This window comes from Phodopus roborovskii, unplaced genomic scaffold (assembly GCF_943737965.1).
Source record: "Phodopus roborovskii unplaced genomic scaffold, PHOROB, whole genome shotgun sequence".
NCBI classification, from domain to species: domain Eukaryota; kingdom Metazoa; phylum Chordata; class Mammalia; order Rodentia; family Cricetidae; genus Phodopus; species Phodopus roborovskii.
Window position 1 is genome coordinate 2,095,026 of NW_026125278.1, and position 144,179 is coordinate 2,239,204.

At 40.5% G+C, this 144,179-nt stretch overlaps 2 protein-coding genes and 1 pseudogene across 5 annotated transcripts; 1 reads left to right on the forward strand and 2 right to left on the reverse strand.

The window, feature by feature from the left end:
• Positions 1-10,255: 10,255 nt before the first annotated feature.
• LOC127229429 (guanylate-binding protein 1-like) lies at positions 10,256-119,567 on the forward strand. Of its 4 annotated transcripts, XM_051194556.1 has the most exons (16): positions 77,280-77,329; positions 88,075-88,130; positions 89,455-89,654; positions 91,851-91,978; positions 106,118-106,227; positions 106,453-106,652; positions 107,003-107,245; positions 108,082-108,362; positions 108,959-109,171; positions 109,763-109,865; positions 111,181-111,374; positions 114,169-114,262; positions 115,825-116,018; positions 116,997-117,099; positions 118,044-118,228; positions 119,330-119,567. In XM_051194556.1, exons 3-16 carry the CDS (start codon positions 89,468-89,470, stop codon positions 119,438-119,440), a joined length of 2,346 nt encoding a protein of 781 aa, XP_051050513.1. In that variant the 5' UTR covers positions 77,280-77,329; positions 88,075-88,130; positions 89,455-89,467; the 3' UTR covers positions 119,441-119,567. The 4 variants fall into 4 exon arrangements, with proteins under 4 accessions (XP_051050523.1, XP_051050511.1, XP_051050513.1 ...); XM_051194554.1 differs by lacking the exons at positions 77,280-77,329; positions 88,075-88,130; positions 89,455-89,654; positions 91,851-91,978; positions 106,118-106,227 and adding exons at positions 10,660-10,743; positions 14,456-14,652; positions 15,288-15,415; positions 16,563-16,672; XM_051194558.1 differs by lacking the exon at positions 77,280-77,329 and having other exon boundaries at positions 88,056-88,130.
• LOC127229600 (C-terminal-binding protein 2-like) lies at positions 23,636-24,914 on the reverse strand (annotated as a pseudogene).
• Positions 34,504-70,076, reverse strand: LOC127229633 (uncharacterized). Its single transcript, XM_051194700.1, has 22 exons — positions 70,013-70,076; positions 68,003-68,208; positions 62,668-62,795; positions 62,212-62,321; positions 61,588-61,784; positions 61,043-61,285; positions 60,234-60,514; positions 59,400-59,612; positions 58,563-58,665; positions 58,084-58,277; positions 54,868-54,961; positions 53,766-53,905; positions 51,662-51,854; positions 50,671-50,798; positions 47,371-47,480; positions 46,975-47,177; positions 45,248-45,493; positions 43,670-43,950; positions 39,834-40,046; positions 36,763-36,865; positions 36,271-36,464; positions 34,504-35,477 (listed from the first exon to the last, which is right to left on the reverse strand). Exons 2-22 carry the CDS (start codon positions 68,190-68,192, stop codon positions 35,271-35,273), a joined length of 3,771 nt encoding a protein of 1,256 aa, XP_051050657.1. The 5' UTR covers positions 68,193-68,208; positions 70,013-70,076; the 3' UTR covers positions 34,504-35,270.
• Positions 119,568-144,179: the final 24,612 nt, after the last annotated feature.

Sequence of the window (144,179 nt, forward strand, 5' to 3'; positions counted from 1 at the left end):
GTGTCCAGACATGATTTGTTAACTCAACAGAACATTTAATTTTCTGACAGTGCCTCAATTTCCATGAGGAAATGATTGTTATGCATATGCTATGCAATCCACATGAGGCAGCCAGCATCAAGCTTTAACACCTGTCTTCTACTAGAAGCTTTTCCTAAGAAAGTAGTAAGCACTTAAGAGCCAGGTGATGAGTTAGATGCTGTGTGTGTGTGTGTGTGTGTGTGTGTGTGTGTGTGTGTGTGTGTGTGTGATATGCCCTTTTGACATGTTTGCTGCATGTCTAACAGAACCTCCCAGACAACTTAAGTGTGTCTACTTTGGCAATTCATTAAAATGATGGATTGTGTCCTCTTTCTAGCCTTCTCCGAATGTCGCAAGTCTTCACTTTCTGGGGTCTCTCCCCAGATGGAAACTCTGTGACACTCTGAACACTCAGTCTTCTGGCAATATCTCCTGCAATCTTTTTATAGCTATTAGATCATATGTGGCTCTAGGTACTTTTGGTTTCACAGACAGAAACCACGTGTTTTCTTCTGTGATTCAGGTCCATGAAGGACATCAGTTAAAGAAAGAGCAGGAAAGGGCAGCGTTTTGGAAATCCTCCCTCTCAGTGGAAGAGAAAAGCAGGTAAGAACATCTCTCCTTTTTGCTAATACTGGGTACTGAAGTCAGAAAAGAAGCCCATGGACCTACAGGTAAGAACTACAACATCACGCAAACTGCACTCCTAAAACAATGGGTAAAAAATTACATCCGGTTTTGACTTCTGATTCTTTACTTGTGAGGACTGTAGTTAGCTGTTGTTCCCACCGTGTGATGGCTGGGCATGTGTGTTTCCAGATGTGAGAGTTTGTATGGTTGTGAGTCTCACGTTTTACTATAAGTAAACAAATCAACCTTTTCCAGTGTGATTTTTTTCCCTAGGAAACAGTCTGGAAACTGAATATATAAATATTCATTAATTTAATAAAATTAAGATATAAATAATAAGTAAATATACTTTCTCACCAAAGCAACTCTCTCTCTTCCACTCCAAAGAGACCTGTGTTTTGAGAGGGAGTGAGGATGATGAGATCCATGCAGGGAGTTACAGGCTTTGCTTATTGCTTTAGAGAGTGACAGAAACCAGTAGAGTGTATGCTAAAGCTAGATTTCAGAGAATCAGCAGCATTACCAGGCAGCAGTGTGTCCCCAGAGGCTGAGTCTGCATGCTGATAGATGTTTGGGTAAGCTAAAGGTCCGAAATGTCTCTACGCTGTCTTTTCTTAGAGCTTGTAATGGTTTTTTGTTTGTTTGTTTTGTTTTGTTTTAGTTTTTTACTTTTCTTATTTTACATATTGATCCCAGTTCCCTCTCCCTCCCTCCCTTCTTTCCTCCCTCTCTCCCATCCTCCCATGCCTCGGACTACCCTCTCTTCCAATCCCCCACCCTCCACAGGGAGGATGAAGCCTTCCAGGAGGGGTCATCTAAATCTGTCAAGCCATTTAGAGTAGGGACTAGGCCCTCCCTCCTGCCTCTAGGCTAAGGGAGCATCCCTCCATGGGAAACATGCTCCCAAAGTCCTATTGTGTACCAGGGATACATCCTGGTTCCTCTGTCAGAGGTCCCTTAGAGCTTGCAGTGTTTTAAGGGGCATGGATTTCATTGTCCTTGTCATTGAAGGAATTTGCTGAGTTCAGTCCAACTGCAGATAAGAAACTGAAAGGAAAATGGACATGTTTTTAAAGGAGAAGGTAAAAATAGTAAGTCAGATGCAGGGTAAACAGGCCCTTGAGTGAGAAAAAGAAAGTGAAACCCAGAGATAAGGAGGGAGGTATCAGGTTCAAAAGAATCTGGGACAAATGCCTAACTGTGTCTGCTGGCCTCCACCTCACTCAGTACCTTGGGCTCCGCTCAGCTCTCTCAAGCTAATCTCCTATTCTAAACTTCTCCAGCTCATGGGCTGGCCCTTCCCCAGCTTCTCATTCCTATGTAATTTTGTCACTTCAGCCATGCATCCCTCTTGGCTCCTTCTCTCTTTTCCCTGTCGTTCTTGGTCCTCTTTGTTCTCTCTCTTGATCCTCTCTAGTGCTTTGCTTGGCTCCCTCTCTCTTGGCCCACTCTCTGTTTGCACACACTCTCTCTCTTCTCTTCCTCTCCCTACCCACAAACTCCTAGCATGACCTGGCTTAGTCCAGGAGACATGTTCAGTCTCCTACTCCCCCTCCCTGCTCTGGACTCTTCCATGAGTATCTACAGTAAAAACCTTCCCCTCAATCATACCTTGTGGTCATGTCCACACTTTATTACCCTGATGTCAAAACCCTCCAGGTGGGGCATAAATGGACCCCTTTCAGTGGGCCCAACCTCCTAAGCAACCCAAGCTGCTAATTTGACTCTCCTAAGGTATCAGTTGGTCATTTGTTTCTCCTGGTTTCTGCAACTCACCATATTCTACTCTGGATTCCACAGTCTAGTCACTCTATCGTCTGTTTCTTCATTGTGATTCAGGGCATCTGTTTGGCTCCTAGAATCTTTCATTCCCACTTGAGGACTCAGCATATGAGCATCTTTCTGATACCCGCCCCCCTCCGGTGGCTGTAAGTGCCCCTTTCTCCTTTCCTCCTCAGTCTCAAAGGTTTTATTAAACACCTGCCTGTCTTATTGCAATCGACTTGGCCTCCATACAGCTCAGTGAATGGCCAAAAATTGCTATACTTGGTTTTTAAATTCTCTCATATGGTAACAAGTTTTGCCACTACAGAAACAATTGATTCCTAAATCTTTTATGTCTAAAACTTTCTCTGCTCTATACTTCTAAAAGTCTATAATCTCTAAGCTCCTTCTACTTTTCACTCCAAAACTCATTTATATCTCAATTTATTTATTTATTTATTTTTTGCTCTCCACTCTAAAGAGAACTTTTTTGTTTTCTTTTTATTTATTTATTTTATTTTATATAAACAAGTCCATTTAAATGAAAACAAACATTTATAGACAATATTTGGGAATTTGTGTGTCATTCTTTCCAAACTACTTCCTGCTGGTAAGGGGCGCTGTCATGGGGGATTCGAAGAGGATGCAGAAATCCTGGCTGTAGTCTGTAAGGCTGCTTTGTCCAGCTGTTTTGAATGTAGGATCACCTGGTACTCTGTTTCAGGTGGTCTGCTTGATCAAACCACATTAGTCTGGAAGGAATCCACATCTTTTCATTTTCTGTGGAAACAAAAATAGAAATCCTTTTCCCCAGTAAGTTGTCCTTGAACTTAAATTTTGGAGTCAAAGCATTTTTTTATTTAATTTATTATTTTACATGTCGATCCCAGTTCCTTTTCCCTCCCTCCCAACCTCCCTTACTCCCTCCCTTCCTCCCTCCCTCCTTCCCTCTCTTTTAACCTCTCTGCCCTCTCACATGCACTCTAACCACCCTCCCATGCCCCCACCCCAATTCCAAATGTAGGGGAATGTCATCCAGTAGGGGTCATGTAGGTCTGACAGGTCATGTGAAGTAGGGACTAGGGCTTCTCTCCTGGAAAACAGGTGTTTTAAAAATAACAACTGTGTGACTATCCTTGGTCTTAGGTGATGACCTCCTCAGAATGGAAGCAACCATATGGCTGGTTAATAATAATTCAGATGCAGGGTAAACAGGCCTTTCTGTGAGAAAAGGAAAGTGAAATCCAGAGAGAAGAGAGAGGTTTCAGGTGTCAGGTCCAAAAGAAACTGGGCAAAAGGCTAACTGTGGTATCAATTAGCATACCAAAATCCCTGCTGGCCTCCACCTCACTCTTACCTCTGGAGCCAACCATACTCCAGAGAAGTATGGTTGAGAGAAAGGTTTTATTGTAGATTTTACAGAGAGAACAGCCAGAGGCATCAGGGAGAGTCCAGAGCAGGGAGGAAGTAGCATATATTCAGTCTAGGAGACTGAACCATAGCATGCCAGGAGTTTGGGGGTAGGGAGAGTGAGAGAGGAAGAGAAGAGAAAGACCAAAGTAAGTCACATGGGTGGATAAACAATTTACTAGTAAAGCAACTATCTTTACTAAGGTTAGAAAAGAGTACTGGCCATGTAGCTCTACCATCAACTTGATTAAGATAACCACATGCTATAAACCAACTAAGGAATCAACATGAAACTTCTCAGTCCTACTGAGCCCTCAGCTTATTGTTGTATCTTCCATTTAAACTAAGGAGGCAACAGCAAGTCTCCAAAATATTTTGGATTAGGATGGTGTCTTGGGGTTAGCATTATGGTGATAAAACACCATCACCAAAGCCAATCGGGGAGGAAAGGGTTTCTTCAGCCTACACTTCCACACCACAGTCCATCATTGAAGGAAGTCAGGAAGGACAGGAACTTGAAGGCAGGAGCTGATGCAGAGGCAATGGAAAGTGCTTCTTACTGTTTACCTCAATGTGGCTGGTTTCTTATAGAACCTACGGCTACCAGCCCAAGGATGGTACCACCCATAATAGCTGGGCCCTCCCTCATCAATCACTAATTTAAAAACTGCTGTACCTACAATCCAACATTAGGGTAACATATTCTCTCTCCTCTCTCTCTCCCCCCCCTCTCTCTCCCTCTCTTCCCTTCCTTCTTTCCTATTTAATTTGTCTTCTTCCATATATTATGTCCCAATCACAGCTTCCTTTCCCATCTTTCCCCATAGTTATTCCCCCATCAACCCTCTCCCTCAGACTCACTCCCTTCAGAAAAGAATATGCCTCCTAGGGTTATCAACCAAACATGCCATAACAAGTTACAATAATGCTAGGCACACCCCCTCATATCAATTCTGGGCAAGGAAACCCAGTAGGACAAAAGGGTCCCGAGAGCAGGCAAAATAGTCAGAGACACCACACCCCACTCCTGGAAGGAGTATGGTTTTTCTGCCCGCCGCCTAGTCTTGTCCCACCGCCGCGCCAGGCCCAAATAACACACTAAGACTCTGGATTTGATATAATTCTGTTGGCCAGGTACTTGTTTCTTATCGGCTAGCTCTGTCTTAATTATTAACCCATTTCTATGTATTTCCCTGTGGTTTCACCTACCAGGGAGTGGGGCAGGCATCTGGTCTCCCCCGTCTCTCCATGCTGACTCCTCCTATCTACTTCCTCTTTCCTCCTTGTCTCCTAGTCCCTCCTATCTTCCTTTCCTATTGGCCAACAGTGCTTTATTTATTAACCAGTATGAGAACATATATAGAATGACATCTCCCATCACACTCCCATTGTTAAGAGTCCCACAAGAATAGCAGACTACACAACCATAACGTAAGTAGATCAGAGCTGTAGAAGCTCCCTGATTGTTGCTTCAGTTTCTGTGAGTCCCTGTAAGATCTGCTTACTTGCTTCTTTGGGCCATGTTCTTATAGTGTCCTTGACCCCTCTGGCTCCTACAACCCTTCTCTCCAAGCTCTGGCTAATGTCTGCAGCTGTTTCCATCAGTTGCTGGATGAAGCCTGTCTAATGATGATTGGGCTAGGCTCTGATCTATAAGTATAGCAGAATATCATTAGAAATCCTTTCATTGACTGTTTTTTGTTTTTTTTTTTTTTTTTTTTTTTTTGCCAGTCATGTTTGGTTCTATCCTAGATTTCAGGGCTATCCATCTTCTTGTTCCTAGCCCTCCAAGCAGGGTCAGGTGTCAGGTGTGGGGCTCCTTTCATGGTGTGAATCTCGAGTTGTATCAGTCATTGGTTGGTCACTCCCTCATGTTCTGCACCAACATTACCCCCAGCACATCTTGCAGGAAGGACAAACTACAAGCTGAAGGTTTTGTGGCTAATCCCTCCAATGGAAGCCTTGCCTGATTACAGAAGATGGCCAGGTCAGTCTCCATATCTGGGGTGCATTTTCTTTATAGAGGTTCCTTCCTCTCAGATGACTTGAGCTTTATGTCAAATTGACATAAAACTCTCCAGCACAGAGGATTGTTGTGCCACAGACCCATTGCCCACTGAGAGGTCTGCCTCATTGTTGTATGATGATAAATTCCTAAGGTGAGAAAGGATAACAAAAGCTGACTTAGAGATACACATCTAACCACTATGTCTTCGCTAACAGTGCTCAACAACAGGCTTCTAGAATTTTTTAAGTGAGGAGAAACATAATGTTTTATGAATAAAGTATATTTGATGAATGGGATTTGTAAATTTCTAATTTCTACTCGGGTTAACAGTAACCGACCTGAAGATATAGGTGTAGCCTATCTGTCTTTGCTAACTTTGTTAAGCTTTAGCTATTTGGATAAACTGAGTTGAACAAGAAACTGTGATTTTTCTATGATGGCTCACTATAAAAGGATCAGAAAAATAAAGTTTTCAGTCTCCCTATGGACTGTCTTTATGGTTTAAAGTTTACTGTATTTATTCTTTAGAGTTTTATTTTGGTGCTAATAAATGTTGAAATAATTTGTTGTTTTATTTTGGCAGGGTTTCCCTGTGTAGTCCTGGCTGTCCTGGAACTCTCTCTCTCCTCTGTAGACAAGGCTGGCCTCAAACTCAGAGATCTCTGTCTGGCTCTGCATCCTGAGTTCTAGAATTAAAAGCATGCACTGCTACCATCTGGCAATTCAATTCAAAATTTTAAGGCTTAAATTTAACAGGGTTCAAAGTGTAAAATCCTAATCGTATAAAAGCATTTGTTGTAAACTGTTAAAGATAATTAAGGACAAGTTAAGGACAGGTCACCTTATAAACGACCGAATCCTTTAATGTACTCAGAACTATGCTTGTAATCATCCTAAGTACAAATGTAATTCTTTCATGGGGACAAACTTTATTTAGCCTTCTGTATATGTTTACAAGGTTAAGTCTGAAGCAAGCAACTAAGTAAGGTTTATTTAAATCAGGTATACTCAATTGATAATGTCCCTCCAACTCCTTAGAGATTTGCTGATAAGGCATTTAAAGTGTTTAATAAATATGCTCCCTGTGGTAGACAGAAACACCACTTCCTAGCAGTGACTGGAGTACTTGAGTTGCTCTCCCTAGGGTCAGAGAGGAGGTGTGTGGAGGTTGTGGCCACATAAACACAGGAAACTCACCTGGCAGCCCAAACTTGATTATTCTTCTCCTTATTTTTCTTTGCACCCTTTTGAACCACCTAAGACAAAAGCCTCTATGCTGAAAGGAAACCACCTCACAATCACAACTTACATACTTGCCCCAAACAAATTAAACTTGCATGTTTTTCTCAGGGGCCCACAAGTAGTTAAACCTTTTCCTTTGCATCCCTTTCCCCACCATAACATCTTCTTCCAAAAGCAATAATTTTATTATTGTTGTTGATTAACAAAGTTTTAAGCAAGCCAAGTGTATTTCAACCAGTTCCGTTGTACCAGCAGGCAGCTGTTTATAGTGTCAGTGTGGCAGATTCCTATCTATTTCTACTCTACAAAACCTTAAATCACTGTTCTATTTAGCCACCAAGTTTTCTTCTTTCTTTACACACAATAGGATCATTTAATTTCCTTTCACAACTTTGTTTTATCAACATCCATAACCAAAACCTGTGATTAATTCTACATGCTACATGACCAAGGAACTCAGACCTAACCTTGGGTGTAGGTCTACAGTTGCTTTATTTGATCATCAGCTTGTTTTTCAACAGGCAAAATTCATGGGTCTGTAATGCATGAAACTTTCTTGTTCTTATTTTCTGTCCTCAGCAAGTCTCATATCTAGGAAAAATCAAAGGTGACTGCTAGCCTATTTTTTTTCTTTTTTCTTTTGTATCTCTTATTGAAATTGGCAGAACAACCTAAACCATTTTCTGAATCATCTTTACTGTTTAACCACTTGTATCCTTAAATCATTGACCCAGCTAAGTATCATTGCTCTATAAAAGTCATCTTCATTATTATCTGCAAATAAATTGTCCAACGAGGTGTGGGATTTTCCCATGAAACAATCACACTCTCCTAGACACAGTGGGATTCTTTTACATAGTAATGGCACCATGCCAAATACAGCCAGAACATGGCAGGAGCAAGCTGGAGAGGCTAGCAGAAGCAAGGGGCATTTTGAAGACAACCCCCATGGGATTTTGCTGTCTGGGGACACCATCGTAGCTGTGCCATCTGTGGAGCTGTGCTCCATAAGCCCCTCTTCTGCTGCAGATATGGCCTTGCCACCTAAAGTCTCCAAAGAAGACCACTGGGCACAGACAGCCCCACCTGGACTGTGGTAATGCTAACTACTGGGTAAAGAACTGCCCAATGCCTTTCCCAACCCCAGGGTCCTATCCAAACTCTGAACACTGTTCTGTTGACTTCCCTGCTCTGCCTTGCCAAGGTTTTCTCAGGTTGTTCCTCCACAGGAAAAAAAAAAAAAAAAAAAAAAAAGATCTCTCCGACCTTCTGGGTCTGGCAGCTGAAGATCAGTGCTATCTTGTGTGACAGCTAAAGACCAACAAACTGCCCCCTCAAAAAGATTACCATGTGTAAGCCTAGGGTAACCAACCAGGTAAGTCTGTCATTTTAATTGACACAGAGGACATTTGGATTATAGTGTTGTATACAATTTGGATTACAACTTCTTGTAATTTATCCCTCTCAGATCTCAGAGATGTTGATGGCTAACTGTAGCTTTACCATTAAACAGCAGCAAGCACGCAGCTCCTTTCCCCAGGCTTCAGCTTCCTGGTCAGTCCATTTCACATGGAAAAAAATTAGACTGACAGTTTATCATGTAGGCAGACTTCACACTAAAAGAGACTAACTCACATAATAGGTTTCAGTGTAACTCCACTATTCCTTTATTTGAAGAAATTTGCTTTGCAATGACTGCTGTCATAATAAACCATTTATGTCTCATGGCAAATGATTGGATGAATGAAAAGGGTTAAAATTTATGTACATTGTAAGGGTTGAAGAAAGTAACATAAGGTATATAACTACAAGTTATAAAGGTTTGAGAAAGTGATTTAAAGTAAGTAAAACAGGAAATGTTTCATATTTCTTTCTGCTCACTACATTATCATTGTATTAATTCTTCAAAAGTTTAATATTATCAATTCTGATAATCTATTAATCTAGGCTAGAGGACTGATTACTATTATCATAGCCACAAGCTCAAAAATTTAAATTTCCTCTGAATGTCTTCTAAGTATAGATGTAAAAGTGCTTCTCGAAATAAGTATACCTGTCAGTAATAGGCTAAGTTTCCCCACCTACTGTCCTACTCTCTAGCCCTCTCTCTCTCTCTCTCTCGTTCTTTCTCTCTCTCCCTCTATTTCCCTCCTCCTCTCTCTGTTTCTCTCTGTCTCTGTCTCTGTCCCCCCCTCTTTCTCTCTCTCTCTCTCTCTCTCACACACACACACACACATACACACACACACACACACACACAACCCTAGTCTTGGAACTACTTCCATACCTGCAGCAACCAGGACCACAGGCCTGGAAGTTTCAATTATACACTCAAGATAAAAGTTTTTTTTTTTTTCTCCTGATCTTCCTTAACTTTACATTCTGTCCCTAGTCTCTATCTGTCCTGGCAGATTTCAAATCAACTGAAGACTGCAAGCTTCTCTAAATCAGAATCAGTGAGCTTTGGACTTACTGAAAGCCAATGTACACTAGATGCTTCTGAGGGGATTTCCAACCACCCTGAGCCTTTGCATCTTATATTGGCCTTTACTAGCCTCAGGTTGTACTGCTGAACCTGGGCAGTGAGCTAGCAAAACAGCAAACCAGATGTTTCCAGCCATTGCCTGAGTCCCTATTGCCTGGCCTTTGACTGGTATTCTAGACTTCTTGGGCAGTGACAATGGCATCCTAATTTGAGTTAAGAAGCAGTTATAGACATGATACATTGACCCTTTTGTTATTGTGTACTTACTTTATGTTTGAAAGTGGACTGCTTAGAAATAAGCCTTGGTTCACAGAAGCAGACTCCTAGGACTCCTTACCTTGAAAGTCCAAGTGCAGGCTGCACAGAACACTGTCTCATCTCTAGATGACATTATTGCACCATTCATAGTATCCTAGACAGGCAGATTTGATTCTCTGGCCTGATAATTTCTGTTCTGCATTCCCTGACACGTGCTTCACTTCACACACATGCATGCATGCTCTCTCTCTCTCTCTCTCTCTCTCTCTCTCTCTCTCTCTCTCTCTCTCTCTCTGTCTCTCCCTCTCCCTCTCCCTCTCCCCCTTCCTCTCCCTTTCCTTTTGCTCTGCTTTTGTCCTATGTTTTCCTGCAACTCTTTCTTTTCCTCATTCTCTTTGTGCTCCAAATTTAAAAGTAGTAAGAAAGAGAAAACTGAAAATAAATGATGTATACCAGGAAACACAAATTTTTGCTTGTTTTCTTTCTGGTAAGGGGATCACTTACTCCTTAGGCTTCTTGATATCTTCTTTCTAGTTTTAATACTTGTTTTTTTCTTCACAACATGTTTTTCTCTACTCCTGTTATTTTTCCTCACAGACAACAAAGACAATGTCCTTTTACTTTTGGGATTATAATATAATCACGTCATTTCTCCCTTCCCGTTCCTCCCTCCAATCTTTCCCATATACTCTTCCTTCCTCTCTTTAAAATCATGTTCTCTTTTTTCCACTGGTTGTTGTTGCACGTGCATATACATATGTATTTATATATCTATTCCTATACCCAATCCTATATCTATTCCTAAATATTACCTTTTCAGTCAGTAAGTATTGCTTTATATATATTGTTTTCAGGACTGACCATTTGATATTGGATAATCAATATAAAAACAACACTAACCTGTAGAAATGCTGTCTTACTCAGTGTGAGTAGTCACCTTTCTGATTCATTTCTGGGGGCTGGAGATTAAACCCTGACCTTCTGAGTAGGAGGCAATCACTCTGCTATCATTGCCCTTTTCCTGCTTCTCTGTAAGCCATATTTTCTAAAATTCCAAACTCATAGAATTTAGTTTATTTTGATTTGGATACAGTTGTTAATAAGGAATTGTTATGCAGGACATAAGTGGGAATCTTATGTTCCATAAAGCAATCTTTGAAGTACTTTTCATGATTATTTAAGAATTATCAAGTTCCTTGTCTGGCCAATTGGGACAAACACCATTGCTAACTGCCTCCTCCTCCCCTTCTTCCCCTTCTCTCCTCTTCCCTGGTGTGTGTGTAAGTGTGGATGTGTGTGGGCCATGGAGTATCTGTGAAGGTCAGAGGACAACTTTGTGAAGTAAGTTCTCCTCTCCCTCTTTTATGTGGGTTCCAGGGCTTGGATGCTGTCAGACTTGTAAGGTCAGAGCCTTTACCCATGAGTTGTTTTGCTGGTCTCCCCAGCTCTAACCTTAGAAATCCCAATACTGTTGCCTCTGAACATTTTGATATCATTTTTTCAGCCACAACTAGTTTCTTTAGACACCTGCATTCAATTCTCAGCAGGTTCTAGCTGAGTCCTGCCATTCTCTGTGTGTTCACAGCTGTATTCTCCCTGGCACACCACAGACCATTCTAGTCTCTTCTGTTTCAGTAGATTTTCAAATTCTTCTAAAATCAGAGTTCGTAGCACCAAGAGTCTCCCCCCCACCCAGTGTCAGTGTTTGGGATCTCTAAGTCAGCAGGGCAGAGCAATCACAGGCTTTCTCCCTGCATCCAGACTTTCACAGACATTGATTTTGTGGTTTGTGGTTTACATCTGATGTTTTACATTTTTTGTCCCCTTTTCTATGGTTTGAGAATGAGTGGGAACCTACACATAATGTCATTTTGCACAAAACAAACTTTTCAACATATTAGATTTTTATTGTTGAGTAAGAGAAGAAAGAGGAACGTCTAAGTAAAAACCGAATCACCCAGAGAGCAAATGTGTTGGTTACACGAGGTTATCTGGATGAAGGAATTGTGAAATGTGTGAAGAAAAGCAAACAGGGATGTGTTAGAGCTTTACTCATTCCTCATGCTTCCGCAATTCCAGAAGTATTTAGAGCTTCATTAATGTAACAGTAACATATGCATAAACATTTTTAACAGAATGATGTCTTTGTGTAAATACACCACATTTTCTTTATCCATTCTTCAGTTGAGGGGCATCTAGATTGTTTCCAAGATATGCCTATTATGAATAATTTTGCTATGAACATAGTTGAACAAATATCCTTGTAGTGTGAATGGGCCTCCTTTGGGTATATGCCCAAAGATGGTATTGCAGTGTCTTGAGGTAGGTTGATCCCAAATTTCTGATTTCTGATAAATTGCCTTACTGATTTTCACAGAAGCTGAACAAGTTTATACCCCCACCAGCAATGGGGGAGTGATCCTCTTTCTCCACATCCTCTCCGTCATAAGCTGTCATTGGTATTTTGATCTTAGCCATTCTGGTTAATATAAGATGAGATCTCAGAGTTGTTTTGATTTGCATTTTCCTGATGACTAAAGATGTTGATCATTTCCTTACGTGTCTTTGCACCATTTGAGACTGTTGTGTTGAGAATTTTCTGTTTAGATCTGTACCCCCTTTTTAAATTGGATTATTTGGTAGTTTGCAGTCTAGTTTCTTGAGTTCTTTGTACATTTTGGAGATCTGCCTTCTGTCAGATGTGGGTTTGGTGAAGATCTTTTCCCATTCTGTAGGGAACCATTTTGTCTTGTTGACCATGTTCTTTGCTTCTCAGTTTCAGGAGGTCCCAATTACTAATTGTTGCTCTCAGTGTCTGTGCTACTGGTGTTTTGTATAGGAAGTAATCTCCTGTACCTATACAACCCCTGATCTTGAGGCTTTTACCTCTCAACAGTTTGGATCACTGGTGTGTGCCAGTATACTATCAATAAAGAAGAATTAATCTAGACAAACAGAAATGTGGATGAAATGATAAGCTTAACACAAAAAGAAGAACAGTTCAGTATAAAAAGTATGTATGGGAGAGAACATTAGCAATGAGAATTCTGTTGCAGGGCAAAGATGTACATTGTGTTAATGTGCAGGGTAGAGCAAAGGGCCAGCATCTTAACTAAAATAGAATTCAAGGATAGAAAATACAGGGTTGGGGAGTGGCTCAGTTGTAAAGTGCTTACTGCGTTAGCATGAGGGCCCAAGTTCAAATCCCAAATATTCAGGTAAATTTTATAAAGTCAGCTGACATAGCATGTGTCTATAACCCAGATATAGCTGAAGCCGGACAACTCATCTACCAAATAGGTGATTTTCAGGTTCAGTGGAAGACTTACTCAAAAATAAATGAATGAATAAATAAATAAATAGGGTTAAGAGCAATTGAGACACCTGGAACTGCACATGTTTTTGGTAGAGTGTATCTCTCGGAGGGGAATCAAAACAAGGTAATACTATATAGCATGAATATGTCTCCACACAGTTGCAAGAACTAGTCTTAGAAACATTTTGAAAAATCAAGAGAAAACTGAATGGAAACACACAAACATAAACTTAGAATATGAAATCTTAACTTGTAGCATTTTCCCTCTGTTCTCCAACGATGAGTCTCTGTGCCTTGACTGAGATTCAGCTGCAGCTTATCTTCCACTGCGAGCTTTTGTCTTTCGGCTTCTACCCTGGGGCCACATCCCTCAAAGTCCACACCAAGTCAAGGAAGAAGTTAGTTCACTCACTCACACACCCGAATGTCTCTGCCCACACATATACTCATGCCCAATGGATTGAATAAAAGTTAAAGAGTTGTCGGTCAAGTGATATAAAAGTGTGTATTAAATAATTAGTAACGGGACGTACAATGACTATGAACAGAATACTCTTCATGAGTTAATTTTCTCATAATGAAGCTAAATAGTGCATTGAAGTCAGTAATCATGTGTCCAGCCTGAGCCCATAAAATGACAAACAAAAATAAACTGTAAGGGTTTGAGATAGCCTCAGTGGTTTAGGGGATTTGTTGACCTTCTAGAGGACACTCGGATTTGATTCCCTGCACCTACATGGCAATTTAAAAGCATCTGAAACTCCAGTTCCAGAGGATCTGATGCCCTCTACTGTTGTCAGCTGTCATTAGGCACCCAAGTGGTATATGCAGAGGCATGCTGACAAAACCGCCATATGCACAGAATTAAAAATAAATAATTTCAGTCCAATGAGTACATATAGACATATCTTACATATACATATATTAGATGATAGATAGATAATGGATTGATAGATGGCAGATAAGAATTTCACTAAAAGATATTCTACTTTTTTGCTTAGTGATTGTAGTAAACTGTTCAATGAGAAAGCTCAAAGGAAAAATAAATTATTTTTATACTGTAAGTTACCTGAATATTTTTCGTCATCAGAATTTTTTACTATAGACAAAACATTTTAATAAAATTATTTTGCTCTTGGCTATTTTTGAAGTCTCGTGTGACATTATGAAATGATGTAACTATTGCTTACATTTCTCTCGCTGGTGCACAGATTGTGGCTTGGCAAATCTCATAGTACTCTGAAGGCAGCCCCTGACTGGTAGAAGCACTCTTTCAGCTGAAAGCCTGGAATTATCATTAACCCCATCTTTCCCTCTGCAGTCGAGGAACCCCAGTGGACATGGCATCAGAAGTCCCTGTGTGTCTCATTGAGAATGTGAAAGGACAACTGAAGCCTAACCAGGAGGCCCTGGAGATCCTGTCGGCCATCACACAGCCGGTGGTGGTGGTGGCCATCGTGGGGCTCTACCGCACTGGCAAATCCTACCTGATGAACAAGCTGGCAGGGAAGAAAACGGGTGAGTGTCAACAATACAGCTGTGCTGGGTCCCCTGAGTCCACCTCATTCTCATATCGCAGCAGAATAGAACATTCAAAACAAGGATGAATACCGAAAGGTAATTGTTAATCCATAGTGAAAAAGAGAGAGGGATTATATTTAAGATTAATTTACCTTACAGAGTTTTATGTGCTGGCTAGATCTAAAAATCCAAATCAGACTTATGTACTTCTCTTAACTGCAATCAGGAAAAGAAGAGCAAGACACTGTTTATTCAATTTATCTTAATTTCCTATTTTAAAAGTTTAACTTTTTGCTTTGTAGAGCAAACCAGTACAGAATAGAAACTATTGCTATAGATAGATTTCAAAGTCACAAAGTATTTAGTAAGATATTCATGTGTTAACAGTAAGCAACCACTGACAGAAAAAAACTCCCAAAGCAAATGGAATACTCCTTTTCTCTTTCTTTGCTTTTCTTTCTTTTCATTAATTATTATTTTTGTTTTTATGTTTTTAAAACTTCATCTGTGTACACCAATTCTGTCCATGATGACACAATGTTATTATTACCTTGATTTATATTAACTTCTGTTTTTACTTCTAGAAGTACCTGCTAGGATTTCTACCCTTGTCCTCTCTCTGCCCTTTCCAGGATTCTCTCTGGGTTCCACAATACAGTCTCACACCAAGGGCATCTGGATGTGGTGTGTCCCTCATCCTCAGAAGCCAGACCACACCCTAGTTCTGCTTGACACAGAGGGCCTGGGAGATGTAGAGAAAGTAAGGAAGGAGGAGGGCGTTTTGGATTAAGCTTCTTATTTCTTAATGGTTCTAGAGTACTGAGAACTCCCTTTAATCACAGTGTGTCTTTTGTCTCTGTCTACTGATGAGAAGTTTGATAACTAGTGTGGAAGATAGTCAGAAGCCAGCATTCTAGGAGACCATGAGCATCATGTGACAGGGCTCTCATCATTAACGGAGTCAATCCAGTTCATACATTACATATACATATACATATACATATACATATACATATACATATACATATACATATACATATACATATACAGTACAATTGCTTCCATGAGTGTTTCCCTACAGAGAATGCAGGTTAACAATTGAGCTAATAAAGTATCTAGACTTTATGTGTAACAAAAAGTTCTGCCCCTTACAAGTTCTGTGGTTTCAGCAAGGGATAGGAGTTACATGTACCCTAGCTGTTGAGTAAAGTGAATGAAATAGGCCTTTATCTGATTTTCAGCACTGTGCATTTATTAACACTAGCAATATAGTATATCCAGTAGTAAGGTTGCCAAGCACTCCCACATTAAAGGACCTCAAGTGAGCCTAATTAAGCAGAGGGAAACAGAACTCATGTACCCCTTCAATAGAAAGAGGGGCCAGATAGAAGAAGAAGGTTGGTAGGATAAGGACAAGAGAGGATAAGGAGATGAATTCGCCTGGAACAGATTCTAGTAGTGTGTGAAAATGACTTAAATTTAAAGCCCTAAATACATAATAATTTCTCAAAAATTAAGTATTGTTACTCTCATAAGACACAATTTAATTTACATGAAGAGAAACTTTTAAGAGTCTCTAAGACTTTGGAATCTCCACCAATCTAGACTGTTTGTCGAAATTATTTACTAACAGGCATTAAAAAACTTACTAAACTGTCAGTTCTAGCCAGTGACCCCCTAATTAGAAACAATACATTATTTGAGTTCAACTAACAAGAATATAGCTCTGTTTTTTTCTTCTTTTTTTTGTTTTTGTTTTTTGTTTTTTGTTTTTGTTTTTGTTTTTTTTTGTTTTTTTTGTTTTTTTTGTTTTTTTGCTTTTTCTAACAGTCTAATACACTAGTTCACTCTAAAAATGAGGCACATTTTGTAGCACTTCATCTAGAAAGGGCTATTCTGACTTCCAGGGTGACGACCAGAATGACTGCTGGATCTTTGCCCTGGCTGTACTTCTAAGCAGCACCTTTGTGTACAACAGCATGGGAGCCATCAACCAGCAGGCCATGGACCAGCTGCAGTATCCTTTCTGTGATGGAGAAAACATCCCAGCCTGGGAATGCAGAGTCAGTGCAGACAGATAGGAGATAGAGTAATTCCAACACAAAGAGAGATCTCATAAACAGCTACTGAGCTCATGCTGAGTCAGCACAGGCAAAGTCATGTGTGGGGATGGATGAGACCAATGTGAGGTGAAATGACTGGGGTCGCTGGTCATCACGGCTTCTCCTTAGCTGCCCAGCTATGTGACAGAGCTGACAGACTGGATAAGAGCAAGGGCCTCAACTGACCAGGAAGATGACGTGGAAGACTCATCTGAGTTTGTGAGCTTCTTCCCTGACTTCGTGTGGGTTCTGAGGGATATGACCTTAAGACTTGAAGCTGATGAACAAAGTCTCACAGCAGATGAGTACCTGGAGAATTCCCTCAAGCTCAAGCGAGGTAATGGGATTGGTGATTGGAGAACAGAGGGGAAATTCCATGAATTGATGCAGGTGTTTAGATTTGCCTTTGTTTTTTGGATTTTTCAGGCTGTTTCTAAGAAACAATTCCTGCTTAGTATTTGTCTTCACATGTCAACTTCAATGGAAATGTTCCCTGGTAATGAAGACATGTTCACTCTATTCTGTGATTGGACTGTTTCACTCTCCCTCTTAGGTTGTGTAGAGATGCACAGCACCAGAAACATGGATCAAAGGGATCATTTATTAGAAGAAATCCTTAAGCGACACATTAACACCAGGCTAACTATGTGCTTATGTTTTCTTGACTTTCTCCAGGCACCAGCGAAGTAGATAAAAATTACAACCTGCCCCGACTCTGCATCCGAAAGTTCTTCCCCAAGAAGAAATGCTTTGTCTTCTACCCACCCACTGAGTGGAAGAAGCTTTCGGAGCTTGAGAGCCTGCATGATGATGAGTTGGATTCTGACTTTGTGCAACAGGCAGCAGAATTCTCTTCCTTCATCTTCAGCTCTTCCAAGGCTAAAGCTCTCCCAGGAGGCATCCAAGTTAATGGAGCTCGTGAGTCTCCTTCCCTGTCCTTCTTGACAGCTTTAGAGAGTACACCTTTTGTGTATACATAGTATCTGTTGTTCTTTTGTTTCAGTGACAGGGTAAAGCTGGAGGGGGGGTCCCACATGGGGAACCATGGCGGAGTCCATGTCAGGCAAGGGTGACAGAGGTGGAGCGACAAGCAGGCCAGGCAGACAGTGCTTGAGTGGGAAGTTTTATTAGAAAGGGGAGGGAGGAGGAAGAGAAGAGAAAAGAGGTAAAGAGACACAGAGATAGAGGAAAGAAGAGGTAGACAGGAGCAGAAAGAGAGGAGAGTGAAGGGAGCAAAGACAGCAGAGAGAAACGAACCAGAAGGAAGGCAGAGCCAGAAAGAGAGCAAAAGGAGCACAAGTGGGTGAGGTCTGCCTTTTAAAGGGTCCTTTACACCTGCATGTAGACTAGTACTCATGGAACTCTGGGCTGACCAGAGCACTGCCTGAGTGCGTTCTGCCAGGTGACAGGGAAAGGACAGCATAATGACTGAATCCTTACAATATCCACTTAATTCAAGTTTTAACAACTTTTCAAAATCTCAAATGGTCTTAGATAATACTTAAGGTCTTTGTAAGTAAGAGCTTTGGCTGGAAAAAAAAGTTTATAATCATCAGGGAAGAGAGTCTTTATCCTTCATATTCCTTTATTAGAATATTTATTGGATATTTATACTATCCAATTTAACATCAAAAGACACATGCATGTCTACTTAGCTTCAATGTAATGTAATTAAAATAAATTTAAATTTAAAGTCATGTACCTGCTTTGATCACTCAGTAGCTAGGTAACACTTGTGCCAATAATAATGGGAATCATACACATGAAGTATATTCTTTAGTAGAAGGCCCTAGGGCAACACTGAACATCATCAAACTAAGTAATACACTTCATTTGACTTGAATTGTATCATGTGTTGCTCATATAAAGACTGAATCCTACCAGAATAAACGTTCAAAGATAGGATGATGAACACATTAATGAAGAGGAAAACAGTTTTGTTTTTAAGGATCCTAAGACTAACTGGATACATATTCAATAAACCCAACCTTATTTTACATAAAAGGAGAATTTGGGCCATTGATAAGGACAAATCATCTGGGTATCTTGCTAAAGGGAAGGTTCTGAGGTAGAGTAACTGTTTACAAGAGTCAAGGACTTGGTTCAACACCAAGAACCACAAATACCAGTTAAAGTAATAAGAATTAATTGGATTAACAAATAAATACAGACCAGAACTAGGGTACACTTCCATTGGCAATCACTTGCCTTGCATGTATGTAAGAACCTGGCTTTGTTCACTAATAACACAATCAACACAAACAGATATTTTGTTATTTTTGTATCAGCCAAAAATTAACCAGCATGCCATGAGTACTCTGCAGTGATTTTGGTAATCAAATGCAGAGTCTGCCCAGAGCCTGACTTGAGACATTGGGCCATTGTGGCTTCACAGTGACCATAGTGAAATGGTCTTGAGAGAATGCTTCAGTGGCAAAACAGGATTTCTATGAAATTACCAGTGGCTTTGGTCACTCTTATTGGTCAGCACAGAAAGGAGTGTTGGTAAATACAATCTGTCATCCATGGCAGTCTGCCTCACTATGGGCAAACCATTTTAGGAAGGAGTGACTGCTGGAGAGAAATTTAAGTTACGGATGCAACAATTTCCTCACCCCAAGCCCCCCACAACACCTCATAAAGGGTCACAGGTAGCTTCTTCCTATGGAAGACTCCTCAATTTCCATCTAGAGAGAGGCTGCACCTCACCGTGTATTCTACTTAAAGTAATCCTATTTGTTGAAGGTCAGACTCTGGTCTCTTTCTGTCCTCTGGCACTTTATGCTGGATCATGAATCTAACAAGCTCATTTTGCATTAACCTTTGTCTTATTGCCTTGAAATTCTAGACTTTTTTTTTTTTTTTTTGAAATGGGCTTCACTTGGAAAGGGGATTTACAAACTTAGTGTACATGAGAGGTCACTTTATTTAGTTTCAGTGGCAAAATGTTCTTCCAAAGAACATTTGAAGATGCTAACATCTGAATTGTTAATTCAATTTTATAGTGTAACGAATTAAGAAAAATAAAAAGCTAGATGAATAAGAAAAATGTTATAAGATTACATGAAAGAGGATTCATAGAAACAAGATGTACATGAGCACAAAGAGGAAGAAAAGAGAAGTTGTCATCAATATAATGTGTCTCTTGAGAAGGCAGACCATGAAGCCTTATAAAATAGGAATGTGAATTCTAACTATTCTATCTGTCATTTCTCACCAGAACTGGGGATTCTAGCATACACCTATGTGGATACCATCAAGAGTGGATCAGTGCCTTGCTTGGAGAATGCAGTAAAAACACTGGCTGAGCGTGAGAACTCCATAGCTGTGCAGAAAGCAACTGACCACTACAGTGAACAAATGTCCCAGCAAGTGAGGCTCCCGACAGACACACTCCAGGAGCTGCTGGACATACATGCAGATTGTGAGAAGAAAGCCATTGCTATCTTCATGGATCACTCCTTCAAGGATGACCAGCACAAGTTCCAGGAGAAGCTTGTGGTAATATGCCTTAGCATTTATCATTACTGATGTCTGCCTTTCTTTCATGTGGCTTTGGACCTGTATTTTGATCTCATGCTGAGTCCTTCTCATCATTGCAGAAAGCAGGGTTTTTATAGGTAACAGGGGTCTTCAGAGACCTTAGGGAAAGTGAAGTAGTTGAGGAGTTAAAATATGGCACTTGATTTTCAACAGTAACTTGAAACAACGTGCATCTATAGGGTTATGCTGTTGAGATGAAGCACAAGGTATGTGAGTCTCTCGTGGTGTACACCAAGCTAAAGTGAGGAGTCAAATGGGCTTTCACCCAGAGACTCTGAGAATTCATTTAATATTTAAAATAGAAAGAATTTATTCTCTTTTTGTTGAAAGTTTTCTGTCCTGCTAGGGTGCCACCATAGCCCTTCAGCCCCAAATAAACACATGGACACAATATTAATTATGAAATTGTTGGCCAATGGCTTTGTCTGCTTTTTAGCTAACTCTCTCTAAATTAACAACACACACACACACAGACACACACACACACACACACACACACACACACACACATATATATTATATATATCCTATAGTCTGGCATCTTACTCCTTCAGCATCATGGTGACTCTGTGGTGGGCCCCCTCTGCCTACCTTGCCCAGAATTCTCCTTGTCTCCTAGTCACACCTATCTTCCTGCCTCATTGGCTTAACAGAGGGTTATTCATTAACCAATAAAAGAAACATATAAACAGAAGGACAACCCCCATCATACCTTTCACTGGTTCTCATCCCCCTGGTTTTCCTTGAAGGCAATCAATTATAGACAACTGATTTTCAAACACCAGTGTAATTAAATGAGGTGCATGTCTTAAGGTTAGCTAGAGTTTATAAGAAAATGACTATCATTTCATTGGAATGATTCTCAAGTAATGGTCATAAGCCCTTTGGGAGAGGTCTAAACAGCTCTTTCGTGGGTGTCACATATCAGATATCCTGAATATTAAATATTTACATTACGATTCATAACAGTAGAAAATTATATGTAAGAAGTAGCAATGAAAATAATCTAATGCTTGGGGTTGTCACACCATGAGAAAATATATTAAAGAGTGCCAGCACTAGGAAGGTTGATAACCACTTTTCTATGGGATGTTAAGGAATAAAGAAATCAAGGAAAAGAAATAAAGTGGCTTCCTCTTAGTTCTAGTGACCAGAGATACTGTCAATGAACATTTGTCTTTTAATCTTTCTCTGACCATCTTACAAGTGACAAAAAAAAAATGTATTAAGTCATCTTGAAGAAGACAGTTCAATTGTAGTTTACAAGTATCCACTTTAAAATCTTTGTCCTTTAAGTTCACACCCCTCACTCTCCTTGAAGGAATCCATGAAGCATTCACTACTCTGTTCATAATGACTACTCAGAACTGACAGGTGCACTCGCTGTGCTATTTTCACCCTCACTGAAGCACATTCTCCAAGGATGCTGTGTTCCCTCCCAGTTGAACTTTGTTTGCATTCATTGTTGATGCATGGACACTCTACAGTGCATCTGACAAAGAAGAACACAGATTCCTTGCCCATTCACCTCACTTTCAGAGTTTGTGAGCTTCAGGCCAAGGAAATCAAGGTTTCCAGCAGTCACTCAGAGTTGACCAGACCAGGGTTAAAGCAAGTCCCCAACCCATCCTCCTGTCCCAGTCCACTCTGGGACTGTCACATTGCTTCAACCAGGAATACCACAGTAGTACCTTTCTTTTACAGCTTCTTTGTTTTGTCTTCTCCTACTCTCATGACAGGCCACCATAGAGGAAATGAAGGATGATTTCCTACGAGAGAATGAAGCAGCATCTCTCAATTACTGCCAGGCTGAGCTGGAGTATCTTTCAGAGCCCCTGAAGGAGAGGATCTCATATGGAGATTTCTCTGTTCCTAGTGGGTACAGCCTCTACCTAGAGGCCAGAAAGAAGGTTGAGCAGGACTATGAGCAAGTACCCAGGAAGGGTGTGAAGGTGAGGAATGAGGTGGGTGTGGTCATACATCTAGAGTGGTAACTATTGATCCTGGAAGACTACAGGATCTTCTCTGGAAAGAACTCAGTGTATCTGGTATTGCAGCTGTTCTAGTCCTTACAATCACAAAGTACTGTACTAAATAACTAAAAATTATTAATTTCCTCAGAAATCATTTAGAATATAAATTTAGATAAAAGAGAACATTGATTTATTTTATAATGTGGTATTTGTTTCAGGGTTTTGAAATTTTAATTCCTTTCTTATTAAAAAACTGTATTGATTGGTAAATGTCTAGTTTTATGATAAACAAATTCAGAAATGGTGACTTACTCTAAAACAAACATAAGTCTGATATTATTTTTCTGTTTGGGACAGCTTATTGTTTTTCTTTTGTCACAACAATGGAAATGTACCAATAGAAAGGCCCAATATAAGCCATCTCAAAAAAAGAGCAATGATTCACAAAAGACTATGAATAGAATATGTAACTAGCTCATAAAATTCTAATAGAATTTGTTAAAAATCATTCTCATCTAAATAGCACATCCAAAGTGTTCTTGTATAAAATATCACATGAAGAAAAGAATTTGTCAATTTTCAAAAAGAGTGGATTTGTTCATAGTCTGACAAGTTACAAGGAACTACATAAGGAACTGCAACTTATTCTTCTAGAACCCTTGTAGGTCAAATCTTTCTACTCAATAACATAGATGAGGATCTGAAACAACCCACTCATGAAACTGAATCCTTTTTTTCTCTTCCCACTCCCTGTTTTGTCTGTATTTCTTTTTGTCATTGGAGGATCTTACTGAAGCTACAACTGAATTGCCTGCTCAGAGGTGACTAGGAGCTTCTGAGGACAGGAGCTTTTACTTCTCTAGTCCTATACATGTAGATGTCCACATGAACAAACAATGTCCCCCTATCTTGGCAAAATTTAATCTTTCTTGTGGCAAAAAGAGGTACCCACTCCTGTAGACCAAAGGGACTACTCTTGGTGGGGATTTCCTTTCAATTGTTAAAAACTTTGGTATTTGGAACTCTTGATACAACATTCCAGAGTATCCCACACAGAACTTGCTGTAGCCAACGGAGTAATAAATGGTATGCTCTATTCATTCTTTGTGACTTGATACATAGAAGAAAAACTTAACACAAAATGACAGAAGCTGACCATTAATAAAATACCACCTAGTCTTTCCACACTTCTGGAAGCAGACACCATCTTTAGTTTTCTAGCTCTTTCAGCTTTAACTCTGCAATATCAGTGATGTCCAGGATCATTTTAAACGACCATCAAATTCCTTTTGTTACTTCACCATTTTTCTACTGTCTCCTGGTCCCAAGTTTATCTAAATAATTACTTTCTAGCATTCTTGGCTATTGCTCTTTGGGGTGTTCTCAATCATCCCTGAGTTGTGTGGACTGGTTGGGAACTTGGGGAGGGCGTGACACTGTGGGGAGGTTTTAAGTCACTGGGGATGATCCCTTCCATAGCAGCAGGAAGCTCTCCCAGAGCCACACCTGGTATGCCTAAGGATATCTGTATGTGGCACTATTGAGTTTGGGATGAGTTGCTTACTGGTTAATGACTAACCAAGGAGCTAAAGTAATGAAGAATTATTCACTGACACTTTCATAAGATTTATGCGATCAAACCCGTACTTGCTCAATGGATCTCAGTGGCAGATGCCTCCCTCATCTCTAGCAATACTTATTCACTAAATCAGGATGCATTAGGCAAGTATATGAGACTTGGTGGATCATTCAACAGACCAGGAGTGAAGCTAAAGGAACAGACTCATGCAAATCAAGTGTTGCTTCTCATATCCTTCCCTCTCTGAGGGCCCGAGCTAAGCTTTCTCAGCCACCAAGCCTGTTTGGGCAGCGTTCATCAGGAGTGCTCCTTGCCTCATCTGCTGATAGTGAAGTCACCAATGAGGTGTTGGTTATGCTACTTCAGTTGAAGTGTACGGAGATGCAGTGGCTCTTATAGAATAAATCCTGCAGGGTGTAGATGCTTTGCACTCCCAGAGATTGCTCTATACCCTCTTATAAATAAGATCCGGAAAATCTGATGCTGAATCTAAAGCCTTGGTTCTAACACCAACTACCTGCCCTCTGCAATCAAAGCCAAGAGGCCCAGTGTCTCCCTTTGGATCCTAGCCACTCCCGAGGCAACCAAAGAAACATGTTTCATGCCCTGTATCCATGTGTCTTTTCCTAGGGTATGCTACAGCCATGTGTTGCGCCAATAGAGATAGAGGATGTGGCAGACAGCAGTGTCTCCTCCACTTTGGCAGATAGAATTTCATCAGCAGCAGCCTTGGCATCCATATTGTCATAGCCAATGCCAATTTGCACGATCACTCTGAGCCTTGAACTTCTCCAGGTTTTCTCTTGTGAGATTGATAGTGTGATTCATCACAGCACCCATGGCCTCATTCATCATTTTCTCATGGATTTCCTGAATAGACTACGAATTCTAGTGACTACAATGGCTAGATCCTTTAGAATGAACATTTTCACAGTTCAGTCATGCAGTATTAGCAGGCAGATGGAGTTTAGGGGACCATTTAAGATCTGGGGGGGGGCAGATACCTTAACAAATTCTGTCCAATCTCTGTTGCTTGCATTTATGCTCCTCTACAAGGGCCATTCTTTATCCAACTTTGCAACTCTATGATTCAAAAGGCAAAGCAGTCCACTAAGAACTTAGAAGAATCCTCAAAAGTATGTGCATTGCACCACTATGAACCAACATAGATGTGGACACCCGCAAACTCTAACATTCATGCAAAGGGTAAACTGTCTTTTTAAGGGGATGTACCTTCATCAATTAACACTATAGCCTCATCCTTATAGCCTCATCCTTAATAGCCAGTGTCCTGGAAGAAGGAAGCCTGCCCAACAGGAAGCAGCAGCTGCAGGTCCTACTGATCCCACCATTCCCTGCAGCAGCTACATTGTTGACAATGGTGTGCTTCAGGTCAGAGCAACATGGCTCCCAGCTTGGTCTCTCAATACTATGATCTTTTTTTTTTTTCAGAGAACAGATGTTGTTACAGAAAGAAATTTTATGTCGGGAAGCTTATATTTTAGCTGACATGTACAAATGGAATGTATAAGCTAAGTCAGGACTAGTTGTCATATCTAAATGACCTCAATGGGCCTAGAGGAATCAGTGGAGAGGATGATGATGATATTACCATATTGAGTACTCATTTTCTAAATTGAGTTGATGTTATTTTTCTCATTGGAATATCAATTTAATACTCAGGGCAGTTTTAACAGTATCTCTGTACAATTGAGAGGTGTGATGAACAGAGAAACTCATCAGATTTGCAAAAGAAGCTGGACAACTTCATTCAGGGTGGGGCAATTATACAGATAAGAGAGGAGTGCATTGTTCAAATTGTCAGAGGCCGTAGATGTGAGGATATTCAAATAATCAACCATGGGTAACTTCTAAAGAAGGCAATGGCAGTTATTGCAATCATAGTGTGAGTTATTCTCTACTTTGAAGGATAGATTCAGTCATACATTCAGTTTCCCTAATACATATGCCCTTGCTTATACTTTGTGCATTTGATTTTAATAATATGAATTCTCAATTGTAAATAGGCATGAGATAACAAGAATGGCTATTGTTATAAATTTCCACTTGAAGGACAAAGTTTTCCTGATATCACTGAGCATACACTTAAAGAAACTTGAGGTCAGATCTACTTTTTGATGCATTAGAAATATACTAGAATAGAACCTGTCATGGCTTCATTGCTTTGGGGGGTTGAGATATTTATACTATTGTTCATAGAGGAGTGTATGTATGGCCAGTACAGGGAGGCAACAGGAGTGTATGAGGTATTAAGTATGTTGTTTGGTGAGGGACATGTGTGCATAGTACACACAAGAAAAGGAATTAGGCTGGCAAGTGCATCATTAAAAGATGAGGAAGGACATATACCAGAAACCAAATTAGGTCTCAGACTACTGATTTATTCTTTAAGCCTGTCTGCCTCATATGTACCTTTGGAACTGCACACATATCTGGTTGAAGCTGACATCTGGAAAGGCTAGTGGGAGACATTCCTGGCAAATGTGGATGAGGAGCTAACAGGAGGCTGTTACAGAGGGTTCTTTAATCTCAAAAGAGCACAGACTTTGTTATAGCCACAGAATTCAAGGATTCACACGTGAACTTAAGCAGGGCACACACACTTCAGTCAGGTTGGTAATTTCACTGAATGATAACTCTTTCATTAAAAGAACACATCTTGTCACTTACGGTTTTCTCTGTTCTGGTACCCAGGCAAGTGAGGTGCTACACAACTTCCTGAAGTCACTGATCACTACGGAGGACTCCATCTTGCAGTCAGATAAAGCCCTCACTGATGGACAGAAAGCCATGGCAGGTATGCAGGAGGGCTCAGCTCTCAAAGAGTTCATGTAAAGCCCTCTGACATATGGGCAGGAAGACCCCTCTCAAAACAAATGATCTTGCCTGCATCCTCTCTAGATCTCAAACCCATAATTCGGGCTAGTGCAGTATGACTAGATGGTCAGTACATTTCCATCACATACGGAATCATGACCACTGATAGGAAGAAGCAGAGAGTTTCTATAGGGAAACAAGGTTGGTCTCTGTGCCCATGAGGGCAACTCTCAGTTCTGAATGTCCTTTCTTCTCTCTCTAAAACCCCTGTGGGACAGACGAGCAGGCCAAGAAGGAGGCAGCTGAAAGGGAACTGGAGTTACTGAGGCAGCAACAGAAGGAGCAAGAGGAAGCAAGGGAGGCTCAGATGAGAACTATTACAGAAAACATGGCCCAGCTGCAGAGGAAGATGGAGATGGAAAAGGAAAACCTTCTGAAGCAGCAGCAGGAGGTGCTGGATCACAAGCTGAAGGTGAGCACAGATGCGGATGGGAGTCATGGTAGACCATAGAAGGAAAAGTGTGACATTGTCAAGGAAATTATGATCCCAGGGAGAGCCCCCAAAGACATGTGATCACGAAAAGCTCAGATCCTCCTAGATCCTGGTGAAGCCCTTAATTCTAAAGTTGCACCATCTTCTGTGGTGTTAGTAATCTAAAGAGAGTTGGAATGAAGAAAAAACAATCATCCACAGGGCTAGTCTTGTGTATTTTGGAGTTATTTCATTGTACTCCAAATGAAAATACCTCAGCCCATCACCCCTAAGAATCTTAGCACAACTGTCCAGGATATCAGTTTGAAATGATCAGATTAGTCCTCTTAAGAACCAGAAGTCTGATCCCCACAATGTCTGTTTCCAAATCTGGGTGGTGCATTCTACAGAACTAGGGTACAGTGCAGCCTTTCTCCCAACCCAGAGATTGACAGCTCTGCTCTCTAGGCAGCGGTCAGTACCATCATTACTTACAGAGACAGGGTTGGCTCAGCTCAGTGAACCTGAAACTAAATGGCATTGTACTTTACCCCTAATTTTCAGGGCTGTCCTTGCCCTAAGTCCCCTCCATTCCAGGGAGGGAATTGTAACCAAATATCAGCCATAGCTACTCTCACTCTTCAGGTCCAAAAGTGTGATATTTAGGACAGATTTGTCAAATGCCATTTTTTATTAATGTAGGAAATATGTACACATATGAACAGTTGCCTATATTGTTAATTTTGAAATATTGGTAGTATATATTTTCAAAATGGCATCTGTCTTTTTGTAGGCAAAAGAGAAAATGTGTCATGAAGGATCTGGGAAGGAATTGGATAACTTAAAAATGGAAATAAATCGAGTAGCAGAAAAATTTAACACCATTAAACAGAACCCCTCTGACGAAGTTCTATCTGTGCTGCGTGAAATACTGGTGAATGTATTCAGCTCAGAAATCAAAAGGTTACTGAAGCATTGGTGACAAGTTGGCACATTTTTGTAGTGTGCCTGTCGATAAATTCATTTAAGGGCAGTTTTAAATTAAGGGTTATCAAACAATGTCAGAGACCAACAGCTTAGGAAGTCTATCAAAATAGACTCTTAATGGAAAAGGTTACTATACAGTGACAGCCATTCATAAGCCTCATTATAATGATTATCTTACAATGTATATGTACATCATTTATTGACTTGTAAACTATATATGTACACAATAAAAACAACTGCCAAGTACATTATGTGGTCATCTCATACAAACTGGAGTGCACGCTTGTGTGTGTGTGTGTGTGTGAGAGAGAGAGAGAGAGAGAGAGAGAGAGAGAGAGAGAGAGAGAGAGAGAGAGAGAGAGAATTTACTTGTCCGTTGGGACTTTTACAAAGTTGCAGACATATTTTGGAAAACACAGCCTTCATTGAGGTAATGACTCACTAAGTTTGCCCTGTGAGCTAGTCTGTGGGGTGTTGTATTGTCTGACTGTCAAATGATGTGGATGGCTTAGCCCAGTGTGAGTGATGCATCCCCTGGGCAGATGGTCCTAGATGGCATGAGAAAGCAAACTGAGCAAGCCAGGATGAAGTCAGACTGTAAGCATCACTCCTTCATGGCCTCTGTATCAGCCCCTTCCTTGAGTTCCCTCATTAATGGAGTGTGGCCTAAGAGTTATGACCCTTTTCTCCCCACTTACTTTCAGTGCTGGTGTTTATATCAGCAATAGAAGCCCTAACTCTGACACCTATTTTCTCTGCCTTGGGGCTCCCATGCTGTCTCATAGATCCTTGAGGCGGGGAGTTTGGACCCTAGAATTTACAATCTCTGTTCCTCACACATGCTTGAATCATTCCGTTGGATTTCTTGCTTTCCTTCATATACAAAGGCATATCTTCTCCACCACTTCCGTGGTTCATCGTGAGGCTTTTGCGGTTGGTTAGATGTGAGCATCACTGTGCTCTCTCTCCCCTTTTGATATTCTATACTACATTTTCCTTGTCTCACTCAGGGTTTACATTTCCCTTAGTAGTAAATAAACTTCCCTCATAATTGCAGTATTAGCTGTCCTAGGAATCAGCATCTAGCCCACAGGTATTGTTACATCAAAGATCAATGTCATCTTATTTAGTCTCTGGCTTAGTATTTGTCTGGTTTAGTATTTAGTACAGTGTTAGTGTAGTGAATTGTGGAATATTCTTCTCAACATGGAGTAAGTGTATTGTATGTTAGTTTTCCTTGGATGTTTCTTATGAAATAAGTAATGGAATTTCTTTTTAAAAGCAAATTCCTGCTTTTTTCCAACAAGAAAGGAGCAGATTTTCCAGAAATGAGCTCACTGTTTGACTAATTCTTCTTTACTTCAGTATATGGACACACATGAACAACAAATGAAGGACAGTCCATTTCTAGCAACCTTTAATTGACCTGCAGGGATTTCCAGTCCTTATTATTCTATAGTGGCAGTTATAAAAACTATACACAAACCCCTTTCTCTCACCAGCCAGCATTAGTATTTCTACACTTAAGATGATGGCCTGAGACAATTTTACTTAATCCACTTGGTCTAGCAAAACCAAAAAGGTGAAAACCAAAACCGAGCTTTTCTTTTTCTCTTGGCTGGAAAACCTTTGTACATGTACATTTTAAAACCATGCTTGAAAGTAGTGGGAATCATCCTCCTTGAGACCTGTAACACCCTCATTTTCTGTTATTTCCTCAAGCTGTGTGTAAGGCAGCCAGCTCACATAGGTCTTTATAGACACAGGGTGGTTATTTTGGAGGGATAGGCATGGATCTGTCACTAATGCAATGTGTCTTAGTAAGAAACTAGTGTCTGACCTTCTAAAGCCATGGATCACCACCTATACCCTTCCTTCCTCCAGCTACAGCAGTACTTACCTGTTTCCTGACTTGACACACTGCATACTTCTTACCTATGAAATTACAAAATGCACAAACCCCTCCATTAAGATATTTCTTCAGGACCCTACATCCTAACCCTATTGCTCTGAATACCCTATCTCCTTAAAACATACAAGGCTGAAAACATACAATGCCTTCTTACAAAGGTAATCTCAAGCCAACTTACCAACCATATAACACTCCAGTCTTGCCCATCCTAATGTGTGATAGTTCTTACCACCTGGTCAAACTCCTCTGGATTATTATCACGACATTCCTCCCTACCCATGTGTTGGTACCCAACCTGCACACTCTTTCTCAGATTCTCTCCTCTACTTCTCACTTGGCTGTCACCGACCTTAAGGATGATTTCTTTACCATTCTTTTACATCCAGATTCACATATCTTTGCTTTCACTTGGAAAGAACCTGAAACTAGAACAGAATTTCAGCTTGCTTGGATCTTTTCTTTGGATCCTGTCCCTAGGCTTTCTGTTATCCATTAACCGCCAAAAACTCGCTCTCAATCACAGATGTTACCTGCAGTCGAGCATACCACCCCTACCATCAAGGAAGACATTCTTCCCTTCCTGGAACTGAGTTATCAGAGCCTGTATTCTCAACTTTGATCTTCTTGCTTGGTCCCTCTTTTAAGCAGATAAGGGACTGCCAACTGAGCTCCTCGACCCAGCTAAGCCATCACACCTGCCTTCATTTGTCTCTGAGATCAACCCCCATTGGCTCTTCATCTGGCTCTCGTAGATGATGGCCAACGCTTTATTTATTTATTTATTGTTTATTTATTTATTATTACAGAAAAACCATGACTGGACCTGTGCTTTGGGAATAAATGAAAGGTCCTGTTGCTTTTCTTTCTAAGCAGCTTCATGCAACAGTTAGGTGATGGCAACTTTGAATACATGGGACAACAACAGCTTCTTCCTAGGCCCAGGATGCCTTTATACACACCTTTGATCGATCTGTGTCTGTCCTTTCAACACACCAGCTCATGGAGCTCTTTTCACACAAAAGCCTCTTTATTTATTTCCTTCTTTTAAGCTTCATTTTTTTTCACATCACCTTCCTAGGAAATCCTGATATCTCACTTGACTATTGGCCTCCTCTCAACCTTGTTGCTTTATTCCTTCCCAAGGCCACTAACCTCACTCATTTCTGCCTGAGTTGAGGAAATGCTTCTGTGAGATACAGCTCAAAGACATTTTCTCAATTAGTGACCAATGCGGGAGGATCCAGTCCATTGGAGGTGATGCCATCCTGTGACTGGTGGTCCTGGGTTCTATAAGAAAGCAAGCTATGCCAGTAAGCAGCCCTCCTTCATGACTGACTTCTGCATCAACTCCTGCCTCCAGGTTACTGCCCGGTTTGAATTTGTGTCCTGGCTTCCTTTAATGAACAGCAATATAGAAGTGTAAGCCAGTTAACCCATTTTTTTAAAATTTTTTTACATATCGATCTCAGTTCCCTCTTCCTTCCTTTCTCCTTCCCTCTCTCACTCCCTCTCTCCCTTCCTCTTTCCCTCTCTCGCCGCCACAAATGTACCCTGACCGCCCTCCCCTCACTCCCCCCCCCACTCCACATGTAGGGTGATGCCATCCAGGAGGGGTCATCTAAATCTGTCAAGTCATTTGAGTAGGGACTAGGACTTCTCTCTTGTCCCTAGGTTAAGGCAGAATCCCTCCATGGGGGATGTGCCTGCAAGGTCCTTTTGTGCACCAGGAATACATCCTAGTTCCACTGTCTGAGGTCCGCTTTAGCTGAGACCCATGTTCAGGGAGTCTGGGTCAGCTCATTGCTGGCTTCCCAGCTATCAGTCTGGGGGCCCTTTAGCTCCTCCTTGTTCAGGTCAGCTGTCTTTATGTGTTTCTGCAGCATGGTCTTGTCCTCCCTCTTTGCATTTGGATTCTAGTTCGGCTCAGTGTTTAGTTGTGGTGTTTGCTTCTGTTTCCAACAGCTACTAGATGAGGGCTCCATTATGGTGGATAAGTTAGTTGTTGATCTCATTATCAGGGAAGGGCATTTATGGTAGTCATTCCACTTTTGCTCAAATTGTTAGTTGGAGTCAGTCTTGTAGGTGTCTGGACATTTCTTTAGGTTCTTAAGGTTAGTTTTCTCTTCAATCCTATAATGACTCCCTCTTTTATGCTGTCTCCTATACCTCCCTTGACTCAATCTTCTTAGTCCCACGTGCTTTCCTCTCTTCCCATTCTCCTTCTAGTAGTTCCCTCTCCACGCACTGTCCCCTCATCCCCATGTGCTCTGGAGAACTTGTACCTTCCCCCTTCTATGAGGGACCTTACATGAATCTCTTAGAATCCACCTTGTATCCTATTTCCTCTGGCAGAGTGAATTATAGGTTGATGATCCTTTGCTCTAGGTCTAAAATCTATATATGAGTGAGTACATATCATGTTTCTCTGCTTCTGACTGGGTTACCTCATTCAGGATGGTTTCTTCAAGTTTCATCCACTTGCCTGCAAATTTCAAGACTCCATTGTTTTTTCCACAGAGTAGTACTCCATTGTGTAGATGTGTCACATCTTCTTTATCCATTCTTCAGTTGAGGGGTATCTAGGTTGATTCCAGTTTCTTGCTATTACAAATAATGCTGCTATGAACATAGTTGAACACACGCAGTTGTTGCATGGATGTGGATCATTTGGATATATGCCTAAGAGGGGGATTGCTATCAGGGAAATGAAAATCAAAACAACTTTGAGATACCATCTTACTCCTGCCAGAATGGCTAAAATTAGAAACACCAATGATGACACATGGTGGAGAGGATGTGGAGAAATGGGAACACTCCTCCACTGCTGGTGGGAGTGCAAACTCATACAACCATTTTGGAGATCAGTATGGCTGTTCCTCAGGAAAACGGGAATTAGTTTACCACAGGACCCGGCAATCCCCCTCTTAGGCATATACCAAATGATCCACAACCATGCAACAAAGACATCTGCTCAGCTATGTTCATAGCAGCACTATTTGTAATAGCAAGAACCTGGAAGCAACCTAGATGCCTGTCAGTTGAAGAATGGATAATGAAGATGTGGCACATCTACACAATGGAATACTACTCTGCAGAAAAAAAATAATGGTATCTTGAAATTCGCAGGCAAGTGGATGACACTTGAAGAAACCATCCTGAATGAGGTAACCCAGTCACAAAAAGAGAAAAACAGTATGTACTCACTCATATATGGATTTTAGACCTAGATCAAAGGATTACCAGCCTATAATTCACAACACCAGAAGAATTAGGATACATGGTGTATTCTAAGAGATTCATATAAAGTCCCTCACAGAACCGAGAAGGGACAAGTCCCCCAGAGCACAGGGGAAGTAGGGGGACAGCGAATGAAGAGAGAAGTAGGAGAAAACGAGGGGGAGGAGAGGAAAACACATGCAACCAGGAAGATAGAGAGAGAGAAAGAGAGAACATAAAAGAGGGAGCCAATATTGGTTTGAAGATAAAATTGAACACAAAGAAAAGTCTAGAGAACTACAAGACTGCTCCCAACTAACAATTTGAGCTTCTGTGGAAAGGCTACCATAAATGCCCTTCCCTGATAATGAGATCAACAACTAACTTATCTATGGAGCCCTCAACTAATGCCTGTTGGAAACAGGAGCAAACACCCATACATAAACATTGAGTCGAAGTAGAACCCAGATGCAGATGGAGAGGACAAAACCAGGCGGCAGAAACCCATAGAGACAGATTACCTGAATAAGGAGGAGCTAACAGGCCTCCAGACTGATAGCTGGGAAGCCACCATGGGACTGACTCAGGCCCCTCTGAATATGGGTCTCAGCCAGAAGGACTGAGCAGTCTAAGAGACCTCAGACAGTGGAGCCAGGATGTATCCCTAATGCACAAAAGGACCTTGTGAACACGTCCTCCATGGAGGGATAACTGCCTTAATATAGAGACAGAAGAGAAGCCCTAGTCCCTACTTCACAGGACCTGTCAAATCTACATGACCCCAACTGGATGGCATTCCCCTATATATGGAATTGGGGTGGGGGGATGGGAGGGGAGGATGGGTAGGGTGCACGTGAGAGGGCAGAGAGGGTAAAAGGGAGGAAGGGAGGGGGGAGAGGGAACTGGGATCGACATGTAAAATAAATTAAATAAAAAAAAAATGCTTTGACTCCAAGCATTCAAGGACAAGTTACTGGGGAAAAGGATTTCTATTTTTGATTCCACAGAAAACGAAAAGCTGTGGATTCCTTGCAGACTAATGTGGTTTGATCAAGCAGACCACCTGAAACAGAGTACCAGGTGATCCTACATTCAAAACAGCTGGAAAAAGCAGCCTTGCAGACTATAGCCAGGATTTCTGCATCTTCTTAAAATCACCCATGACAGCGCCCCTTACCAGCAGGAAGTAGTTTGGAAAGAACGACACACAAATTCCCAAATATTGTCTATAAATGTTTGTTTTCATTTAAATGGACTTGGTTATATTAAATAATTAATTAATTAAGTAAGTAATTAAAGAAAAGAAATTACAACATGTCTCACTTTGCTTTCCTCCTTCCAACCTCTCTCAATACTCTTTCCTTGCTTTCTTTCAAATTTGTGGCCTCTTTTCTCATTAATCTTTATTGCATGCATATATGTATAGTGTGCATACGTATATGTTCCTAAATGTAAGCTGTTCAGTCTGTATAATGTTACTTGTGTGTATATTTTCAGTGCTAGTCATTTGATATTGGAAAACCAACTAGTGTCCTCTTCTCTGGGGAAGACTATTCCTCTTTCTCTCAACATTCCTTAGTTATCTGTAGTTATTCTCATAGGGTAGAGGGCTTGTAGCTTATTTCCTGCCTACTTTGGCAAGTTATCTGTAGTTCCTTGTATAGGTCAGAGGACTTTGTCCTGTCTACTTTAGCAAGTTTGTTGTATTTGTTCAGCTCCTAGTGGGCAGTCATGTTGGTGAGAATTTATAGTTTGACAATTTGCCTTTGTGACTTAACTACATCTTATTCATCAATGGCTTCTATTTATCCAATAAAATTTTAGTTGATTTTCTTTCTTTTTTTGTTGGAAAGGTGTCAGTTTCTCATATTCTTTGATAATCCTTTAATTAGAAATGGCTGTTGAATAAATCCATGATGACATACACAATAATGTATGTATAACAGTATTATTACCACATGAGAGGCCTTCATATTATACTTCACAGGAATCCTCAACCTGCCACATAGGAGCTGAGAATCTGCATCCCGATATTTAACACCACAGGGAGTGCTTCAGTTAATACATTGCCAGCAATATCAAGGATATTATGAATGGAGCTGTTTTTAATGTTTTCAATCTCTTCTTCTCTTAGCTTTATTTCTCTTCTTAAATCATCATATTTCTCCTCAACTCCATCAAGAAGTACTTCTTTTAGGACCTAAAAAACATAGGGTACAGTTTTTAAATATACACTACTAATATTTCATAGTTAACAATATAGACAGCTGTTCATATGTGTACATATTTCCTACATTAATAAAAAATGGCATTTGACAAATCTGTCCTAAATATCACACTTTTGGACCTGAAGAGTGAGAGTAGTTATGGCTGATTCTTGGTTACAATTCCCTCCCTGGAATGGAGGGGACTTAGGGCAAGGACAGCCCTGAAAATTAGGGGTAAAGCACGATGCCATTTAGTTTCAGATTCACTGAGCTGAGCCAACCCTGTCTCTGTAAGTAATGATGGTACTGACCGCTGCCTAGAGAGCAGAGCTGTCAATCTCTGGGTTAGGAGAAAGGCTGCACTGTACCCTAGTTCTGTAGAATGCACCACCCAGATTTGGAAACAGACATTGTGGGGATCAGACTTCTGGTTCTTAAGAGGACTAATCTGATCATTTCAAACTGATATCCTGGACAGTTGTGCTAAGATTCTTAGGGGTGATGGGCTGAGGTATTTTCATTTGGAGTACAATGAAATAACTCCAAAATACACAAGACTAGCCCTGTGGATGTTTGTTTTTTTCTTCATTCCAACTCTCTTTAGATTACTAACACCACAGAAGATGGTGCAACTTTAGAATTAAGGGCTTCACCAGGATCTAGGAGGATCTGAGCTTTTCGTGATCACATGTCTTTGGGGGCTCTCCCTGGGATCATAATTTCCTTGACAATGTCACACTTTTCCTTCTATGGTCTACCATGACTCCCATCCGCATCTGTGCTCACCTTCAGCTTGTGATCCAGCACCTCCTGCTGCTGCTTCAGAAGGTTTTCCTTTTCCATCTCCATCTTCCTCTGCAGCTGGGCCATGTTTTCTGTAATAGTTCTCATCTGAGCCTCCCTTGCTTCCTCTTGCTCCTTCTGTTGCTGCCTCAATAACTCCAGTTCCCTTTCAGCTGCCTCCTTCTTGGCCTGCTCGTCTGTCCCACAGGGGTTTTAGAGAGAGAAGAAAGGACATTCAGAACTGAGAGTTGCCCTCATGGGCACAGAGACCAACCTTGTTTCCCTATAGAAACTCTCTGCTTCTTCCTATCAGTGGTCATGATTCTGTATGTGATGGAAATGTACTGACCATCTAGTCATACCGCACCAGCCCGAATTATGGGTTTCAGATCTAGAGAGGATGCAGGCGAGATCATTTGTTTTGAGAGGGGTCTTTCTGTCCATATGTCAGAGGGCTTTACATGAACTCTTTGAGAGCTGAGCCCTCCTGCATACCTGCCATGGCTTTCTGTCCATCAGTGAGGGCTTTATCTGACTGCAAGATGGAGTCCTCCGTAGTGATCAGTGACTTCAGGAAGTTGTGTAACACCTCACTTGCCTGGGTACCAGAACAGAGACAACCTTAAGTAACAAGATGTGTTCTTTTAATGAAAGAGTTATCATTCAGTGAAATTATTAACCTGACTGCACTATCTGAGTCCTGGTTAAATTCCCTCGTGTATCCTTAAATTCTGTTGCTGTACCTAAGTCTATTCTCTTTGCTGAGATTAAAAAACCCTCTGCAACAGTTCTTGTTAGTTCTTCAACCTTGTTTCCCAGGAGTGTCTCCTACTAGCCATTCCAGGTATCAGCCCCAACCAGAATTGTTTGCAATTCTCTTATAGAACATTATTTTAAGATGTGTTACATTTATATATGCCGTGGAACATTGGTTTAATGACACAAAGACATGTTGCATTATACATATATATACATATATGTTATATAATTTCTTCTTATTTCACATATTGATCCCAGTTCCCTCTCCCTCCCTCCCTCCCATGTCCCCTGACCCCCTCCCATCCCATTGCTCCCCCCCACTATACAGGGAGGGTGATGCCTTCCAGGAGGGATCATCAAAATCTATGAAGTCATTTGGAGTTGGGTCTAGCCCCTCCCTCCTGCTTCTAGGCTAAGGGAGCATCCCTCCATGGGGTCTTTTCGTGCACAAGGGATACATCCTGTTTCCACTATAAGAGGTTCCTTAGACTGCTCAGGCCTTCTAAATGACACCCATGTTCAGGGGATCTGAGTAGATACAATGCTGGTTTCTAAGCTATCAGTCTTGGAGTACATGAGCTCCCCCTATCTGTGGATTTCTGTAGCCTGGTCTTGACCCCTTTTCTTAATACTCCCTCTCTGCAACTGGATTTCAGGAGTTTGGCTCAGTATTTAGCGATAAGTGTCTGCTTCTGCTTCCATCAGCTACTAGATGAGGGCTCTGTGATGGCATATAATTTAATTATCATTATCAGAAAGGACATTTAAGGTAGACTTTCCACTGTTGTACTGTTGCTCATATTGTTAGTTGGGGGTCACCCTTGTAGGTTCTGAACATTTCTCTAGAGTCAGTTTTCTCTTCAAACCTATAATGGCTCCTTCTGTTGTGCTCTCTCTCTCTCTCTCTCTCTCTCTCTCTCTCTCTCTCTCTCTCCTTCTCTCTCTCTCTCTCTGTCTCTCTCTCTCTCTCTCATCTATTTGTCCCCTGACTCAAACAAGATCTCCTGACCATATTGGGAGTGGGGGGGCAGTGAGTGGAGAGGGAGTTAGGAGAAAGAGAAGGGGAGGTGAACAAGTTGCATTCGTTTATGTTGTATTTGTTTAACTGCATGAAGCTGTGCCTGTTTAACACCTGATTGGTCTAATAAAGAGCTGAATAGCCAATACCAAGGCAGGAGAAAGGATAGGCAGGACTGGTAGGCAGAGAGAATAAATATAAAGAGAAAAAGAGGATCGGGGAGCAAGAGAACCAGAAGAGGACCATGCTAGGGACCAGCCACCCAGCCCTACATCCAGCCACACAGTTAAGAGTAAAAGTAAGATATACAGAAGTAAAAAAAAAAAAAAAAAAAAAAAAAAAAAAAAAGGAAAAAGCCCAGAGTCAAGAGGTAGATTGGATAATTTAAATTAAGAAAAGCTGGCAAGGACCAAGCCAAGCTAAGGGCTGATATTCATAAATAATAAAAAGTATCTGTGTATTTACTTGGGAGCTGGGTGGTTGGGCCCCCAGAAGAACAAAGAGCCAAAATAGTAAGGAGTAATAAACAAAACCCAAAAACAACTATCTAGTTCCACAAACACATATAGGGCAGTCCGATTTAGGGAATAGATTAGTAGTCTGGGACCTTATTTGCTTTAGGGTATACATCCCTCCCTGTCTTGTAATGATGTACTTGCCAATCTGATCCTTTACCCATGTGTATTATACATGCATACTCCTCTCAAAACAACTCACCCAACCCCTCAAACCCTACCACATCATTCCAGCACTGTCTACACATCCACTCCTCTCTGAACAATAGTATAAATATCTCCATCTCTAATCAATCTAACCATGACAAGTTCTCTTCAAGTATACTGCCAATGCATCCTAGGGAATATATCTGGTCTCAAGTTGCTTTCAGTGTATGCACAGTGCTATCAGGAAAACTCTAGCCTTCAAGTAAAATTTATGAACTATACCCATACTTAGCATCTCATGCCTATGCACAAATGAGAATTCATATTACTAAAATCAGATAGACTATATGCAATAAAGGGCATTTGCATTAGAGAAATTGAATATACGGCTTAATCTATCCTTCAAAGTAGAGAACTACTCAAACAATGACTGTAGTAACTGTCTTTGTCTTCTAAAGAAGTGACCCACGGTGGTTCCTTTGAATATCCTCACACCAATTTGAACAACACACTCCTCTCTTATCTGTGTTATTGCTTCACTCTGAAAGAACTTGTCCAGCTTCTTTTGCAAATCTCTGTGAGTTCCTCGGTCCAGCACACCCTCAACTGTACAGTGGAGATACTACTAACAACTAATTCATTCTGTCATTTGTTAAATTGGTATTCCCATGAGAATGATAATACTAACTTAATTTATGAAATGAGTCTTCAGTATGTTAGTATCAGTATCATCATCACTACCAACACCAACTTCATCATCTCTACTTCTACCTCTACCTCTTTAAGTTTAATAACTAGTTCCTGTTTAGCAAGCACACTTCATTTGTCCATGTTAGCTAAAATCATACACTTCCTTAGAATAAAGTTATTTCTGTAATAACATATATCCTGATAAAAAAATTAACAGATTATTCAATACATTTTATTTGGATTATGTTATAAATCTCCTGAGGAAATGGATAGTAACTAGTTATTTAGTATCATACAGTATTTTGTGGTTATAAAGATTAGAGTGGCCGAGACACAAGAAAGTCTGATTTCTCTCCAGAGAAGATTCTGTTGTCTTAGTTTCCAGGAGCATATGTTCCCACTCTAGCTGTATGATCACACCCACCCTCATTCCTCACCTTCACTCCCTTCCTGGGCACTCGCGAATAGCTCTGCTCAACCTTCTTCCTTGCTTCTAAGTAGATGCTGTGCCCACCAGGAACAGAGAAATCTCCACGTGAGATGTTCTTCTTCAGGGACTCTGAAAGCTTCTCCAGTTTAGCCTGGCAGTAACTGAGAGATGCTGCTTCATTCTCTCGTATGAAATCATCCTTCATTTTCTCTATGGTGGCCTGCCGGTGAGTAGGAGAAGGTGAAACAAAAAGTTATTAGAAGGAAGGTACTGATGTGGTATTCCTGGTTGAAGCAATGTGACAGTCCCACAGAGGAGGGGTTGGGGACTTGCTTTATCCCTGGTCTGGTCAACTCTGAATGACTGCTGCAAATCTTAATTTCCTTGGCCTCAAGCTCACAAACTTTGAAAGTGAGATGAATGGGCATGTGTTCTTCTTTGAGGGCTGGGATGAAGAGTGTTCGTGCATCAACAATAAGGATTCAACCAGAGGGGACACAGCATCCTTGGAGAATGTGCTTTGGTGTGGGTGAAAATATCTGCACAGCAAATCCACCTGTCAGGTCTGAGTAGGTCTGTGAGGAACAGAGCATTGAGTGCTTCAGGAATTCCTTTGACAAGAGTATAGGTATGACGTTAAACATACTGAAGCTTTAAGATTTAAACTTATAAGTTACAATCATGCTATTTTTATCACTATGGATGATGTTTGTCACGTTCAGAATGGTCAAAGACAGTGTAAAAGAGAAACATCATGACAGCATTTCTGGTCATTGGAATGATGCTGCTGTCACAAGAGTTTTCTCACTTGTCATCCATATCCTGCATCATCCCAGAATAAGATAGTCATGAATCCTGTGACTACATCATTATACAGCACAGAGCAACTTTGAGAAATGAACTTTACTGACCAAGAAGGGAAGTCATAACTTAAAGAGCTTCAGTGTGTCAACTCACTAAATATACACAAACTCATTTGGGTATGGTGGCACACGCCTTTAATCCCTGCACTTGGGAGAAAGAGGCAAGCAGATCTCTGTGATTTCCAAGTAAACCTAGTATGCAGAGTGAATTCCAGAACAGATAAAACTTACACAGAGAAACCCTGTCTCAAAAAATAAAAAATGTAAAAGTAAAAGAAACAAAATAATAAAAAAGCCACAGATGGAGATAATATGGTTACTGTATGGCATTATATTGTCTTTATATCATTAGACTGCTGAGGAAACAACTATTAAAGAAAATACTGCTGGATTAATTCAGTTTATATATTTTAAAAATGCTTTGACTTCAAAATTTAAGTCTAAGGACAAGTTACTGGGGAAAAGGATTTCTATTTTTGTTTCCACAGAAAATGAAAAGCTGTGGATTCCTTTCAGACTAATGTGGTCTGAGCAAGTCAGACCCCCTGAAACAGAGTACCAGGTGATCCTACATTCCTACATTGAACAAGGCAGCCTTACAGACTACAGCCAGGATTTCTGCATCCTCTTAGGATGCCCATGACAGCGCCCCCTATCAGCAGGAAGTAGTTTAGAAAGAACGATGCCCAAATTCACAAATATTGTTTATAAATGTTTGTTTTCATTTAAATGGGGTTGGTTATAAGTGGATAATGGCCACAACCAATCTCTTTTTAAAGGTAAAAAGGGAATTATGGTATAGATATGAATACTTTGTTTTGGAATGGATTTTCATTTATTGATACAATTTAAGGTCAATTTTGTGATATGTATATTTCTCCTTTTGTTTAGATATTATGTTTGCATAGCTCATTTAGAAATGGAATGTATAATTTAATACAGATTATAGTTACCTATAATAGTCAAAATTTTAGTTAGGTGAGTAAGATTTTCTAGATATGCAGGGATGTATTTGAGATATATAGGCATTCTTCAACCCTTTCAAATACCTACAGAATATGGCATTTAAAATGGTTTAGGGTTTTTCTTGACAGTGAGATATAAATGTTCCTGGAAACACCACCTGCATCATAAAGTAAGATGGACATTGAAGAAACACATCATGGAGTTTGCTTCCAATATGGCAAGACTAGCCATTTGTACAATATACTGCTCTTGTCTGGACTGTTTGACTTTATGCTGTATAAACTGGACATGCAGGACCCATAGAAAAGTGACTGCTGATTCAAGATGGACATTGCTACAGAGTTCCTGCTTCATGGAAGAGTCTGCCAGATATTCAGCAGGACACAGAGAAAAGTGAGTGACAAACTGCCAATACAAGAAGACAGTTTAAAGTTTCTTGCTTTGCTGAAAAGTCTGCCAGACACACTATGGCCTATGGGCTGAAGATGGAAGATTACAGAAGAACTTCAGGTGACTGACAAGGCAAGATGTCTCTGTCATTTCTAGAGTTTATATATTACCCTTCCATGGTCTTTGAAGGAGTTGAAGACAGATAGTTATGGTTTTAGTTTTCCTTAGTTAGGCTTAAAGATAAGTTACATATAGGACTTTAGACTAACAAACATAGGATAGATGATAGAATAGTTTCTTTTAATCTTGCTAAATGTTAATGGACTAAATATTGTTGACTGTGTTTCTTACTTGATAACTGTTGTGTTATATATTTTGCTATGTTAAGGTTAAAACCCTTCTTTTTATTTAGACAGAAAGAGATGATGGGAGATGTCATTCTGTATATATTTCTTATACTGGTTAATCAATAAAGCACTGTTGGCCAATAGGAAAGGAAGATAGGAGGGACTACGAGACAAGGAGGAAAGAGGAAGTATTAAGGAGGAGTCAATATGGAGAGTCTGGAGAAAGCAGAATGCCAGCCGGCTCCCCGGTAAGAGAAGACCACGTGAAAATACATAGATCAGCAGAAATGGGTTAATACTTAAGACAGAGCTAGCCGATAAGAAACTAGTACAAGGCCAATAGCATTATATCAAATACAGAGTCTCTGTGTATTATTTTGGGCAGGCGTGGAGGCGGGATCACATCGCCGGTGGGGGGAAAACCTACTCCTTACACTCATTAATTTATAGACACTTTAAAGAGAAATAACAGTTTGTCAGCTCTGATTGGCAGATATCACATTATTGTCTTGAAAGCTCCTAAGGAAGAAAACATCCAGCATATTTTCAATATTTAAACGTTGTCAAGGGTGAAAAATAAAAGGGAATTGATGCTTATGTAACCATAGGAACCTGCCAAAATCACTTGTCTAAAGTTGACTATAGGGAGGAATACCAGAGATGAGAAAAAAGAAAGGACAGAATGCCTCACTGACACACTAAAGCCAGAAGGGATGCTCAGATCCTCTAGACAAGAGCCAAGTCTACTTGACACCTGGATTTAAGATTGGGATGCACTGAGCAGAGACCCATATACCTAATGCTGCACCTGATTTGAAAAACAGTGGCTTATAGGTATATTTTTGAATGACACTAAGCACATGCCAAACTATTCTATAGCAATAAAAATGAAGTTGGATTAGACAGGTGGCTCAGCAGTCAAGAACAATGACTGTTCTTCCAAAGGACCACGATTCAATTCCTAGCATCCACATGAGAACTCCCAACCATCTGTAATTCCCAATACAGGAGATCCAATGTACCATTCTAGTCTTCATGGTACTGCACACCTTAAATACACAGATATACAATAGACAAAACACCATAAACATATTTTAAAAACTATTAAGAAATAAAAATCATCTAAGTGAGAAAAGGATAGAGTTGTGCAGAAGAACTCTGTTACCCATAAGAACCATGGCGCCTTCATGATAGGAAAGATATAGCATGGAATCAAAACATAGAGCTTTATGGCAGAAGAGCTGGCACCAGTAAGGACAAATGCTAAGGCATGTTACCACAAGTTCCTTCTGGAACTTCCACTGCTCATCAGAGAAGGAGTGCTCCATGAAGACAGCAATGGCTTCCTTCTCACAGGCTGCATGCACATCCAGCAGCTCCTGGAGTGTGTCTGTTGGGAGCCTCAGTTGCTGGGCCATCTGCTGTCTGTAGTGGTCGGCTGCCCTCTGCTTAGCTATGGAGTTCTCACGCTCGGCCAGTGTTTTTACTGCATTCTCTAAGCAAGGAACTGTTCCACTGTTGATGGCATTCACATATGTCTCCACCAGAGTCCCCAACCCTAAGGAGATATAATATTTAGGGTGCACTAGAAAATTTTCACTCCCTATTTTATAGGCTTTGGTGGCCTGCATCCTCAAAAGCCCCATGATACTAAATGTAAAGTTCTCTTTTCTTCCTTTCCTTTTCTTCCTTGTCCCCATCTTCATCTTGCTTCTAGGCATCCATTTTTTGTGTAAAAATTCCAATTGTATACCTTCTTTATTAGGTTTTTATTGTTCTTCACCACACTAAAAATTTAAGTTAATGATTAAAGCAGTGTGTTCAAAGCATTCCCAGAACATTTTTTTTTGCATAAAAACAAATGAAGAGGGCTATTACATAAAACAAAAACAAAAACTTCAATTTGTGAACCCCATTTGCATATGAAAATGTAGAGCTGAGTTTCATGGCAGTGAGACAGAGCTTAGTGAAGCAGGGACCCATCCAAGCATGGGCTACTGCAGAGGTTCAGTGTCCACAGAGCCAGCCAGCTCTGCAAAGAAGATTGAGTTTCCTTTCTCACTCTTTCACTAATCATGCACAGCAGTCATAGCTGGCTGTTTCTTTTTCTGACTCATGTAAAGCAACTAAAATCTTTTGTTGGTTGGTTGATGGACTGTGATGCTGGGATTGAACCTATGATCCTATATGCATGCTACGTGAGCATTCTTCCACTGAGCTACCCTCACATCTCTGCTTTATATTTATTAATTAATATGTTTTGTGATTTTGAACATTGAATCATTGCATACTTACTGTATGCCTTACTTGTATGCTGGTCAAGTGCCCTCCAATTGAGCTAAGTCTATATCTCTGTTTTATATCTTTTTGTTAACTGAAATAATTGACCTGCTGGTTAGATTTTTTTTTCTTTTTTCCTGGTTCTGATGATTGAGCCAGTATCTTGCCCATTGTAATCACTTTCTGCACCACTGACCTCAGCTCTCCCTTCCTTTGTCTATTATCTTGAGACAATTTGATAAATTGACTTTGTTGATATCAAGCTAGAGATCTCCCTACCTCAGCATCCTACATAGCTGAGATACAGGGGTGTACCAAAACATCCAGAATAAAACATCTTTTATGTATTTATTGAGAAACCATTATCTTATATGCCTCATTACTATGTATATTTCTCTCTTTCCTAAATAGAGACACTTGAATAAAAAAGTGTGGATTTCCATGTATAACACAAACTTCTGCATTCCCACATTCTTATAACACAGCAAATAAAAGTACAGCCAATCCTACTCAAGAATCCAGACTCCACCCTGTAGTGATCAACCAAAGACATAAGCCTTTCAAAAGTGACTCACGATTCCCTGTGACCAGGATTCCCTCTCTGAGTCTCTTGGCACTTGCGTAGGTGAAGATATGAGAACAGAAAGTCTTCGATTGCTTCTGGAATTTAGGGTTCAGTTGGCTTTCTTGTATACTCTCAATTTTGGTTAAGAGCTGTGGGTCACTCACTGGCCAGTCGAAGACAAAACATTTCCTCCTGGGAAAAAATTGTCTGATGCATTCCCTGGGCCAGTTGGATGTCTGGATTTGGGGACTCTGCCCTGAGGAAGAGGAAAAAGATTCCCATGGGCATATCTGATGGGTTAAAAATAAGTCATAGTCTTGCTTGCTGGTTTTGTAGCTTGTTTGGTTTTGGTTTTTATACAAAGATTCAAATATCCCAGCCTAGGCTGGCCTTGAACTCACTCTGTATGCAAAAAAGACCCTTAGGTCTTGATTCTTCTGCCTCTAACAGCTGAATGTGATACCACAGGAGTGTGTTAGCACACCTGGATTATGAGGCACTAGACATCAAACCTAGGGCTTCACACACCTTAGACATGTACTTTATCAACTGAGCTACATCCCAAGCAGGTAATGGTTTATATTGTTTTTATTTATTAATTTATTGAAATTGATTTGTTTTCATACAAATATATTCTGATTACAGTTTCTTCTCTCCCAGGTGCTCTCAGACCCTTTGCATTTCCACACCCACACAAATCCATACCCTTTCTTTCTCCCTCTCCTTAGAAAACAAACAGACATATAGTAACAATAATAATGAGATAAAATAAAAAACAAACTGGAATAGGACAAAATGAGCAAACAGGAAAAAATGATTCAGAGGAAAAGCACAAGAAACAAATACAGATACCATGAAGACACACATTTTTGCATAGAGAAAAGCTACACACAAAAAATTTGGGAACTATAATATATAAGCAAAAGATCTGCAAGGTTGAAAAAAATGCTAGACAAAGCATTGTGAGACCAAAACACTCTCATAAATGCTAATTAGGTCATGCTTTGTTGGCCATGTTCTCCTGAGCATGAGTATTTTGATTTTTGAAGATGTCCTATAAATGGCTGTGTGGTAATCGTCCCCTCCCACCAACTCCTTTCTCCTTCCCAATTCTCTTGTCATATTTTTCCTTTCCTTTTACCTTAGGGCCACATGTATATAGTTGAATATGTTACTGTGCATGACAGCAATGATCATATCGTAATTAGGGTAAGAGAACCCCAACACATCCCTCCCATTATTTGAGGAGATAGTTGCCTTCATGTTTATTTAAACAAATAATTTTATGGAGAATATACCAGTACACGTTTTAGAAAGTTGTATTTCTATTTTGGAAAAAATAGACTTAGTGTGTTAAATCGATTATTCCAATAGACAACTTTTTATTTGGATTTTGTGTCTAACAAGCATTTAATTATTTTCATCAAACAAAAGCAGAAGCCTGTGTGGCAAAAATAAGTGCGCAGTCTTCAAAAGTTTTCAAGTTTTCCTCATCTGTTTATAATGTATAAGATAAAATGCAACTTAGCCTTCAGTATCCTTGCTTAGTATTGGGCTCTGCTCTTCTTGAGTGAATTTAAATTTCTAACCGTGAGCATTTCAACCAAACTCCCCATTCCCATGTCTGTGGACTTAAGTCTAGCCTCAGATGCCAGTGCTACTCCAGGCATGATGGGCAGTATTCAGTGGATCCCACTACCTACCAAGATACTCTGTACCCAGTTCAAGCTCTGATACCTGGAATCAGCTTCAAAGCATTCTCCAGATATTCATCTTCCGTGATGCAATGACCATCCAACTTCAGCTCCAGAGTGAAGTCCCGTACAGTCCAGAGAAAATCTGGAAAGAAACTCACAAAATCTCTAGCATCTTCAGTCATATCAGATCTTGGGGAGGACTTTGCTCTAATGAGCTCTGTGAGTTTTGTCACATAACCAGCACTCAACTAAGGAAAAGGAACTAAAAAAAAAAAAAATGACAACACCCACAAGCCCTTTATTTAAAAAGTAAGTACAAACATTTTTGCTTCCTTTCCTATACTATCTGATCCACCAATAGCAGCTCAACCACACCTGAGTCTCATTAACAAAAGTTCTTCAGGAGAGGACTGAGCCTTGGCTCCATGAAGGATACTGCAGCTTCTCCAGGGCATCATTGTTGATGGTGCTCATGCTGTTGTAGACAAACGTGCTACTCAGAAGAACAGCCAGGGCGAAGATCCAGGCATCATTCCTAGGGTCACCCTAGAAGGCACACATGTGATGGTCTTTGGAGCTAACTCTTCTTAACTCCCATTTAAAGCTCATCCTATCTCTGTTCTCTTGAGTTTTCATCTACTATTTCAACTACTCCATTAGTTCTGCAGAGGAATAAGCCCTAAGGAGATGAGCACACTTTTCAGCTTTAATTATCTCACTGGCAATTTTTGTGATCACTTTTTCTTGATAGTGGGTGGGTGATTTTTCTTTACATTATTTTTTTCATTCTTTCTTTCTTCCTTAACAATGAGATGGAGTAATGTAGTGCCTATAGAAAAACCCAACATGGTATCTGGAATAAAATTAGATGTCCAGTGGAAGGTAGTAGCACTTATTCATTCAGAATACATTTGAGCCTTGTACCATACACTTGACATGACTGAGGACTCTACTTGTATCCAATTAAAAACAACAAGCACATATCTATGCCACCTAGGTGCATCATACTGCCTGTATATTCCATGAACAATTTGAAAATAATGTATTGCAACTGGGGGAGTCAGCCTGCAATCAGCACCAGGGTACTGAAAAAAAAAAATCCATGAATGTGGTGATAGCTAAACTTCTCTATCTAAAGGAAATAAACACACCTGATGGTGAATTTCTCTAGACTTCATCTTGAAAAAACTTTTCTCTCTGCAAATCTTTCATGCTCTTCTACATAGTTCTACATAGCTTGACAATTAGCTCTACACAGACTCCCCGTTGCTCTACACAGCAGTGTTCCTATATACATGACCTCTAGACACTTACATGTTACATTTTTAGGGCCTGAACCATTCTCATAATACAAGATAAGGTCACACAGTTTTTCTCAGGCTAGGGAGGTCACATTGACTGGATAGTGAGAAATGCTTAACCATGCATGTAGCTCTAAGTTGGTGAGGGTTCCCAGACAGAAAATTACATTGAAACTCAGTCAATTGGTTACCTGAATCTTGAGTAGTAGGGAGTATATACTTCCTGCATGAGGTTTATGTCTATCAAAGTTGTTTCACCCTGACCTTGAAACAGCAACAAACATCAGGGAATTTGTCCCTGTGTATTCGTCTCCATGGGCAACCAGTTTGCTTTGAATTTGTTTTTAAGTCTAAAAGTCACTGTCTTTGTGACTGAAAATACTATTACTTCCCTATGTCAGTCTGAATAATGAAAAGTATCTTCATATCATTTCTATTCATCAAATTATACAGCTTAAATAGAAACCATCTTCCTGACCATCCACAGTTATATGTATGTGCAAAGTGGAATATTTTCATGAGATAAACACACAAGCAGTGGGAAAAATACCCATAGCTGTTATTATGGAAGAAAAGTATCAGCACATGGGAAACATTACAGACAGGAGCAACTGGGCATTTACAGTCAGTAACTCCACAGCTTTTCCAAGAGGGGGGCCTTCTGATAAGAGAGTCATTTGTCTGGAGGGTTAAACTGCTGAACACTAGTTGTCACCTGCTGTATACCCCGACTGCCATTGATACGAGCACTTCTCAGCAGTAATGGCAACGATAAATTTGTAAGATGAATTCAACAAACTTAGTCTTTCCTGTTAATAATAGATAAAAGGATTGCAAGATCTTCATACCTTAAATTCAGTATGTCTCAAGAAAGAACATCAATTTAGACAGTTGGACCAATAGTACCTGCTAAGATGTTCTGGGAGCCCACCATGGAGTGTTTAAAGACTTGGTGTGATAAGGACATGATGGACTGATGGTATCATGGAGGTAGAACCCGACAGAAGCACCATCAGAGAATCAATACTGTAGAAATACCTCCAATCTGCATAAAGCTACTTTGTTTGTTACTAGAGTAGGGAAAAGGTTGGACTCAATTCAGAGACAAGATGACAATGGACCTTAAAAGTCAGGCAATTATGCTTATATACATTATACTATTGTCTAAGTTATAGTATAATCCAGAAATTTTCTGTAAATGGTTTCTAAAATTTAGTCCTGAGCCCTTCAGTTAATGCTAAACTAAAATTTATTCATAGGAAATTCTCCATGGACTTTTTGGTGAAAAAAGTTGCCCATATATCAAAATTTAAACATAACTAGTTAGGAAAATCAACAATATGAAATGCACTGAAGAATACAATCTGTAAATACTGCAAAGATAAGTTTGTCTGGTGTATGATTCTAAAGGGAAATAGACTCCCTAACTCCACTTTGGAAAGATAAGAAAAGAAAAAGAAGAAATACCTAATCTATTTTATATTATAAAATATCTGAAAATTCATCGAAGAATGTTTGGTTTTACAAAACCCCAGAAATCTGGTCTTACAGCCTTGCTGCATGTTGTGTGTGTGTGGATGATAAATATCCATAGTAAATGCCATCAAAACTCAATGCTGACTTCTAAATGCACTGTTCACATGGTACCTCAGAAAGTAGCTCCCAAGTCTTCCCTTAACTTGTGAGATGGATCATTGCCTCTCTGCTTCCCTTTTAGGTCAGCTTTACACCTATCAGCTGTGGTGAAGCCCGTATTGTGATTAGTGGTGAGTTTACAGGCAGTACTAACACACAACTCTGGTGAGTGGTGATGAATGACACCTTGCAGGTGTTAGTCTGATGATTAGAAAAGTCTCCATGGCAAACTTACAGTAATGAATTGTTGTTCCAGTTCAAGGCAGTGGAATCATTTCTGAGACATGGCTTCCATGGAATTGATTAAGTCTTAGGAATGTGCTCATTTGCCTCTACCTTACTCCCCTTCTACCCCTTTATCAAGGGGCTTATGCCAATAAATACCCACCATATGCTTGCCCTCATGGGAGCCCACCTTGCTTAAATACTCATGCAACAATAGCAGCAGACTAAGGGCACCTGCAGAAGGTTAGAACACCTGCATCAGGGCAGAGCCCTTTCTCTGCTCACCAATGTCCCCAGAGCTAATGCCAAGGGAGTAAGACTGAGCCGCTTAAAGAGTATTGATTAAACACAGTATAATTACTCACTTCTTTGAAAAGAAATAAATGCTTTATCTAACAAATATTTGGTGTTTTAGTTTTTCTAGAAATGTGACTGAAAGCACCAAGTTTAACTCATCTTCTACAGTTTTGTTTCTAGACAGAAAAACTACACTCTATATGTTGAATTGTGAGAGATTATTAAACCACAGGGAGAAATCAAGAGTAACTTCATCTGTCACTCACTTTGTGACTCACCTTTTCTACATCCCCGAGACCCTCAGTGTCTAGAAGGACGAGGGTGTGATTTGGCTTGGTGGGATGGGGCAAACACCACATCCAGATGCCCTTGGTTTGAGACTGTACTGTGGACCCCAAAGGGAAGCCTGAAAGGAAGAGGAAAATGTAAATATATGTTAGCAGATAGACCAGGCAGCTAAGAAACTGTTCTAATTCAACATAGCAGAAAATCCCTGGAAATAGAATGGGGTTGTCTCCATTTCATCATAAGCATCTGACTTCATTTACCATCTATTTTAAAATTCAAGAATAAGTCAGTAAGGGTCCTAGGTGGAAATGGGAGAGAGTCTTCTGAGTTAAGGGGAGTGACGGCTGCTGATGACAAGGATAAGTCCAAACAGACAGGCTTTAAAGCCTCAGCAGAAAAAAGAAAATCAATTCGACATCATCTCCAGTCAAACAGGGAGTTCAAGGCCAGTATGGAATAGCTGAAACCACACTCAGATAAAGAAATGTATATGTAAATAAATGTTTAAGTTAAAATTTAAAATAAATGGTGACTTGAAACATATAGAGGCTATGGGGGAGTGGCCAATAAATTTAAAGAATATAATTTTACTTTAAAAATTGGTTAATGAGGTGTGGGATACTCACGGTGGAATGTGGAGCCTAGAAGGATTTAAACAATTAGGTAATAAAGTCACCTTAATGTGATAAGCACATTCCACACTGAAAACAAAGCATTTTTCTAAAGCGAGGAGACACAACTACAATTGTGGAGAAAGAGAAGGTTAATATAAACTTGGATTGGATCTTGAGGAGCAGCATGAGTTATTTCATTAACAGAACTCAGATAAGGAAAAAAGAATGGATGCCTATCATTAACTTCAGGCCATGATTTACTTTTCTTTTCCAGGTAGATTGCCTTTCCCATGTGTGACCTTATCACAAATAAGAACCTAAGCTATAAGGAGTTCAGGCAATGGCCCTCTGTCCAGGAAACACTCACCAATGTTCTGTCCAGCCAGGCAGTTCATCAGGTATGATTTCCCTGTACGGTACATTCCCACAATGCTCACCACCACCACAGGCTGAGAAATACTGTTAAGAATCTGAATGGCTCCTGGATTCACTGATAGCTGCTTGTTCCTATTTTCCACCAGACACATGGGGGCCTTCATGGTTTCTGATGCCATGACATCCTGTCGAACCAAAAGGGCTATCAGTACAATACTACATCCTTAACGTACTTCAGATGGTGGTTATTCAAGGCACATTCATCACAGCTTCCCATTTGTGAAGCTGGAAGCTTCCTGGGCCTCTATCAAACCATATTGGTGAAAATTACACATTAAAACAGCAACAATGTTTTCTTATCCAATATTTGAATCAAACATCAAATGTTTGATGAGTGGGCAATATTCTATTTCTTTGACTTCTGTCTCTTTAAAATTTCCGTCTGCCTCTCTTTTTAAAGCACATTAGTCCATTACACAAAGTGCCCACAGAAAGAACCAATGAGGAAGAAGTTGGGAATTTATTTCTAGGAGATTATTTGTATCCAATCCCCTGTATTTGGTCTCCAGCAGAAGGGGAAAAAGATAAGCAGAGACCACCAACAGAACAGGGTAGAATGTCATAGAGCTCGGAGAAAGCACAGCGTGTTTATTTTGTTTCTAGGCTGACAGAACACAGCTTCCAACAAGAATGATAGGGTCTGATGGTTTCACCATTAATTGTTGATTGATTACATCCTGGTGAGGGAGGTGTTTAATGGCACTCAGCAGAGCCCATCAGTAGGCCCTGTCTGCCCCTGTGTCCTAAGATAACATTGAGCAATGCTCATGTATTTCCATGGTTTCCAAATTCTCCTTGGGTGTATGGAATGGTCCTGAAGCCTGAGAAAGGCAGTCTAACCACAAGTCAAAATTGACCTCCCTAGGCACAGGCGAGCATCTCCTCATGGGAGGACAGTGTGCTTACCACTCCTGGGTCGGCTAAGCCCAGTTCTGTTGAGGGATTCGTGACAACACTGTGAATCCCAAGTTTGTGTTTACATTAATTAAATAAAATTAACCTTGGGTCAGGAGACAGAGGCCAGCAACTAGCTGACAGAAAGTAATCGTAGAGTCAGAAGAAGTCCAGAACAATAGATATAGAGAGACACACAGGAAGTAGTAGGGAGGGAGTGATTGTGGTGGTCCCATTTGGTTTGGAGTGATGGAAGTGATGCTGTCTTTCTGAGATGCCAGTGAAGACGGAAGGTCAGGCTGTTGCTCCTCAACCTCTCTGAACTAGCAGGTTTGTACCCCAGCAGATGACTGGTGAGTCTTTTTTTTTTTTTTTTTTTTTTTTTTTGGTAACCAGATAGAGATTTAGTTAAAAACTACGTTTGGTGGCAGCAGCAGGAGGCAGATCCAGTGGGATGTAAAAGTCCCTCCAGGCTGCAGCCTGAGAAGGGCTGCCTTTACTGGCTGAAACAGCAGTAGATTCAGGTGGTGCTACTGTTTTGTGGGGAATAAAACACAGTTCTACAACGGATTGGCTACCCTGTTTTTGTTTGTCTGTCTTGTCAACTTGACAAGTTATCTAAGAGGGAATCACAATTAAGCAAGTGTCTCTGAAGATTACCTTATAGGCAAGCCTGTGCAGTATTTTCTTGATTAGTTGTTGATTAGTGACTAATTAGCAGTGCCACCCTGAACAGGAGGTCTGAAGTCTTTATGAAAGCAGGCTGAGCAAAGCCATGGAGCATGGCTGAGCAAAGCCATGGAGCAAGGCAGTAAACAGCGCTCTTCTGCGGTCTCCGCTTCATTTCCTGCCTTCAGGTTCCTAACTCAAGTCCTTCCCTAGCTTCCCTTCAAAATGGAGTGTATGACATGAGAGCTGTGAGCTGAAATAAGCCATTCCTCTCCAAGCTGCTTCTGGCCACGGTGTTTATCACAGCAACAGAAACCCTGAGGTAATGGTGTGCAATAATGCAACAATCACCCTGTTATCTCATTTGAGATACTGCACATAAAGCCAGCCCACTTTCCAAATATGGAGTAAGCACCTTGTGTTATTTTTCATGTTCCCTGCCTATTCTGTGTGAATAGTGTGGGATGGAATACCTGCCATCCACCACGAGCCTCTTTCCTTTCCTCAGTTAATTGCTTTGTGTGTTCCTGATGACTCTCTCCTTTCTGAGCCTTTATGTGCATATCCTCCAACATTTTCATGGCAGCCTGGGCATATTCAGCTTCTTCGTGCACTATCAAGAAGGAAAATGAACGAGAAAATTAATATAGCATTAGTGTGCCAGTTCCTTCTTTCTATTATTGTTGCTATTGCATAAACAAAATTCTATCACATTTTTCACCAGAAAAAAATCCAACTTCTGTTAACTACATTTATGACTTACTCATTAATAGTTTTATGAACTATAGAGCACCTTTGCTATATAAGCACACGTGTATGAGAGAAAGAAAGAGGGGGGATGGGGGAAGATTGTTGTAATTTAATTCTATGTGGAACAATACAAAGGGTTGTGGTAGTTAATCAAAGGGCTTTTATAAACCTAAACTTCTAACACATTTACTGTTGCATTCCTCTGACAGTGGCTGGGACATAGATCACTGGCTATATACCATGTAGCTATGACCCAGCCAAGAACTTGTACAGTCAACATACCAAAGCCAGACTACTGTCCTAACTTGTGGAAGATGACACTTTCTTCTCATGATCATTGGTCACAGACCAGGCACGATCCTGAACTGTACCCAAAGACATTGTTCAGTCCCATCTATTCACCCTTTAATGCATAGCACTCCAGGTTCATCCCAAGGCATAGGTAAACTCTGAACAAATGTTATGAATTGAAGATGTCTAAAAGCATGGTGGGAATAATAAAGTAATATAGATTACGGTAGGTAATTCCCTATTTTAAATTGCATCTTGATTATATAATTGAAAGTACATCTCAACTTGTGATGGACTTTTCACAAATAGTTCTGTTAAGGTTACATCCCTGGGCTTCATCTTTACAAACTTGATTGCAAAACAGATATGCAAGCATCAAGAGTAGAGATGCTCATTTAGTGAGAATCATCTCATACCCTGAAGTTGCTCCTAATGTTGTGCCCTGGCAAAAGTGCATAGGAGAAAGCTCTGTTTTTGTTTTTGTTTTTGTTTTTGTTTTAATTTGTAGATTATAATAACACCTAGGCAATGTACCTTTTTCTTTGTTTCTCTTTTCCATAAGCTGAATCTCATTCTGAAGCCTTACACTCTCTTCTTTCAAGCCCTCCTTGAGCAGTCGTTTCTGTTCCTAAGAATAAAATTGAGTCATGACGCGGCAAGAATAACAAGATGGATGAATTTATTCTGAGTTGCCAAACTCATTCCCTTCTTACCATCAGCTTTCAAAACATGTTCTCTGTTGTACAATTATTTTTTCAACAATGCCATACATATGTATAATGAATTCTGGTCATTTTCATCACCCATTATCCTCTTCATTCCCTTCTGAGATAGGCTGGGCCCATTGTTAACTTGGATTCTTCTCTAGAAATCCTGACTGTGGGCACCATTTAAGAAAGAAATACAGAGACAGAGAAAGAGACAGAGACAGAGAGGTAGCCCTTAGGTTGCCAAACTCATTCCTGAATTTGGCGACCTAAATACTGACAATATAGTATTATGATGATCAAGACTATATTGGTTCATTCAGAGATTTACTTTTACCCAAGGGAACATTAACATTAGAAAGGTCAACCTAAGATACAACACCCTGTGCAATAGCCTCAAATATTATAAAATATCTTGGTGTGAGTCTAACCAAATAAGTAAAAGATCTACATGACAAGAATTTTAAATCTTTGAAGAATGATATTGAAGAAGATATCAGAAAATGAAAAGACCTTCCATGTTCTTGGATAAGTAGGATTAACATAGTAAAATGGCTACCTTACCAAAGGCAATCTATAGAATTCAAAAAAATCCCAGCACAATTCTTCACAGACTTCAAAAGAACAATGTTCAACTTCATGTGATAAAGCAAAAATCCAGTATAGTGAAAGCAATCCTGTACAATAAAGGAATTTCTGCAAGTATCACTGTCCCTGACTTCAACCTCTACTATAGATATATGGTAATAAAAAATAGCTTTGTATTGGCATTAAAAACAGACATGTGGATCAATGGAATAGGGTTGAAGACCCTGACAATAATCCACATACCCATGAATATCTGATTTTTGAGAAAAATCCAAAAATCACACACTGGAAAAAATAGCATAATCAGCAAATGGTGCTGGCATAACTAGAGGTTGGCATGTAGAAGAATGGAAATATATCCATATCTATTGCCATCCACAAAACTCAAGTCCAAGTGGATCAAAAACCTCAACATAAATACAGTTACACTAAACCTGATAGAAGAGAAAATGGAGACTAGCCTTGAACACATTGGCAGAGAAGACTACTTCCTGAATATAACACCAGTAGCACAGACATTGAGAACAACAATTAATAAATGAGACCTCCCAACACTGAAAAGCTTCTGTAAGGTAAAGAACATAGTCAATAACACAAAACAGCATCCTATAGAATGGGGAAAGATCTTCACCAACTACACATGGTCTCCAAAATATATAAAGAACTCAAGAAACTAGATATTAAAGTACCAAATAATCCAATTAAAAGTGGAGTACTGATCTAAATAGAGAATTCACGGTGGAGGAATCTCAAATGCTGAAAGGCATTTAAGGAATTGTTCAATATCCTTAGACATCAGGGAAATGCAAATCAAAACAATTTCAAAATACCATCTTGCACTTGTCAGAATGGTTAAGATCAAAGACGCTAATGACAGCTTCTGCTGGATAGGGTGTGGTCAGAGTACAAACCACAACTATTTTGCAAATCAACACGATGGTTTCTCAGAAACCATCAAGAACTAGCTATACCAATCTTGGCCATATATCTAAAGGATGCTCAGTCACACCAAAAGGACACATGCTTCACTATGTTCATAGCAGTATTATTCATAATAGCTAGAACCTGGAAACAATCTAGATGTCCCTTAACCGAACAACAGATAAGGAAAATGTGGTACATTTACACAAAGAAGTATTGCTCAACTCGAAAAAACAATGACCTCATGAAGTTTGTTGGCAAATGGATGGAATTAAAAAAAAAATAATAATTCTGAATGAGGTAACCCAGAAACAGAAAGACAAATATGGTATGTACTCACTCATAAGTGAGTAAAGTACAAGAGAGCCAAACTACAATCCACAGCCCCAGAAAGGCTAGATAACAAAGATGGCCCAAAGAGGGATGCATGGATTTCCCTGGGAAGGGATAATAGATGAGATCTCCTGGGTAAACTGGGTGCAGTGGTAGGGGTAGGGAATATTGGAAACCTAAGGAAATAGGATGCACAGGCTGATTACAGGAGGCAGTTTGAGGGGACAGGATGGAGCGCTAGGGAGATAATTTGTACCAGGGAAACTCTTAGGAATCCACAAGGATGACCCTGGATAAGACCCCTAACAATAGTGAAGAGGATACCTGAACTGGCCATCTACTATAATCAGATTGGTGACTACCCTAATTATCATCTCAGAGCCTTTATCCAATAACTGGTAGAAGCAGATTCAGAGATCTACAGCCAAATATCATGCAGAACTCTGTGAGTCCTCTTGAAGAGAGGAGGGGTTGTATGAGCTGGGTGGTGCAGAGGGTGTGTGTCAATGTCATGGTGGAGGAATGCACAATTGACCTGAGCTTATGGGAGCTCATGATCTCAGGACCAATACTTAGGGAACCTCCATGGGACTGACCTGGGTCTTCTGAATGTGTGTTACAGTTGTGTAGCATGGTCTATTTGTAAGACTCCTTGCAGTGAGACTAGGACCTATCCCTGGTGAATATATGATTTGGGGTAACCTGTTCCTCATGCTGGATCAATTTGCTCCATCTTTACACAGAGGGAGGAGGAGCTGGTTCCTAGGTCTGACACTTTCTGAATGGACAGAGACATGGGTACATGATAAGGGTGACAAATGAGAGGGGGGCGGGGTGGACACAAGGAGAGCAGAGAGAAGAAACTGTTGTCAGTATGTAAAATAGAGAGAGAGAAGTTAATTTAAAAAGAGAAAGAAAGGTCAACCCAAACTTGCCCTTAGTACAACAGCAGTCAAGGGAAGCCACCATTGTCACTATCAAGGCATGACGAGAATGCATTGACTGCCTCAGATAAATGGCCATGCAGATTTCCAATAGATGTTTCAGTGGCCCTGGCAGGAGGGCTTTCTGCAATGATTAATGAAATGAGATGCATTTGCAGTAATAATTCATGAAAATTAAAGGAGAAAATTAAGGTACACTGTGACTGTGCTTTTGACTGACAACAGCGGATGATAAAGCTGGCTTGACAGCTCGATACCTGGAGTTTCAGGGCCAGAATCCTGTCTTGCTCCTCAGCTATCTGAGCTCTTTCTCGCTCCATCTTCTCAGTCAACTGCCTCACTCGTTCCTGGTGACATCTTTCTCTCTCCTTCATCATCTGCAAATGTGTCTCTTCCCTTTCCTTCAGTATCTTCAGAGTAGCATGTGCAGAGTCAGCTTTTGCTCGTTCCACTGAGGGGAAAGGGAAGAAAATAGAAGTACCTTTTAATTACTACCTCGTTCCTCATTCTCCACTTCTGAAGAGCAAGATGTGTGACTTTATAGAAAGAACCACATAGGACTGCTTGTTCTCTGTGGTAAACATAATGCTAATGAGTGCATTTGCCAAACTCAGCAATGACTTCCGAAGCCAAGACAATCTTGCTCTTCTTGCTCTGGTATAATGACAACAGATGGAGTGGAGACTGTTGAACTTTTTAAGAGATAGTACATAGAGTTTCCTGGTCCAGTTCTTACCTTCAATCTCCTTTTGTTTTACTGTGAGAGCATGGTCTCTCTGTAGAATTGCCTCAGCCATAACTGCACTGGACTGTAAGTATTCCTGCAGAATCACTTGAGCCTTGAAGTCCCAAGAACACATGTTAATAGAAGGAAATGGTATAAGTGTTTGTTTCTGTCTGTCTCTGTCATCTTGTCATCAAGAAGCAATGCTTGTATTTGGTAGTTCTGGAGCTCACGTCTTCCTGTCATGTGCTGCCACAAAGGCAATTCTGAAACCTTCTAGAAGGAGTCTGGTAAGAAGTTATAGGGACATTGAAACAAAGAAGGTTGCTGCTCTTCAAATGAAGAGCCATTTCCATTATTTGAAACACTAAAACTATGGTTTCACGTTGGCTGAAGATGCTCAAGAATGAGGCCTTTATGGGAAAAGCAAATTAGAGGAATTGAAACAGAGCAGGAGAGACTTGAATGCAAAGGTAACACCTAGTAAAGAGAAAAGATGGCCTTTGAACTCATAGATCCTGTTTCTCTTAAAGCCATCTTGAAAGTTAAATCAGGAAGTATCATTTGTACTTAAGCCACTACCATTGCACCTCTGTCCTTTGTAACATCAAATGTCTAGCTGTAACTATGGATTACCTCCTAATCCATGCTATTTTAATGCACTGCCTTTGATGAGCACTCAGACACATCTGATGTCATTAATGGACTCCCTTGGCAGTTTTTAATTGATTTAGAAACTGAGCACCCAGTGTACAAACCCCACGTCCATGTTCACTGCCATCTGTCACACTGGTGTTCCAAGCAGGCACACCAGTAGCCTCTCAGTGTTAATGGACAAAGCTTGATTACCTGTACCCCCTTCCTGGGTTCGCTGAGGTACTTTTCCTTCAGCTTCTCTCTCTCCTCCACAAAGAGAAGATATCCACCTGGCTGAGAATAAGCACCCTTTTTCACTGCTTCTTCTAGAGGCCTGAAGATGTTCCGAAGTAACTCTGAGCACTGGTCTGTTGATAGTTTCACGTTCTCGTTACATGTGTCCTTCCACCTCTTTTCTAGCTGGGCCTTTAGTCCAAAAATAGGAAGCAAAACAGGCGTAACAGGAAAGCTTTAGTTGAAGCTAGAACTTGAGGCAATTCTCCTTGAAGACTCCTCATACTTATGGCAGAGCCTCGTCTTTTCCCCTCATCTTGCATTTTCTCATGCAGCCAGCCCATCTAAAGGGTGTTTAGCACAATCAGACCTACTTTTACAACACGCGATTGAAATAGTTCCATCTCAAAGCAAACCAATCACCACCATAAAGGAAATACATGTGATACAATATTGGCCTGGCCAAGTTTCTTTGCTCTGGTTTAGTTTGACAGTAAATCATTATGATGACAGGAGACATCTTATCAAACTGGAGCCTCCAATCATCTCTTATATGTGTGCAAGTTGGAAAAGGATTGTAAATATACAACATGTATGCAAATATAAAATACAGAATTTGTTTCAAAAGCTTCATAATTTGAGTCCATAATAAGAAAGTTCTTTTTAATGATTGTTAAAAGATGACTGTTACCATTTAGTAACAAGTGATTTTCAAAATAAATGCATGGTATTTCATTATAATATTCTGAATTTCACCATCCAGTTAAACATGACATAAATTTCACTCTCCACTTAAATATGACATAAATTTACCAATAATTCATTTTGAAATGAATGGTCTTCATCTTTAAAGGAAGTCCTGAGGAAGATTTCTATGGCCTCTCTCTCACAGGTCCTGTGCATGTCCATCAGCTCCTGGAGGGTCTCTGTGGGCAGCTGCATCCTCTGGCTCATCTGCTGGTCATAGTGGGCGATGGCCTTTTGCACTGCAGCTGGGTTCTCTATTTTGGCCAAGGCCAGGACTGCATTCTCCATGCATGGGAGATCCCCACTGCTGATGGCATTGATGTATGTGAGCACCAGTTTCTCTAGCCCTACATTTGAAAAACAGGTGATGACATTTGTTTGAAAGTGAATTAGTCTCCATATTCCATAGTTCTTAGTATGTCCAGTAATAATTAATACACTCTTCCATAGCATGAATAAGCCTGCTAGCAAGTGTGCATTTTCAATTTAGCTAACCTCACTATTGTCAAACAGAACTTTAGCTAAACAAAATGTTTTGCATCTGTGGCTCACATTGTCATTAGGCACTAGTTTTATATAGCAATTTTGCTGTCAAAATGTAGATATGTGCATTGAATCTGTACTCTTTAAAATCAACTTACATTTAAACAACATAGTGACATACATGGCTTTGGATGCCAAATTGTGCAATGCAAGCACATATTAGTAGAGAAATTATATGGATAGAGCCACTTTGCTTTAGCCTATATTTTCATACCCCTAAATTAGTTTAGGATACCTAGAACTTGGAAAAACTGTCAAAAATGAAGTATGTAGGTGTTATCACCAGAGTATACTCTGTAAAGCTATCAAGTAGGACTGGGCAGGAGACTCACGAGCTCCATTGACCTCAACGCCTCCTGGGAGAGCTTTAGCCTTGGACGAGCTGAAGATGAAGGAAGAGAATTCTGCTGCCTGCTGCACAAAGTCAGAATCCAACCCATCATCATGCAGGCTCTCAAGCTCCGAAAGCTTCTTCCACTCAGTGGGTGGGTAGAAGACAAAGCATTTCTTCTTGGGGAAGAACTTTCGGATGCAGAGTCGGGGCAGGTTGTAATTTTTATCTACTTCGCTGGTGCCTGGAGAAAGTCAAGAAAACATAAGCACATAGTTAGCCTGGTGTTAATGTGTCGCTTAAGGATTTCTTCTAATAAATGATCCCTTTGATCCATGTTTCTGGTGCTGTGCATCTCTACACAACCTAAGAGGGAGAGCGAAACAGTCTGATCACAGAATAGACATGTCTCTATCACCAGGGAACACTATCATTGAAATTGACATATTGAGACAGATACCAAAAACTGCTTCTTAGAAATAGTATAGAAATTAAAATAGTGACTATTAATGCATCTTCTCTATTTCTCAATAGCAATCCAGGTACCTTGCTTGAGCCTCAGGGAATTATTCAGGTACTCATCGGCTGTGAGGCTTTGCCCATCAGCCTCAAGCATTACGGTCACATCCCGCAGAGTCCACACGAAGTCAGGGAAGAAGCTCACAAACTCAGCTGAGTCCTCGACCCCATTGTTATGAGGTGAGGATGTTGTTCTGATCCGATCTGTCAGCTCTGCCACATAACTAAGAAGCTAAGGAAGAAGGTGAATACACCTGTTCCAAATCCTCTCGTTAGTCTCATCCATTCCCACACTTTGTATGGCCTTTCTGTGACCCAATTATCATCTGGTGTATGACATTGCCACTATCATGACCCTCTGCATTTGAATATGTGTGTGTGTGTATCTGTGTGTTTTGTGTGTGTGTGTGTGTGTGTGTGTGTGTGTGTGTGTGTGTGTACATACATATACATAATTTAACTCTACAGGATACATAGGCCACTGTCCTATTAGCAGAAGAGTCTTGGTCTTTCAGTCTCTCTTTCTCTCACTCTCACTTTCTCTCACTCTCTCTGTCTCTCTTCTGTCTCTCTGTCGTGTGTGTGTGTGTGTGTGTGTGTGTGTGTGTGTGTGTGTGTGTGTATTTATGCTCTCCATCACAGAAAGGATACTGCAGCTGGTCCATGGCCTGCTGGTTGATGGCTCCCATGCTGTTGTACACAAAGGTGCTGCTTAGAAGTACAGCCAGGGCAAAGATCCAGCAGTCATTCTGATTGTCGCCCTGGAAGTCAGAGCACAAGAGTATGATCACCTAGTGTTTCTAGAAAAAAAATTAGAAAAACCTATATAATATTCATGATCCAAATTTGAATGCTAATTTCCAAAGAAAATGACAATTTTATATGCATTTCCGTTTACAATGATTCTTATTACTGCTGCTAGCCTCTTGTTAGCCCCATGAACACTGTGTATTAACCAAATTACACTTCTAGGGTCCTTGTAAATTGTTTCCTCAACTCTGTTAGCTAAACTTTGACAGCTGGTAGGTAAATATAAATGAAATGACATTAAAAGCTATCTAATGTAAGACATGAAGGTATGAATTGCAAACAGCCCTCAATTCTTACTTTTTCTACATCTCCCAGGCCCTCTGTGTCAAGTAGAACTAGGGTGTGGCCTTCCTTCTGGGGATGTGGGACACACCACATCCAGATTCCTTTGGTGTGGGACTGCACCGTGGAGCCCAGAGAGAACCCTGCAAAGCACAGAAGAGAAAAGAGAGGAATATAGTTACTAGTAGCATGTATTTCAAGAAGTGTATATAAAATTAGCATATTCAAGGCCAGGAGAACAGCTAACTGAAACCAAAGTTTCAGCAGAAGAGATAAGAAGTTTCCAGTCATTCAGCATACAAGAAGCAAACATCCACTCAGTCTTGCAGCAAAGTTGCAGAGGCAGATTGAATTCCTGAGAATGCTGTGAATACAGCATGAAGGTGAGGAATAAGCTGCAGTTAATACTCAAGGATGCAGCAGATGTCGGGATGTGTGGTATCCACTGAAAAAAGCTACAGGCACTGAGTGTAGCCAGTCTGAGATGGAGGACATGGATGGCAGCATATCTAAACCACCTGTTGGAGTCTATATGAATCTTCCACCTACTCTGGCTGCTGGATGTGAAGCTTGGTTTAGTCTTTTCCTGGGCTTCATTCTTTTTGGGTATGGTCTTTTGAACCATCCTTTTTATCTTTGGAACGGGAACTTTTATTCTGCATTGTCATATGTTGGAAGAGTGTAATTGGTATTTTGATTTTTTTTTTTTTTGGTATTTTGATTTTCTACAGCATCACAGCTAAAACTATGCCATGAATCTCAGAACCCACGTTGACACTTTATGTGCCATTAGAACATTATGGCCAGAGTGTGGATCCAACAAACCATCCACCTCTGTGGAACTTCCTGCTCTGAGAACACTGGACCCACCTATCCATGCAGGAACACCTTGAGGCTGCACTTGCCTAATCTTTGGACCATATCACCAGCCCTCTGCCAGAGAAGAGACCTCCAAGAGAGCTTGGGTCATCCACAGTTGCAGACATTGAACTCCTGACCCACCTACCACCACTGGGAGAGTAAGGTAAAGAGGGAGACAAACTCCACCTGCACCCACTGGAAGGAGTAATAGGAAGACAGCAATACAAAAAAATACCAAAACATAGAAAGACCAGTATAACACCACCAGAATCTAGGGACTATACACCAGCACACCAAACCAGATAAAGCAGAAGAGAATGACTTAAAAAATAACATTATAAAAATGACAGAGGTCCTCAACGATGATGTGAGAAAAATCCCTTAAAGAAATGGAAGAAAACAAACAAAAAATTGGAAGAAATAGAGGAAAAGACCAAGCATAAAATACAAGAAATGAGCAAAACTCTTATAGAAAGTAAGGGAAGACAAGAAAAAAAAAAGAGAGAGAGATGAAAGAAACAATACAAACACTTCAAGACCTGAAATAGAGACAACAAAGAAAACACAAACTGAGCGAATGCTGGAAATAGAAAAAAAATGAGTAAATGATAAGGAACTACAGATGCAAGCATAACCAGCAGAATACAAGAGATCCAAGAAAGAATCTCAGGCACTGAAGATAAACTAGAGGAAACAGATTCATCAACCAAAGAAAATCTTAAATCCAACAAATCCTTAACAAAAAACCTCCAGGAAATGTGGGACACCTTGAAAAGGCCAAACCTAAGAATAATAGTCATAGAAGACCAGCTCAAAGGTGCAGAAAACATATTCAGAAAAAGCATTGAAGAAAACTTTCCCAGTCTGAAGAAGGACATGCCTATGAAAGTACAAGAAGCATATGGAACACCAAATAGACTGGACCAAAAAAAAAAAAAAAAGACCCCCCCTTGCCACATAATAATCAAAACACCTAACATATAGGATAAACAAAGAATATTAAGAGCAGTGAAGGGAAAAGTCCAGTTAACATATAAAGGACCTATCAAAATTACACCTGACTTCTCCATGGAAACTCTCAAGGCCACAAGGTCCTGGATAGATGTTCTACAAATACTAAGAGTCCACGGATACCAGCACAGGCTACTATAACCAGCAAAACTCTCAATCACTGTAGACAGAGAAAAAAAGGTATTCAATGACAAATCCAGATTTTCACAACACATATCCACAAATCCAGCCCTTCAGAAAATTCTGGAAGGAAAACACCAACCCAAGGAAGTTAACTACACTCACAAAGACATAGACAATAGATAATCCCACTTTACCAGTACCCAAAAGAAAAAGCAGGGCAAATATCCTCACAATACCATCACCAACAAGAAATCTAAAACAAACAAAATTTAACAATCAATGGTCTTACTTTCCCTCAACATTAATGGTCTTAACTCCTATAAAAAGACACAGGCTAACAGAATGGATACAAAGACAGAATCCATCCTTCTGCTGCATACAAGAAACACATTCAAAGACAGACACCACCTCAGGGTAAAGGGTTGGGAAAAGATCTTCCAATCAAATGAAGCCAAGAAGCAAGCAGGTGTGGCTATTCTAATATCTAACAAGTTAGACTTTCAAACAAAAATCAATCAAAAGAGATGAAGACGGTCATTTCATATTCATCACAGGAGAAATCCATCACCACAAAGTCTCAATTCTGAACATCTATGCCCCAAATACAAAGGCACCCACATTCGTAAAAAAAAAAAAAAAAAATGCTACTAAAACTCAAAACTCACATAAAACCTCACACATGTAAGGTGGGAGACTTCAATACCCCACTCTCACCACTGGACAGGACCAACAGTTAGAAACTTAACAAAGAAACAAAAGAACTAACAAAAGCTATGTCCCAATTGGGTTTCACAGACATCTATGGAACATTCCATCCAAACACAAAAGAATATGCCTTCTTCTCAGCTCCACATGGAACATTCTCTAAAATTGACCACATACTAGGCGACATAACAAACCTCAACTGATACAAAAAAAGTGGAATAGTCCCCTGTATCTTATCAGACCACCACACTTTAAAGTTGCAATTCAACAAAACACAAATTGAAGAAACCCTACAAACTCATGGAAACTGAACAATGCACAATTGCCCCATTCCTGGGTCAAGGAAGAAATAAAGAAAGAATTAAAGACTTCCTAGAATTCAAGGAGAATGAAGACACAACATACATGAATTTATGGGACACTTTGAAAGTAATGTTAAGAGAAAAGTTCATTGCACTAAGTGCCCATATGAAGAAAACAAAGGATAGTCACATTAGAGAATTAACAGCACAACTAAAAACCTTAGGAAAAAAAGAAGCAAACTCATCCCAGAGAAGTAGACACCATGAAATAATCAGTTTGAGGGCTGAAATCAATAAAGTAGAAACTAGGAAAACAATACAAAGAATCAATATAACAAAGAGTTGGTTTTCAAGAAAATCAACAAGATAGACAAACCTTTATCCAAACCAACCAAAAATCAGAGAGAGAACATTCAAATCAACAAAATCAGAAAAGCAATTTGGCTTGGAAATTTGGTGCTAAACAATAAATCCTGATATTGTACAATGAAAAAAAAAGAGGAAAACTAGGAGCTACTTGTGATGCTGCAAGGGCCTTATCCCCATCACTCTAGAGGCTAAGGAAGAGAATCATGAGTTCGAAGACAGCTTGATTTGAAGCAACTAAACAATCAACCAACCAACGGGACTGCGGCTGAAATACTAAATTCTTCACATTTGTATGCCAGAAACTGATGATGTAAGGAGACAGATGGGACTCAGGACAGTTTTGTTGGTGGCACTTGTAGTGAGATAGTCCTTCTGTGGCACTGACCATGCCCATAACCTTAAGATAATGATGCCCCCTTTCCCTACCCTTGGAATTTTGGGATAATAGTCATTGTCTTTGGGTTGGTTTTAGTTATTTAGGGTTGGGTATGGAAGGTGATGCTTACACTCAAGTTTATCTTTTAGACAGGAATAGGGAATGGTTGGGAAAGGTATGGTTTAGATGGGATATAAGTAGATTAGCCTATTTTCTTGAGAATTTGAGTAAGAATGAGATAGTATTTTACAGCTTACATTGTTATGTATTCTTATATTGTGTTAAATCTTTCCACTTACGATGTTTTATGCACATTATTTTTTTACCATATTCTATGTATGTATATTTTTCTAGTATTCAAGACATTTGTATATTGATACAATTTGGGATATTTATCATGCTGCCCTTTATAGTTCTACCTCTTGTCTTGACATTTCTACTCTACCTCTATTTTAGGAATTTATATGTATGTATATGTATATAGTTATATCGTTTAAGTATTTGTTCCTGCTTTACTCAGGAAAGTTTTAATCAGTTTTTTAGCTAAGTTCCTGAGTATTACAGATTATCTTCACTCATGTTTCCTGTACCTATGAGATTAGTCAGATATAGATGCTTAATCTTCAATCACTTCATAGACATACACAACATGGCATTTAAATGTTTTAATATTAGTACTCCATTGACATGAGACACTGTTGCTCCTGACAGCACCGTGTACTTTCCCAAAAATATGTTGGACACTGTTGTTGCTCCTGCTGGAGTTCATTCTTGCCTCAGCTAATGGCCTGTTGGGCAAAGAATTGCCCCCACCTTGACCACTGATTTGGACATACAGTCCTATGTGCTTACGGGAGACAAATATAAAAGACTGCTTGACCTTGCCAAGTCAGGGTAAGACAGCCATTCTACCTCCCTATTATTGTTGTGGTCTGTCAAGTTCTCTTGGCCTTAGCCAAAACTGGGTGTACCAACGTTGCTGTGAGACCTTGGGTGACTGTCCAAGTGGCTTGCTGTTTCTGTCCTTGCTGCACCTTTTGGAAGTTGTCCATCCGCACTTCCTGTCTACTCTAGTATTGTTATTTTCCTTCTCAGGTCTTGATGAGGTTAAAGATTAAACTATCATAACTATTATTCTCTCTTCCTAGTTAGATATATTAGGTACTAGACTTACATTTTCCAGCTTAGGACAACTCTATTGTAAACTCCATTATGCCTTCACCCTAGGACTAGATATGTAGGTCATTTTGTTCTCGATTTTCCTTTTCTTAGAGCACACTTGTTATTCACTGTTTTGTATATAGTTTTGTATTAAGCCTAAATCTTTTCTTTAGACTAAAAGGGGAATTGTAGTGAGATAGTCCTTCTGTGGCACTGACCACGCCCATTGGGAGGGTGGAGCCATGGGTGGAAGTGACCTGTGGAAGGAAGTCGGAGGGAGAGCCGGGAAAAGCTCTCTTGCTGGGGTGACTTGGACAGGAAAGGATCGGGTTGAATTTCCTGGTGTTCATCTGTCTAGGTTGTAAGTTATTTCTCCCTAAATAAACATCTATTCGGCCTATTTGTTTATCCTGATTCTTATTTAACCGTGATAGGCACTCACCTGTGTTCTTTCCAGCCAGTTTGTTCATCAGGTAGGATTTACCTGTGCGGTAGAGTCCCACAATGGCCACCACCACCACAGGCTGTGTGATGGCTGACAGAATCTCAAGGGCTTTCTGATTAGGTGTCAGTTTTCCTTTTACATTCTCAATCAAGCACGTGGGGCCTGGCATGTAGGTCTCTGAGGCCATTTTTCAGGGTTGTCTCCTGTATTCAAGTAGGATTAATTTGAATTATTCTTTAGCACCCAGAAGGCAAAGAACTAAAATTCTCTAGTTTTGTTTGTATCAGTCAGCAAAGTGAGTGAAAACCTATTTTTTTGAGAAAGTTATAAAACTATTAAAAAGAATTTTATGTAAAATGTCAAAGCAATGATTTATCATTGTGCTGCTCTCCTACTCAAACATTCCAGTCAATTTAGCACTAAAATTTTTCCTTGTCAAAAATTTTATGCTAAAAACTCTGTGAGATCCAATACCCATTGACACAGATATGATATACCCATTGACACAATAGTGCTATGCAGGCATGGAATAGTCAGCTTCTTGTTGATTAGACTTGAGGCTTGATCCATGAGAGGAAATTCATGCTTAGTACTATAAATGTGATCAAGGCTCATGGCTACTAGGTCAAATGCTCTTGGGCCAAAACTTCCACTGTTTTACTATAAATGGAAATGTTGACAAACTGACAAACTGCCTTCTACATTTTTGTGCTTATTCCCATAGATTAGTATGCTCTCCACCTTGGACAGAGACGCTTCCTTTTGAATAGTTACTACAGATATTTGCATCTGGACAAAGTGCTGACAGTAAGTGACTTTGAGTACAATTGACTACTGTTGAATTCTCAGCCCTAAATTGGAAAGCTAGGTCACTATTTCCCAAGACTCAAGGAACAACACAGGATAGAGGGACAGAAAAGTCCTGAGTTGAGAATGTGAAACACTGTCTTCTGGACATGACACAGTTCTCTACTCCTGAACTCACAGTAGTGGTAGTGACCTGCAGTGGATAGAGCACATCTGTCTTGGGTCCATCATAGATGGGGAAGAGGATGTTGAAGCCCCATCCATACTTGAGAAGAGAGGGCAGATAGAAGGGAATATGATCAAAATGTGCTACATACAAGAATGAGAAAATTGTATGAGACTAAATAAAAACATTGAAAGAAATAAAAACGTAAGTTCCCAATAAAATCCAAAAAAACAATTAGACACTAAGCGGAAAATAAAATAGGGTGCAGAATTTATTTTCTACCCCCTATTTGTAGTAATTTTGACTAATTTATTCATTTACTTATATAAGGAATAATGATCCCTATAAATAGAAGTGTCCTTGTTTGATATATGCCCTTGGGATAATTCCCAGAACATTTAAAATATGTTTGTTTATTCCTTCCACACATGTAGTTGTGCTAATTTCCTGGGCACAAGCCTCCATCCTCAGGACTACTAAAGAATTCAAGAAAGTAGACATTGACAAAGCAAATAATCCAGTCAAAAAATCGGGTAGATTCTTTAGAGAAAATGCATAACATAGGAATCTCAAAGAGCTCCAAAACACCGAAAGAAATGCTCAGCATCCTTAGCCATCAGGGAAATGTTCAACAAAAAAAATTCCAACTTATTCCTGACAAAATGGCTAAGATTAAAAAAAAAAAGTGACTGCTCATGCTGGAGAGGATGTGGAAAACACTCCTCCACTGTGAACACAGAGGAAGACAATCCCGGAGCACATCGCCCTGCCCTGTTTCAGCAGCATGTCTCCCGGTCTCTTACTCCAAGTAAGCCCAACAGTGACATTTAGAAACTAGCTGCCCTGATAACAGCACACAGAATTTGTCTAATGCCATGTTCCAGCCCAGGCCCAGGAGCAGACATTCTTATCTACAGTAGTTTTTAAGAAATTAATTAACCCTCACCAATACCTTCTCGCCCCTGCCCAGCTTATGACCCCAGGGCTCTCCAGAGCTGGGGCGAACACTGAAAAGAGAAGACAGTCTCTCCTACCGGCTTTTGACCGCAGTGTGGGTGGAAATTCTCCTTCGGCTCTATTTTTTCCTCTTGCTGTCCTGTGAGACTTTCTGGACTTCCCCCCAGCAACAGGGTATTGGAAATCCCAGCAATCTTCACAGTGGGTCAAAGAGCTTTGAAACTGAAACCACCCAGCCCAGCCAGGGAATCAACAGTCACATAAAGGGCTTTCAATGAAGAATTTCCAAATATTACACGTGAAGAGATCTTTGAGCCGTATTCTGTTTAAAATGCCCTTCCATAGACTTGGAATATAGTTTTCATGTATGCTGCCGTTTGGAACAGCACAGTCATGAGACAGCTTATTATTTTTAACTCTAATCTCCAGAACTAGAGGTTTACTCTGGACGTGATGATGGAGGAAACTGTGTCTTCCAGCCTCGTCGGCACCCAGCACCTGGTACTCATGCTCTGCAGTCAGGCTGAGGTCTCTCATTGCTCCATGAGGAACTTTCTAACTTCCTATTAGGGAAGTGACAATTACAGAATCGGGGCAGGGTGCTTGTGGATTTCTTAGGGTCCAACCTAGGAACCTCCTGAACAATTTTCTGGGGAAGTAAGGATATCAGAGTCCCACAGAGTCTCAATATAGTTCCTGCTATTTCTCTTGTAGCACTGAGGGGTACAGAGAGAAGGAGCCTGCTGAAGATGTGGACGTCTGAAGTAAGCCTTCCCTCAAGCTTAAAGTGCTTTGTCCCTAAAGGTGCCTGTGCCACTTATCAGCCCCAAATAAACACTCAGACCAGTGGTTCTCAACCCCTCTTCAGGGTCAAATGATCCTTTTTCAGGGGTCACATATCCTGCATATCAGCTATTTACATTATGAGTCACAAAACTAGTAAAATTAAAGTTATGAAGCATCACCAAAATAATTTTATGGTTGTGGTCACCACAACATGAGGAACTGTATTAAAGGGTCACAACATTAGGAAGGCTAAGAACCATGGTTCTAGACAGCTGCATGCCAAGCAAATTCTGAAAATAGGCGAATTTCTAAGACACAACTGATGCTCCATCCTGAGTTAAAAGTTTTCTTCTCTCTTCTTCTCTAATGATAACTGTGATTTTATCACTTTGTCCTGTTTTCTCCCCAAACCATGCTCACCTTAATAACTTACTGTGTCATAGATGAAATGCATTGGCCTTTGCCCTGTGTATATCCTATTATGGGAGTGGTCAAAATTAAAAGGAAGCTTCCTGGAAAACATAAAACAAAGACTGACTCTTAGGTGATCCATTTCTCTAGGTCTAAAATCCATATATAAGCGATTACATACCATGTTCCTCTTTTTGTGACTGGGTTACCTCATTCAGGATGGTTTCTTCAAGTTACATCCATTTGCCTACAAATTTCAAGATTCCATTATTTTTTTCTGCAGAGTAGTACTCCATTGTGTAGATGTGCCACATCTTCATTATCCATTCTTCAGTTGAGGGGCATCTAGGTTTGCTTCCAGGTTCTTGCTATTACAAATAGTGCTGCTGTGAACATAGTTGAGCACATGTCTTTATTGCATGGATGTTGATCATTTGGGTATATGCCTAAGAGGGGGATTGCCAGGCCCTGTGAAAAACTGACTGGTGATCTAACTTGGTACATGTACCTGGGTTTGAGATAAAATATCTATGAAAGACTCTGCAAATGCCCTTGTAGTCAAGGCAAGGTGGCTGCAGAGGTGAGGCTCTCATCTTCTAGAACATCACTCTTTGATAAGCTGTCCCCTCCTTCAGTCTCTTTCTGAAGTCATTGGTAGCATCTTTCAGGTGACTTTAGAACAGAATATTCTGTAGTTACAAAACAAATAAAACTGTCTCCAAAATGAATATCAGACCACTCCCTTCCCTAGGCCCTCTTTCCCTTAAGCCCTTCTCTCCCTAGAACCCCTTTCCCCTGGGCCCCCTTTCCCCTAGACCTCTTTCCCTTAGGCCCCCTCAGTCTAGGCCCTATCTCCCTAGCCCCCCCCCTCCTCAGTAGTCTGCCCTTGGCTGAGCACACAATCAGAAAAAAGGCAAGTTGGTTTGAGAAGAATATAAATTTAATGTGTTCTTGGATTTGAATTGATATCTTGTTTAGTATTGCTGAACTTCTGAGTGAATCAATGTTTAAATTTCCTTGATTTTCCTATGACATCACATCAGTACTTATTTCTTAAAATCATTTGGCAATCTTTCATATTAAAGAAGATGGCTACTGTGTGGGTAAAATTGAAAATATTTTTTCCTAGTAAATAATTTCATCTGAACAAAAAGGAAGGAAGGGAGGGAGGGATGAAGGAAAGAAGGACGGAAGGAAGGAAGGAAGGAAGGAAGGAAGGAAGGAAGGAAGGAAGGAAAAGGGGCAGTCTCAAGCTCCTAATTATCTTTTAGTTCCTGCCTATAGGAGAAGAGGACAGGGATTTCTCAAAATGGGGTGGTGGTGGGGGGTGGAAGGGAATTTGAAAGCACAGCCTGTGCCAAATCAGTGCATGAGACATGTTTGCTCTTTTGCCTTTTTCTCTGTTGACATTCCTTTCTGTAGAATGGTTTATTTAAAACTGCTGTGTGGTAAGCACTGAGCAAGAATTCCTGGAATCCAGTGATAGAGAGGGAGGAGTGATGAGCAAAGGGCTCAAAACCAAGCTGGAGAAACTCACAGAAACTGCTGACCTGAACAAGGGGGTGGGGTTCGTGGATCCCAAACTGACAGCTTGGAAACCAGCGTAGGACAGAACCAGGCCCCCTGCACATGGGTGTCAGTTAGGAGGCCTTGGTATCTATGGGGCCCCAGGAATGGAACAGCATTTATCCCTAGTGAACGAATGGACGTTGGGAGCCCATTCCCTATAGAGGGATACTATCCCAACCTAGGCCCTGCTCCAAATGATATGACAGACTTTGATGATTCCTCCATAGAAGGCCTCACCCTTTCTATGGAGCAGAAGAGGGATGGGGCAGGGGTCAGTGGGGGGGGGGGGGCTATGGGAGAAAGGAAGGGAGAGAGAACTGGGATTGATATATAAAATAAGATTGTTTCTAATTTAAATAAAAAAGAACTGCTGTGTGTGAGAGAATGTGAGTGTGTGTGTGTGTGTGTGTGTGTGTGTGTGTGTGTATCAAAAACAAAGAATAAGAGGCAATCAATTTGAGAAGTATAAGGATTAGAGGAGGAGAGGAAGAGTGTTATAAACATATGTAAGCATACACACACACACACGCACACACACACACACACACACACACACACACACACAGAGGAATGGATTTCACCAAGAAACTCGGGCTGATGCTGTACTGACCTGCCTCTGTCTGTTCACTGCTGGGATTAAACACTTGGGCCACCACACCTAGCCCCAATGTTACTAAATTTTAATATAAAAATATTTTAAAGTCTGCTTCATTTTTTAGTTGGTTATTATCTTATATTCAAGAATTAGTAAAAAAAAAAAAAGAGAGAAGAAGAAGAAAAGACAAGCTATGTCAACCTCAAGTCTCCATATACATATGCACACAAGGACATGTGTACCTGCTTATGAATTCAAATACACATACATAAATATGTACATACACACCCTACAGACAAATGCCTGCACAAAAGAATATTCAGCATAGACAGAAATACAGAGGGCAGCTTCTAGGAAAGAAAGAATTATCTATCTGAGATGGAATGGAACCCAATCTAGCAGTTAGGCTTCCTGGCTTGTGTCCTGGGCTGTTTTTCATAGGTATGAGAATAGTAGCTTACTATCCTTTACATAAAAATATTTTTTACTAGCATTGGCCTCTTTTGAGAGGGTTACGCCCTGGAGGTAATAAGGAACAAGATTGCAATTATCTGCATGATTAATCACAAGTCATAATATTATGTGATGTTTCCTGGGAGACATGAACAGATATTTAGTCATCGTTGGCAAGACCAAGAAAATTTTATCACTTAAGGCCAGCTTAGTTGGGCCAATGAGTTTATTGGAGTTACTTAGAAGGCCACTTTATAGGAATATGTGTGACAAAAGGCAGCAGCATAAATGAAAGTCCAACAAAGAACCTCAAAAAAATAAAAAATAAAAACAACAACAAAGAAACCTCAGTCCTTATCTAGGTTGCTGAACAGTTCTTACTGAGCAGGGCAGCGTGGCAGAATTCCATCCTTGAGGGACACCCTCTCCCCAATTTCAGGAATGTGTTTTCATTTTTTCCTAGTCCATTTTTCTTATTCCCCTGGGGCATGAGACAGTGAACCTCTGGCTGGGAATGACTTCCACCATCCATCATAGCAGAAAGGGTCCATATACCAACGTAACCATTGGTGATACTCCGCCACCCTCCAGCCTCCCACCAAGCTTCTCGCAATGAGCTGTAGGTAGCTGGCAAGAGGTTTTCTGGTCATTTGCAACTTCTTTTTTCTGTGTCCTGCAACCAGAGTGTAAGGTGTTTTCAGTAATAGTGTATTACTGTCTAATTCTAATAGATAACCAAAAGCATTGGCAGTGGCCAATTGTTTTAGGGACCTTGAGCCCTTACTTACCAACAAAGTTCAACAGTTTTCTTATAGATTCTCAGGCAATGTCTAGGGAGACAATGGAGTCCTGTCTAAGATCGGTCACACTCAGCCCTTGATTCTGGTTCCTTATTACTTTAACATAATTATCTACAGAGAAACCCAACTCTGTGTCAGCAGCTGATGGGAAAGTGTCCTTCTGTATGCTGTGACCATATGTTTCTCTTATTGGTTGATGAATAAATGCTGATTGGCCAGTAGCCATGCGGGAATTATAGGCAGGGCTACCAGACTAGGAGAATTCTGGGAAGAGGAAAGGCAGAGAAGTAGTCACCAGAGAGACACAATGTAGCTGCCAGGAAAGCAAGAGACTCGGGCATCACCAGTAAGCCAAGACAATGTGGAGATAGACAGATTAATATAAGTTGGTTAATAATTAAGACAGAGTGATCCAAATAAGAAGCCTGAGCCATAGGCCCAACGGTTTATAATTAGTGTAAGCCTCTGTGTGTTTATTTGGGTCTGGGTGGAACAGAAACTTCTGCCCACAAGCAGCTTTTGCCCAAACAAGTGTCAATTGTGATGAAATTCTGCCTCCTCATTTGGTACAGAGCTTCGGTCAGGCTTCCTTTCTCCTGTTTCCACATTTCTTTTGTCTTCCTTTCCTGACGTGGTTCTACCGGGCCTCAAATTCATACTCCTCTGGCATAACCATATTCTCTTTTGTGACTTTATATCAGTTCCAGTAACTGAACCTTTCCTATGTTTGACTGTTTAGTTATTAAGACACCCTGTAGTTTGGCTTTAACTTTCACATATTGCAGCAATTATATTTTGCCCCATTTTTGTAAGGGTTTGTTTGATGTGATCCCTTGGCTATAGAGGAAGTGAGTGACAATAGGACCCTTTAGGGAAAATTTAACTGACAGAGAGGATTAGAAGTCGAGGCTTTAAAGCTGAGGTTAGATGGAGTCTATTCTCCATTTTCTCAAAATATTGTGTCTCAGGGTTTTATATTGATGGTGATAGAAAATACCCACTCATTTCGTGGTTTGGCAGAGTGCTTTGTCTGCCTCTCCACACCTTTTCATTGACAGAGTGTAGGCAGAGGTGTCTGTCTCTTTCATTAGAAGTCTGCTTCAAGTCTGACCTCCTGTATGGCCTCTTAAACACTGATTTTATAAGTGAAAGAGATGGTGGGTGGAGAGAGGGAAAAGCCAGAGAGAGGAAGACAGAGAAACAAGCCTATCATCACTGAAAATATCACATCTCATCAGGAGAAAAATGCAAACACCTTCTCCCAACAGCCATCATTTATTTGTTACAATGATGAGGCTTCTTTGAGGGTGACAGAGCCAAAAAAAAAAAAAAAAAGAGTTACAGTGTGATGGAAGATGCTCATCCTAGTGACTTTCAGCCAGCGGCTTCAGACTTTGATTTCAGTGACTCATGCCCAAGAACAGAGACAAAGAGTGTGAGTGTGGATTTATTAGGTAAATATGAGAAAGAACTTTCTTGATCTGGAGAGAGGTGTCCCTGGGATGATCTTCACTGTGCTGGCCTGCCTAGTGGCCTTAGGGACGTGGATAAGGACTGTGAAGCTATTGTTATTGAGACTGTTCACTGGACCTCCCAGTAATGTAGCTGCCTTTGTCTCAGCCACACATATTCCAGTAAGAAAACCATCATCAATACTCTTGTAAGCAACTCCAATACAATCACTGGTTCACTACGGTAGACTTGACTAGAATTGCTTCAAAACAGAACTCAACAGAAGTTATTTTTTTTTTTTTGTTTTGTGTGCATGAGATTTTACTTGCATATATGTATGTACACATGCATGTAGTGTCTGTAGAAGTCAGAAGAGTTTGTCAGGACTTATGGAACTGGCGTTACAGCCAGTTCTGAGTCACCATGTGGGTGCTGGGAGAACCTTTGTGACCAACAAGCAGAGATGGAGAAAATGAAAGCAGAGTTCAAAGGCCAGATTTGTGCCACTCTTACCACAGTCAGAGCAAACCTTATTGAGAACTGACTCGAGTATCCTTTCTGGGAAAATACAGTTTTAACAAGACTTAGTCATTTTTGCCAAGTGTTTGTGAAATATTTCCTGCAAAATAAAAAATAAATAAATAAGCTAAATGAGTTTGAAGTAGATCCAAGAATAGTGAAGCGAAAATGTTTTAAAAAATAGAAGAATTTGAATAAAATTGTAAAAAAAAATACATTAAGAAAAACATCCAAGTAATTAACCTTTACTGGTCTGGATCACCTTGCAATGCACAGAGCCCATCCTGACTGAACCGACTGACAGCAGTGAGGGATAGAAGGTTCTGGATATTTAAGAGGGTAGCAAATACAGCCTTTCCCTCACTAGTTCTAAAGGAAGAATCAGCCATGGGTTTATTTTAGTAACTAGATGTATAAAATAGTGTTCTGCCTCCTCATTTCAGGTGATTGTGATCACATGGGCCCCCAACCTTCAGGGTAACTGACTATATGAAAAGCACCCATATCTAACAGACAGTTGTGGAAACAGCAAATGGTGTAAATGATGACAAAGGTCTCTTCCAAGCAAATGTTTGACAGCCCTGGCAGAGGAACCCTGACAAACCCTCCCACTAGCTCAGCTCTGGAAACTATGATTGTTGCTTCACTGCTGTGGAGCAAGCACTTTCGTTTTCACATTTTTTTTCTCTACTGTTAAGGATGTTGTGGTACATTTGATCAACACAGTCAGAGAAAGTCTCACAGCCTTGGAGAAGGAAATAAGAGCCTAGTGAAGAAGCCAGCCCATTCGCCATGAGCAGCAAGAGCAGGTAAGGAATCTGGCTTCTTTTCCCAGCTCTGGGGAGTTCTGCTCGGGGACATGGGGTCTATAATGTCGGGAAGGGGATGAGAAGGTTTTCTAAGGTGCAATCAGGAGTGTTATCAGGGTATAAGGTCCCTACTGTTGTGCTGACGGATTTCCTCAACCTCCAAGGAAGTGACTCCTGACTGCAAAAGCACAAGGGTTTTATTGCTGAGAATTGAACCTGCTGGGACCTCACTCTATCAGAAGAGTAAGGCACCTGCTTACAATTGTGATGGGAAAAGGGAAAGGGAGGCTTGATGACTGGAGACCACTAGTCTCAGTTCACAAGGTTTCCAAGGTCACAGACATTTCGTAGACTACAAAGTTTCTTTACAAAGTCATCATGGATGCAAGATTGATTAGCACACCTGCAAGGTTAGGGGGTTTTTCTTTCTTTTTTTCTTTATCTCCTGAGAACAGCATGTGGGCTCTGTACTCTGTAGTCAGGAGTTGTCTACTGGCAGAAATTCTGATTCTCCCTAGTTTTCCCTTCTTGCCATAAGCCCTAATTGTTAAATTTTCCATCATATTCCCCACTTTTTCTATGGACCTTAAAGGCCCAATCTTGGGTCTCTGGTAGTTAAAAGACTTCTGGTGGGTTTTGAGGTACAGGTTAGTCGATCTTGTCGCCTACGTCTGGGAGGGTTTTGTTTTTGTTTTGTTTTGTTTTCTGTGGAAGAGGGACATGGAAAAGACTGACTTTATTTTTTCTAGGCAAAGGTGGTACAATCAATTTTCCAGTACCCTGCAGCCTGTCCACAGTCTGAGCCTGGCAGCAGGCACTGCATTTGAGCATCTCGCTCACTGGTCAACGTCATCACAATCTGTGGTGCCCCATAATCTTCTTTAGAGACCTTGGGTCATTGCTGGGATCTGAGATTCTTTATCTGATATTATAAGCTTTTTAGTTAACATTTTCAATGCCATATTTTACAGATCTCTGTAGTATCAGAAGTCTGCCTAGGTAGATCTGAATAGACGACTTTGTTTTCAGTTACTTGTTTTAAGCTTAATCTTTGAAAACACATACAGCCAATTGAGTAAGGGTTATCCTCAGTATTTAGCATTAGTACTTAGATTAATTATAACCAACAGTTTATTTATACGGATGGCTAGTAACTTGCATTTCTTAACTTTTTATAAACAGATTTTTATAAAACTAGAACTTTACACTGTCAGGTTTAGCTTTAAAAATAATGATTTTAAATTGAAGATCCTTTTAGGGAAACATGAAACATCTATGTGACTCAGTCTGTCTAAATAGTTTAAGCTTACCAAATTTAGCAAAATCAAAGATGCATTGCCTTACTGTATCATAAGAAAAGAACATGAGCACCTCACCTTTTGGTTAGTATATGGAGCTTATGGCTCTGATCTTAAAATTTAGCCCTTTGACTTAAGTACAAACATTAACAATATAATATAAGCACAGATATCCTGTAACCTTATAAATTTAAACATTTTGAAACCTGTTTTTAAACACAATTTAAAAAATTTTAATGATTGTAATATCAAAAATAAAGCACCCTGTATGCCTTTAAAACTATTATCACCTAGATTACTATTAAATTTATGTTATCAATACCCAGTGTTACTAATTTTACCCTTTTAACTAGTTTTAATTTTTAACATATAACTATAAAACTATAAAAGAGTGTTATCTGAATTTAATGACAAGATATAAATTTTGAGCTATGTCCATAAATGACTGGCTGCTATTAGCAGTAGAGAGCAAAAATATTTAAACTTTTTTTTGTTTTAGCTCTATGTTTGTAACAAACCTTATGTTTATACCAGAAAACACAGATAGAACTTTTAATAAGTACATATAATTTGTTAATAAACAGAACATTTAAACAGAATTAACTTTGTATGAACAAATTTTTTAACCCAAATATTCATTTTGAATTTAGTATTTGCAGATATGAGAGCCCACAGCAAACAGTTTACATCCTCTCTGACCATTTTATGATTTTCCTTTGACCTCTATAACTTTTCTTAAATATAATTTATTTTTTCATCTTTATTTTACATATCGATTCCAGTGCCCTCTCTCTCCCTCCCTCCCTCCCTGTTCCCCTCTCTCCCATCCTCTCATGCCCACCAACTCCCCTCCCCTCCCACCCACACCCACTCCACATGTAACGTGAAGCCCTCAATAAGGGGTCATCAGCATCTGTCAACTCATTTGGAGTAGGGACTATGCCTTCTCTCCTGTCTCTAGGTTAAGGGAGTATCCCTCCATGGGGAATGTGTCCCCAAAGTTCTTTTGTGCACCAGGACTACATCCTGGTTCCACTGTCTGAGGTCCCTTAGATTGCTCAGTCCTTCTAGCTGAGACCCAATGTTTAGGGGGGGCCTGAGTCAGTCCTATGCTGGATTCCCAGCTATCAGTTTGGGGGTCCATTAGCTCCTCCTTGTTCAGGTCAGCTGTCTCTGTGTATATCTGCAGTCTGGTCTTGTCCTCCCCTCTGCATCTGGATTCCAGTCCGGTTTAGTGTCTAGTTGTGGGTGTTTGCTTTTGGTTCCATCAGCTACTAGATGAGGGCTCCATGATGGTGGATAAGTTAGTCAATGATCTCATTATCAGGGAAGGGCAATTATGGTAGCCTTCCCACTGTTGCTCAAATTGTTAGTTGGGGTCAGTCTTGTAGGTCTCTGGACATTTCTCTAGGTTCAGTTTTCTCTTCAAACCTATAATGGCTCCCTCCTCTCTCTCTCTCTCTCTCTCTCTCTCTCTCTCTCTCTCTCTCTCTCTCTCTCTCTCTCTCTCTCTCTCTCTCTCCTCTTGTCTATTCCTCACCTGACTCAATCTTTCTAGTCCCACGTACTTTCCTCCTTCTCTTTCTCCTAGTTCCCTCTCCACTTACTGCCCCCCCCACTCCCCATATGTTCTGCAGATCTTGACCATTGTCCCTTCTGTGAGGGACCTTATATGAATCTCTTAGAATCCTCCTTGTATCCTAGTTGCTAGTTACTCTGGTGGTGTGAATTACAGGCTGGTGATCCCTTGCTCTAGGTCTAAAACCTATATATGAGCGAGTACATACCATGTTCCTCTTTTTGTGAATGGGTTACCTCATTCAGGATGGTTTCTTCAAGTTCCATCCACTTGCTTGTGAACTTCAAGATTCCATTGTTTTTTTTCCCGCAGAGTAGTATTCCACTGTATAAATATACCACATCTTCTTTATCCATTCTTCAGTTAAAAGGCATCTAGGTTGCTTCCAGGTTCTTGCTATTACAAATAATACTGCTAGGAACATAGTTGAGCACATATCTTTGTTGCATGGTTGTGGATCATTTGGTATATGCCTAAGAGGGGGATTGCTGGGTCCTGTGGTAGACTGATTCCCATTTTCCTGAGGAACTGCCATACTGATCTCCAAAATGGCTGTATGAGTTTGCACTCCCACCAGCAGTGGAAGAGTGTTCCCCTTTCTCCACATCCTCTCAAGCATAAGTTGTCATTGATGTTTCTAATTTTAGCCATTCTGGCAAGATGGTATTTCAAAGTTGTTTTGATTTGCATTACCCTGATAGCTAAAGATATTGAGCACTTTCTTAAGTGTCTTTCAGCCTTTTTCATTTCCTCTATTGAGGATTCTCTCTTCAGTTCTATACTCCATTTTTAATAGGGTTGTTTGGTGTTCTGTTGACTAGTTTTTTGAGCTCTTTGTATATTTTGGAAATCAGGCCTCTGTCAGATATAGTACTGGTGAAGATCTTTTACCAGTCTATTGGTTGCCATTTGGTCTAGTAACTGTGTCCTTTGCCTTCCAGAAGCTTCTCAGTTTGAGGAGGTCCCATTTATTAATTGTCGATCTCAGAGACTGTGCTTCTGGAGTTATGTTCAGGAAGCAGTATCCTGTACCAATTTGTTCAAGGGTACCTCCCACTTTCTCTTCTAAGAGGTTCAGTGTGGCTGGATTTATGTTGAGGTCTTTGATCCATTTGGACTTGAGTTAGACATGGGTCTACTGCAGTCTTCTACACACCATCATCCAGTTGTGCCAGCACCATTTGTAGAAAATGCTTTCCTCCTCCCATTGTATACTTTCAGCTGTTTTGTCAAATATCAGGTGTTCAAAGGTATGTGGGTTAATTATCAGGATTTTTAATTCAATTCCATTGGTGTACTTGTCCATTTTTATGCCAATACTAGGTTGTTTTCAGAACTATAGCTCTGTTGTAGAGCTTAAAGTTAGGGATGGTGGTGCCTCCTGATGTTCCTTTATTGTACAGGGTTGTTTGGGCTATCCTGGGTCTTTTGTTTTTCCATATAAATTTGATTATTATCCTTTCAAGGTCAGTGAAGAATTGTGGTGGGATTTTAATTGGGATTGCATTGGATCTGTAGATTGCTTTTGGCAAGATTGCCATTTTTACTATGTTTATCCTACCTATCCAAGAGCATGGGAGATATTTCTATTTTCTGGTATATTCTTTCATTTCTTTCTTTAACGTCACAAAGTTCTTATTATATAGGTCTTTCACTTGCTTAGTAAAAGTTACCCCAAGATACTTTATGTTGTTTGTGACTATTGTAAAGGGTGATGTTTCTCTGACTTCTTTCTCAGCCCCTTTGTCGTTTAAGTAAAGTAGGGCTACTGATTTTTTTGAGTTTATCTTGTATCCTGCTAGTTTGCTAAAGGTGATTAAGAGCTGTTACAGTTCCCTGGTAGTGTTGTTCTTAATGCCTATAAAACACAAACACGAGACTCAGTGTCCACATGGAGTTTATTGAGGGAAGTGAGAGAAAGGGGGGGTAGCTGGTGGCCAACAGAAAGCAGGGAGAGAGAGAGTGTGGTGTGGGACACTTGCTTTAAAAGGGGGGACTTGCACATGCATAACTGAGTCCTCTGGCCACCAGATAAAGCTTGAGCAGCCAGGTAAGACTGATGTAGCAATGACATTGCCATGAGCTTCCCACCCATCGTTGGGGGAGGGGTCAGCAGACTGCTAGTTCCTGACAGGTAGATTTTTTTTGGGTCGCTTATCACATATGGAAACTATCATATCATCTGCAAATAGAGAAAGTTTGACTTCTTCCTTTCCAATTTGTATCCCCTTGACCTCCTTATGTTTTCTTATTGCTTTAGCTAGAACTTCAAGAAAATATTGAAGAGATATGAAAAGAGAGGGCAGCCTTGTCTTGTTCCTGATTTTAGAGGAATCTCCTTAAGCTTCTCTCCATTCAGTTTCATGTTTGCTCTTGGTTTTCTGTATATTGCTTTTATTATGTTTAGGTATGTTCCTGTTATCTGTGATCTCTCCAAGAACTTTATCATGAAAGGGTGTTAAATTTTGTCAAAGGATTTTTCAGCATCTAGGGAGATGATCATGTGGTTTTTCTTTTTCAGTTTGTTTATATGGTGGATCATTTTGATAGATTTTCAGATGTTAAACCATCTCTGCAACCCAGTGATGAAGCTTGGTGATGGTGGGTGATTTCTCTGATATATTATTGGATTCGGTTTGCCAGTATTTTTATTGAGTATTTTTGCATCAATGTTCATGAGGGATATTGGTCTGTAGTTTTCTTTCTTAGTTGTGTCTTTGTGTGGCTTGAGTACCAAGGTGATTGTGGCCTCATAAAAAGTTTGGTAATGAACCTTCTGTTTCTATTGTTGGAACAATTTGAGGAGTATTGGTATTAGCTCTTCCTTGAATTTCTGGTAGAATTCTGCACTGAAGCCATCTGGCCCTGGTTTTTTTTTTTTTTTTTTGGAAGGCTTTTGATGACTGCTTCTATTTCATTAGAAATTAGAATTGAGACTTTGTGCTGATGGATTTCTCCTGTGATGAATACGAAAAGACGGTCTTCATCTCTTTTGATTGATTTCGGTTTGAAGTCTCACTTGTTAGATATTAGGACAGCCACATCTGCTTTCTACTTGGGTCCATTTGATTGGAAGATCTTTTCCCAACCCTTTACCCTAAAGTAATGTCTGTCTTTGAAGCTTAGATGTGTTTCTTGTATGCAGCAGAAGGATGGATTCTGTCTTTGTATCCATTCTGTTTGCCTGTGTCTTTCTATAGGCAACTTAAGACCATTAATGTTGAGGGAGAGTAAGGACCATTGTTTGTTAATGCTTGTTTGTTTTAGATTTGTTGTTAACAGTGGTATTGTAAATATATTTTCCCTTCTTTACCCTTGGGTTTGGGTGAAGTGGGATTATCTATTGTCTATGTCTTTGTAAGTGTTAACTTCCTTAGGTTGCAGTTTTCTTTCCAGAACTTTCTGTAGGGCTGGATTTGTAGATTGTGAAATTCTGGCTTTGTCATTAAATTATCTTGTTTTCTCTGTCTATAGTGATTTAGAGTTTTGCTGGGTATAGTATCCTGGGCTGGCATCCATGGTCTCTTAGTACTTGTAGAATATCTATCCAGGACCTTGTGGCCTTGAGAGTTTCCATGGAGAAGTCAGATGTAATTTTGATAGCTCTGCCTTTATATGTTACCTGGCCTTTTTTCTTCACTGCTCTTAATATTCTTCCTTTATTCTGTATGTTAGGTGTTTTGATTATTATGTGTCAAGGGGTCTTTTTTCTTTGGTCCAGTCTATTTGGTGTTCAGTATGCTTCTTGGACTTTCATGGGCATGTCCTTCTTCAGATTGGGAAACTTTTCTTCAATGATTTTATTGAATATGTTTTCTACACCTTTGAGCTGGGCTTCTTCACCTTCCTCTATGCCTATTAGTCTTAGGTTTGGCCTTTTCATGGTGTCCCATATTTCCTGGATATTTTGTATTAAGGATTTGTTGGATTTAAGATTTACTTTGATCGATGAATCTATTTCCTCTAATTTATCTTCAACGCCTGAGATTCTCTCTTCCATCTCTTTTAGTCTGTTGGTTATGCTTGTGTCTGTAGTTTTTCTATTTCCAGCATTCATTTAGTTTGTGTTTTCTTTATTGTCTATATTTCAGTTTTCAAGTCTTGAACTGTTTCCTTCACCTGTTTATTTGTTTTTTTTTTCTTGGCTTTCTGTACTTTCTTTAAGAGATTTGTTCATTTCTTCCAATGTTTTGTTTGTTTGTTTCTTTTTCTTTCAGGGATTTTCTCACATCGTCTTTGAAGGTGTCTATCATTTTTATGAAGATTTTATTTTAAGTCGTTCTCTTCTGCTTCATCTGCTTTGGAGTGTTCAAGTCTAGTTGGTGTAGAGTCCCTAGATTCTGGTGGAGTCATGCTTGTCTTTCTATTGTTAGGTGTTTTCTTGTATTGTTGTCTTCTCATAGCTTTTTCCAGTATGCAGGTGGGGTCTCTCTCTCTCTCTCTCTCTCTCTCTCTCTCTCTCTCTCTCTCTCTCTCTCTCTGGTACTTCCCAGGTGAGGTTAGGTGGGTCAGAAGTTTGATGTCTATAGCTCTGGGTGGTCCAAGCTCTCTAGGAGGTCTCTCCTCAGGCAGAGGTCTGGTGATGGTGGTCAAAGATCAGGCTCTAGCAGAGGCCTGGAGAAGGGGGTCAAAGATCCAGCAGGCAGGAACTCAGGATGGTAGCGGGGGGTGGGGGGGATAGGCTGATCTTGGGAGGGGTCCAGAACTCCAGCAAAGGACCAGCAGTGGGGGTCAGAGATCAGGCAGGTGGGGATTCAGGGTGGTCCCGCATGGATAGGCAGGTCTAGTGAGCTCAGAAGGTGGCAGGATTGTTGGATCCGCCTTCTGTGCCAGTGCTCAACCAGAGTGGTGGGACAGTGGGCCCTCTATAACTTTCTATATTATTTTTAGTCTTTTTTTTTTTCTGATTTCCTCAGACATCCCCATTCCAGAAAAATCTCCCCTTTCCATCTGTTTTGTTAGTCTTATTTTTGTTTTTTTATTTTTTTTCTTATTTTACATATCGATCACAGTTTCCTCTCTGTACCTCCCTCCTGCACTTCCTCCCTCTTTCCCATGCCCCCCCAACCACCCTCCATTCCACCCACCCACCCCCAACTCCACAGGGAGGGGGATGTCTTCCAGGAGGGATCAACAAAATCTGTGAAGTCATTTGTAGTAGGGATTAGTCCCCCCACCCCCCTGCCTCTTGGTTAAGGGAGTATCACTCCATGGAGAATGTGCTCCCAAAGTCCTTTTGTGCACCAGGGATACATCCTGGTTCTACTGTCTGAGGTCCCTTAGACTGCCCAGGCCTTCTAACTGAGACCCATATTCAGGGGGGCCTGAGTCAGTCCATGATGGATTCCCAGCTATCAGTCTGGGGGCCCGTTAGCTCCTCCTTGTTCAGGTCAGCTGTCTCTGTGGGTTTCTGTAGTTTTATTGTTTTAGTTGACAAAAATCTTTACCAAAGTCGTCTCCTCGTTCCCCCCACCCCTATTACCTGTGCTGCCATCTGCAAGGAGGAGGGAAGGGATGGGGGCAGCTTCTGCCATTATCCACTAGTGATTCAGAATTCCTCTCCACTCCAAATGCCCACTAGCTGGCCCAATGTACCACAGCCCTAGGCCACCCTGCAGGGCTCGGGGCTGAGCATGGCTTGGGAGGAGCCAGGTTCTGTTCACCCTGGTGTTCTGCATTGCCACCAGGCTATAACTTCCCGGCCTGGCAGCCACTGCAGCAGTAATTTTTGTTTTTACACAGGGGAGGAAGGAGTCTGTCCTGTGTTAACTTTTGTCTGGGGTATCTCTATAGGGGAGAGACAACAGAAAAATACATCACATAAATAAACATCAAAGACAGAGGGCCTAACACAGAGATTTACATACATTAGGTTTTCCCAGATTCAGACTGCCCAACTACCCCATTTCCACGGGAGCCTATAATGCTAAACACAATGCAGATGGGAGGTGGCCTCTCCAGTAGGGTGACTCAGTCCTCAACCTCGTCTTCACCCTCTGATGGCAGGTTGATCCAACCCTCTCCTGGATACCTGCCCAGATGAGAATTTGAGGCTTTCCCCAAATTCTCCAGGACTGACTCCTTTACTGAGTCCACTGGGATGTAATTAACCTGTGTACAGATTTAGATGTCCACTGCTGCACCAGAAAGAAAACCTTTTTTTCAGATAGACAGTTAAGCAGAATAACAGACAGACAGAACACTCACCCTGGCCAGGAGCTCAACTTTTCGGTGTCAGGAGTCCTGGGAGGTTGGGGGAAAATCCTATCAAGCCCGCAAATGTTGTGCCTACAGGTTTCAACCTCCAAGGAAGTGTGACTCCTGACTGCAAAAGCACAAGGGTTTTATTGCTGAGAACTGAACCTGCTGGGACCTCACTCTATCAGAAGAGTAAGGCGCCTGCTTACAATTGTGATGGGTAAAGGGAAAGGGAGGCTTGATGACTGGAGACCACTAGTCTCAGTTCACAAGGTTTCCAAGGTCACAGACATTTCGTAGACTACAAAGTTTCTTTACAAGGTCATCATGGATGCAAGATTGATTAGCACACCTGCAAGGTTAGGGGGTTTTTCTTTCTTTTTTTCTTTATCTCCTGAGAACAGCATGTGGGCTCTGTACTCTGTAGTCAGGAGTTGTCTACTGGCAGAAATTCTGATTCTCCCTAGTTTTCCCTTCTTGCCATAAGCCCTAATTTTTAATTTTTCAATAACACCTACATTCCAGTGTCTAGCTTGAATACAGCTGGAAACCCTGAGACTATGCACTTTCTTCTCTATGTTCACGTTGTCCCTATTGAATGGGAACACTATTAAACCACCATGGACACTGACAGTACTTGCTCTGTCCTGCTCCTACTGCGACTGAAAAGGCTACACGAGCACCGTGTCCATGAAGAGGAGAGGTGAAAAAACTAATATAAAACAATAAATGATGCAGGGCTAACAGCCACTGACACTGTGGACATAGAAAGGAAACGTTGGAACCCAGAAGAAACGATGAAGGCCAGGATGACATGCTTTCTACCACATACCTGAACTTGGCTTCTCAGTGGATTTCCTCTCTCACTGGGCAGCCTCTCTCATTCCTAGAACCCACTCCTTACCTCTCACTTGTAGGATTCAGAGTTGTGTTTCCTTAAAAGGCTTCCTCTACAGAACCCCATGCAGTGCAGGACTAGGGGCGGTGTCTCGGTTTACCTGACCCCCACCCAATCAGACCTTCAGGAAGTTGTTCCTAGAAGCCCTTCCCATGAGTTCCTGGCCAGGACCTGCTTCATTCATCAATTTTCTCTCTCCATTGTTAACTCTTACCTGTGCATCCTCTACGCCTCTGCTCTCCCCATTCCTCCTTTCTTTCTTCTACCAAACAATAAAAATAAAACAGGAAGCCTAAAAAATGGGCCACAGGAAACAGCCATTTTCTTTCAACAACTCTTATTTTTCTTGAACTGCTCCCTGATTTTTAGTCTTCTTGTCACTGTCGTTTTGAGCTTCCTGTGGTATTTTAAAATGTTGCACACAGAACCCCTCCCTCCGTTTAGGTTACCTTACTATGTAACTAGTGAAGTTTCAGAGCACTGTTCTGCCACATAACACCTTAGCTGAACAAAACAAACAAACAAAAATTCCCAGCTCTTACTTTTAACAGATAAAGGAATAATTTATTATTTTGGTACTTAATATTGTGGCATTGAATACTCCCATTCAATGTCTAGAACAAATTCTAAAATTGGAATCCAAAAGGAAATTCTCTCATGATAAATTTAGAGTTGTTAGCAGTGAACTCTAAAGATTTGCAAGGACACAGATAAAGGTTACCACAAATACTAGGTTCCAACAATCTAACAGTTTCATAAAACTGTATTACAGAATAGAAGAAAAATCATAGATGAAGACATTTTCAAACACACTTCCAGAAGCTTCAGGTAGGTGACTTAGAACACATAAGTGAAACAGGCCTCGGCTGCTCTCTGGCAACTTTCTCAACCTTTGGGTGGTGGAAGTAAGGACACTGTACATTCCAAAAAAATATCGAACCTGATAGGAGGATCTTGGGTCAAACACAGAAGAGAACAATAAATATGATCCTGGGTCTGAGCCTTCAACATCCCAGCTCCACAGTCTCTGAAGTTCCTGTCAGCCAGCCAGGCTTTTGTACAGGGTTCATTGGCGTGTATTCTTCTTCCTGGGACCCTCCTTCATACTCACCATGCTCTTGAAAGAGTTTCTAGTCCAGGATGACAAACATGCTCAAGTAAATTACACTGATTTCATTCCTGGAGCAGCAGCATTCCTGCAGTGATCAATCCATCGAAACAGTACTAAGAGCCAGAGGGAGGGGCAGATACTAAACATCTGTGCAGATAATTATCCTGGTGCAAACATGAAGAAAATGGTACATTTATCCACTACAGTTTTCACTCATTGAAAGAATTCATGCGCTGATAAATCCATATTGAATTTCTTGCATGTAGTCTAAATAAAAATAAATTCACCTAATGCTAATTTATAGAAGTTCTATTTTTAAGGAGCTTTTAATTTTTTTGCTTATCTATTTACTACTTTGTGTATCTTTGTGTGAGGGTTGTGCAACATGTCATGGAGCATGTTTATAAACCAGAGGAGAACTTGTAAGAGTCAATGTTCTCCTGCCAACAATAGATCCTGGAGGCTGGGCTCAGATAGTCTTGTTCAACACTGAGCATCTTTAGAGCTGAGCTTTGAAAACATTGCTATAAGTAACATTATGTAGACTGAACAGGTTATATTTAGGTATATATATTTATATGTATGTATGTATGTATATGTATATATATATATATATATGCAAAAAAGAAGCCATGGATTTGAATGACACTGTATGTGGAAGTTATATGGGAGGATTTTGAGGAAAGGAAGGGAAAGGGAAATTTAATGCAATTATCTTAAAAAAAATTTAAAAACTTACAAATTATCTTTCCTAGTCAATATCTAGCATAAATTTTGAAACTAGAATCCAAAAGAAATATTCCCCCATGATAACTTAGAAAGAAGATTTGAGTTGCTAGTAGTTGAATTTTGAAAATTCATTATTACTACCATTTATGTTCAACTTTTTAGATAATATTTTCATAACTCTCTAAAAAGTTTTTTCCTTCCTTGCCTATTTGACAATACAGTACAACTTCTGTTAGTGCTGGGAGGCTGTGTGGCCCTCAACCTTCTGAAAAGAGAAGGAATTTCTAATTAATTCCTCCTCTTCCCTCAAAGACAAGGAACCCCAATGGACACGGTCCATATGCCCGGGCCCCTGTGTCTCATTGAGAATGTGAAAGGACAACTGAAGCCTAACCATGAGGCCCTGGAGATCCTGTCGGCCATCACACAGCCGGTGGCGGTGGTGGCCATCGTGGGGCTCTACCGCACTGGCAAATCCTACCTGATGAACAGGCTGGCCGGAAAGAAAACCGGTGAGTGCCACCAGCAATATCTGGCTGAGTACCCTCTGTTCAGCCACACTTTGAGCCTGGGTTGTGAGGAGGATAGTTAGAGGAGATGGATTCTGAGACCTAATTTCCTACTCAAAGTTGGGCTTTTTAATCTTTATCCTATTTCAGGAAGTCAGTCAGTTCCATATCACTCTTTAGGATCTTCCATTCCATTTTAAAATCAGAAAGGGAGAAAGCATTAATAAGAGTAATTAAATTACATATTAATCTGTAGGACAGTCAGTGAAAAGTGAAGGCTGGGCCAAGAAGAGGCCCTTGCTGCATGAGGCAACCTGGATCCAACACCCAAGAAGTAGAAAGAGAGAACCAAATCTACAGAACTGTCCTCTGACGTCCACACACATGATATGACATACACATACCCAAACACTCATCAGACACACACACACACACACACACACACACACACACACACACACACTGGTGATGATGTTTTAATTAATAAGCTCATGAGGTAACAGTGAGTATTCTTGGATCTTTAACGTTTTAAAATGTTTCAGATTAAATTGTCATTTATAGACATAACATAAATAAAATTAACTCTTCTAGCCATGTAAACTGCAGTTTCAGATCATTAAAAAATTCACATTATCATACAATCATCACATTATCTCACTTATACATTTATTATATTTTCCCAACACAAACTAAGTACCCATCATACAATAATTTACTGTTGTAGTGACAATTTTGTTTGTGTTTTAACAAATAAAGCTCACCTGAAGATCAGAGTGCAGAGTTAAGCTACTAGAGGCCAGGAAGTTGTGGCACACACCTTTAATCCCAGGACTCAGGAGAGAGAGGCAGAGGGATCTGTTAGATCAAGTTCACAAAGGTCTACATGAGACTGAATCTGTCTAAAAGAGAAACAGAGCTCACATATAGGTTATCCCAGCACTTGGGATCCCAAACCTTTAAGCCCAGAAGTAGAGAGGAATGAATATATGGCCAGAGGAGACAGGAGCTCAAGGCTATTTGCATGAATCTGAGGAGTGGTGCAGTCTGGAGCAGTCTGAGGTTCGGTGAATCACCCTTCTGTCTGAGCATTAGTACAGGTTAGATCTCTCTAATGGATGGCACTTTGCTTCTCTGATCTTCAGCTTCAACCCTAATATCTTTTTCCAGGTTTTATTATTCATGCCACAATCCATTCCCCCATTTCCCATCACTTTTCTATAATCTGTTTCCGTGGATTTGACACCTAAAATATGAAGGGTGTGAGGACTTTGGTGTGCAGCAGAAATCCCAGCACTCAGGAAGCTGAGATGGGAAGATCACTTGAATCATCTAGTTCAAGCACAGCTCTGATAACCAAGCAAGGACTTTGTCAAAAAAGAGAATGAACATTCATTTCATGTAGTACTGGTATTTTAAAAATAGTGTTTTCTTCAAGCTTTAAACATGGAACATGTAATTGTTTGTGTCTTCTGCAATATTTTTTAAATAATTGTGTGTGTTTTCCTTTGTAGATTTGTCAGCTTGTAGATGAAGTGTATTCCAGATTAGTTTATTCTTTAGATGGAATTATAGGTGGGATTACTTAATTTTCCATTCATTATTATTCAGCTATTCATTATTGGTGTGTAGAAAAGGAACTAATCATAGAAATCACAGTAATAATTTTGTGTGCTGTAGCTATACTGGTTTAACTGATATTCTTCTGCATTATTCTGTGGGAAATTTAAAGGTTTTAACATATAAGATCATACCATCTGTTACAAAGATAATCTTACTCTTCCTTTCCAATTTGGCTGCCAGCTATTTCTGTTTTTTCCTGATTACTTTGAATCACACTTCAAGTACTGTATTGGACACCAGTGTCCAAACTGGGCACATTTTTCTCTTTTATGATTTTATATGAAACCTTTTTAGCTTCTACTGTTGAGTATAATATTGACATGGATTTTCATATATGGCATTTCATATATTTGCATTATGAAATTCTTCTAGTTTGCTGGATAAAATTTGTAATGATAACTGTGGGATATTTTCAAATTTTTGCTATTATGATTTTTGCTATTTCTCCAGTTGCAAGATAATAGTAGTTTGGTTTCAGTTAGCTCTGTTGACTTAAATTGTTCTCGTTTTTACATAAGTTTCCTGAAACACCTGCTTCTAACTCTCCATCCACCGTGTCTTCTCTTCTGCGTGTCACAGGATTCTCTCTGGGTTCCACCGTGCAGGCTCACACAAAAGGGATCTGGATGTGGTGTGTGCCTCATCCCCACAAGAAGGATCACACACTTGTTCTGCTTGACACCGAGGGCCTGGGAGACGTTGAGAAAGTAAGGATTGAGAATGCAATTTGCAATTCAGATTCTGATATCTAAATATCCTGTAATATTTTTAAAAGAGCTTGAATTCACTGTATCATCATGTAATTAACTTTAGAACCACTAGTAAATAGACAGACTCAGAGAGGAACAGGATAGTCCCTCTGCAATATCCCAGCAATTAACAGGCTTTAACCTAAACTTGGTCCCAACCTCATGAAGGTACAAAGGAAAAACTCAGCTTCAAGTACCAGACCTATGCAGAACTTCAGTTACAAATTTGAGTTTGAGGGCCCATGAATGTGTTTTAAATGGAAACCTTGGTACTAAATCCGTCTTTATTTTTATTTTTTTTTTCCTTTTTTTTATTTAATTTTATATAACAAAGTCCAATTAAATGAAAACAAACATTTATACACAATATTTGGGAATTTGGGCATCGTTCTTTCCAAACTACTTCCTGCTGGTAAGGGGCACTGTCATGGGGGATTCGAAGAAGATTCAGATATCCTGGCTGTAGTCTGTAGGGCTGTTTCGTACAGCTGTTTTGAATGTAGGATCAGCTTGTACTCTGTTTCAGGCAGCCTGGCGGGATCAAGCCACATTAGTCTGGAAGGAATCCACATCTTTTCATTTTCTGTGGAAACAAAAATAGAAATCCTTTCCCCCAGTAACTTGTCCTTCAACTTAAATTTTGGAGTCAAAGCATTTTTTTTAATTTAATTTATTATTTTACATGTCGATCCCAGTTCCCTCTCCCTCCCTCCCTCCCCCCCCAGCCCTCACTCCTTCCTTCCCTCCCTTTTACCCTCTCTGCCCTCTCACATGCACTCTAAACACCCTCCCCTCCCATCCCCCCACCCCAATTCCATATGTAGGGGAATGCCATCCAGTTGGGGTCATGTAGATCTGACAGGTCCTGTGAAGTAGGGACTAGGGCTTCTCTCCTGTCTCTAGATTAAGGCAGTTATCCCTCCATGGGGGATATGTTCGCAAAGTCCTTTTGTGCACCAGGGATACATCCTGGCTCCACTGTCTGAGGTCTCTTAGACTGCTCAGTCCTTCTGGCTGAGACCCATATTCAGGGGGGCCTGAGTCAGTCCCATGCTGGCTTCCCAGCTATCATTCTGGTGGCCCTTAGCTCCTCCTTGTTCAGGTAAGCTGTCGCTATGTGCTTCTGCCGCATGGTCTTGTCCTCTCCATCTGCTTCTGGGTTCTAGTTCGACTCAGTGTTTATGTATGGGTGTTTGCTCCTATTTTCAACAGGCATTAGTTGAGGGCTCCATGGATAAGTTAGTTGTTGATCACACTCTTCGGGAAGGGCATTTATGATAGCCTTTCCACGGAAGCTGAGATTGTTAGTTGGGAGCAGTCTTGTAGTTCTCTAGACCTTTCTTTGTGTTCAATTTTATCTTCAAACCAATATTGGCTCCCTCTTTTATGTTCTCTCTCTCTCTCTCTCTCTCTCTCTCTCTCTCTCTCTGTCTCTCTCTCTCTCTCTCCTATCTTCTATTCCTAACCAGGCTCAATCTTCCTGGTTGCACAGGTTTTCCTTTCCTCCCCCTCATTTTCTCCTACTTCTCTCTCCATTCGCTGTCCTCCCCCACTTCACCTGAGCTCTGGGGGACTTGTCCCTTCCCAGTTCTGTGAGGGACTTTATATGAATCTCTTAGAATACACCTTGTATCCTAGTTCGTCTGGTGATGTGAATTATAGGCTGGTGATCATTTGATCTAGGTCTAAAATCCATATATGAGTGAGTACATACTGTGTTCCTCTTTTTGTGACTGGGTTACCTCATTCAGGATGGTTTCTTCAAGTGCCATCCACTTGCCTGCGAATTTCAAGATACCATTATTTTTTTCTGCAAAGTAGTATTCCATTGTGTAGATGTGCCACATCTTCATTAACCATTCTTCAATTGAGGGGCATCTAGGTTGCTTCCAGGTTCTTGCTATTACAAATAGTGCTGCTATGAACATAGTTGAAAAGATGTCTTTGTTGCATGGATGTGTATCATTTGGGTATATGCCTAAGAGGGGGATTGCCGGGTCCTGTGGTAAACTAATTCCCATTTTCCTGAGGAACCGCCATACTGATCTCCAAAATGGCTGTATGAGTTTGCACTCCCACCAGCAGTGGAGGAGTGTTCCACTTTCTCCACATCCTCTCCAACATAAGTCATCACTAGTGTTTCTAATTTTAGCCATTCTGGCAGGGGTAAGATGGTATCTCAAAGTTGTTTTGATTTGCATTTCCCTGATAGCTAAGGATGTGGAGCATTTTCTTAAGTGTCTTTCAGCCTTTTTGATTTCCTCCATTGAGAATTCTTTCTTCAGTTCTGTACCCCATTTTTTAATAAGATTATTTGGTGTTTTGTTGACTAGTTTCTTGAGTTCTTTGTGTATTTTGGAGATCAGCCCTTTGTCAGATATAGGATTGGTGAAAATCTTTTCCCAGTCTGTGGGCTGCTGTTTGGTCTTGTCGACTGTGTCCTTTGCCTTACAGAAGCTTCTAAGTTTGAAGAGGTCCCATTTATTAATTGTTTCTTTCAGTGTCTGTGCCCCTGGAGTTATGTTTAAGAAGCGGTCTCCTATACCAATTTGTTCAAGGGTACCTCCTACTTTCTCTTCTAAGAGGTTCAATGTGGCTGGATTGATGTTGAGGTCTTTGATCCATTTGGACTTGAGTTTTGTGCATGGCGACAGACATGGGTCTATCTGCAGTCTTCTACACACCCTCATCCAATTGTGCCATCACCATTTGTTGAAGATGCTGTCCTCGCCCCATTGTATAATTTTAGCTGTTTTGTCGAAAATCAGGTGTTCATAGGTGCGTGGATTAATATCAGGATTTTCAATTCGATTCCATTGGTCTACCTGTCTATTTTTATGCCAATACCAGGCTCTTTTCAGAACTATAGCTCTGTAGTAGAGCTTAAAGTCAGGAATGGTGATGCCTCCTGAAGTTCTTTTATTGTATAGGGTTGTTTTGGCTATCCTGGGTCTTTTGTTTTTCCATATAAAGTTGATTATTATCCTTTCAAGATCGGTGAAGAATTGTGGTGGAATTTTAATGGAGATTGCATTGAATCTGTAGATTGCTTTTGGTAACATTGCCATTTTTACTATGTTAATCTTACCTAACCAAGAGCATGGGAGATCTTTCCATTTTCTGGTATCTTCTTTAATTTCTTTCTTTAGAGTCACAAAGTTCTTATTATATAGGTCTTTTACTTGTTTGGTAAGCATTACACCAAGATACTTTATGTTGCTTGTGGCTATTGTAAAGGGTGATGTTTCTCTGATTTCTTTCTCTGCCTCTTTGTCGTCTGAAAAAAGTAGGGCTACTGATTTTTTTGAGTTTATCTTGTATCCTGCTTGTTTGCTGAAAGTGTTTATCAGCTGTAGGAGTTCCCTGGTAGAGTTTATTGGGTCGCTTATGTAAACTATCATATCATCGGCAAATAGAGACAGTTTGACTTCTTCCTTTCCAATTTGGATCCCCTTGACCTCCTTTTGTTGTCTTATAGCACTAGCTAGAACTTCTAGTATGATATTGAAGAGATATGGAGAGAGAGGACAGCGTTTTTTGTTCCTGATTTTAGAGGAATTGGCTTAAGTTTCCCTCCATTCAGTTTGATGTTGGCAGTTGGTTTGCTGTATATTGCTCTTATTATGTTTAGGTATGTTCCTGTTATCCCTGACCTCTCCAATACCTTTATCATAAAAGGGTGTTGAATTTTGTCGAAGGCTTTTTCTGCATCAAGGGAGATAATAATATGGTTTTTCTTTTTCTGTTTGTTTATATGGTGGATCACGTTGATAGATTTTCGCGTGTTAAACCATCCCTGCAATCCAGGTATGAAGCCTACTTGGTCATAGTGGATGATTTCTCTGATGTATTCTTGAATTTGGTTTGCCAGTATTTTATTGAGTATTTTTGCATCGATGTTCATCAGGGATATTGGTCTGTAGTTTTCTTTCTTAGTTATGTCTTTGTGAAACCTCACACACTTATAGTGGGAGACTTCAATACACCACTCTCAACACTAGACAGGACCACAAATCAGAAACTCAACAAAGAAACAAAAGAATTAACAGAAGTTATGTCTCAACTGGGGTTAACAGACATCTATAGAACATTCCATCCAAAGACAAAAGAATATACCTTCTTCTCTGCTCCACATGGAACCTTCTCTAAAATCGACCACATACTAGGAGACATAACAAACCTCAACAGATACGAGAGAATAGGAATAGTCCCCTGTATCTTATCGGACCACCATGCTTTAAAATTGGAATTCAACAACAACACAAATAGCAGAAATCCTGCAAACTCATGGAAACTGAACAATGTGCAATTGCACCACTCCTGGGTCAAAGAAAAAATAAAGAAAGAAATTAAAGACTTTCTAATATTCAACAACAATGAGGATACAACATACCCAAACTTATAGGACACCTTGAAAGCAGTGCTACGAGGGAAGTTCATTGCACTAAGTGCCCATATGAAGAAAACAGAGGATAGTCACATAAGAGAATTAACAGCCCAACTGAAAACCTTAGCACAGAGAGAAGCGAATTCACCCGCAGGAGTAGACGCCAGGAAATAATCAACTTGAGGGCTGAAATCAACAAAATAAAAACCAGGAAAACAATACAAAAAATCAATGCAACAAAGAGTTGGTTTTTTGAGAAAATCAACAAGATAGACAAACCTTTATCCAAATTAATGAAAAAGCACAGAGAGAACATGCAAATTAACAAAATCAGAAACAAAAAGGGGAACATAACAACAGACACAGAGGAAATCCAGTCAATTTTCAGGTCATACTTTGAAAATCTGTATTCCACAAAAATTGAAAATTCAAAGGAAATGGACAAGTTTCTGGATAACTATCACTTACCAAAATTAAATCAAGAACAGACAAACAACTTAAATAGACCTATAACCCACAATGAAATAGAAGCAGTCATCAAAAGCCTTCCAACCAAAAAAAGTCCAGGGCCAGATGGATTCAGTGCAGAATTCTACCAGACATTCAAGGAAGAACTAATACCACTACTCCTCAAACTGTTCTACAAGATAGAAACAGAAGGTTCATTGCCAAACTCGTTTTATGAAGCCACAATAACTTTTTTTTTCCTTTTTTAATTTAAATTTGAAACAAGCTTGTTTTACATGTTAATCCCAGTTCCCTTTCCCTCTCCTCCTCCCCTGTCCCCTCCCACAACCCCCATCCCATCCCCTTTCTGATCCCCAGGGAGGGTGAGGCCTTCCATGGGGATCTTCAAAGTCTGTGATATAATTTGGAGCAGGACCTAGACCCTCTCTGGTGTGTCTACGCTGAGTGAGTATCCCTCTCGGTGGAATGAGCTCCCAAAGTCCACTCGTATACTAGGGATAACTACTGATCCTCTACCAGAGGCCCTACAGATTGTTCAGATCTCCTAACTGACATCCATGTTCAGGGGGTTTGGATCAATCTTATGCTGGTTATCCAACAACCACCAGACTGGGGTCCATGAGCTCCCACTTGTTCAGGTCAGCTGGTTCTGTGGGTTTCTCCAGGCTGGCCTTGACCCCTTTGCTCATTGCTCCTCCCACTTTGCAACTGGATGCCAGGAGTTGTGCTCAGTGTTTAGCTGTGGGTGTCTGCTTGTACTTCCATCACCTACTGGATGAAGGCTCTAGGATGGCATGCATATGAGGTAGTCATCAATCTCACCATTGCTTAAAATCTTAGTTTGGGTCATACTTGTATATATCTCTAGACATTTCCCTAGTGCCACATTTCTCTTTAAACCTACAATGGCTCCCTCTATGTGGTATCTCTTTTCTTGTTCTCCTCTATTATGCCCCCAACTCAATCTTCCTGCTCCCTCATGTCCTCCTCTCCCCTCCTCTTCTCCCCTTTTCTTTATCCTAATTCTCTCTCCCCTCCCCCTATTCTCCCAATTTGCTCAGGAGATCTTGTCCCTTTCCCCTTTTCAGGGGGACCATGTATGTCTCTCTTAGGGTCCTCATTGTTTCCCAGGTTCTCTGGTGGTGGGGATTGTTGACTGGTAATCCTTTGCTCTATGTCTAAAATCCATATATGAATGAGAACATACTGTGTTTGTCTTTTTGTGACTGGGTCACCTCACTCAGGATGGTTTCTTTCAGTTCCAAACATTTGCCTGTGAATTTCAAGATTCAATTATTTTTTTTTCTTCTGAGTAATACTCCATTCTTTAGCTGAGGGGCATTTAGTTTGCTTCCAGGTTCTGGCTATTACAAATAATGCTGCTATGAACATAGTTGTTTGTTGTATGAATGTGTATCTTTTAGGTATAGGCCTAAGAGTGGAATTGGTGTGTAGTGAGTTATTCACCCCACCCACACCTGTCACACTGACCACACCCATTATGGGTGGGGACAGGGGTAGATGTGATGTGGAAGAACTGGTCTGGGGCCAGGAACCTGGTGGCTCTCTTTTGCTTCCTGGATGGAGACAGAGAGCATCCAGAGGCATCCTTGGGACTGGAACCTGCTGGTGTTCATCTGTCTCTGTTGTAAGTTATTTCTCCTTGAATAAACATCTATTCAGCCTATCTGTTTTTTCTGATCCTTATTTTTTCCATGTTATTGGTGGCTCTTGTGGTAGACTGATTCCCATTTTCCCAAGGATCCGCCATATTGATTTCCAAAGTGGCTGTACAAGTTTGCACTCCCACTAGCAGTGGATGACTGTGTCCCTTTCTCACATCCTCTACAGCATAAGCTGTCATTGGTGTTTCTAATTTTAGCCATTCTGGAAGGAGTAAGATGGTATCTCAGAGTTGTTTTGATTTGTATTTCCCTGATGGCTAAGGATGCTAAGAACTTTCTTTTTTTTTTTTTTTTTTTTTTTTTTTGCATATAGAGTATTTTTTATTTAATTTTATATAACAAAGTCCAATTAAATGAAAACAAACATTTATACACAATATTTGGGAATTTGGGCGTCGTTCTTTCCAAACTACTTCCTGCTGGTAAGGGGCGCTGTCTTGGGGGATTCGAAGAAGATTCAGATATCCTAGCTGTAGTCTGTAGGGCTGTTTTGTCCAGCTGTTTGGAATGTAGGATCAGCTTGTACTCTGTTTCAGGCGGTCTGGTGTGATCAAACCACATTAGTCTGGAAGGAATCCACATCTTTTCATTTTCTGTGGAAACAAAAATAGAAATACTTTTCCCCAGTAACTTGTTCTTCAACTTAAATTTTGGAGTCAAAGCGGTTTTTTTTTTTTTTTTTTTTTTTTTTTTATTATTATTTTACATGTCGATCCCAGTTCCCTCTCCCTCCCTCCCTCCCCCCAAGCCCTCCCTCCCTCCTTCCCTCCCTTTTGCCCTCTCTACCCTCTCCCATGCACTCTAAACACCCTCCCCTCCCAACCCCCCACCACAATACAATATGTAGGGGAATGCCATCCAGTTGGGGTCATGTAGATCTGACAGGTCCTGTGAAGTAGGGGCTGGGGCTCCTCCCCTATCCCTTGAATTAGGCGGTTTTCCCCCCCTGGGGGGTTTTTTTTGCCACGTTTTTTTTTCCCCCGGGAACCCCCCTCCCCCCCCCGTTTGGGGGTCTTTTTGCCCCTCCCCTCCTTCTGGGGGGGGCCCCATATTCAGGGGAGTCCGAGTCAGACCCCTGTTGGCTTCCCAGCTATCAGTCTAGTGGCCCTTAGCTCCTCCTTGTTCAGGTAAGCTGTCTCTATGTACTTCTACCGCATGGTCTTGTCCTCTCCATCTGCTTCTGGGTTCTAGTTTGACTCAGTGTTTATGTATGGGTGTTTGCTCCTGTTTTCAACAGGCATTAGTTGAGGACTCCATGGAGAAGTTAGTTGTTGATCTCACTCTCCGGGAAGGGCATTTATGATAGCCTTTCCACGGAAGCTGAGATTGTTAGTTGGGAGCAGTCTTGTAGTTCCTTCGACCTTTCTTTGTGTTCAACTTTATCTTCAAACCAATATTGGCTCCCTCTTTTATGTTCTCTCCCGTCTCTGTCTCTCTCTCTCTTTCCTATTTTCCATTCCTAACCAGGCTCAATCCTCCTAGTCGCACATGCCTTCCTCTCCTCCCTCTCATTTTCTCCTACTTCTCTCTCCATTAGCTGTCCTCCCCCACTATACCTGAGGTCTGGGGGACTTGTCCCTTCCCAGTTCTGTGAGGGACTTTATATGAATCTCTTAGAATACACCTTGTATCCTAGTTCGTCTGGTGATGTGAATTATAGGCTGGTGATCATTTGATCTAGGTCTAAAATCCATATATGAGTGAGTACATACTGTGTTCCTCTTTTTGTGACTGGGTTACCTCATTCAGGATGGTTTCTTCAAGTGCCATCCACTTGCCTGCGAATTTCAAGATACCATTATTTTTTTCTGCAGAGTAGTATTCCATTGTGTAGATGTGCCACATCTTCATTAACCATTCTTCAATTGAAGGGCATCTAGGTTGCTTCCAGGTTCTTGCTATTACAAATAGTGCTGCTATGAACATAGTTGAACAGATGTCTTTGTTGCATTGATGTGAATCCTTTGGGTATATGCCTAAGAGGGGGGATTGCCGGGTCCTGTGGTAAACTAATTCCCATTTTCCTGAGGAACCGCCATACTGATCTCCAAAGTGGCTGTATGAGTTTGCACTCCCACCAGCAGTGGAGGAGTGTTCCACTTTCTCCACATCCTCTCCAACATAAGTCATCACTGGTGTTTCTAATTTTAGCCATTCTGGCAGGGGTAAGATGGTATCTCAAAGTTGTTTTGATTTGCATTTCCCTGATAGCTAAGGATGTGGAGCATTTTCTTAAGTGTCTTTCAGCCTTTTTGATTTCCTCCATTGAGAATTCTTTCTTCAGTTCTGTACCCCATTTTTTAATAGGGTTATTTGGTGTTTTGTTGACTAGTTTCTTGAGTTCTTTGTATATTTTGGAGATCAGCCCTTTGTCGGATATAGGATTAGTGAAAATCTTTTCCCAGTCAGTGGGCTGCCGTTTGGTCTTGTCAACTGTGTCCTTTGCCTTACAGAAGCTTCTAAGTTTGAAGAGGTCCCATTTATTAATTGTTTCTTTCAGTGTCTGTGCCCCTGGAGTTATGTTCAAGAAGCGGTCTCCTATACCAATTTGTTCAAGGGTACCTCCTACTTTCTCTTCTAAGAGGTTCAATGTGGCTGGATTGATGTTGAGGTCTTTGATCCATTTGGACTTGAGTTTTGTGCATGGCGACAGACATGGGTCTATCTGCAGTCTTCTACACACCCTCATCCAATTGTGCCAGCACCATTTGTTGAAGATGCTGTCTTTGCCCCATTGTATCATTTTAGCTGTTTTGTCGAAAATCAGGTGTTCATAGGTGCATGGATTAATATCAGGATTTTCAATTCGATTCCATTGGTCTACCTGTCTATTTTTATGCCAATACCAGGCTGTTTTCAGAACTATAGCTCTGTAGTAGAGCTTAAAGTCAGGAATGGTGATGCCTCCTGATGTTCTTTTATTGTATAGGGTTGTTTTGGCTATCCTGGGTCTTTTGTTTTTCCATATAAAGTTAATTATTATCCTTTCAAGGTCGGTGAAGAATTGTGGTGGGATTTTAATGGAGATTGCATTGAATCTGTAGATTGCTTTTGGTAAGATTGCCATTTTTACTATGTTTATCCTACCTATCCAAGAGCATGGGAGGTCTTTCCATTTTCTGGTATCTTCTTTAATTTCTTTCTTTAGAGTCACAAAGTTCTTATTATATAGATCTTTTACTTGTTTGGTAAGCGTTACACCAAGATACTTTATGTTGCTTGTGGCTATTGTAAAGGGTGATGTTTCTCTGATTTCTTTCTCTGCCTCTTTGTCGTCTGAAAAAAGTAGGGCTACTGATTTTTTTGAGTTTATCTTGTATCCTGCTTGTTTGCTGAAAGTGTTTATCAGCTGTAGGAGTTCCCTGGTAGAGTTTATTGGGTCGCTTATGTAAACTATCATATCATCTGCAAATAGAGACAGTTTGACTTCTTCCTTTCCAATTTGGATGCCCTTGATCTCCTTTTGTTGTCTTATAGCATTAGCTAGAACTTCTAGTACGATATTGAAGAGATATGGAGAGAGAGGACAGCCTTGTCTTGTTCCTGATTTTAGAGGAATTGGCTTAAGTTTCTCTCCATTCAGTTTGATGTTGGCAGTTGGTTTGCTGTATATTGCTCTTATTATGTTTAGGTATGTTCCTGTTATCCCTGACCTCTCTAATACCTTTATCATGAAAGGGTGTTGAATTTTATCGAAGGCTTTTTCTGCATCTAGGGAGATAATCATATGGTTTTTCTTTTTCAGTTTGTTTATATGGTGGATCACGTTGATAGATTTTCGTATGTTAAACCATCCCTGCAATCCAGGTATGAAGCCTACTTGATCATGGTGGATGATTTCTCTGATGTATTTTTGAATTCGGTTTGCCATTATTTTATTGAGTATTTTTGCATCGATGTTCATCAGGGATATTGGTCTGTAGTTTTCTTTCTTAGTTGTGTCTTTGTGAGGTTTGGGTACCAAAGTTATTGTGGCCTCATAAAAAGAGATTGGCAATAAACCTTCTGTTTCTATCTTGTGGAACAGTTTGAGGAGTAGTGGTATTAGTTCTTCCTTGAATGTCTGGTAGAATTCTGCACTGAATCCATCTGGCCCTGGACTTTTTTTCGTTGGAAGGCTTTCGATGACTGCTTCTATTTCATTTCGGGTTATAGGTCTATTTAATTTGTTTGTCTGTTCTTGATTTAATTTTGGTAAGTGATAGTTATCCAGAAACTTGTCCATTTCCTTTGAATTTTCAATTTTTGTGGAATACAGATTTTCGAAGTATGACCTGAAAATTGTCTGGATTTCCTCTGTGTCTGTTGTTATGTTCCCCATTTCATTTCTGATTTTGTTAATTTGCATGTTCTGTCTCTGCTTTTTCGTTAATTTGGATAAAGGTTTATCAATCTTGTTGATTTTCTCAAAAAACCAACTCTTTGTTGCATTGATTTTTTGTATTGTTTTCCTGGTTTCTATTTTGTTGATTTCAGCCCTCAAGTTGATTATTTCCTGGCGTCTGCTCCTGCGGGGTGAATTCGCTTCTCTCTGTTCTAAGGTTTTCAGTTGCGCTGTTAATTCATTTATGTGACTATCCTCTGTTTTCTTCATATGGGCACTTAGTGCAATGAACTTCCCTCGTAGCACTGCTTTCAAGGTGTCCCATAAGTTCGGGTATGTTGTATCCTCATTCTCGTTGAATATTAGAAAGTCTTTAATTTCTTTCTTTATTTCTTCTTTGACCCAGGAGTGGTGCAATTGCACATTGTTAAGTTTCCATGAGTTTGCAGGTTTTCTGCTATTTGTATTGTTGTTGAATTCCAATTTTAAAGCATGGTGGTCCGATAAGATACAGGGGACTATTTCTATTCTCTTGTATCTGTTGAGGTTTGTTATGTCTCCTAGTATGTGGTCGATTTTAGAGAAGGTTCCATGTGGAGCAGAGAAGAAGGTATATTCTTTTGTCTTTGGATGGAATGTTCTATAGATGTCTGTTAGCCCCAGTTGAGACATAACTTCTGTTAATTCTTTTGTTTCTTTGTTGAGTTTCTGATTTGTGGTCCTGTCTAGTGTTGAGAGTGGTGTATTGAAGTCTCCCACTATAAGTGTGTGAGGTTTTATATGAGCTTTGAGTTTTAGTAGTGTTTCTTTTACGAATGTGGGTGGCTTTGTATTAGGGGCATAGATGTTCAGAATTGAGACTTTGTGTTGATGGATTTCTCCTGAGATGAATATGAAATGACCATCTTCATCTCTTTTGACTAGTTTTGGTTTGAAGTCTAGTTTGTTAGATATTAGGATAGCTACGCCTGCTTGCTTCTTATTTCCATTTGATTGGAAAATCTTTTCCCAATCCTTTACCCTGAGGTAATGTCTATCTTTGGAGCTAAGATGTGTTTCTTGTATGCAGCAGAAGGATGGATTCTGTCTTCGTATCCATTCTGTTAATCTGTGTCTTTTTATAGGTGAGTTAAGACCATTAATGTTGAGGGTGAGTAAGGACCATTGATTGTTGATGGTTGTTTGATTTAGGTTTGTTGTTGGCAGTGGTATTGTGAATATATTTGTTCTGCTTCACCCTAGGTTTCTGGTGTAGTTGGATTATCTGTTGCCTACATTTTTGTGGGCGTAGTTACCTTCCTTGGGTTGGAATTTTCCTTCCAATACTTTCTGTAGGGCTGGATTTGTAGATACATATTGGGAAAATCTGGTTTTGTCATTGAATATCTTGTTCTCTCCATCTATATTGACTGAGAGTTTTGCTGGATATAGTAGCCTAGGCTGGCATCCGTGTTCTCTTAATACTTTTAGAACATCTATCCAGGACCTTCTGGCCTTGAGGGTTTCCATGGAGAAGTCAGGTGTAATTTTGATAGGTCTGCCTTTATATGTTACCTGTCCTTTTTCCTTCGCTGCTCTTAATATTTTTTCTTTATTCTGTATGCTAGGTGTTTTGATTATTATATGTCGAGGGGTCTTTTTTCTTTGGTCCAGCCTATTTGGGGTTCGGTATGCTTCTTGTACTTTCATGGGCATGTCCTTCTTCAGATTTGGAAAGTTTTCCTCGATGATTTTGTTGAATATGTTTTCAGCACCTTTGAGCTGGGCTTCCTCACCTTCCTCTATGCCTATTATTCTTAGGTTTGGCCTTTTCATGGTGTCCCACATTTCCTGGATATTGTGTGTTAAGGATTTGTTGGATTTATGGTTTTCTTTGGTCGATGAATCTATTTCTTCTAGTTTATCTTCTGCGCCTGAGATTCTCTCTTCCATCTCTTGAATTCTATTGGTTATGCTTGTGTCCGTGGTTTCCGATTTTTTGCCCAGCTTTTCAATTTCCAGCTTTCCTTCCATTTGTGTTGCCTTTATTTTCTCAATTTCGGTTTTCAAATCTTGAACCGTTTCCTTCACCTGGTTAATTGTTTTTTCTTGGCTTTCTGTACTTTCCTTAAGGAATTTGTTCATTTCTTCCACTTTTTTGTTTGTTTTTTCCTCTATTTCTTTAAGGGATTTTCTCATATCTTCTTTGAGGGCCTCTATCATTTTTATGATGGTGATTTTTAAGTCATACCCTTCTGCTTCCTCTGCTTTGTTGTTGTGTTCCATTCTAGTTGGTGTAGATTCCCTAGATTCTGGTGGTGTCATGTTTGTCTTTCTGTTGTTAGGTGTTCTCTTGTATTGCCTTCTTCCCATAGCTTCTTCCTGTAGGTGTTGGTGGTGTCTCTTCCCTCTCTCTATGGTCCTTCCCAGATGGGCTTATGTGGATCAAAGATTCAATGTCTGTATCTCTGTGTGGTCCAAGCTCTCTAGGAGGCTTCTCTCTGGCCAATAGCCGGGAGAAGAGGACGAGGGCTGGACTGGAACTTGAGAAGTTTTTGCAGGGTAGTGGGATCTCACTGGAAACTGGCGCTCTCCAGCTGAGACCTCGTTCTTTGGCAGGGCCCGGATTTGGGGGTCAAGGATCTTGCCTGCAGGAACTCCAAGTGGACCCGCAGAGATAGGCGGATCTCTGGGAGGGGCCTGGGACTCCAGCAGAGGACTGGAGGCGGGGTCAGGGACCAAGCCGGTGGAAATTACAGGTGGTCCCACGTGGATAGTCAGGTCTCCTTTGTTCGGAGTTGCTCCGAGAGGTCTCCGAGTAGGGTGGACTGTTGGCTCCACCCTCTGCCCCGGTCGCTAAGAACTTTCTTGGGGGTCTCCCCCCCCCTTTCTTTTCTTCTGTGGGGGGTCCCCCCTCGGGTGTCCTCTACCTTATTTTTGGTTGTTTTTTTTTTTTTGTTTTAATTGTGGGGGTTTAAATAAACTTTCTTTGTTTTTTTAAAATTTCTTTGGGAAAAGGAAAAAAAGAGAAAAAAAAAAAAAAAAAAAAAAAAAAAAAAAAAAAAAAAAAAAAAAAAAAAAAGGAATTCATGATTCCTTTTGTTAAGACTTGTCCCTGGAAGGTTTTTAAGACAGTATTAGCTTTGCTAATCACTGTGGAAAACATCTGATTAAACAAGCATACATTTTTTTCCCTGTTCATCTGAAAAGAGACACAGGACAAACTCCTGACCCAAGTGTGTTCTGACTTCCAGGGCGACAATCAGAATGATTGCTGGATCTTTGCCCTGGCTGTACTTCTAAGCAGCACCTTTGTGTACAACAGCATGGGAGCCATCAACCAGCAGGCCATGGACCAGCTGCAGTATCCTTTCTGTGATGGAGAAAACATCCCAGCCTGGGGATGCTGCAGAGTCAGTGTAGACAGATAGGAGATAGAGTAATTCCAACACAAAGAGAGATCTCATAAACAGCTACTGAGCTCATGCTGAGTCAGCACAGGCAAAGTCATGTGTGGGGATGGATGAGACCAATGTGAGGTGAAATGACTGGGGTCGCTGGTCATCACAGCTTCTCCTTAGCTGCCCAGCTATGTGACAGAGCTGACAGATCAGATAAGATCAAGAACCTCAGCTGACCAGGGAGATGACATGGAAGACTCATTTGAGTTTGTGAGCTTCTTCCCTGACTTCGTGTGGAGCCTGAGAGATATGACCTTGAAGATGGAAGTAGATGGGCGCTGTGTCACAGCAGATGAGTACCTGGAGAATTCTCTGAAGCTCAAAGAAGGTACAGAGATTGATACTTGTAGATAAAAAGTGCCAGAAATATGTATCCTTTTGGGGTGCTTATATTGAGTCTTTTCCCCCTGTTTCTGGCTATTCTAAGAAGTAGTTCTTATTTACCATCTGCCAATTGAATCAATGTTAACTAGGTTAAGGTGAAGTTTCTTTGGCTGTCTTTTTCCAAGTACTATTATCAGATCGAGTTCGTCTCTTTACTTATTTCAACACTTATGTGTCAAAGCTGCACAAACCCCAAAACTGTAACACACAGAGGAGTTTCTGAAGGAATTCTTAAATGACAAACTAACACTTCCACTTGCTATTCACCCTCCTTTGGAAAAATTATTTTCCCAGGTACCTGCAAAGAAGTTGAAAAATACAACTTGCCCCGACTCTGTATTCGAAAGTTCTTTCCAAAGAAGAAATGTTATATCTTCTATCCACCCACGGAGTGGAAAAAGCTCTCCCAGCTGGAGACACTGCAAGAAAATGAGATCGATTCTGACTTTTTGCAGCAAGTAGCAGAATTCTGTTTGTACATCTTTAAGCATTGCAAAACCAAAACTCTTCCAGGAGGCATCCTGGTCAATGGCCCACGTGAGTCCCCATCTTAATCTTCCACTCATTTCAAGGGGAAGGGATGGTGGAACATTCATAAAGTTCCAGCTTTCAGAAGTGTAGGGGCTATGACTATTTCTGTTAAGTTCCAGACAGTTTACACTTATCTATGCCTGGAATAGGTAGTGAAAGCCTAGTTTAAAAAAGTTAAACCAAGTTAAGTCTCCTTCATGTCGTGTAAAGACGTATGCTTCTGTTCAGTACCCAACCAACAGTAGTAAGTTCATTTAAATTTGAATAAAAAATAAGTGAATTGAATTCAGCCTATTAAGTGAAAAAATTAGGTTATATTGCCTCATTTCTCATGGTTACTGTGTTGAAAGGCAGAGCCACTAACAATCGGATCCCCTTAGAAGGTTCTATAAATCAACACTGAACTAGAATGAGACTGAGAAGAACACTTTTTAGTAAGGAAAATATTAGTTTTTCACACACATTTAATTACTTTCCAAGGCAGAAATATAGAGGACTTACTGTGCTATAGTAAGTGGTTCTCAGCCTCCCTAATGCTGCGGCCCTGTAACACAGTTCCTCATGCTGTGGTGACTCTCAACCACAAATTATTTTTGTTGCTACTTTTGTTCATAACTGTAACTTTGCTAATTTTATTAATCTTAATGTAAATATCTGATATTTCCAATGGTTTTAGGGTACCCCAGAGGGGTCTCAACCACAGGTGAATAAACTGAGAAGTCTCAGTCTAAACATGTAGGAGGACTGAGATATCCATATACAATATACAGACCTGTCTTATCTTTTCCTTAGAGAAGGAAGTTCTAGTTCAGTGGATGTCATCATTTGCTCTCTGTTTATAGGACTAGAAAGCCTAGTGCTGACCTATATTGAAGCAATCCGCAGTGGAGACCTGCCGTGCATAGAGAATGCAGTCCTGGCCTTGGCAAAGATAGAGAACTCGGCTGCAGTGCAAAAGGCCATCACCCACTATGACCAACAGATGAGCCAGAAGGTGAAGCTGCCCATGGAGACCCTCCAGGAGCTGCTGGACCTGCACAGGACCTGTGAGAGAGAGGCCATAGAAATCTTCCTCAGGACTTCCTTTAAAGATGAAGACCATTCATTTCAAAAGGAACTGGGGGTAATTTCCTCCTATGTTTTTATGTCAATATTGCATGAGGCAAAGTACACATCAGGCAATGAGATGAGTGTGAATTTTGAAGGAAATCATCCTTTGTACCCTTACAGTGGTGACAGCTGCCTCTTTAGAGTCATAATACCCAAGAGAAGCATTAAAAAAATATGGACTCAAGTTTGAAATAATTTTATCATAATCACTTTAGTTAAGTGCACAAAATTAACAGTCAGTGCTTTAAATCAAATTATACACTTGACGGGATCAATTTTCTTCCACTTGGCAAAAGAGATGAACTTGTAGTTTTCCTTGTGTCCTTGGGCTTATGCTTCCTTTCCTTCATTCCATTCATAGCAACCATCAGTCCGGTTTAAAAGCAAAGTTTGCACATTAGGTCACTAGGTTTGGTGTAAACCTCTGGGCATCATTGCTCACAAGAAGGGGATTCGTAAGAAGGTGAAAGCCCAAAGAAAAGCCACAGTTTTCCTCAGCTAGAATCAAGTATCTGGAGACATCAAGGTTTGGGGAAGCCCTTGGAGAAATTCTGACCCTTGTTGATACTCTTCTCTGGTGTTCTTTTTATACCCATTTTCACACTACAGTCGCAGCTAGAAGTAAGGTGGGATGACTTTTGTAAACGCAATCTGGAAGCATCATCAACCCGTTGCTGGGCATTGCTGGAGGATATCTTCAGACCTCTTGAAGAACGTGTGAGGAATGGCACTTTTTCTAAGCCTGGAGGTTATGGCCTCTTTGTTCAGGAGACACACAGGCTGAAGAAAAAGTACTATGGAGAACCAAAGAAGGGCATGCAGGTAACCAAGACATTTACCAGTGTGCTGTACCCCTGCTGGAATGTCTCCTTGATCCAAACATTCAGAAAATGTCACCTTTGATTGACTAATTATTACTTTTAAGCTCTACAAGCTGGCCATTTCATCTTTATGTCTTTATCTCTCTGAACTGTTTTCTCCTGAGGGCTGTATGTCTCAGCATGTAAGCCTCCAAGACTATCAACTCCAACTTATATGACTTAGTCTATTTTTTAATTAATTAATTTAATTTAGAAACAATCATATTTTATATATCAATCCCAGTTCCCTCTTCCTCTCATCCTCCCATGAGCCCCACTAACCCCCCATCCACTCCTCAGGGATGGTGAGGCCTTCCATGGAGGATCACCAAGTCTGTCACATCATTTGGGGTAGGGCCTAGGCCCTCCTCAGTGTACAAAATCACTTCTACCCAGTATCCACCAGTAGGGGATCTCCATTTGGTTATCTTGGATAGTTTGCCCATTCCTGTGGTAAGGGATCTTAGATGAGAGGAACAGTTCTTGAGGGTGGTAGGGAAACATAGATAGATTTCCTCCCACTAATGCTAATGTATGTGCTCTGGACTCTAAGGCTGAAGAGGTTCTACAGACTTACTTACAATCCAAGGAGGCTGTTTCTAATGCAATTTTACAGACAGATCAGAATCTGACAGAAAAAGAAAAGGAGATTGAAGGTAAGAAATAAACCAAAATAAACAAAAAAAAAAAAACTTTAAAAATCTTATAACAGTTTGACTATTTGCCTATACTAAAATAGTAACTCTTAAACTGAACCAAGAGGGAGAGAGATGAGCCCATCCCCAAAGCTCTTTCTCACCATGGTGTACACGGCCACTGATGTTACGGTAGCAATGACCTCAAGAGTAAAGTGGCCTTGAGATAAGCTTTCTATCAAATAGCAGCAAGGGCCTACAGAGAAGTCTCATGGTTAAGATCCCTGGATGCTCTTCTGCAGGACCCCAGTTTGAATTCCAATACCCAGCTAGAGGTTAACAACTGGCTCTAGTTCCAATATAAAAGCCCTCTTCTGCCGTCCACAGACATTCACATGGTACAAAGATACACATGCAGGCAAAACACCCATACACATAAGATAATAAAATAAAATAAAATAAAACAGGCCCACCCTATCTATGAACTTCCGGAGCATGTGAAGGGATGTGACCCATAGACCCAAAGCTGCAGGATCTCCACAACACCAGGCAACCAGAGGATATCTGAGTAGAGTCCTAGTGAGGGCCCAGCATGGATAGTGTAGCAGAAACCAGAGGCCTCAAACCAGCCCAGTGACCCTGTGCAATGAACACTTGCAAGTAAAAATCCATGAATAAGGGGGTTTACTACATGTCTGTGTCACACTGTACCTTCTGTGGTGAGATTTCTTATTTTTTTCCCTTTACATTTTTTTGTTTGGTTCCTCCCCCCCCCCTCTTAAATTTTGTTTTATCTTGGGGAGGCTGCAGAGAAGGAGAGTGGACACAAATGACAAAGATCAAAATATATGATGTAAAAGACATAGAATGAATGAAAAACAAAGAAAAAGTAAAAAGAAGAGCAGAAAACCCCAACATTTAATAGCAATAATAATAATAGGAAGAAAGGTAACAGTGTCTCCTCCAGGGAGGATTGCTGGGACAGAATGCCACAAGCAGGTGCCACAGGTAAAACAAATGTATTTCTCACAGTTCTGGAGAACAAGAATCCAGAGTCTGGATTCTCCGATAACCAAGAGTGCTCTCTCTAGTATCTTGATTTCCTTCCCACTGCATCCTCACAAGATGGGAAGATTGAACCCTGGTTTTCTTATCTTCTTACAACAGCACTGAGCTTCTGTGGGAGCTCCATCCTCACAATGATCTAAATCCAATTACCTGACCAGAGTCATGCCTCAGTGTATCACCACACCTCAACCTATGAGTCCACAAAGAGCACCCTCACTAGGTGCCTTCCCATTGTGGACTCACGCAAAGTTTATTTCCCCTCCCTCAGTGGAGCGTAAGAAAACAGAGGCTGCAATGGCTGCTGCGAAACTGTTGGAGGAAACACAGAAGAAGAATGAGAAGCTGATGGAACAGAAAGAAAAGAGTTATCAGGAACACATGAGACAGCTGACTCAGAAAATGAAGAATGACAGAATCCAGCTCAAGGCAGAGCAAGAGCAGACATTAGCTCTTAAACTTCAGGTACGCTGTTATTTTTATCTTCCAGGATCTTTAACCAAAACCACTCTGTAGGGGGTTAAACAATCACATGGTATAATTCCCGGCTCATACCCTGTAGCAGCCCCTTCAAGCTTACCGTGCCCACCACTGTGCATTGGTAACTGTCCAAAGCCACTTGATCACATTTTAAAAAAGAAAAAAAGGTCCTGTGAATTGTGTCTCCCCGAATCACTACAAACAACAGCTATCCACAGAAATGCATTGTACAAATATTTTACAAACTTTATTTTATTCTTCAAAATCCATTCAGAATTTAAACTTTAAAAATATTTGGAATAGCACAGCTCCAGTTTAAACATTTAAATTTCTAAATTTAAGTTTCTAAATTGAGAGTGGGGGGAGGGAGGGAGCACAAATGTACATTGGTACAAGGCGCCCCTTGGAAACCCTCAAACATCAAAGGCCATTGCCACGTCTTTTGACTACCCTCTGCAATCTGAGGGCAAGGCCCTATTGCTGGAGGCAATGCTTTCTTGTGCCATTAAACACAGAGAAGTGCCTAACCAGAAGCCTCATTCCTACTGACTAGCATTCATGCACAGTGTTGGAAGCCACTCCGCACACTACAGAAGAGAAAGGCAATCATCAGTATAACCCAGCTATAAGCCCTGTAACCTACAACAATGACCTGTTTGTAAGACATATTGGTGCAACAGCAGCCCCATGCAATGGGAATAACCAACTTATTTTTTTTTAACTTGATTTAAGATTCACTCCTGACTCAGTTAAAGTTGCCGAGAATCTGAGACTAGATAGGTCACAAGCCTAGGCTAAAACCTGCTACTACTATTTTGCGAAAAAAAACCTGTCAAGTCAATGACTCCTGATTATGTGCTGCTACATTCCTAGATCAGTGCCTTCCTCATCCCACATCAGAGAAGGTTCTTCTTGCAGTGGGTGGAAATTAACACAGAGAACCACATGTGGACAGTATGCAGAGAATGAGAGACTCTGGGGCACTCATCCCTAACTGGGATGTCTTCATCAACACCCATCCCCCAAAGCTCAGGGATTATGCAGAAGAGTGGTACAGATTCTAAGAGCCAGAGGTGATGAGTTACTCCAAGGAAACATCATGTTTTTCCATTACAACAGGACTGATGCACATATGAACTCACAGAGATTCTGGCAGAATACACAAGACCTGTAAGGCTCAAGCAAGACAGGGTCCTACCACCGAGAGGGGGAGTTAGACATCTCTAATCAAGAAGCTAACTGCAATTGAACCCCACTGGCAAGGGAAAATGCAGTTTTCTCCAATGAAGTCTCAATGAGTTTATCAGCCATGCTTTAGCGCAGGCCCCAAGATCAGGAATAACTGGCCAACACAAAATTAACTCAATGGTATTTTGCTAGACTTTTTGTTTCATTTTGCTTTGGTCTGGCTTTTTTTCCCTCTCTTATTGATACAACCGTGTGTGTGTGTGTGTGTGTGTGTGTGTGTGTGCGTGTTTGTGTACTTCAGTCCCAGGAATACATGAACGCACATGTGGAAGCAAAATTATCTGGAAGAATAAAAATAACAAGGGGAGAGAGGGAAAGAGGGAAGGAAGGAGGGGGAACTGGGATCAATATGTAAATAAATATATAAATAAAATAACAAGGGGGAACAGGTGTGAGAAAAGGCAGGAAGTCATGAAAAACAATGTGGCCAACATACAATATATATGTACATAAAAGTGTCTTTATGTAACACAGTAGCACATACAATGAGTATGTATAGTGAAGGTTCTAAAAGTCACAAAATTAAATTAAGCAATTAAAAGAGACAAAATGATGAACTGTAGCGCAGCATTAACGGTGTATATGACCCAGCCAACAGTGGTCATGCAGTGATTCTGCAGTGTGCATTCGTTGATTGATTCCTCATCTCGAGGGAAAGTAATATGAGCTGTTCTAAGTAAATGTTCTAGGCTAGATCTCACACAAATGTGTGTAGGTTGGGCAAGTAGCAAGCAAATTTTCGTCACACCTTGTCTCACTCTGGAAGCACCTAGAGAAAAGGACACATCAACAACTGATACACAACCAGTCTCCCGATACCTGTCTGTTCATAGCCCCTCTCCAAGTATAAGTTCAGACTAAATGCCAGTTCATAAATGTACTGTAGGCCATACCAGTCCTTCAGGTCCTCAACCACTATCTCTTATTCTACATAAGAAATTTGGAAGCTTATATAAAATTCCCTGATGAGACATTTCACTTTATTCTGGGAGTCACAGATTTAAATTTCCATTATTCTTGTATGTATAGAGTTGTCTGTCAATGATTGTGGGTCAATAACTCCAAAGCCCTCATGATTGTCAGTGGTGCCCACATCCATTATTTTTTAGTGAATAATAACAAAGAAATGCCTATATATATTCAGTGAAGGCACAATTAAAAAGGTGTTTGCCCAGTTTATAGTAGAGTCTAGATTACTGGGACTTGCCATTACAGAAAGGTGAGTGTCCATGAAAACAAAGGCTATATTATATAAATGCCAGTTGATGGAAATATTGTCTGGATTTAGGTATGATGAGTAAATTCTCTGTGGATTCACAAATCCCATGGTAGAATTTAATATTAAAACTTTTTCAGGTACTGTATATATACACTACATTTGACCAAAATAGTACCAGGGATTGTAATAAAGACTGAAACCCCAAGAGAAGAATGGGGAATTATTTAATAATTTCTAAAGCACTAATTTGGAAATTGTTTGATAAGTTTTGTTACCTTTTGTGCAAAATTAAATATTTTCTTTCCCTCTTAGGAGCAGAAACAACTACTCCAAGAGGGATTCCGAGAAGAGAGCAGAAAGCTTCAAGAAGAAATAAAGAATGTGGAGAAGAGATACAAAGAAACAAGTATAAGCACTATAAATAGAATGTAAATATATATAGAAGAGGGCTGGTAAGAGGACTTACCACATAAAAGGCACTTCTGAGAAGCCTGAAGACCTGGGTTCAATCACCAGAAACTTTAATAATGAATTTAGGGTATCTAACATCTCACACTGCTTTATATTTGAAATGAAGATGTTTAGACCATCACTGAGCCATGAGTAATTGCATTTATACTGACTTACAAGTTGGCAAAATGAAATTAATTGTAAAAATTGTAAAATCTTAAGTTTTTCATGTCATTTTAACTGTATTATATGATTAGTATAGCCTTTGCTGGCTTCTATATTTTAATTATTTATCTTTTCCTAAAGATGTCATAAATTATGTGACTAAGGGGCATGTTAGGAAAGTGAGAGCTGCCAGGCGCGTTTTTTTCTTTTTTTTTTCTTCTCCATCTGTGTAATAATCTTCAACCCTGTGCTCTTGCTCCCGTTCGTGCGTTGAAGAGTGAAGCAATTCTTAGGTACTGTTGAGCATCCCTGTTGATAGGCCATAAACCATACATGATCATATATAAAGGGAAGCTCTGGGGCTGAAGAGACGGCTCAGCCTTAGAGTGCTGGTTGCTCTTCCAGAAAACTGGTTCAATTTCCAGCACATGAATGGCAGCTCATACTTATCTGTAGCTCTAGTTCCAAGGGACCCAGTGTCCTCTCCTGACCTCTACAGGCACAAAGCATGTACATGAGCAGTAAAGTGTAAGGCATACAGGTTTTTCCTCCCGCCGCCCGGTCTTGTCCCGCTACCGCACCAGCCCCAAATAATACACAGAGACTCTGTATTTGATATTATGCTGTTGGCCAGGTACTAGTTTCTTATCGGCTAGCTCTGCCTTAGTTATTAACCCATTTGTGTTAATCTATGTGTGTCCACGTGTTCTTCTTACTGGGAGCCGGCTGCCGCATACTGCTCTCTCCTGACTCTCCATCTTGACCCCCATCCTACTTCCTATTTCCTCCTTGTCTCCTAGTCCCTCCTATCTTCCTTTCCTATTGGCCAACAATGCTTTATTATTAACCAGTATGAGAAACATATACAGAATGACATCTCCCATCAGTAAAGCATTCAGGCAAAATCATCTATATGTAGAAAGTAAAATAATCATTCTTTTTAAATTAAAAGGAAACTCTTCTTAGCCATTAAGTCAGATCAAAATACTTTCAGTGTGTGTCTGATGTACAATTAACAAGTAATAGGAAAGTATTGATACTTAGACATAGAGACAGCTGTAGAAACACACACACACCAGTATTACTACTGCTGTTACTAACCAGTCTGTTAGTAATTAATGGATATCCTCAGAATATAGGTCTTCTTGCAACAAAATGAGCAAGGATGCATCTTCACATCCCAAACTATGTCTTGGTGAGAGTGAGATATGTCAGGGGCGTCATGGTCTCTCAAAGGGAAATTCTGGTACCACAGAACTCCACTTAACAAATAGCAGACAACCAAACAGGCATTGTCAGAAGACGGAGACATCATGGCAATCTTAAATTTTCTTCTTTCCTTTTCTTCCACAGTGGATCATATAAAAGCTGAATCTTCAAAGACTACAGTAAAAATGATGCAAGAAATGCAAAGGAAATATGATGAGATGATGGAAAATAAAGACAGGGATCATCAGAAATACGTGCAACAGTTGACAGAAAAGATGGAGAGAGACAGAGCTCAGCAAGTAGCAGAGCAGGAGAAGTTAATGAATCTTATTCTTCAGGTATTCTATTGTGTCATTCTACATTCTCATCTAATGACAGGAATAAAAGTTGTCAATTAGAGGTTAGTGCAGTTGGTGAAGGATTATTGGAGCCAGACACTCCACTACAGTTTTATAACCGTTGTGTCTGTGTTTTAGAAAATCTGTAGTTGCAAAAGGCCTTACTGTGCTCCCTGGAGCCTTCAATATTCTCTTACTCACTATATAGTAGGTAATGGTCACCAAGCCCTGTACAAAAAACACCTCCAGTGCATTGTGTATTGTAGCCACATCAATTTGTTACCTTTTCTAAAAGGAGAACTGTGGCTGAAGATAAGTAATTTCTGTGTCACATATCATGATAAAGATAACTCACATATATTTTTTGCCTAGTGGAATCAATGGTGACTTTTGTGTTTGTTGTGTTTGTTGTGTTTGTTGAAACACATGGGGAGATGCTCTCCTTACTGTTTCCACCCTAACTGTTCGCAGGGCTTCCTCTAAATCTGAAGAGTCCATATGTTGACTCAGAATTGTATTCTTTGCAGCTGTACTCCCAGTATCCTCAATTTTACTTTCTTAATAAATAATCCTGTTAGAATTCATGATCTAATTATACCTGTGTCTGAGCACCATGAAGAAACCCCCACATGTGACCATTATTTTGAAATGAATGCCTATGCTGTAGAAGAAGGAAGCCAGAGAAGAAAAGGATGGTATTAATTATACACAATTATGTTACCTATGGGATCAAGTATCCCAAAATAGAACTCTACAACAGCAATACTTCAGGACTCCACGAATGAGCCTCTTCTAAAGACTGAAGCAGTGCTTAGGAAATAATTCCAAACACAGGAGCCTCAAGAAAAAGTAACATGCTATAAGATAGATCGAAGGCTAACTTAAAAGAAAATTAATTTGAAAAATGAAAGAGAACGTAATTAGATAATATAAAACAATTTTATGTTATGCCTCGTTAACCATCCTATTCCTCCTCAGGAGCGTGAACTACATCTCAAGGAAGAAATCTCTGAAGAGAGAAGAAAACATCAGAAGGAGATTCAGGATATAGAGGCAAAAAACAGAGAAATGCTCCTAAAATGTAATAGACTCTGCACTTGTACAATCAATATCTCCCCATCCCACTATCACCAGGGCTCAAGGGCAATCAATATCACTAAACATGAGCAGATCATGCTAGCAGAGACACTGGCCCACAAACACTGCAAAAATGAACCCAGTGCATAAAGGACAAGAGTTGTGACCAAGGCAATTTATTTTGATGTCCCTCTTGTTTTTTTACTGATTATGGTTTTAAGAATGGTTAAGTGCCTACTATATGTCTTACATATATTTTAGAGAAAATACAAATTTTATGATAAGATATATTTTGAATAAAGAGCTATTGTGTATTCTGATTAAGGTACATTTCTCTTTCCTCATCCACACAATACTTCTAGACTCATGCTGTTATTTAAGGGTTTACTCCCACTGTCGAATCTGGGAGGGATGACATGAATATAGAGAAAATTAGATGAGCAAAGGAATTTTACACCCAACAAAGTATCACTACTAGGGGTTAACTGAATAATATTTCATCTCACATTGAAGAAAATGTTTCTTTTTGAATTTTAAACTTTATTTTACATTAGTTATATAAAATAGGTTTTGTTAAGTGGTCCCTTGAAAGCTTAGTCATCTGAATCAGCCTAAAGTCAGTGTGTGAAGGCCCAAGGTGGCTGTTCAAGAGGAGTCTTGGCCCTGTGAAAAGCAAGTCTGTAGATCTTCTAACTCCCCTGTCAATGAAGCCCAAAGGTAACCACTGACCCCTCATTTGTCCTGGCTCTATTGCACTATAGCAAAAAGAGCAAAGATGTGTCTTCACTCTTGAAAGTCATACCTATTAGACAAGCTATGGTCACTCCAGAAGAAATACTTCCCCTAGAAATCCACCCCCACCATAAAGAATCAACAAATAAACATTGGAGGGAGGGAGAAACTACATGCTGATCCTACATTTTTTCTGCTCATATTTTTTATTGTCAGTGGAATCTGCACAAACTGAGAACACAGCAAAAATGTTGAAGGAGATGAAAGAGATAAATGTGAAGATTATGGACCAGAAAACAAAAGATTTTGAGGATTATTTGAAACAGTTGACTGAGAAAATGGACAGGGACACAGCGAGGCTCATGGCAGAGCAAGAGGAGACCTTGAGCAATAAGCTTCAGGTAATTCCTTGTGAAATCTTAATTTTCTCACGAAGTACTTTAACCACATTGAACAGTACTTGTTGAAGGGCACAGGACTCCTCTATTACCCTTTTATCTCATTGTTTGTGTTTGTTAGGTAGGGTCTCTCGTGAAGCTCAAGCTAGAATAGCACTTAAGATCATCCCTCTTTAGAATCCCAAATCTGACAATGCAGTCTTGGACCACTCCACTGACACTTTGTGTCTTTTTATTTACTGAAGAGTTACCATTCCTGAAAGATAGAAAGTGTTCTGAGATACTACTCCTGGATGGACATCTGGCATGATCCTCTCACATAGTACAGTCCACAGTGGCCTTGGTTTTGCCATCTCTATTCATCTTTATTCCTGTGAGCACCCTAAAAAGTAGTTTCACCTGTTTATGGTTGCTTAAAAGCACTGATTGTAGGTGCTTTCCTGTTCTCCTGGCCTTGAGTCTGAGTCACACTATGCACACTTTATAGCATTTTCAATACTGCATAACCAGATTTGATGCTGTTCTGTTAGTCTCTAAAAACCCCTCTCCCCCTTCTCTGTTGCCCTAGTTTTTCCACTTTAACTATGTGTCCTTCTCTACCCTCTCTGGATTCCACATGAGACAAAAAAAATCTAATTTGTGCCTGGGTTATATCATTTCCATCCACTTACCTGAAAATACTGTAACTGAACTCTCATTTGTAGCTGAAAGATATATACTTGTATGCATATGACAATGTTCCTCTTTCTTTCAGTTATTAAAGAACATCCAGTCTGATTGTATAAGCAGGTTGTGGGGGGGAGAGTTTCATAATAAACATGAGGATGCCAGTTTCTCTGTAGTGTGCTGACTTTCATTCTATTGGATGTATAACCAGAAGTGACATGTCTGGATCCAATGGAAGTTCTCTCTTAAGTTTTTGAAGGAGCCTTCAGATTGACTTCTGAAGTAGCTGTAATAATTTAATTTACATCCCAACCAGCAGTATATAGGGATTCCTGTCCCCTACATCCTCATTGTTGTCCCTTGCTCTCTGGATGATAGACATTCTTACTGGGGTGATGTCACTCTGTCCTGATTTCAATGTCCAGTTTCTCTTTTCAGGTACAAAAGGAAATTTTTAATGAAAAACTCAAGAAACAGAACAGAAAGCATGAGGAAGAAATTTGGAAGATCAAGATGAAAAAGAAGAACTCTAATTGTTCCGTGATGTGAAAGGTCTAAGCACAATGACTTCCTCCTCTGCTGTCTCTGTCATTTCAGGGCAGAGTCTTCAGAGATGCTTCAGACCATCTCACAATCAGAATTGGATATAATCCAGAATAATAAAGGTGGCCAAGCCTAAGAGCATATGGAGTGTGTAAGGACTAAGGTTTTTCCTCCCGCTGCCGGTCTTGTCCCGCCACCACGCCAGCCCCAATTAATACACCGAGATTCTGTATTTGATATAATGCCAGGTACTAGTTCCTTATCGGCTAGCTCTGTCTTAAGTATTAACCCATTTCTATGTATTTCCACGTAGTCTTATCTTACCGGGGAATGGGGCAGGTGTTTCATCTCCCCAGTCTCTCCATCTTGATTCCTCCCCACTACTTCCTCTTTCCTCCTTCTCTCCTAGTCCCACCTATCTTCCTTTCCTATTGGCCAACAATGCTTTATTCATTAACCAGTAAGAGAAACATATTTACAGGATTTTACAGAATGACATCTCCCATCATCTCTTCTGCCTAAAATAAAAAGAAGGATTTTTACCTTAGCATAGCAAAATATATCACACAATAGTTATAAAATAAGAATCACAGTTAACAATATTTAGTCCATTAACATTTAGCCAGATTTAAGAAAATATTTCATCATATATCCTATCTTTGTGTGTCTAAAGTCTATGTAACTTATCTTTAATCCTAACTAAGGAAAATTATAACCATAACTATCAGTCTTCAACTCCATCAAAGACCACAGAAGGATAATATATAAACTCTAGAAATGATAGAGACATCTTGCCTTGTCAGTCACCTGAAGTTCTTCTGTAATCTTCCATTTTCAGCCCATAGACCATATTGTGTCTGGCAGGCTCTTCAGCAAAGCAGGAAACTTAAATTGTCTTCTTGTACTGGCAGTTTGTCAGTCATTTTTCTCTGTGTCCTGCAGACTGTTTGGCAGACTCTTCCATGAAGCAGGAACTGTGTAGCAATGTCCATCTTGAATCACTAGTCACTTTTCTATGGGTCCTGCATGTCCAGATTATACCTCACAAAGTCAAACAGTCCAGACAAGAGCAGCATCTTGTCCAAATGGCTAGTCTTTCCATACTGGAAGCAAGCTCCATACGTATTTCTTTGATGTCCATCTTCCTTTCTGACATAGGTGGTGTTGCCAGGAGCAATTGTGCCTCATTGTCAAGAAAAACCCTAAACAACTTTAAATGACACATTCTGTAGGTCTTTGAAAGGTGTGAAGAATTCCTATCTATCTCAAATACATCTCTGTGTATCTTGAAAAACCTAACTAACTTAACTCTAAGCTTTGACTATCATAGGTAATTATCTATAATTTGTACTACATTAAACATTACATTTCTAAATGAGCTATATAAACACAATAGCTAAACAAAGGAGAAATATACACATCATAAGACTGACTTTAAATTTTATCAATAAATGAAAATCTATTCCAACACAAAGTATTCATATCTATACCATAATTCCATTTTTACATTTCAAAATATTGGTTGTGATCATTAACCCTTTATAACCAACCCCATTTTAATGAAAACAAACACTTATAAACAATATTTGGGAATTTGGACATCGTTCTTTCCAAACTGCTTCCTGCTGATAGGGGGCGCTGTCATGAGGATCCTAAGAAGAAGCAGAAATCCTGGCTGTAGTCTGCAAGGCTGGCTTGTCCCAGCTGTTTTGAATGTTGGATCACCTGTGACTGTGTTTCAGGGGGTCTGGCTTGCTCAAACCACGTTAGTCTGGAAGGAATCCACAGCTTTTCGTTTTCTGTCAAACAAAAATAGAAATCCTTTTCCCCAGTAGCTTGTCCTTAGACTTAAATTTTGAAGTCAAAGCATTTTTAAAATATATAAATTGAATTAATCCAGCAGTATTTCCTTTCACAGTTGTTTCCTCAGCAGTCAAATGATATAAAGACAATATAATGTCATACAGTATACAGATTCTCTCTGAGCTTTTCATTTTTACGTGGCTTTATTATTACTCTCTTCTACTTTTTCATTTTTTGAGACAGAGTTTCTCTGTGTAACTTTGATCTGTCCTGGAATTCACTTTTAATTACAGAGATCTGCTTGCCTCTGTCTCCTGAGTGCTGGGATTAAAGGTGTGTGCCACCACATCCAGCTCCATTTTATTCCTTTTTTCTCCCAAGCCTACATATATTTTAGAACACACTGTAAACCTTTGCTTTTTTTTTTTTTTTTTTTTTTTTTTTGTGAATCTGACTTTACTGTAAATCTTTATATTTTTCTGGCCACAAGTATTTTATCTGGTAAATAACATTGCTAAAATGAAAGTCATAGTTGTTTTTGCCACGGTTTATCAAAGGTGGCAGTGGGTACCTTTACTGCCAGCACTGAGAGCTGTGTTCACTGCCTTGGTCTGCCCTGCCATCCAGCAGCATGCTGCCAGCATGGAAATGTGGACACTGCCACTGCCAGCTCTCATACACACCAATAAATTGTTAGCAGTGCTTTTTCAAAGCCCTGCGGTTTTTTCCCCGCTTATGCTGAGTCAGGAAACCTCCCTTAAAGGGGCCACGCAAATATCTGCTTGTCTCTCACAAAACAGAATCCAATCGAGAATAATGCTACTACCAAGAAGCCTTGCTTGTCTCTGTTATTTTGTTTCTAAAACACTTTTTTAAGCTTTTTAAAATTTTTTTTTATTTTACATAACCAAGTCCATTTAAATGAAAACAAACATTTATAGACAATATTTGGGAATTTGGGCATCGTTCTTTCCAAACTACTTCCTGCTGGTAAGGGGCGCTATCATGGGGGATTCTAAGAAGATGCAGAAATCCTGGATGTAGTCTGCAATGCTGCTTTGTCCAGCTGCTTTGAATGTACAATCACCTGGTACTCTGTTTCAGGCAGTCTGGCTTGATCAAACCACATTAGTCTGGAAGGAATCCACAGCTTTTCATTTTCTGTGGAAACAAAAATAGAAATCCTTTCCCCCAGTAACTTGTCCTTCAACTTAAATTTTGGAGTCAAAGCAATTTTTTTATTTAATTTATTATTTTACATGTCGATCCCAGTTCCCTCTCCCTCTCTCCCTCCCTCCCTCCCACCTTCTCTCCCTTTTACCCTCTCTGCCCTCTCACATGCACCCTAACCACCCTCCCCTCCCAACCCCCCACCACAATTCCATATGTAGGGGAATGCCATCCAGTTGGGGTCATGTAGATCTGACAGGTCATGTGAAGTAGAGACCAGGGCTTCTCTAGATTAAGGCAGTTATCCCTCCATGGGGGATGTGTTCGCAAGGTCCTTTTGTGCATTAGGGATACATCCTGGCTCCATTGTCTGAGGCCCCTTAGACTGCTCAGTCCTTCTGGATGAGACCCATATTCGGGGGGGGGGGGGGGGGGCTGAGTCAATCCCATGCTGGCTTCCCAGCTATCAGTCTAGTGGCCCATTAGCTCCTCCTTGTTCAGGTAAGCTGTCTCTATGGGTTTCTGCTGCCTGGTCTTGTCCTCTCCATCTGCATCTGGGTTCTACTTCGACTCAGTGTTTATGTATGGATGTTTGCTCTTGTTTCCAACAGACATTAGTTGAGGGCTCCATGGATAAGTTAGTTGTTGATCTCACTCTCCTGGAAGGGCATTTATGGTAGCCTTTCCACGGAAGCTCAAATTGTTAGTTGGCGGCAGTCTTGTAGTTCTCTAGACCTTTCTTTGTGTTCAATTTTATCTTCAAACCAATATTGGCTCCCTCTTTTATGTTCTCTCTCTCTCTCTCTCTCTCTCTCTCTCTCTCTCTCTCTCTCTCTCTCTCTTTCTCTTTTCCTGTCTTCTATTCCTAACCGGGCTCAATCTTCCTGGTCGCATGTATTTTCCTTTCCTCCCCCTTGTTTTCTCCTACTTCTCTCTCCATTCACTGCCCCCGCCACTTCCTATATGCTCTGGGGGACTTGTCCCTTCCCGGTTCTGTGAGGGACTTTATATGAATCTCTTAGAATACACCTTGTATCCTAGTTCCTCTGGTGGTGTGAATTATAGGCTGGTGATCCTTTGCTCTATGTCTAAAATCCATATATGAGTGAGTACATACTGTGTTCCTCTTTTTGTGACTGGGTTACCTCATTCAGGATGGTTTCTTCAAGTGACATCCACTTGCCTGTGAATTTCAAGGTACCATTATTTTTTTCTGCAGAGTAGTATTCCATTGTGTAGATGTGCCACATCTTCATTAACCATTCTTCAATTGAGGGGCATCTAGGTTGCTTCCAGGTTCTTGCTATTGCAAATAGTTCTGCTATGAACATAGTTAAACAGATGTCTTTGTTGCATAGATGTGTATCATTTGGGTATATGCCTCAGAGGGGGGATTGCCGGGTCCTGTGGTAAACTAATTGCTTTTTTTTAAATTTTAAGTGGAAGTTCTTATTAGCCACGTGGGCACCATATGTAAGGAGTATGGTTTTTTGCCCACCGCTGGTCTTGTCCCACCACCACGCCAGCCCCAATTAATACACCGAGACTCTGATATAACGCTGTTAGCCAGGTACTAGTTTCTTATCAGCTAGCTCTGTCTTAATTATTAAACCATTTCTATGTATTTCTACATGGTCTTATCTTACTGGGGAATGGGGCAGGTGTCTCATCTCCCCAGACTCTCCATCTTGACCCCTCCTTACTACTTCCTCTTTCCTCCTTCTCTCCTAGTCCCACCTATCTTCCTTTCCTATTGGCCAACAGTGCTTTCTTTATTCATTAACCAGTATGAGAAACATATTTACAGAATGACATCTCCCATCAGGTGTGTGTACCATTGAGTGTAATTATATGGTGTCACTGTGTCATTTCTGCAGATACATAGGAAGTGCTTAGTTGTTACAACAGTGAAAATGCACACGCCACATTTATTGGTAGTGTTAGTTATAGAGATAATTTTCGTAGCAATCCTGTAGCTCTACTGCGAGTGAATTTTCAGTTGTGGGACAGAGACACACTTAAGATGCTCACACACACACACACACACACACACACACACACACAAACTCATGTGTTTGAGCACTGGGTCCTCTGATGCTCATGCTGTTTTGAGAGGCTGTGGAACACTGGGAGAAGGCATGTAGCCTAAGAAGTAGGTTTGGGAAGGGATGAGATTGCAGGCTTGTAGCCCAGCCAGCCCCTTTCACAGCCTGCTGCTTCGTGTCAACTGAAATGTGAGTCAGCATCTGCTACAAACTCTCACGTCTCTTACTGCCAGTCTTCCCTCATATGATGAATCATATGTCCACAGACCATGACCCCAAGTCAACCTTCCTCTAAGTTACTTCTCATCAGATATGTTGTCATCACCATAAGCAATGTAACTAACACAGAAACTGGGTACCTAGAATTGTGTCCTGGCTGTGGTTTCTGAAGCCTAACCTGGTTTATGAGACCAAAGTGTCAGAGTTTCAAGCTGCAGGCTAATGAAACCTTGGGACAGCAGAAGTAGAGTTCTATTTGAGCTATTATGAAGGGAGTGGGTAGCCAGAATGCAACAGGAGCTATGCTGAATCAGGCAGAGGTGGAGGCCATAGCAGTTGTGACCAGTGTATGAAGCAGGAGAGTCCAACTGTCATGGTTAGGTGACCCTTCGGTCAAGGTAGAGGAGCAAGCCTCCATAGCTTTCTCTAGGCTCAGGCAAGAGTGTGGCTCACAGCACACAGAGTGCCCTACCACCTTCAGCCTCCATCATCTCCATCAGAGAGTGAAGTAAGGCTATTTCTGGGACAGAAGCAACATGGCCCCAAGGTCTTCATCAGCATCAGGCTACAGCCATTCTTACCATGTGTTCTTGTTTTGTTTATGTAGATGGGAAGACATCTAGGAACTGAACAAGTTAAAACTGCATAGTTCTGTGATTCGCTAAGACCACAGTATGCAACCGCTACACATCACCAAGTTAGAAAAGGCAGACAATGAGGTTTGGTGTGGTTATCTGGGAAAATTACAAAACTGTTCAAATTTAGAACAGTAGGACATTGTCTACTGATAATATACACAAATCATTGCAGTAGCCAGTGCTCATGGACATAATCAGGAGAAATGTGTATGCAGTGAAATAATGGTTCATACAAAAATTTAATGACTCTTTTTAAAAATTTTAGACATGGTTTCACTGTGTAGCCCTGGCTGGCTAGGAAATCACAATGTAGACAAGTGACCTCAAATTCACAGAGGCCTTCATGCCACTATGTGCCATCACACCTGGTCAGCAAAACTTTTCTTACCTGCTGAAAACTAAACATAAGACCCACACCAATAGCCTTGGTAGATCAGGAGGCTGAGGCAAGCAAAAATTTAGTCAAGGCCATCTTTGACACCAGAAAAAAAAAATGAATAGAAAAACTAGAAAGTGAAAAAGAAGAAAGTAAACAGAGGGAAATAATATCAATGTATCTGAAAAACATTGTGTTGAGTATGCAAATGATTATAGTAAACTCCTATAAGGATTATTCATAGAAAGGATGAATGGCCAACAGCCACCCATGACATGATTTGTTCTCAAAAGTATGATGTTGAGAGCTGGCCTGTGATCCCATTCTATAAGTCACCAGAACAGGATGACAGTCACCTTTGATGGTCAGAGCAGAGATTATAGATCCTTAACAGGAGCAAAAAGAAACTGGGACCTTGATATGTCCTGCTATGACATGAGCTATCCCAGTGGGGCTGGGAGTGGGGCAGCCTCCATTATAATATGAATTTAAGTTTAAAAAGTCTTTTTTACAAGGAGGAGCTAATGGGCCCCCAGACTGATATCTGGGAATCCAGCATGGGACTGACACAGACCCCCCTGAATATGGGTCTCAGCTAGAACGTCTGAGCAGTCTAAGGGACCTCTGGCAGTGGAACCAGGATGTATTCCTGATGCACAAAAGGACTTTGGGGGCACATCCCCATGGGGGATACTCCCTTAACCTAGAGACAGGAGAGAAGGCCTAGTCCCTACTCCAAATGACTTGACAGATTTAGATAACCCCTCCTGGAGGGCCTCACCCTACATGTGGCGTGGGGAGGGGATGGGAGGGGAGGGTGGTTGGGAGGCATGAGAGGATGGGAGAAAGGGAAAATGGAGGGTGGGAGGGAAGTGTTACTAGTAGTTTTTCCTGCGGCCGATCTGGTCCCACCGCCACACCAGCCCCAATTATCACACTGAGACATTGTATTTGATATTATGCTGTTGGTCAGGTAGTAGTTTCTTATTGGCTAGCTGTGTCTCAAGTATTAACTCATTTCTATTAATCTAAGCATTTCCACGTGGTCTCATCAGAGTAGGGCCGGTGGTTCTGCTCTCTCCGATCTCTACATGCTGACTCCTCCCTACTACTTCCTTTTTCCTCCTTATCTCCTAGTCCCACCTATCTTCCTTTCCTATTGGCCAACAATGCTTTATTCATTAACCAGTAAGAGAAACATATTTACAGGATTTTACAGAATGACATCTCCCATCATCTCTTCTGTCTAAAATAAAAAGAAGGATTTTTACCTTAGCACAGCAAAATATATCACACAACAGTTATAAAATAAGAATCACAGTTAACAATATTTAGTCCATTAACATTTAGCAAGATTTAAGAAAATATTCCATCGTCTATTATATCTTTGTGAGTCTAAAGTCCTATATGTAACTTATCTTTAATCCTAACTAAGGAAAATTATAACCATAACTATCTGTCTTCAACTCCTTCAAAGACCATAAAAGTATAGTATATAAACTCTAAAAATGACAGAGACAGCTCACTGCCTGGTCAATCACCCAAAGTTCTTCTGTAATCTTCCATCTTCAGCCCGTAGGCCATAGTGTGTCTGGCAGACACTACAGCAAAGCAGGAAACTTTAAACTGTCTTCTTGTATTGGCAGTTTGTCAGGGAGAAAGGGAGGGAAGGAGGGAGGGAGGGAGGGAGGGAGAGAGGAAAAGAGAGAAAAATGGGATCAATATGTAAAATGAAAATAAAAATAAAACAACTTCAAGAGAAAGAGAAAAAAGTCTTTCTTATCATTAGCTAAATCTATGCATGCTTATGTGCTATGGATTCCATCCTTCTGCTTTATATTTAATAGCATAGCCTATAAAGCCAGGTTCAAGAAAAGCCTAAGAGCATGTAAGGATGTCTGTGTATATTAGCTCTATTTGGTTTCACAACATAAATACAGTATTGATGTAGCTACCCATGAAAACAAAACCACAACAAATGAGGTGCAGGGACACTGAAGCTGTTGAAGGAACACATGCCAGCACCCCATCTAGTGGTGACTATTCCTGCCCCACAGCAGAAGTTGGGTGGGGCATGGGTGGGTTAGATGTCTGTCTTGCTCCTCATTTTAGTATCAAGATTTTTTATTTCTCCAGGCCCTTGGCCTCACCCGTAGAAATGCACACAAAAACGAACAAGGCAAAGAAGTGTCTAGAGAGCACACGTCTTCAGGCTGTAGTAGGCAGGACTCTGTCCTCCAGGCTTCCCCTGATCTCCCAAACTCTTGCTTCAGTGAGGAATTTAGCATCTGACTTTCCCTTCCATTAACACTATGGTCATCAGCCTCTGTCTGTTTAACACCCTTGCCTCACCATGGAGCCCAATGTGAAGTTCTAGAACCATCCATGGCAATGGACCTGTGCATGTTTCCCTGATACCAGGAGAACAATAGCCAATCCTCATTCAATTCTCTCTTTCCCAATTCTCACAGGCCTCAGGTTGCAGACTCCTGGATATGAAAGGGTTACTGCTATACTGGGCACACCTCAAGCATATGAGCTCTTCCCTCTTCTTCCTCATGTCCTAAGAGTTATGCATTCTCTGTGCACCCCAGTGAAGGACTCCTTTGTAACGAGTACGGGTTTTTCTGCCTGCCGCCGCCCGGTCTTGTCCCGCCGCCGCGCCAGCCCCAAATAACACACAGAGACTCTGTATTTGGTACAATACTGTTGGCCCTGTTACTTGTTTCTTATCGGCTAGCTCTGCCTTTAATTATTAACCCATTTCTGTTGATCTTGTATCTTTACATGGCCTTCTCTTACCGGGGAGGCGGCTGGCGTCCAGCTCTCTCCAGACTCTCCATCTTGACTCCTCCTTACTACTTCCTATTTCCTCCTTGTCTCCTAGTCCCTCCTATCTTCCTTTCCTATTGGCCAACAGTGCTTTATTATTAACCAGTATGAGAAACATACAGAATGACATCTCCCATCATCTCCTCTTTTCTGTCTAAATAAAAAGAAGGGTTTTAACCTTAACATAGCAAAATATATTATACAACAGTTATCAAGTAAGAATCACAGTTAACAATATTTAGTCCATTAACATTTAGCAAGATTGAAGAAAATATTTCATCATCTATTCTATCTTTGTGTGTCTAAAGTCTAAGTAACTTATCTTTAATCCTAATTAATGAAAACTATAACCTGGCTGCGCCAGCCCCAAATAATACACAGAGACTCTGTATTTGGTACAATACTGTTGGCCCTGTTACTTGTTTCTTATCGGCTAGCTCTGCCTTTAATTATTAACCCACTCCCTCCTGCTGTCCAGTAGTCAGGAACAGGCTGGCTGCAGGTCAGTGCTGTGAGCTACAAAATACAAGCCTCCTTTGCCTCAGACCTCCAAGAAGAGAACCCCAACTCTGCCTCAGGGGCTTGAATTCTCATCAGGGCCCTCATCGTGCTGTCTATCAGTGGGTTTGGGTACTGAACTCTCCTTTGATCCACCATCATGCTGCTATCTGTCCATGGTATTAGTAACTTCTAATAAATCTTACCCTAAAAGACAGATTACTTCAGTACTCACCCTGAATCCAAAACTGAATCCTTTTAGAATGAAAATGAAGAAATGTACCAATTAATCATGTGAGATTTAAAATGAGTTTAACTAAGCAGAATAATTCATGCTTCAAAGTAATTAGCTAAAATTCATATTTATAAATCAATGTGTGTTTACCCACTATTTTAAGTATAAGTCCAGTTCTTCTGAACCTTCACAAAATGATCCTAATCTTGACTCAGCAAATGATGGTAGTCATGGAGTACCAAAGCAGAGACACCTCAATATCTGTAAGATGTGGGAAGGAGCTGGCGTGTTACCATATGCATCAAGTCACAGGACTTGTGTAGGAGCTAGGTATGGAACCACATACATCTTGAGTAAGAACTAGGTGTGATACTGCATATAAAACATAGGACTTGAGGTGCTGAGGCAGAGGTCTCATCAGTTTGAGGCTAGCCCAGTTCACAAAGTAATTCTCTATCAGAAAATAAATTAAAAATGCAAGTGATCAATATTTACATACACCTACCAACAATATACATTTAGAGTGTGGTACTGAATTTTCTAAAAGAAAAAGCAAATATATATCAGGAAATACATCTGAGTAAGAAAAGTACAAAACAATACTTTAAAATCTGAATCCATTTTACATAACTGCCTGGAAATAAATTCCTTGTTGTTAAGATTCAAATGTTCTCCTTGGCAATCTTGGGCTTGGGTTCCATTATCTATTATGTGGAGTTCTTGCTTCCCTCTGCTCTACAACCCTCTGAGGAGTCCAGTTTACCCACTGCAGTAACCCTGTTAGGGCAGTGACTGGGTTTGACGAGTCCTCATCTTCCCTGTATATCCACACAGTGCTGTTTGCACAGTACTTGGGTCAGTAAACACACACATTCATTGTGTCCATTGTTTTCCTCATATGAAGGCCTATTCTGTGTGAACTCTGTGATCCTTGTTGCTGTGGAGTTCATTTTGTAATCTGCAGTTTAGCATAAATACATTTTGTACCTGATATTAATAATGTCAGGACTTGGAAAAAAACTTCTAACAGCCTACACAACAAACTGCACAAACAGGCTCCAACCCATTCAAGAAGTCACGTGGTTTCTTGACATCCAGGCTATATCCCAGAGTCTGAGCCTGACTGCTTTCACTTTCAGTCTTGTTCCATAAGGACACAGTGTCCAGAATGTCCTGAATTGACATCAGAAAATGTTCCCTTACAAAGAGAAGCAGAGGAAAGTCCATGGCTTTCCTCTATACTTTACTGGGGGCTATATAGACTTCAAATTCCAGGAGACTGAATGGCCAGAAATACAAGGACAATTTCCAACAGCATTTGTAAAATACAGAAATCAAAAAACCAGTGTTGAACTTCTATTTACACAGGCCAATTTATTGTATGCTGAACTCTCAGACAGAGCAGCTGCCTGGACATTGTGGCCTGACAAACTCTTAACAAGATTTGGTGGCCGAGGAGATGGGTTGGCAGCTAAGGGCCTGGCTTTCTGCTCTTTCAAAGGACAGAGTTTTTATCTCAGAAACTGTGCACAGCCTTAGCACAAGTACTGTGACTAGAAGTCTGTTCTACCATACCAGCTCCTACACATAATCTTGTGGTGTCTTTTCAAATAGACAGAGGCTAAGAACCAGGAACATCAAAGGCTGATCATTGTAGTGCCAAGGGAAGGGAAAGGTAGATGTTGAACTCCTCACTGAATAGAGGGATTGGGAGGCCAGGGGAAGACTTGAGGACAGAGTCCTGCCTAGTATATACCTAAGTGTGTTCTAAAGACCATTTCTATGAAAATTATCTCAATCACTGTATTGGTAATTAATCCTCAATGTGCATTTTCACTGTTGTTAACACCGAAGCACTTCCTATGTATCTACAGAAATGACACAGTGACACCATATAATTACACTCAATGGTACACACACCATATGCTCTTAGGCTTAGCCACTTTTATTATTCTGGATTATAACTAGTTCTGAATGTGAGATGGTCTGAAACATCTCTGAAGACTCTGCCCTGAAAGGACAGAGACAGCAGGGGAGGCAGCTGGTGTGCTTAGACCTTTCACACCACGGAACAATTAGAGTTCTTCCTTTTCATCATGAATTCCTCATTCGATACTGTTGTTATTCTGTTTCCTGAGGTGTTTGTTTGTTTAAAATATCTTCTTCCTCCAGAAAAGAGAAACTGGAAGCTGAAACCTGCACAGAGTGACATCACCCCAGTAAGAACTTACGCCATTCAGTAGCAAGTGGCAGCAATAAAGGACACAGTAACCCACACACACCGCTGTTGGGAATGGAAACTAAACTTATGCTACTCTTTCCCTATTATTAGATGGTGTACTTGAAATCTTGTTGATTTTCTCCAAGTAGAAAAAAATTATTTTTACAAATTTTGACCAACTATTAGTGATTAGTACAATGGACTGTGTATATACACAATATCCCAACTGCAAACAGTGCAAGGTAAATGGTGGAGTTCTCTTAAAATGATTAAAAGCTTTTAGGTGGTGGCTCACTGGCTAAAGTAAGTGCTTGCTGTGTAAACATGAGTCCCCAAATTCAGATCCCAGTACCCACATGACAAAAAAAACATGGTAGTAACAGAATCTTCCCACAAAACTGGAAAGTCTTGGTTACAGCAGTATAGAAGCCTGGTCCCCAGTTTTTGGGGACTTATGGAAAGATGAGGGTAGGACCATTGAACAACAAAGGGCTAGAGGTATTGAGATCTCCCAAGACCAACTGCTTTAAGAGAGTGAGTGTGCTGATGTACAAAGACAGTCTCTATATGATGACCACACTCTGGCTCTATGCTGTAGAGCAGCTTTGAATGCTTGGGACAGAACTGAAGAAGTTGAAAAGAGAACTGAGTCATTTACTGAAATTAGACACAGCCCAAAAGAAATCTTGACTGATTTTTTGCAAAGATTGATTTCAGCTGTAAATGGAATGATACCAAATCCAGAAGATAGGCAAATCATAATTGAGTCTTTGACTTTTGAAAATTCTAATTTCCAATGCAAAGGGAAATTAGGTCTTTAAAGGCAAAATCAGCACCCATAGAGGAATGAATCCTAGATACAGTCAATATTGGAGCTCAAATCCATGATGATGCATGGATAAGGGAGGTGTTTTCCAGAGGCATAAAGAAAAATCAAAATGCCAGGTGTTTTAATTATAGCAAACAAGGTCACCTAAAAAAGCATTATAGAAAGAATTTCTAGAAACCATTTTTCTTCTAATCCAAACAGAAGGCCCTTGCCTTCTGGAGTATACAGAAGGTGTGGCAAAGGTTTGCATTGGACAAATGCATGCAGATCAAAAGGGACAGATAGATAACCCTTTGCCATTTGGAAACACATTGTGAGCATCTCTCAGATCAAATTTGGTTCAGTCATTCCCTGTCACCATGTAGGAAACGCCTCCCCAGTGCAATTAAAGGAAAACAAAAACAAAAACAAAACCATGATGCTATGGATGATGAAACAGCTTTAGAAGATAAAACAAAAGTTTCAAGAGAAACAATAAAGCAAATATTTTGCCAAACTTCTTTTTTTATTTAAATCATAAACAAGCTTTTGTTTTTACATGTCAATCACAGTCCCCTCTCCATCCCCTTCTTACCTGCCCCCACCAGCAGCCCCCTATCCCATTCCCTTTCTACTCCCCAAGAAGGGTGAGATCTTCCATGGGGGATTTTCAAAGTCTGTCCTTTGGAGCGGGGCTTAGGTCTTCCCTTGTGTGTCCGGGCTGAGAGAGTATTCATCTATGTGGAATGGACTCCCAAAGTCCATTCATATACTAGGGATAAATACTAGTAACACTACCAGAGGCCCCGTAGAATGCCCAGGTCTCCTAATTAACATCCATGTTCAGGGGATCTGGATCTGTCCTATGCTGCTTTCCAAGCTATCAGTCTGGAGTGCATGAGCTTCCCCTTGTTCAGGTCAACTGTCTCTGTGGGTTTCTGTAGCCTGGTCTTGACCCCTTTGCTCATCACTCCTCCCTCTCTGCAGGAGTTCAGCTCACTGTTTAGCTGTGTCTGTCTGCTTCTGCTTCCATAAGCTACTGGATGAAGGCTCTATGATGACATATAAGGTAGTCATCAATCTCATTATCAGGGAAGGGCATTTAAGAAAGCCTCTCCACTATTGCTTAGATTGTTTGTTGGGGTCATCATTGTAGGTCTCTGGAAAATTCCCTAGTGGGAGATTTTTCTTTAAACCTAAAATAGCTCCCTCTAATATGGTATCACTTTTCTTTTTCTCCGCTACTTATCCCCCTACTCAATTTTCCTGCTCTTCATGTCCTCCTCTCCTCTCCTTAAAAAGGATCAAAGACCAAAGTTAAAAATACATATAGATGACATTGTCATTGAAGATCTGGTAAACACAGGGGCAGATGAAACAATTGTTCCAAAATTGTGGCATCAAAATTGGCCTCTTTAGGAGGTAAATGTAAAGCTTTTAGGAATTGCAACTTTATCTCAGGTAAAAACAAAGCACAAGATGGCTCGAATGTACAGGGCCAGAAGTACAAAAAAAAAAAAAAAAAAAAAAAAAAAAAAGTAAACACATATGCAGCTAGCATAGCAATGAATGTATGGGGATGTGATTTGTTACAGCAACAGAATGCCTAGAATGTCCCTCCAATATCAGAAACAAATCACAAACTAATGTATGGTTCTGGGAAAAAATATTAAAAGGTATTATAAAGAACTGTCATCAACCATTCAGGTTGTACAAAAGCAGGGCATAGCAGCTTTTGATCATTCAGAGATACATTTAAAAGGGCTAACTGAAAAACTTATCTGGGTGGAACAATGACCTTTGACATCAGAAACAAATACAAACTTTTGAACTGCTGGTTCAGGAGCAGCTAAATGCTCAACATATTAAGAATTGACCAGTCCTTGGAATTTTCGTCTATTTGTTATTAAAACAAAATCTGGACAAAGGGGAATGGTCCCAGATCTAAGAGCCATTAATAAGGTGATTCAGTCAATGTGGTCTTTACAGCCTGGCATTCCCTTGCTCTCTCTATTACCTAAAGGATACCCTATTGTAGTTATTGATTTAAAAGACTGTTTCTTCCACATGGAGACTGCTGACCTGAACAAGGAGGAGCAAATGGGCCCAGACTGATAGCTGGGAAGCCAGCATGGGACTTACTCAGACCCCCTGAACATGGGTCTCACCTAGAAGGCCTGAGCAGTCTAAGGGACCTCAGACAGTGGAACCAGGATGTATTCCTGGTGCACAAAAGGACCTTGTGGACAAATCCCCCATGGAGGGACACTCCCTTAATCTAGAGACAGTCCTAGTCCCTACTTCAAATGACCCCACCTGGTTGGCTTTGCCCTACATGTGGAATTGGGGTGGGGGATGGGAGAGGAGGGTGGTCAGGGTGCATGTGAGGGGGCACAGAGGGTAGGAGGTAGGGAGAGGGAACTGGGATCTACATATAAAATAAAAAATACATAAATAAAAAAACTTTTATTTGTTCACAAAAAGACTGTTTCTTCACTATAACTTTCTAAGAAAAAAAATTTGGCATCACAGTGCATACTTATAATTCTCAGCCTGTTAAAAGATATCAACAGAAGTTTCTCCCACAAAGAATGTTAAATACCCCAAACTATACCAATATTTTGTACAATAGCCATAGAAAATAATCTGTTTACAGTCTCCTCATTCTATAATTTACCACTACATGGAAGATATCTTACTAGCTGGTTGAAATGTAGAGACTTTAGATAAAATGTTTAAAGAAGTAAATTTGCCTTATTGGGAAATGTAAATTTCCTCAAAAAAAAATATAGGAAGAAGTCTTGTCCTCCTGGGCCCACTGCTGCTCCATTGCTTTGAGTGATCATTGGGCCAGAGTGCAGGTCCAACAACCCCTCCACCTCTGTGGAACTTCCTAGGTGTGCTCTGAGCACACTGGACCTGCCTATGCATGGGACCACCCTGAGGTCACACTCACCTGATCTTTGGACCCCCATCTCCTGCCCTCTGCTGGAGTAGACACCTCTAAGAGAGCTTGGATCATCCAGAATTACAAAAATTGAACTCCTGACCCAACTACGCCCACAGGGAAAGTAGGGTAGAGAGAGAGAGAGACTCCACCTGCACCCACTGGAAGAAGGGATGGGAAGACATAAACACAAGAAAACACCAACAATAGAAAGACAAGCATGATACCACCAGAATCTAAGGACTATAAACCCACAAGAACTGAACACACCAAAGCAGATGAAGCAGAAGAGAACGAATTAAAAACTAACTTCATTAAAATGATAGAGGCCCTCAAAGATGATATGAGAAAATCCCTTAAAGAAATGGAAGAAAACAAACAAACAAACAAAAAATTAGAAAAAGGAGGAAAAGACCAAGCAAAAAATGCAAGAAATTAACAAATCTTTTAAAGAAAGTAGGGAAAGGAAGAAAAACACAATCGAAAGATGAAGGAAACAATCCAAACAGTTCCAGACCTCAAAACTGAAATAGAGACAATAGACAACACAAACTGAAGGAATGCTGGAAACAAAAACTGAGTAAATGATCAGGAACTACAGATGCAAGCATAACCAACAGAATACAAGAGAGCAAAAGATAATCTCAGGTGCTAAAGATGAACTAGAGGAAATATATTCATCGACCAAAAATACCCTTTATATATTATTTATCTTTTTATTTTTATTTTGCATATCGATCCCAGTTCCCTCTCCCTCCCTTTCTCCCTCTTTCCCTCTCTGCCACCCTCTCATGCTCCCCACCTACCCTCCCATCTCATCCCCCACCACTCCACATATGGGGTGATGTCCCCCAGGAGGGGTCATCTAAATCTGTCAAGTCATTTGAAGTAGGGACTAGGACTTCTCTCCTGTCTCTAGGTTAACCGAGTACCCACCCATGGGGGATGTGCCCCAAAGTCCATTTGTGCACCAGGAATACATCCTGGTTCCAATGTCAGAGGACTCTTAAATTGCTCAGGCCTTCTAGCTGAGACCCATGTTCAGGGGGTCTGAGTCAGTCCTATGCTGGATTCCAAGCTACCAGTCTGGGGGCCCATTAGCTATTCCTTGTTCAGGTCAGCTGTCTCTCTGTGTTTCTGTAGCCTGGTCTTGTCCTCCCTCTCTGCATCTGGATTCCAGTTCAGCTTGGTGTTTAGTTGTGGGTGTTTGATTCTGTTTCCATCAGCTACTAGGTGAGGGCTCCATGATGGTGGATAATTGATCTCATTATCAGGGAAGGGCATTTATGGTAGCCTTTCCACTGTTGCTCAAATTGTTAGTTGGGGTCAGTCTTGTGGGTCTCTGGACATTTCTCTAGGTTCAGTTTTCTTTTCAAACCCATAAGGGCTGCCTCTTTTATGGCCTCTCTCTCTCTCTCTCTCTCTCTCTCTCTCTCTCTCTCTCTCTCTCTCTCTCTCCCTCTCCCTCTCCCTCTTCTCTCATCTATTCCTCCCCTGACTCAATCTTCCTAGTCCCACGTGTTTTCCTCTCCTCCCCTTCTCTTTCTCCTAGCTCCCTCTCCACTCACTGCCCCCCACTCCCCATGTGCTCAGAAGATCTTGTCCCTTTCCCCTTCTATAAGGGACCTTATATGAATCCCTTAGAATCCTCTTCGTATCCTAATTTCTCTGGCAATGTGAATTATAGGCTGCTGATTCTTTGCTCTATGTCTAAAATCCACAAATCCTTAACACAAAACATTCAGGAAATGTGGGACACTGTGAAAAGGCCAAACCTAAGAATAATAGGCATAGAGGAAGGTAAAGCAGCCAGCTCAAAGTTGCAAAAAAAAAAAAAAAATTCAAAAAAATCATTGAAGAAAACTTTCCCAGTCTGCAGAAGGACATACCCATGAAAGTACAAGAAGCATACAAGCATACCGAACAGCAAATATACTCAACCAAAAAAAAAGACCCCTTACCACATAATAATTAAAACACCTTACATGCAGAATAAAGAAAGAATATTAAGAGAAGCAAAGGAAACAGTCCAGATAACATATAAAGACAGACCTATCAAAATTATACCTGACTTCTCCATGGAAACTCTCAAGGCCAGAAGGTCCTGGATAGATGTTCTACAAATACTAGGAGTACACGGATGCCAGCCCAGGCTACTATACCCAGCAGAGCTTACAATCACTATAGACAGAGAAAACAAGATATTCAATGACAAATCCAGATTTTCACAATACATATCCACAAATCCAGCCCTACAAAAAGTTCTAGAAGGAAAACTCCTACCCAAGAAAGTTAACAAAGACATAGGCAATAGATAATCCCACTTTACCAGAACCCAAAAGAAAAAGCGGGCAAATACACTTATAATACCAACAACAACAAATCTAAAACGAACAAGAATTAACAATCAATGGTCCTTAATTTCCCTCAACATTAATGGTCTTAACTCGCCTATAAAAAGACACAGGCTAACAGAATAGATACGAAGACAGAATCTATCCTTCTGCTGCATACAAGAAACACATCTAATATTCAAATACCGATATTACCTCAGGGTAAAGGGTTGGGGAAAGATCTTCCAATCAAATGAAGCCAAGAAGCAAGCAAATGTAGCTATCCTAATATCTAACATGTTAGACTTCAAACCAAAATCATTGAAAGCGATGAAGACGGTCATTTCATATTCATCACAGGAAAAATCCATCAATACAAAGTCTCAATTCTGAACATCTATACCCCTAATACAAAGGCACACACATTCATTAAAAAAAAAAGCTACTATAACTCAAAGTTCACATAAAACCTCATACACTCATAGCGCGAGACTTCAACACCGCACTCTCACCACTAGACAGGATCACCAGACAGAAACTTAAACTTAACAAAGAAACAAAAGAACTAACATAAGTTATGTCCCAATTGGGTTTAACAGACATCTATAGAACATGCCACCCAAACACAAAAGAATATACCTTATTCTCAGCTCTACATGGAACCTTCTCTAAAATCAGCCTCATACTAGGCGACATAACAAACATAAACAGATACAAAAAAAAAAAAAAATGGAATAGCCTCCTGTATCTTATCAGACCACCATGCTTTAAAGTTGGAATTCAACAACAACACAAACTGCAGAAACCCTACTAACTCATGGAAAATGAACAATGCACAATTGCCCCATTCCTGGGTCAAGGAAGAAATAAAGAAAAAATTAAAGATTTCCTAGAATTTAATGAGAATGAAGCCACAACATAACCAAATTAATGGGACACTTTGAAAGCAGTGATGCAAGGAAAGTTCATTGTACTAAGTGCCCATAAGAAGAAAACAAAATATAGTCACATTAGAAAATTACAGCGCAACTGAAAGCCCTAAAACAAAAAGAAGCTTACCAAACAAGTGAAAGACCTGTATAGCAAGAATTTTGTCTTTAAAAACATTAAAGAAGATACCAGAAAATGGAAAGATCTCCCATGCCCTTGGATAGGCAGGATAAACATAGCAAAAATGGAAATCTTACCAAAAGCAATTTACAGATACAATGCAATCCCCATCAAAATCCCAGAACAATTCTTCACAGACATTGAAAGGATAATACTCAACTTTATATGGAAAAACAAAAGATCCAGGATAGCCAAAACAACCCTGCACAATAAAGGAACTTCAGGAGGCATCACCATCCCCAACTTCAAGCTCTACTATAGAGTTGTAGTCCTGAAAACAACTTGGTATTGACACAAAAATAGACAGGTAGACCAATGGAATCGAATCAAAAATCCTAACATTAACCTACACATCTACGAACACCTGATTTTTTATATATTTTTTTCTTATTTTCCATTTCAATCCTAGTTCCTTCTCCCTCCCTCCCATGTCCCATGACCCCCTTCCCAATCTATCCCACCCCCCATTCCACAGGGTGGGTGATGCCTTCTAGGAGAAATCAACAAAATCTCTTAAGACATTTGGAGTAGGGACTAGGTCCTCCCTCCTGCCCCTAGGTTAAGGGAGTATCCCTCCATGGGGAATGTGCTCCCAAACTCCTTTCATGCACCAGGGACACATCCTGGTTCCACTGTCAGAGGTCACTTACACTGCCCAGGCCTTCTAACTGAGACCCTTTCAGAATATCTGAGCTGGTCTAATGCTGGTTTCCCAGCTATCAGTCTGGGGGCCCATTAGCTCCCCTTTGTCCTCAGGTCAGCTGTCTCTGTGGGTTCTGTAGTCTGGTCTTGTCCCCATTTTCTTACCACTCCTCCCTCTCTACAACTGGATTCTAGGAGTTCAGCTCAGTGTTTCGTGTCTGCTTCTGTTTCCATCAGCTACTAGTTAAGGGCTCTATGTTGGCAGATAAGTTAGTCATCAATCTCAGTATCACGGAAGGGCATTTAAGGTAGCCTTTCCACTGTTGCTCAGATTGTTAGTTGGGGTCAGTCTTGTAGGTCTCTGGACATTTCTCTACAGTAAGTTTTCTCTTCAAACCTATAATGGCTCCCTCTATTTTGTGTATCTCTCTGTGTCTCTGTCTCTCTCTGTCTCTCTCTCTTTATTCTCATCTATTCCTTCCCTCATCAATCTTCCTAGTCCCACATTATCTCCTCCCCTCCCCTCCCCTTCTCCTACTCCTAACTCCATCTACATTCTGTGCCCCCCCCCACTCCCTATATGCTCAAATCTTGTTCATTTCCCCTTCTGTGAGGGACCTTGTATAAAAATATTAGGTTTCTCCTTGTATCCTAGTTTCTCTGGTGATGTGAATTATAGGTTGGTGATCCTTTGATCCATATCTAAAATGCATATATGAGTGAGTACATATCATGTCCCTCTTTTTGTGACTTTGTTACCTCACTCAGGATGGTTTCATCAAGTTCCATCCATTTGTCTGTGAATTTCAAGATTCCATTGTTCTTTTTTACTGAGTACTATTCCATCATGTAGATGTGCCACATCTTCTGTATCCATCCTTCATTTGAGGGGCATCTAGGTTGCTTGCAGGTTCTTGCTATTACAAATAGTGCTGCTATGAACATAGTTGAACAGATGTCTTTGTACATGGATGTGTATCATTTGGGTATATGCCTAAGAGGGGGGATTGCCGGGTCCTGTGGTAGACTGATTCCCATTTTCCTGAGGAACTGCCATACTGATCTCCAAAATGGTTGTATGAGTTTGCACTCCCACCAGCAGTGAAGTGTTCCCCTTTCTCCACATCCTCTCCAGCATAAGTTGTCATTGATGTTTCTAATTTTAGCCAATCTGACAAGAGTAAGATGGTATCTCAGAGTTGTTTTGATATGCATTTCCCTGATGGCTAAGGATGTTGAGCACTTCCTTAAGTGTCTTTCAGCCATTTTGGATTCCTCTATTCAGTTCTGCACCCCACTTCTTAATAGGGTTATTTGGTGTTTTGGTGACTAGTTTCTTGGGTTCTTTGTATATTTTGGAGATCAGCCCTCTGTCAGATATGGGTTTGGTGAAGATCTGTTCCCAGTCTGTGGACTACCATTTGGTCTTGTCTACTGTGTCTTTTGTCTTGCAGAAACTTCTCAGTTTGAAGAGGTCCCTTTTATTAATTGTCAATCTCAGTGTCTGTGCTACTGGTATTATGTTCAGGTAGCAGTCTCCTACCAATTTGTTCAAGGGTACCTCCCACTTTCTCTTGTAAGAGGATTCATTTGACCCCTTTTTAGAATCCTCAGCTTACAAACAATTCATTCTTTCAGGGTTACACATGTCACTGTGCTATGTTAATCATCAATTTAAGCACAAATGAGCAAGTAGACTTAGACACTTTTCGTTCTGGACATTGTCACTTTATAATTGAAAGGATTAAACATTAGCTGTAAAAGTCCAGATATGTCATTACATACATGACAGTATACATAATCAAAAAAACTAGCTGATTAATATGTTGATCATTCTCCTTTGAGTTTTCTCTGTAGCATCCTAATAAAGCTTTATAACTCTTTCCAGTGGACATTATGTTACAAAAAGAGAAGCCACCCCAAAACCACAATCCAGCACTCCCACCCAGAAGAAAGCAGACAGAGTTGAGACCCTGTTAAATTCAATAAACACAGCAGGAGGAAATGAACCAAACAATTGTTAACCCTGCCTCAGCTTTCCTTTATTAGCTGTGGGGTGAGACAGCCAGAGATTTAGAAAATAGATGCTTCTGCCTTGCTCTTGTCAGTCAAAGAAAATCTGAGAACTGACAGGCAGACAAGGAACTCTGCCAAGCAGGAAATGAATGGGATATCCACCATCATTCAGTATAAGACTCCTGATACTCAATATTCTGTAAAAGGTTAAAAGTAGACTCCAGTGAAAGTCAGCCCACAAGCTCATCCTCCTAACTTGTTCATTTATGTACTTTTTCCAAAAATGTTTCTTTTTTGTCATTGACTTCCTGGCAGCTGTTTGCTCCTCTCCCAGTGTGGAATCAGATCACATAAACCACACACAAAACATAGGCATTTATTTAGATAATGTGTGTGACAATTAAAACCAAACCACAGGATGGCAGATCAACAGCATCTTCAAAATTATCTGAGGTCAAGTGAGCAGCTGTCACAGCTGAATTAAGTCCCAACAGAGGTGGTGGCCCCAAAAAGCAGAGAAGTATGAGGCCAATTTGACAGAAAGACACAGAGATTATGGGTACAGAGAAAGTGTAAAGAGCCCCCTCAGTCCACAGGGATGCCTCAGACTAGCTGTAAAACTGGAATTCTAGATCAGTTACCCCGTGCTGTAAAGGCTGGTGGAGTTGTGTATGCTGATAGTCCATGCAGTCCAGGCTAACCCTGAATGTATATGATTTTGGTCTGGGCCTCACTCCTTTCCTCAGACCTAGCCTAAGTTTACTGTGAAGATTTCCCACCTTCTATAACCCTGAGGACTGGGTGTTCACTTTCTTAATTGCAATCCTGTGAGGTGTCGTCAGAAACCACCTGTAAAGACAGTAACCTCAAAACCCAGCAAAGTCTATATGTGATCATTGTTATATGACAGGCACACTCCATCTTTACAGGAACAAATAGAATGTTCTATGTACATTATGTCTGCCCTTTGGAGAACAATAAATGTAGCTTGAAGGGTTTAGATTTTTTAAAGTCTTTTATTCCATTTCCTCATGGGTATTTGTCTTTTGACCACCTGGGCGCAAGTGCCTGCAGAAGGGGGCGTGGGATCTCGTAGAGCTGGAATTACAAACAGTTGTTAGCTGCTCTTCATGGTTCCTGAGATACAAAAATCTGTTCTTTTAAGAACATAAAGCCCTATCCTTAATCACCAAGCCATTTCTCTAATGTGTTCTTAATAGTTGGACTTTGTTCAGTTGGGTTCTGTGTAGGTGCAAATCGGGTTTCTGTATGACTATGTTTTATCAACACTATCAGGCTTCTTCAGGCCAGAGTGAAAGTACACAGGCTAGGCTTCTCGGAAATAGCCTGGTTGTCAAGAAACCAGATGGTTTTCTGCTTGGATGGGTTGGAATTAGATTTATGCAAGTTGTTTGCGCATGAAGCTACTGGAAGTTTTGTTCAAGTCCCAGAATTATGACCATTGCACATGGGATGCTTTTATGCTAACTGCCATTTACAAAACAAACTGCAGCAAGCTTCACTGCCCAGGATCAGAGAGTTCCTGTAGAACAGAGGCAGGTCCTTCAAGTTGGGGAAAAAAATGGACACGATGTGCCACAGCAAATCCAGTAGATTCTGTGTGACAAGTTCCACAGACTAAGGCAATAACTTCAAAAGAAGGAGGTCTCCTGGAAACGGTTGTGGAACTCTTGGCCCTAGGAAAATACTGAGCCATAGTTCTCTTGGCAATCTCTGTTCCTCTATTCTTTTTCTCATATTATCAAAATGCTCCTGAAAGCCTATGCTGACATTTTACACAAAAGATACCATGACCTCATCTCCAGGTAAATCAGCACTTTTTAAGTCACTCACGTCGTTCACATAAGTACAAATAGTATTGATGAAAACTTTCCCAACAATAAAACTTCATAGGGTTGTACGTGTATAATGAGAATAGGTTTAAACATTTGATAAAGAAAGCCTTTTGGTAAGAAAAAGTCAAAATAGCTCAATATTTCAAAGACTCACAAGAGCTAGGCAACAAATGCTAAACAATAACTGACCATAAAAAAATATTAACCCAATCTTAGAAGATAGGCGGTTAGTTGTGATTAGCCTTCAGTGATTTTCTGATTTATTGTTAGCTTTGAATAAGTTGTAGGTTACTGTACCTAACAAAGATGATGTCATTTGTTCTATCTGGATTTGCTTCAATGAATACAATTTCTGAAAAACTATTCTATATGCTAGATAAAAGGCCTTCCTTAAAAGCTACAAAATACACTCAGATTCAAACTGTCTCTGTTTCTATTTGTCACCGCCAAATCCTTACCCACCTACTCTTTGAGAACCCTTGTCCCAGGGACTCCCATACCTGACTGGGGTGGTCCGTGGCAACTATGCATGTGTGCCAGTGGCCATATTGGTTCAGTTGGTAATTGAAGTTCAAGGTGTCAGCCCACTATTAGGTGATGGGCCAAATTCCATTTTGGTCAGTACTTAAAATTTTAATGAAAGTTTGCTTAAATTCTACCAAATTCATGGAAATTGGTGGGTTTTCTGGTAAGTATTAACAAAAGCCAGGTCATGGTAGGATCCCATTGGTGATGGGGGTGTGGACAATTCAGAAGACAGTTCCTCAGGAAGCTTTCAAACTACCATTTGAACTTTCATTTCTGGTGGAAACACTTCTACCCACCAGGAAAAGATATCTCTAAAATCTAGCAGGTACTTGTATTCTCCCCAGGCAGGCCAGATCTTGGTAGAGTCAGTTGTTCTAGACATTGCCAGGGTGTAAGCTTTTCATTGAGATCCCTTCCTGGGAAAGTAGTCTCTATTTTGTGTTTAGTTAGCACAAACCTGGCATCTGG

Bases quoted from the DNA above. Each gene is read 5' to 3' on its own strand.
- LOC127229429 (XM_051194554.1), top strand. The intron at 16,673-106,452 runs GTATCCTTTCTG...TTAGCTGCCCAG, and splicing joins CAGGCCATGGACCAGCTGCA to CTATGTGACAGAGCTGACAG. The intron at 107,246-108,081 runs GTGAGTCCCCAT...CTCTGTTTATAG, and splicing joins CATCCTGGTCAATGGCCCAC to GACTAGAAAGCCTAGTGCTG.
- LOC127229633 (XM_051194700.1), bottom strand. From the start codon at position 68,192: ATGGCCTCAGAGACCTACATGCCAGGCCCCACGTGCTTGATTGAGAAT. The intron at 53,906-54,867 runs GTACATTGCCTA...CCTTCTTGATAG, and splicing joins AAAGAGAAACAAAGAAAAAG to TGCACGAAGAAGCTGAATAT. The intron at 36,866-39,833 runs GTGAGGAATGAG...TCTGGTACCCAG, and splicing joins TGCCCAGGAAGGGAGTGAAG to GCAAGTGAGGTGTTACACAA.